Source organism: Dipteris shenzhenensis, chromosome 12, assembly GCF_047967505.1.
Source record: "Dipteris shenzhenensis isolate YYH24624 ecotype China chromosome 12, Dip_SZ_1.0, whole genome shotgun sequence".
In the NCBI taxonomy this organism is placed as follows: domain Eukaryota; kingdom Viridiplantae; phylum Streptophyta; class Polypodiopsida; order Gleicheniales; family Dipteridaceae; genus Dipteris; species Dipteris shenzhenensis.
This window is the reverse complement of record NC_141607.1, coordinates 54,557,966-54,702,144: the sequence shown is the minus strand read 5'-3', so window position 1 is coordinate 54,702,144 and position 144,179 is coordinate 54,557,966. Positions and strand designations below refer to the sequence as shown.

The window sequence follows — 144,179 nt, the reverse complement described above, 5'->3', positions numbered from 1 at the left end:
CAAGAAAAATGAGGATATATGACTTGAACATATTTGATAACATTAGCACCTCCTCATACTAACCTAGATCTTATAGCCTCATGGGAATATACTTATTAATTAATTTTCTTGGATGTCTTTGAATCGCCCCAAGGATGGAATTAAGGTATTATAGTCGAACTTATATATGTAAATAAATAAATCTCTTTATAAATATAAATATAAATATATATGTATGTATGTATGTATGTATGCATGTATACGTATATGTATGTATATGTATATAGATAGATGGACATATATGTGCATATAGGGAAATGTGAATGCTTATATGCATAGGTACCCTTACATGTATATACATTTATGTGTGTGTGTCTGTATATATAATGGGAGACTTGCAAGTATGTCGTGGGATAGGATCTCTTGATAAGAGGAGCGGTGACAAGTGATTATCATAAGCTACCTTGAGCCCCCACTAGCCCGTGGAATGGGTACAACGGGTCCTTAATAGTGGTGGGTTTTACCTTGGATGGCAGTTAGCTAAGTTCCCACACCAAGTAATGAATGCAACTCTTGAACAGTAGTTTACACCCATTTTCTCAACGAGAGAGAGAAGTTGGGTCATGAATAGCCCTCAAGTAGCCTTGAAATTTGAAGGCCTTCATATTGAAGGACAAAATCTGAGAGGCCTTCAAAAGCAAGGAAACAAGGGTAAACACATATATTTATATGCAAAATTTTGAAACCTTGTTCAATTGTTGGCCTTCTTTTGCAACATGAATTTTTTCATTGGCCTTCACTAGAATGTCTAAAGGCTTTGAAGCCCGTTGAAACCTTCAAATTTCAAGGTTACCCTCAAGGGAAAATGATCGGCAACTGTAGCCATCACCCACAATAGCAAATGTGCACAATCCTTGATGGCCGCACTAGGAGCAACCAGTGGATGAGAGCTCTAGGAATCCAAAGCCCCTCTGACGACGAGCTTGCTAAAATCAAGAGTGGGACAAAGCCCCAAACAGCGTGGTTAGCAGAGACTTTGGAGAAGCGTGACAGGAGTATCGATGAGCTACTAGCTCGTAATTTGTGCAAAAAAGGAGCGCCTTTAGAGCATGAGTGATGATGGACATGCCACAAGTACTCAGATACGGGCTCCTTCTCCTCACACCCTCTCATAACATTGGCTATGCACTCGGCTCCATTACTCCCGCTAGTATCTCCAACGTTTTCTCTCTCCAACACTTTTACATGCTACCCAAGCCTACTGAGAGCTCGCTTGAGCTCGGGGATGTAGTAAGGAGGGCATGCAGGTGAGCCTCTTAAGCTCATAGAAAGCACGGTTTGCATGTTTTCAAAGAGTCTATGTTTGCATGTTTGCTATGGCGGCATGGCGAATGGTCTCCCAGTCAAGGGGCTTAGTATTCATGCACAAACAGCAGCAACTATAGCGTGGCTTGTTACCTGTGCCATCTACCCGATCTAGATTACGTAGCATTTCATGTATCATGTAGCAGGGGCAAAAATAGAGCCCTTGGTTAGGGAGCTTCTTGACTCGTATGGAGTAGATTGTCCTAACGGTTGTAAGGCCATCTTTAGTTGTTTTCTAGCTTGAACTGCTAATGCGCTACCGTCATGGTCGGGTTACATTCAGCACGTAGTTGCTCTCTAGTCGTCAGGACCTTCTCCTAAGTGCTTCAAGATTCCTTTACATATGCTTATGAGAAACTAGATTTGCAGCAGGCAGTCTTTGCATCATGGAGCAAGTAACTACTAACTTGAAATTGAAGCTGAGTCCTACTTTTTTATCAATTGTTTAAGGAAAAAAGAGAATGAGTAACATAGTGGACATGAGACACAACACAGGGTCCGTTAGCACCCAATCCTCCCTGCAAATGTTAGGGGTGGTGATTTATTATTGATTTTATGATGTCCATATTTTGAAAGCTCAAGTTCAACCAATACATGAATAAGGCGATACAATAACTGATCTTCGTTGTAGTTTTTACAATATTGTCACATGGACTACAAGAATAAAGTGTAGTCATCCTTCAATCTTGCATCCATCTTGGATTTCCTTGCTCCCTCGCATCGATAACATGCATTAAATGAGAGGAATGTTGTAAAAATTCATATTGAAAACAAGAAATTTTGAATGGACTAGTAATTGAAAATATATTATATTATAATATATATTATAACCACACAGTGTGGGCGAGGAGGCGGGGCATGCTTCCTTCCCCAAAGAGTTATAATCCGAGGGAACGGGCCCTTCCCTGGGTGTTGAGATAAACACCGAGGATAAGTCTTGCGAATGGATAAGAAACTGGTATATTACCTGAATGTCAATAGTCGTAAGCTTAATCGAACACTGAGAGACAATCTCCAAAAAACTTGCCAATCTGACCTTGAGAGGATCTGCGTGTGTCCTTGAGCGGGATGATTCCAACATTCTCAGATCGTTTAGTAAACTCTGGACATCACAAAAAGACAACTATCATTACAGGAAGTTCGAAGTAGAGCACGTAACATTCTCACTCTCCACTTAGCCACAGCGTTACATGCCTCTCCAACCTCGAGAAAATGGGAGTTTGGTCACTATATTAAGTCGAGCTTTTAGCCTTATGAGAGTAGAGCATAAGGTCATCGCGAGGCTCTCCAAAGCTTCACATGCCAATAAGCTTAATCTTGCAAATCAAGTAGACCATCTCTTCAAATCGAATAGGTTTGAAATGTTTATATAGTCTTTTTATTGTGAAAAGCACCTATATGCCTTTAGTGCTTTAGTCAAAAGCTTAGCTTTTACATAAAAAAAAATCAGGGGAGATCAAGGGCTTACATTCATGACACGTGGCTCAAGGGAGTGTGAGAAAACCCAAACATCTACACCACCTGTACCTATAGACTCTTCTTATTTACATGCGTTGCTAGGACTTGAAAAGGGAGTGGCTCATTGAGGTGTAACACTTTATCTTGCATATTTGAGATAAGAATGACATGGAAACTCCGCGTCTTCGTAGGCAATAGCATAGACAAAAAAGAAATGGCCATTTGATCATGTTAAAAAGTCGTTGGGCTTAGAAAGGATCCTTTCACGTAGGCCATTCGATCCTTTCACATTGTGTGGCCACCAGACCTACTCAAAGCTCCTGCATCTCCAATGTAGTCATGTTTTTGTTCATGGAGATCTCCTTCCTTATGTGTGTAGGGTTTGCCTCTAAGTCAAGATGTGTTGCATTGCTGTAGCTCCCTTCAAAGATTTACCCTACTAGTTTGACCCATTGGGAACTCTGTGTATTGGTTCTTTTTAGTTTTTATGGGTACCATTAGTACTAGGCACTGCCTAACGGTTGGCACTCCAGTCTACCAGGCTCTTGGCTTCTTTTTATGAACCTGCAGGTACTACCTTTAAGCTATAGCAAGCTCTTAGTCGAATCCTCGCTTGAGATTTTCTTATAACTCCATGCATAGTGTAGTTGCTTGGTTTACTTCCTGGCCAAGCTGCTTGTACTTGGCTTTCTTGGGCTCTAGAGCACTATTGGCCTTCATAAATCCCTTTTGAAGGCTGCCGTTTCAAATCTCTCTTTGAACTCGCCTCTTTTCTTAGGGTTAGCTTGGCTAGGGGTTAGGTTTGAGTAACTGTCTCAAAGAACTCAAAATTCGAAAGCATTTACCATAGTGGAGAAACTATAGTGGAAATATCTTTCCTTTAGCTAGGGAGAACTATAGTGGAAATATCTTTCCTTTATCTAGGGAGAATTGTCGGGAACTATTCATGGTGTTCTCTTGTTTTCCAATCACGTTGGGAATTGAATGAACTACATGGGCTTGTAGTAATAATTTATACACTAGATTAATCCCTTTAATGAATGAATGATAGATTGCTTTTGCAAGCATTCATATTGCAGGAAACTCACCACAAGTTTTGATGGATATAGAAGGACTTTTCCCTGATATGTACTCTTGCACTTTATCTTCTTGTGTGGACGTAAATGGAAGTCATATTAGTAGTACTATTAACTTACATCTTTACATGTAATATGACAATTGGATGGGTCTAGTTTAGACCACATAAAAAATAGGAGATTTATATATAAAAGTAAGACTATGAATAGGTTGTAATATGTAATAACAGAATTAATTAACACTTTGTGAGAAAAGTCTTGACATGTCTTTCGAACTCCTTTTTTGCTTGAAACGTTGGGAATGACATGGGTAACGATCGTGACTGAGCCATGAAGCCTGCAGTTACAAGTGTAAAGCATTGGTTCTAAGTCTTGTTTTTCTTTGATTAACACAGGTGAGTTTGGCCACCTTTCCCAGCGTTTTGATGCATAAGGATAGAATGGGGGCATATAATCTATGATAACACAGCACTACATAGCTGCTATTTTGAAGCTTGACTAAAGATTTTGGATACAGTTATATGCTATGTGAATTTTCAAAAGAAGTAGAAATAGAAACTCTGGTTTTAAAAACAAACTAAGTTCTGGATCTTAAGATGATTGGATTGTTACATAGAAGTATGCTTTGTAAGTTGAAGAACATGATACATGAGATATCCTGGATAAATTTTGAAAAACTTTTGAAGGATACGACTTATGTTTAAAAGTCGTGAAAAGAGGCATGGTATAGTTATGATAACAGTCTCATGGAATTGTGTCCCTAATAACTCAAAGAAAAAAAGAAAGGAAAGATTTTGTGATACTGAAATTTGATATGGATTGTTCAATGGAAAAACTGATTGGTTGCTTCATCCTTAAAAATGATCTCCCTAATTTGAACTCCATATTGAATGATATCTCTATAAGCTGTACTTTTAAAAGTAACATTGGGGAATTGTCGATGAAACCTTGGCTTACTTTTAGGGAAAAGGGGATCTTCCATGTCATTGCTTGGAACCAAAACTAACCCATTTTGTTAACCATACTTGGAACCATATAGCATTGTTGGATAAAAACTTGTTTCAAAATGAGCAATTAAGAAAATTTAATGAAGTGTGAAAAGGCTTGAACCATATCCCTAAGGAACCAATTAATGTTGAAGGGTCACTTGAGACTATAATGGATGCTTGGCATCAACTAGCCACGTTCATAGTAGGGAAATGGGACATGGACCAAGTTGGCCATCTTACGATATCATTCCGGGAACATACGTAAGCATTTTTGAAAAACTTAATTGACTCTATTTTCCCTAAGAAGGGACACAATTCAAACTCTTTTCACTTTTATGATGCAATGAGTAATATAGATTGGCTAAACACCAATATCCTGATCAATTCTATAGACAAGTTGGCCTCCACTCCCTCTCCACTCTAGCCTTCATTTGTAAACGATTGATCTTTTCACTAGAAGAAGAGAGGTTGAATAGCAAGGACTTTGTACAATTCCAAGAGAGCAATATTCTTGACCTACTGGCCAAGGAAATACTAGACTTCCAAGTCTATCCACAAATTGAAAAATACTCACTACCCTATTTGATGTGCACATACAAAGCACATAAAAATACTTTCAGGTGGATCACAAATGTCCATGTTTGCATCTTCTTGGAGATAGCAACTTTTATTGATTTAACCCTCAAGGCCTGCCTGTGGAGCTATTGATGATGGCCAGTACTTGCGTGCATGATCATGTCCCCCAAGATCAGGAGGCATTCTAGACCGTTAGGTCAGTATATGATACAAGGATAAATTTACCACAAAAAATAAGTTGAGTGTTTACAACGGACATAGGAAAATGCTTTAAAAACATCCCCTTGGAAGGGGAGGATGGATTGATTAAGTCATGAGACGAGTGATTGCTTTAGCCTTCTCATAGACTGATAAAAAGTTCATTGGCCTAAATAAAAACCACTAAGCCTACTGGCACAATCGAAAAAGATGTAGCAACCCCTCAGTTTCAGAGCAAGAGTTAGTGAGAATCAATACTTGGTTATTCACTAATATGCACTTGACCCTGGGAGGGATCATGTGTAAACAAGTGTCCAGCATCCCCATGGGATTTGCCTATTCACCACTGTGGTGTAACCTCTACCTGGTTTAAATATAACTTCACCATCAGATTATGGAAATTAAAGGAGGGATAAGCCCTAGAAATTAAAGGTGGGAAAAGCCCTTGAAAGCTTTAAACTCTCGTCAAGGTACGTGGATGACATCTTGCACATAAATGTACCAAGCCCCTGATGGTTCTTGGACCCATCCTCACCAAGGCACCCCCTTAACCCATACTAGATTTACCCCTTGGAATTCCTAGAAATAAAGGAGACCACGAGGATGTATGCTTTTAAGCCCTTTATTGAACCTCCTGGAACAAAAGCCACATTTCTTAATATGGCCATCACGGTGGCAAATCAGGAAAATGGAGTAACGATCACATGAAAATATGAGAAATTGGAGTTGGACTGGTTTGTTAATACATCTAGGTGGACGAAAATAGACTAAGGTCCTTTGTAGAAAAGGTCATACTATCCTAGGTGATGCCTATAATTTATAAGGAGAGTCGAGACTTTAATGCCTTTCTGCAAATCAAGAAATTAATAGCGAGGTTTGCTAACAATGGCTTCAACCCGAAAAGGAGTTGCGAGATCATTCTGAAGTACTTGGAAAGAGACTTCCCGAGCAACATGGTGAATATTTGAAAGATAATACACTAGTTAGGTACATCCTGTATCCCCTTGATAGCTTGTTGACCTTTAGTGGGACAACATTTCGACCCGATCTATGATGATGGGCAGACAACTGCCCACGCTTACATCATGAGGTCTGGACCCACTGTGGGATTGAGGATTGGGAGACATCACACACACACACACACACACATCCCTTTGGCGACCCTTGTGTGATTCAGGCTAGTCAACATACTGATGGCCCATGAAAATAGGAAATCATATTGGAGTCTTTCATAAAGTATGTGATGTCCTACTTAAGCACACTCAGTCCCTTGGAGGTTATTGCATCCTCCAGATCATGAAAATGCGGTTTACTATTGTTTTCTTCATAATACTTTTTATTACTGAACATGGAATTATTCTATTGGGAATAATAGAGCAACATGGCCAAGCTATAAGGCATGGTCTTCATGCATTATATATAATTACGTTTTATGGACACATGTAAGACGAAACGACAGCTAGGATCATGGCAAGAGCTTTGGCAGCATGATGCCAGGGTCTGGAGTTCAACGAAACATGCGCATTTGGTGTTTTGGAAATATACTTGGTCGTATAGCACCAGAGCTTGATCAAGCAAGCGCTAACTCGACCCATTCTCTTTTACAAGGCGTCCTCCCCTCTGAACGGCGAACAACTTTTACAAAGTTCGAATGTAGTTGAAGGGCGTTCGATCGTCATGGACTCCCTGAACTGTACTCATATAAATAGAAAACGACTCACGAAAATAGCGAACGACAGGTATGGCAGAGCAACCAGATGGTTCCATGGAAATGCATTTCTATTGGCACCAAGCCAAGTTGGTTGCCATTCGTGTACACCTGATCATTCACAGCATATACTCAACACATCACGATCGATCCGCGAAGCTCACTTCTCGGGCGGTCGCTCCCATCGACTCATATATTATTACAACAATCGGCACTCGTAGCTGCTACACAACAGTGTTAGTTGGGAGCAGCCAGAGTTGGATGTCTGACAAGCTCCTGGTATTTGCGTAAAACTATCTTTTGCCAAAAAAGGCTCACTAAAAGGTGTAGGATCTCTCTTTTGCCAAAAATCCACGAAAGGCTTACTGCCAATTGATGCCGTAGCTCGCTATGCTGTAGATCAAATCTACGTAACGTGAATTTCCTGTTGGAACCGGTCGACACGACACAACTGCCTGGTGTGAAACTGGTCTTCACAACCCATGAAGACAACAGCCGTATCCTCCTAGTACCTTGACGAAAGTCTCTCAGGTTTCGCTTTAGTGCGCCAGGCCCAGGCAGACTCTTCATAAACGGGATCATTTGTAGAGCCAAGGTTAGCTATATATACTGTAGGCTGTTTCCCACTGTGGTTCAAGAGTTGAAGTGCACTGCAATGAGCGCTTGGCCGGTAGTAGCTCTTTGGAAAACAGAGGAGCCTCAAGTTCGACTACTACATCTCTGCCTAAAGCTCAATACGGCCTGCCAAAAGGCTTACCTTCATGTAAGAACATAAAGGAAGGTGATCTCGCTCTTCTGTAAAGCGTTAGAAACACCAAGCACAAGCTCAAGTATCTTGGCATGGGTTCCTATTGAGTAGTAGGAATCACAACACTACGGTCCCTTAACATTGCAGGTCTTACAGGCTATCCATAAGGAAAAGGAGCTAAAACTAGAGATCATTGGTATGAAGTGGCAGGCCATACAAGAAGCTAAAGCACATCAGGCCAAGGTGAAGAAATTAGGACTTATACCTATTTATAAAACATCCGTGGAAGGGTTACACCCATTGGAAAACTTGACAGTTGCTCTTGCAAGGGTGCAAGCCAATTTTTAATTGTGCAAGAGAACCATCTGTTTAGCCACCGATGCATTCATTTATCTAGGTTCCAGCCATAATTTGATCTCCTACGACATGTGCACTCAGCTCTTGACCTTCAAGAAGGTAGCCCTGGAACCCACACTTGTTATGGTTGGTGCTGTAAATGGCAAGATTTTCCCCACTATCTAGGGAGGACATGGTGTTGGACAATCAACTGCCGAATTGATTGGCAAAAACGAACGGCTACCCTAACTATGACTGCCGCACCTCGGTGGTCCCAATCGATGCCAAGACTTCAATTACGCCGTCCTTTGAGAAGGGAAAGGCTGGAGAGTAGTCATCGATGGAACCCGTGGTTCCACGAGCTATTCCCATCGTAGCCACACCTAGGAAGGATGATGTTCCAACCCCAGTAGCATCACATGCATAGAGAGGAAAGTGCTTCATTAGGAAAAAAGGGAGCTCATTTTGGGGCCTTTTAGGGTTTTTAAAAAAAGGCTCTCGACCAATTAGAAGAGGGCCAATGTAACGTTGGAAAAATACCAAAAACCATGTAAAAATATAAAATAAGTCATATTCAAAATCTTTTTCTTTTATTATGTCTGACATACGTGATCTTCAAAAGATGATTTTCTATGTAGTATTTGATGATTCTAACATCGCCAACGTGTTCGGAGCGGGCCAAAACCTCCAAATCGACCTTGGAGACACCGAAAACCGACGCCCGGAGGCTCGAAAAAGGGCAAAAATGCCTAGAATGGGGGGTGCAACAAAAGTGCGAATCGTGTTTTTGTTGCAAATCCCCCATTCTGGGCATTTTTGCCCTTTTTCGAGCCTCCGGGCGTCGCACAACAAAAGCGCGAATCGTGTTTTTGTTGCAAATCCCCCATTCTGGGCATTTTTGCCCTTCTTTGAGCCTCCGAGCGTCGGTTTTCGGTGTGTTTTTGTTACAAATCGCCCATTTTGGGCATTTTTGCCCTTTTTCGAGCCTTTGAGCGTCAGTTTTCAGTGTCTCTAGGGTCGATTTGGGAATTTTGGCCCGCTCCGGACGCGTTGGCGATGACAAAATCATCAAATACTACCCAAAAAATCAAGGATCTTATATATGCATTTAATGTGAAGCCTAAGTACTAGACTGACATTTTTGCAGCAGTAAGTATCTGTATTTTATGGCATTTCCCATATTTCGAGTGCAACAAAAATAGGTAAATAGTGAATTTCTTAGAGGGCCCCAAAATGAGTTCCCTTCTTTCCTAATGATTTGAGCTCCCAAAGGATTCCAACACTGGTTCCTCTTCCCAGGTTCTACCAAGAAAGAGCGAAGGTACAATTCAGGCTGCCCACTTTCCCGTTACATCCATGAAGGGTAAAGCTGCACACCCAAAAGGAAGCAGGACAAGCACACAGTGGCACACACCAACAAATAAAGGGTCAATAGAAGCACCACTCCAGATGGATATCGAGATGATTATTGGAAGCTCAGGGATTCTATCAAGAATACACCTTAATATGGGGCCCAAAGCATGCGCCTTTTCAGGCAATAACATGCTACAACCTACATTATCATCTTTGGCCCAGACCCCAATAGTTACACAAGAACTTGCCTCTCAAAGAGAGGTAGTAACACAAGTACCTACTGTTGGGGACATAAGAGTTAATACAACAAATGTGACACCACAAAACACACCCTTGTACCCCAAGTCATTATGCTATAGGAATCAACGTGTCGAATATTTGTAGATACACAAGAACGTATCCCTAAAAAAGGGGTGGTAACACAAGAACCTGATGCACTCAAGGCAAAGATCAAGGCTCAATGGGTTTCGAGGCACCTTGCACCACCATTAGCTTCAGCATCAACATCTACAAAGGCAACATATGTGGTGGATCCACAAGAACCCACCGTCCATTCTATGAAACTAAGGCACATGTCAATGCTCTAGTTGAGACACCTGATTATCATTGGATTCCTCAAGTCTATGCCAAACTCCAGTTGGTGCTCCAGTCAGTGGAAGCCATTACAACAATGAACGTGCAACACCAGTTCTATAGGTTGCTTCAGGCACACTCTTCTCAGGTGCACTGAGCAAATACACTTCTTGGAGGGATGCTAGGTAATTCTAGACTTGAGTTTATGGTCCATCGTCCATGCACAGGGTCTAGGTGAAAGTAGCAAGTCTAAGTCTTAGGTGAGAATAGAGCAGTCTAAGTCTTAAGTGAGAATAGAGCAGTCTTAGGTCAAGTCAGTCTTCAACTTCCACAGTTTAATCCACCACTCCGCATCAGTCAATCTATCAAGGCTAGGTGACTAGGCTTCATTTGTCCACTTGCACTTCAATCATTAAGTCAGTCACATGCCAACACACGGCCAGGGTCATACTGCTCATTTTCCTTCCACCCACACCATGCCATATGTACACTACACACACCAAGGCAAAGTCCAACAAGGTTAGTCCCAAAGCTAGAATCATCACTAGGGTCTTTAAAACTTGAGTCACTGTTATAACCTAAACACAGCCGACTGCATCACCCGCTGCCCTTAAAAAAATGCTACCTGTCACACTAGGAATAATGCTACATGCTGCACTAAAAATAACGCTACCCATTACACTAAGCTAAAAATAATGCTACCTACTATGCTAAGAATAATGCTACCCATTGTGCTAAGACTAATGCTACCTACTACTATATGGATAAAGCCCCACCCTCTAACACAACAACACACCATCCCACTAAAGCCAACTGCTACTTTAATAACACTTACCTAAAGCGTGTCACGGTGATATTTGTTAAAGCAACTCGTTGCTTTACTAGGATACCTATATAAAAAAACTTGCCTCATTTCCAAGAGCTTACTTCTGTCGTACTAAAACTCTACTGAATTTTTCTTCAAATCCTCACAACTCCCCAAAGCCTCTGAAACCACCCCCGCTCGCCATTTTCATACATGTCCACCATCTCCTCCCACTCTGTATTTGTTCACATCACGATCTCTTCTTCATCTATGAGCTCACAGAAGTCACTTCCACCCTCCAGCACTCACCCAATTCTCCTCCTGCACAATCTCTAGTCCCTTACCTAGACAAATGGACCAAGGGCAGCAGCAAGAGCTGGAATCATCCACCTAGCAATTGAACACGCGTACCCTCCGGAAGAAACAAATACAAGACATTACGGAAGTGCAAAATTTCTCAGAACATGGAGTCCATGCTACAAGGTTCTCACCACCACTGGGGCAAGAATGGCTGGAGTAACTACAAGGGATCATCATGCACTCACAATTCAAGCATAATCTTAAAGATCACAAATTGTATTACCACAACATGACAGCATACATGGCCCTGCAAGACCCCGAAGTGGATCCATACATAAGAGAAATCAAGCTGCAAATAGTGGCAGCAAAGTTCCCCTACCACCCCAATCTTAGACAGGTTGTGGAGTTCATATTCAACTACAACGAAGGTACAAGCACTAGAGTTGGGTGCATGCAGACAATCAGCTTCACTACTATCACTTTACGATGGAGACCATACAAAATGCGTTCAACCTGCCTGTAATCTCTTAGCCCTGCCAGACAATAAGAGCCATGGAGAAGAAGTGGCCCCCTACAACAACAAAATCCATCGTGGAGGGGGACCACTCAATATAATCAAACAATTGGCAAAAGAAGCTCAAGTCTGACAAAATATGAAGAGGGGAGAGGAGAAGAGTGGAGATGAGAAGAGAGGGCATAGCTAGAGAGCACACCACAAATGACTAATTGTACACTAGATTTAGTTAAAAAAATAGAATATATATAAACCCATTTAGGGTTAGGGTTAGGGGATCTAACCCTTTCCTTTATAGCACTCTATAAGGTTAGTGCTATGCACATATGATCACATGATGGTGCTATGCACACGTGATCACATGATGTTGAGCGTGAACTCTCAACACCGTCCCTCAAGATCAACATCATGAAGTACGCCTTCCCTCAAGATGATGATTCTGGGGAATCAAAGAAGGACTGAGCATTACATTCCATCACACCCCTTTAATGGGAATGTCCTTCCTCTGCATCAAACCAAGAGCTAGTCAGTGTTTCTCGAATAGCTCTTTACCGAGTGGTTTGGTAAAGATGTCTGCAACATTTTCTTTGCTATCACAATGCTACAGTGTGATGTCACCAAGTAGCACTCTTTCTCTGATGAAGTGCTCTCTGACATCAATGTGTTTTGTCTTGGAGTGATATACTGGATTCTTGGCCAATGCTTGAGCCGATTGATTATCACAGTATATTGTTGTTGGCTTTGACTCATCAAAGTAATCTATTTTTGGCAATAGTCTTCTGAGCCATATAGCCTCACATGCACTTGTAGTGAGTGCTCTATATTTTGCTTCAGTTGAAGACAAAGAAACACTTGGCTGCTTGTTTGACAACCATGATATAGCACCTTGACCAAGGAAAAATGCATATCCCTGTGTCGATCTCCTGGTCTCATGATCTCCGGTATAGTCACTATCACAGTATCCATGCAACCATGGATGACTTCCTCTGTATTCTATCCCAAACTGTCTTGTACTTTGATGTATCTCAAGACTCTTTTGGCTGCATTCCAGTGAGACTGTTTTGGATTTGCCATAAATTGTGCTATTGAGCTTACTGCATAACAAATATTTGGCCAAGTGATAGTCAGATATATAAAGAGATCCAATGAGCTGCCTGTAGTACCTGTCATTGACTGTAGGCTTTTCTGAATCTTTAGTAAGTTTCAAACTCTGTTCCATGGGCGTGGCTGCAATCTTGCAATTTGCCATATGAAACTTCTTCAAGAGACTATCAACATACTTGAGCTGACTCATGAATGTGCTATCTAAATCTCTCCAGAACTCAATTCCAAGACAATAGTGCATAAGTCCAAGATCTTTCATGTCGAACTCTGCAGATAAGTCTTTTAGTTTTTTGATGAAGCTATCCTTGCTTCCTATCACAATCAGATCATCTACGTACAAAAGTGCAATAGTAATGTGTTCCCCTTGAACTTTGTAGTAGAGAGTATGATCTGTTGCAGTTGAGCTGACATGGCTTGCTTATCTGGTATTGTAGCTAGCATTCCGTATAAGTGTCCTTCCTTGACACCTTTTGCTACTACCTGACATCTTTTGGATTTGTCTCTGATAGTGCATTCATCTCCGTCGAAGATGACTCGATAATTGTGTTTGGTCATTCGACCTACTGATAAAAGGTTCTTGCTGAGCTTCAGAACATAGAGCACATCTTTCACCAATCCTTTCGTACTAGTGAAATTGTTCATAGGGATAACACTTGTCTCTTGAACTGGATTCGGTGTATTGTCTAGTGTGTAGATGACATTTTTATGTCCTTCTAATGGCTTCATTTCTGTGAAGCATGGACATATGTCTTTTGATGAAGGTCTTTTGTAAGCCAACCATGACTTTTTTGGACATTTGCTAGCATGGATGCAGGTCCTTCCTTGACTAGCCATGCATTAATTATATAATCACATCTCTTTGGAAGTCTTGATGACATCAATATGGTATACTTATATTAATGGATCTTGAGACATGATTCTAAATGGGTATTTTATAGAAAATTCAATAAAACCATGAAGGTGTCAACATTGAGGTCTACATTGTGAGTTATAGGGATAAAATGTGTTGTATGCACTATTAGATCATGCTTTTACAAGCATAAGAATATTGTAGGATTTGGCAAACTTTGTAAGGCTCCACATTAGGTCCTAGTATTGTGTAATATATGGTCTATGCTGTGATTTCTCATGTGAGATGATGCACCATTGTCGATGTACCAAGGATCCTATTCCACTTGGTCAATTTGATAGCTGTAATCCTCTTTGGGATTGAAATCAGAGTCTAGATACACTATATTCGTTGTACTGATGGAAATGTGGACACAACTTTATAAGCTAGATTTGTGCGATGAGCCATACAATGTATCCCAACACAGTAAGGAGCATATTTTGTTTCTATTTGTACAAAGACACCATTTCGACAACCTTGCAAGACTAAAGCACCATCACATGCAAAACAAACAAGTTTCTTGACCATCTCAGACTCTGTCATGCCTCCATACTCTTTTAAAGCTTGGATCAAAACTTGCACTAAGTTATTAGCATTGGATTCTGAATTAAGTTTGTGTAATGTAAAAAATATGGTTTTCTCTTATTGTTTTCTACCACGTACAAGTGCACGATGTAGTATCCACAACTATGTACTCATCCAATGACACAGAAAAAAAGTCTGCAAGTTTTAAAGTCTCCTTTAAATCATCAATTATGACTTGGTTCATGTGGTTAGCCATATCTGTTGCACTACTCCTTGACCAATGCATGCTTGCCAAATTAGGAACATCCAAAAATTGAAGATATGATTGGTAACCCGAGAAGTCTATCAGTGAGTGGTCTTGCTTCAATATTTGCATAATAGTTGAGAATTGCACTATCTTTTCTCTATCAAACTGATCATCGATACATTCCCAACGCTTCTTCAACGATCCTTCACTTTTATTTCTGCTAGACTCTTATGCAAGCAAGAACTTATTGTACTCAATCTCATTTTTTAAGTGGCGGTTATTTTCCTTGTCCCATTCTTTGATCACTTTCCTTTCATTACTTGTACCTTCTATAGTCTTGTAAACCTTCCCACAATGCTTCTCAATCGTATCAATCTTTAATTGTAACCGTGCCTCCTTTTTCCTTGCCTTGTGCATATTTTACAAATGGCCCACTTTGGTGCATCCCCAGGTCCACTTGTTCTACGTCTAACCAAGGATATTTGGCTACCCAATCTTCTTGAAAATTCCTATGAATATCCCAAGGTCTCTTTCTCTTTTGCTTACTTGAAGAGTTGCAATTTTGTGATGCATTCTCAATGGCTTCTTCAGTTGGTGTTGACATTGATGTTACTGTTTCTGACATTTTTCCACTTGTTCAATCCACTACCTCATTATTTGTCAATGATGTGCCAGCTGATGAATTTTCAATTCCAATTGCATTCCCTTGATTACAGTTTTGTGATCTTGTCTTCCCTACTTCCAAGACTTCAAAGGTAGACTGAGTATATTTTCTATGTTGCTAGCTTCAAAGCAACATTCATCTCATCAAGGGGCCACATTGCTAGACTTGCATTACATCCAAATGTTGATAGGATACTATAGGTATCCATAAGTGTTATTCTCTCTATAGAATTCTCAGTCATCATCTTTTCAAAGGCATGCTTTTGAATACACTTTAATAGTGCACTATCAGGCATGTGGCGAGACTGTTCAAAATACCCAACTGCATCTTCTTAAAACTGTATAATATCTGTAATTATCCATCCTAATGCATATATGTCTGACTGAGGGCTATACACACCTCTCCTAGAAAAACATTAAAGCTCAGGTGCAAACCACTTCTTTCGTGCATGCTCTTGCTCTTTCTTATGCTTCCTTTGTGTAAATTGTTGGTCAGTCTCTAGAGATGTCTTCTTCATATCCTTAAAAGCTTTTCTAGTCTTTGAAGAAACTAGTGCCATCCCCCAATCAATTATGCTAACTCTACATGAACCATTTGCTATAAAATCTAACAGAATGTTACCAGGATGTAAGTTTGTATGAATCCATTGACCCTTATGTAACCTTGCTAATCTAGCAATGAGTGCATGTATAATGTGATGCACATTTGAACTAAAGTAGTTAATTTGCTCTATTTGCTCCCTTGTGCATACATCTTCCAATGTTCCTTGTGCCCTTTCCTTTGTTTCTTTGCCTCTTTTTAGGACTGTGTCAACATAGCGCCTAAAACTACCTTGCTCATATGGTAAAGATCTCATGAAGTGCATCAAGCTACCACCGTTAAAATATGGTGTGATAGTCCACAAGGGCTCTTCTGGAGTTATTGCAATAACACGAACAAGCATAGGATGCCGAATTTGCATTTGTCCCTCCTTCCTTGCCTCTTGTGTATGATCCCCTATGTCACCCTTATATTGCTTTCTAGCATAGCATATAATGTTGTAATAATCCTGGAGCAATTGTGAGTTGTACTTTGTAGACAAATCCATATGTGCCAGAACCTATCTTTTCACCAACTTGGATCTCATTTTCAATTATGTAAATCATGAAGGACACATTGCTTATATGACTTGCCCTGATCTGTAGCTTTTGAAAATCACTACCTTGCACTTCTCGCATTTTTCCATTCAAAATCCTTGCACTTTCTTCTCCTTTTGGTACTTCCTCCACCCTTCTTAAAGCAATTGCTGACTTTTTCTCCCAACTTACAGCTAGTATGGTTTTCACATCTGACCTTATAACCTTTGTCTTATTTTTAGCCCCGAAGGAATTCCATAAATGCATCTTTTTCTCATTAATATCATTTGCAAATGTTGGGTTCCTTGTGCATGCTTCATTAAACCGAGCCAAGACATTCCCAATGTTGCTCTCTACCCATAGCATAACATCAGTGTCCCATTTTGTGATCCTTATAAGGATCCAGTTCTACTTGACACCTTGTATTTAAAACAACTTTGCTCTTTAGAGTATGCAATCTAGAAGTGCTTTCTATGGTCATCTCCATCTCCTTTGTACTCGTTATTTATCTCTGCAAGAAGCTCATCTCGAAGGACCTGATTGACATACTTCCGTTGTCCTTTAGATAACTCAAAATTAATAGCCTTACACTTAGATCCTTCCATCCCTAAACCATATGTAGGATCAAAACAAAAGAGCATTCAAAAATAGTTCTAAATCTAAGAAATGGAACAACTTTATCATAGCCCAACATACATGAAATTGGTATCAAGTTATTAAAAAAAGAAGGATCACATCACATCATGCATACCAAACAATAATGCATATGCATATTCACAACATAAACTTTAAAAAAATAAATAATCGTATATTTCTTCAAGTTGTCAGCTAGAACTAAGGAACTTGGTCCTAGGTCGTGGTGCCTCTTAGCCCCCTGCCTTGTGAGTGCAGGAACCAGACACCGCTTCTTGAACCAAGCCCTTCTTTCATGTTTGAAATCATAATACTACACTACATAAAGCATGCCAAACCAATTTCAACTTACCAATAAATACATTAAAAAAGAAAGAGCACATCACAGACAATGATGCATATGCATATTCACAACAGAAACTTTTACAAAATAAATAAGCATACATTTCTTCAGCTTGTTAACTAGATCTAAGAAACTTGGTACTAGGTCATGGTGCCTCTTAGCCCCTTGCCTTGTGAGCGCAAGAACCAGACACCACTTTCTGAACCAAGCCCTTCTTTCATGTTTGATATCATAATACTACACTACATAAAGCATGCCAAACCAATTTTAACTTACTCTATACAATGCACCAATAAATACATTAACAAAGAAAGAGCACATCACAGACAATGATGCATATGCATATTCACAACAGAAACTTTTACAAAATAAATAAGCATACATTTCTTCAGCTTGTCAACTAGATCTAAGAAACTTGGTCCTAGGTCATGGTGCCTCTTAGCCCTCTGCCTTGTGAGTGCAAGAACCAGACACCACTTCCTGAACCAAGCCCTTCTTTCATGTTTGATGTTATAATACTACACTACATAAAGCATCCCAAACCAATTTCAACTTACTCTATACAAAGGACCAATAAATACATTAACAAAGAAAGAGCACATCACATCATGCATACCAGACAATGAGGCATATGCATATCCACAACATAAACTTTTAAAAAATAAATAAGCATATTTTTCTTTAGGTTGTGAGTTGGATCTAAGAAACTTGGTCCTAGGTCATGGTGCCCCTTAGCCCCCTACCTTGTGAGCGTAGAAATACTTAATGCTCATTGAGTCAACAAATCATTAAAGTTAAAAACTTTAACAAAGTATCAAAAGATGCCTAAATCATTTTAAAAATGTAATCACCTTTGGTTGGATTAACTACTTACTGTTTTGATGGCCAATTTATCTATGACTATGTACCATGGCTATCTTGAATCTATTCTAAAGCAGCTCAAAAGAGACTCGTCAATGTTTATATCACACTCACAGCTAAACTAAGGAAGTCCAACGACTATCATTGAACCACAAGCAATAAGCTACGGCCAGTAAAGGTACATATAAAAGGGGATAAGGCCAAACAGTTAGTCCTCAGTGTTGTACATAGGTTGTAAGACACTAAGGGTTAAAGCGACAAGGAAGGCACTTTGCAAATTGGCTAATGTGGGTATGTGATTGGGTTGGGAACGTGGGTGGGCTAATATAGACATGGTAGAAGAGGGGGTTTCTTGATTCTTCCTTTCTTCCACTGTCACCCTTTGCTCATTCATCAATGTGCATCCCTAAAGCAAGCTGGGAGAGAGGGGATTACAACATGTTATGTATCCCCATAGACATTGGATTATATTTAGACAATCTCTAGGGACATATCTTACCTTCCTTAGCACTCCACGAGGACATCTAGAGGTGCAAGTAGCTAGGACAGGTCTTGCTCATGTGGGACTTCAATGCCAAGACCAACAACATGTGTGTGTGTGTGTGTGTGTGTGTAAAAATAGAAGGAGAGTATGTCCCCCTATACATTGATACATACATTTAAGTATTTGCATGTGGCATTTTAGTTTAGTTCATTTCTTCTTATTTGTTGTCATAAATCTATAGAATCTTCCACTATACAAGATTGTGAGACAAGATAGATGGCTTAAGTGTACTAAATGTATGAGAATGCTTGAGGGGTAGATTTATATTTAAAGCCTCTATAGACTGGCAAGTTCTTTGCATTGTGATAAATTTCTAAACACATAAATGCATAGAAGTACATGATGAAATTAAAGTTAGATTTTCACACACACACACACACACATACACACAACTAAAAATAAATGCATAGAAGTACATAATGAAATTAAAGTTAGATTTTCACACACACGCACAACTAAATATGTGACTTATTGCATATTCACTACTCTAGCTCTATTCATTAATTTAGTTGAATTTTTACCTACTTTTTACGATCATAAACTGTGACTAAAGAAATACTTAAAATATCTAACAAGACACCTTCTACCAGGCCATTATAGAAAATTTCATTCTTTAATTTTGTGTCATTTTAATCATTTGATTATTGTTGCTAAGAATCTACTTGTTGTTTCTGTTTACCTATGTATGTAGTGTCCTTCCATGTTCTTGTTGAAGATAGAAGCATGAAGAGATATATCCCTACTATATGACTTGATGAGGGGTAGACATATTGCTAATGATGGGCCTACCATAGGCTTAAGTTAGCCAAATGTATACTGGATATAAGGGCACAAGTCTTCTTGATCGCACAAGTCTTCTTTTGGTGCTTAATTCTATAGATCTAGCCAAAATTTTAAATTGTATATATAATATGTTGGCAAAAGTTTCCAAATATATTTATTTATTATATAAAACTTTGGCAAATTTTCATGGACTTTATTTATAATTTTATAATCTTAAAGGCTAAACCTAGCTCTTTTTTTAATTTTAGTTTCGAATTGTGGCAAATATACTAAGCTTTTATTTTTATAAAAGCATATAAACTTTCACAAGCCATATAAAACTTTCGCTTATTAATGAAACTAACGCAAAAAAATCATCCCTGATGTAATAGCCCACAGATCTTAGCGGTATCTGTACTCTTGTGGAATCAGTAATTTAGACTTGGGGTGAAATGCTTACAATGGAGCAATCTATACTTCTTGAGGAAGAGTTTGTGCAGCTATAGGAATCTCTAGAGAAGCAAAAGGCCAAACAACCAAGAATTGAAGGCATGGCGAGGCCTCATCATCTTCTCCATTTGCTCACATCGATGAGAGCAAGAGCTCTTGTGAACTTGAACAAACCAAGATTTGATGAAAAAGATGCACAAGAGACTGTAAGTTAATGATATTTTACCAAAAAATTTGATTTTATGCTCTTATAATGATTTTGAATTACTAATATTGTTGCAATTTTCAGGCTACCTTTGAAGTTGATAGTTTTGGGCATAGGGGCCGATGGGAGAGACTCCTCGCTTGCCCATTACATGTTTAAGAGTGACACCCTAGTTTGCATCCACTCAAAGTTCTTGTTAAACGAAAAGGCGGGATTGTTGAAGTGCAAGGCAATGTTAAAGATAATGTCCCTTGTGCCTTTAGTTCACATGGCACACAAATGCATTTTAGTCAGGCAAGATGTGGTGCTCTCCACATTTAGGCTCACGCTTGCTGGAAGAATTTTGGCAAAGCCATTGTGGGTGCTTCCGTCGATGTTTAAGATGCCATGCAGATTCAGGATTCGCTCTCACAACCAACTCTGTTGGCACCCTTGAGGAGAGCACCTATCATGGAGAAATTTGTATTGGCCAAAGATAAGAAAATGATGTGAACAAAAACAATCTGAATTACGGTGTACGGCACCATATTTGTATACATACTAACGTGATAATATACATATACTTTCATTATCATCTCAATTTGTTGTGTACTTTCATGATTTTCAATTTGTAATCAAATAAAAATTCTTTTACAATTTATTATAACTATCATTGATTATTTTATTAAAGTAGAGATGTGTGTGTGTGTGTGTGTGTGTGAGTGAGTGAGTGAGAGAGAGAGAGACAGAGAGAGAGAGAGAGAGAGAGAGAGAGAGGTTATTTTTATTTTACAAGTAGATACTTAAGGATCACAAACAAAATATAGCTAGGGTTCATTAGACATGTGTAAGACTTGTTCTTAAAAAATCGGGCTTCTTGTGATGAAAAGAGGATATGCTCTTGGTACTTGCCTAATTTTCATGCCTACACTATTCAATTATTTTCATGTAATACAACCTTGTAGTTTGTACCACATCTTAGAGATAGAATCATCCAAATAAAGATTGGAGAAGTAATTGCTTAAGATGCAACATTATTGTCATGCTCTAAAGACACCCAAAATATTACCTTGTAAATGAACAAAGCGATAAGCTACAAACTATTATTGGATCAGATTGGATATCTAGGGCATGATATTTTCCTTAACCACTTCCAATAGCGCCCATGCAAGCCATTTTTAAATTTTCTTTCCTTGAACAATGCAAACCAACCTCATTAGAAATATTGTGTGTAGACCTCAAGAGGTAGAGCATAATTTTTTATTTTTTTAGTTGCAAGCTAATAGCTTGCATGAGCAAGCCTTGCAATGCAAAATAAAATAAAAAAGGGGCTCGACGAGCCCCTTTTTTTTTAATTTGTTGCATTGCAAGAAAATAATCTTGCATGGGCAAGCCTTTTAATGCAAAAATTTTTAAAAAGGGGCTCTAGGATCCCCTTATTTTTTAATTTTTTGTATTGCAGGCAAATAATATTGCATGGGAAGACCTTTCAATGGAAAAAAAAGGCAAAGGGGGGGGGCTCCAAGAGACCAAGTTCATCCAACGTGCCAAACGACTAGACAGCACCGTCTGGCCATTTGGCACATCTACACGAGTAGGGACTCCTCGAGCCCCTTTTTTTTTGCATTGAAAGGCTTGCACTAATGAATTCCACTATAATATAAGAGAAAAGGTTTAGCAAGCAGTGATAATTAATCTCTTTTCTCCAAAAACACAGTGTCAATGTACAATCTTTTTTTAGAGAAAGCAAGGATCATTTGTTTGCACGTGCTAGCATGAACAAGGCTCCTGGAGCCCCTTTTTTTAATTTTCCTTGGACAGTGCTCTCTCTCTCTCTCTCTCTCTCTCTCAACCCCTTTTTTTAATTTTCCTTGGATAATGCTCTCTCTCTCTCTCTCTCTCTCTCTCTCTCTATCATCTCTATATGGATTCAAATCTAATGAAATATAATAGATTTAGCAAGATCAAAAGAATATTATATTATGAGATTTGTACAAAATTTTCACAACCAGATGTGAGAGTAACATATAAAAATACAACCACCACAAATGGTGTATCGATTCATGATTTTCTAAGTGAGCTGTTGCCTTGGATCCTCCTAGCAAGTTGCATGTCCTTGCTCATGATGGTCACCCTCAAAGAGTTATCAGAGCCACTTCGACAGCCTCTTACAAGGTAGACAAGGCAAGGGCTTGGATTCGTAGGCCGTCCTTGTTCTCCTCCTCAATTTCTTTGACCAAGCGATCAAATGCAGCTCTTAAGATTAAGAGTTCTACACTCTTCTGCTATATGCATCTCTTGAAGAGCATTCATGCCTGGCTTTCTACGATATGTCCTTCCTCCAACTGTGGCTCCACGTCCTCCGCCTCCACCTCCGCCTTTGCCACCTTTGCGAGCTTTGTTTTTCAATCTTTCCCCTTAAATTCAAATATTTCCAACATGGTTCGAATCAGTGGCATAAATCTACATTCTTTTTTGTGACCCAGCGCTTTCCTAACTGGCTTCTGGTTGCTAGCCATCATTTGCGCCACCCTTTATGCTTTTGGGACACTTCCAAAACTTTCCACGTACACCTTCTTTTACTCGTTTTAGTTAAATGAACCGCTTGAGCTAACTATAGTTGCAAAGATTTCTCCCTCGCATTTGATGACCTAATTATTCCACAATAAAACCACCTAGACATCTCACGTAGGCTGCTACTTCCATTAACCCCACCTCCATGTTGTGTACTTTGAAGTATGCACCTCGAGCTCTGTAATGCGACTTCTCCATCCCTTAAGCACTCTAAACATTCAATGAACCATACTATTGAAGGTACCATGGATCGTGAGCATAAATAATGTGCTGCAACCATAGGAAAGAAATTAAATTTTCGAGAACAAACATACCATATAATAAGTAATGTGCGATTCACCTCATCCATCCACCATGGCTTCGGTGAACTCTTTCATTGCAACTTCATATAGTTGCACATTTGCATTACTTATGGAAGGCTTTCTCAATATATTTACCAAGTTATCCAGTGCTTTCCAAACACGCACTCTCAAAGTTCTTAAATTAGGGTTAGCTTCCAAAGTAGTGGTACAGTCACACAAGTCTTTCCAATAACTCCAGTGCATGCTTAATCGATTCTTGCTGAGATTGGACAAAAATTTTCATGCCTCTGATCCCCCATGGACACTTTATTCAGAATATTCCCTAATTTTCCTGAGAGTTGTGTCTTTGCTTAGCTTCACATTTCCTCCATGAAGTCCCATGCTCGAGAGAAGAGCTTTGAGCTTTGCAATACACGTTGCCGCTCTCTAGTTCATGTTCAATAAATATACAATCTGCAAGTAAAGCAACTCATCAATGAGCCACATCTCAACATGCAACACACAAAAATGCACTCTAAATAATGGGATGTAGAAAATTGAATCCCATTTTTCATCGATTTTATCTCTATTGGGTGCACCATCCTGATCGCGGCTCATTATTCCATTGTTCTAGTACATCCGTTTCTCACCATCGTCATCTACCATATCACTCATCACATCTTTAGCATTACCATGTTCTTTTCTTTCCCTCTATGCCATTAAATTTTTGTTGTGAGTGCATGCAAAAAAGGCATGGGTACAATGCATTGCCACTCAATTCCACTCATGACTCCAAACATGCAATTCAATGTTTTAAGATCTCCTAACATGTGACATTCAACTTAAGAGGATCCAAATCCTTCAATTTCAATCAACTCTCCCTTTGGTCTGGGCATCTATAATGCTTCAAATCGGAGATCTACTAAACACCTACTTCAAGTACGAGTGTCTCTTTTTGAAGTTTGAATGTAGCGAGCCACCAAATGTTTCTTTCTGATTGAACACTAAAATCTTCTTCAACTTTACTATTTTTGGCACGTTCAAGGGCTTTGTTCATCAATGTAATAATGACCCTCTCTAACTTGTGCCCCTTGACAACCTCACACTCATCCAACTTGATAGCAAACACAAGCTTCCCTCCACAATATGAAAAAATCACAAATTTACACTACTAAAATAGATCTTTAAAAAACTCAAGTACACATGAGAAAGGTCATTTACCCCATGCTTTCATGGTTTAATACTTAACCATGGCAGCTTGGACCTTGCATACATACAAAAAAACATTGTTCATCATTGTGTAGTCGAAGGTGCTTGGTGCTTGCTTTGCCCCCTTGATAGCTTGTCCACCTTTCTTTTTGGTGCCTTGGCCTTTCAACCTGTTTGTGCCTTCTAACATCATGCTCTTTCAAATGTGTAAAAATCCACCTAGCATATCTTGGACAACAGAATTTGTTTTCTTTCTTGCATTTCTAGCATGTACTGGTCTCAACGACAATGTCTACTAATGCCAGTAAGATCACATGCATGGACAACTTCTGCTAGGTCTACAATGTCCCCTAAATCAATTGCAACCTCTTGCAAAATTGCACGCTGACATGGATCCCTAAGAATGGAAATGAATTCTCTCTTCTTCACTATCCTCTTTTCCACAAAGTTTATCGGATGCTTCTCTTCCAACAGCCTCTGTCATAAAATTCCTACAAAAAGCATGGACGGGATAAGAATAACACACCATTACATGATTATATGAAAACCATCACCATTACAAAATAGTCCAAAACAAACATACCATATAGCTTGCATCCTACGCTTCCTTGCTCCACCACCATATACCAAGCTCTCCATTGGTTGCACAGCCTTGATTTTATGCTGGTACTCCAGAGGGATTCTTTTAATTTTCTCCAACTTGATAGTCAATGAATCAAGCTGCTTGGTTGAAGGACCCAGTCTCTTTCGACAATTTTATATTCTCGTCAATTAATCTTGTAATTGTCTCTTATGACCTTTCTTTTGCATCAATATAATTTTTCATCTCAATTTCATAATATGCAAGTCTTTTGCTGAGAGTCAAACTTGCTATTTGTTCTTGGGTTAGTTGTTCATGCAAAGTGTGCATAGTACCTGCAGGTTTTTTAGTTTCTCCTTCCATCCTAAACAAGTGAACCTTGGCAATTGGACCTTGGCAATTGGACATTAGCACCAGAATGACCAATACGTTTACAATAGCCAAGTAAGCCTTGAAGACCATCTTCTACATATTTAAGTAAACTTGACAAATTTTCAAACATAGGAATATCTGTCAAAGGATCCACTAGATAGAGTCCACCAACACTCCACAAGTCAACATGCCTTGCTCCTTGTTGTCGTAGTTGGTTTATGTTTTCTTTGTCAACAATCTTGTGCCACTGCATTGACGAGTCGTACCATACTCATGTGAGACTTCAATATATAAGGTGCTTTTTTACTGCTTGTTGGTGCAATCTTACAATGGAGCCATGTGAGGATTCAAAACTAGATTTGCAGACGGAAAGTCAAATGAACTACGATGTGAGATTAGCAAAGGGTAGAATAGGTCTATGGAAGTAGTAAATGTTTGGGATCAGAACATAATAAAGTAATGAAAAGAAATTGGATTTAGGGATTGACAAGTGATTATGATGAGAAGAATGAGGAAAGTAGACTTGGAAAGTGATTCTGGTGAGAAGATGAAGGATTTAGCAGTTGGAGAGTGTTCCTAGTGCATAGGCATGGTTTAAGAGAAGGTTTAGAAAGGTTTCAAGCCATTTTTAAAACTTGTGAAAATTTTTGAATTTTTGGGAGTGGTACCCACCACCTACTTTTTGAGAATGGGGACCACCTTGGGGAGAGAGAGAGGGGCACCTTTTTCCAAATAGGAGGCCCCCCAAAGTGGGAGAGCCTGGATATACTTTTTGAGGCACATTGGGACCACCATTTCCTAGGGAGATGCACTTCTTTGGACTCACATGGTTAATCCATTTTGCTAATCCACTCCTTATAAGGCCCTTTTTCAATCCAAAATTCCCCTAATGAAGATATATTTCAAGGGCTTATCCTTTTATAGGCAATTGTTTAAAACAATTTAGATTATGTCACTCAAGTTGATACGGAGCTAACTTTTTATGGGGTATAGAACAAGGATAATTCATATCAATCCATAATTTTGTGTAATAAGAGAATCCCAAAGTGCTACATTGCCCATGGAAAGTCATTTTCTCATGATAATGACAAGATGAAGCAACTCTCAAACATAGTCATAACAAATGAACTTGTGTGCATGGAGAGCTTCAAGAGACTATCCATGTTGGCAGTAGGTTCACATGCACTCTACTTCTCCTTCTCTTCGAAGTTCTTTTCTCCTTCTTTTGCTGCTTCTTGCCCCTTTCCCCCCCCCCCCCCCCCCCAGTAGGGGACTTTTCCTAAAAATCAAAGTGTTTTAAGCATCAATTAACAGGTTCTATCAGGCTAGGTTTCCCAGCTTTTTGTCACAACCTAAATTAGCACCTAACTTTTTAACATTTCCCTGAAAAAAATACTGCTTCAAGATTGAGTCCTAAATTAAAAGAATAAACTCTTGAGATGTCATATCGATGAAAGTGCCTTAATGCTTTGCTTCGCAATTCCATAATGTTTTAAGACTTGTAACCCTCAACCGATAGCCTATAAGTAATGGAGCCCCATGTACATACAAAAGCACATGTATTCCATTGCACCTTACCTTGAAGGTCCATCTAACCCAAGGCGGATAAAAAGTCCAATATCTTGCCTGCCAATGGCTGGACTTGCGGAAGGGTGCTCCATATTAATTCGCGTGCAGCTTTGTAATCCATGGGAGGTGATAGCCATAAGTTCTTCCATGGTGCAACCTGATATGCAAGATTACCTTAGCCATCTTCGGATGGGGAAAGGTCCAAAAGGCATGGAGTACTACTCCATATCCTTCAGTGTCAAAAGCACCATGATTTATTTGTATATTATATTCCTTTGGTTTGAGCTTATGTTTGTCACTGGGTGAAGAAAGTCGCTCTCATTTATCTAATTTTGAGCATGATTATGAGGCTCAAAAGCTTACTAGCCCTGCTAGTATTATAGAAAAGATGGTGGGTAATATACAGTCTCCACAACACTTATTTTATCCTTGCTCTTAAGGTTTTACTTACCCTTACCTGTGGTCATGAACCCAGATTAAATTTCAAAACATGCGGTGCACCAATCCCACCCGAGAATAGAAACCAACTACTCTTGAGAGTGTACGATATCACCGCTTTACAAATCACCCATGAGTGCTCATGGCACAGGTCCTTGACAGGAGATCCATCGAGACCAGCCCATATTACTGGAAGCAAGTTATTTGCAGAAAAAAATCACAGCAGAAAAAAAGAAGAGTTGATCTTCATTCTCTTTCAAATAGATGACTAGTTTACATTCAGAAGAATGACTGTCATAGTCTTTTAAGTACATGAAGGCAGAGTGTTGAATAAAAGACTCAATTTTATACAGTTAGGAAGTGAGCTTACAAGCAGTTAATGCCAGGACCACAAGATGGATATTGGTTGCAGGCCTCGTGCATTCATGTATAGCAGTACAAAATTCTGGAGATATTGAGAAAATAACCCAGACTGCATTTAAGGTCAGGTGTACAATATTTCCGCTTAAATGTCAGAAAGGTATTTCTCTGCACCAACTCTCAAATCAACATTATCCACATTAAATAAAATAATAAGATACAAGATGGATTAAAAGGAAATATTTCCTTTCATTTTGTCAAGGTGACTTAAGGACTGGAAAGGCTATAACATCTCGTATACTTGCACTATCAGTGAGAAGCATCACCAGTCTGTCAATGCCTATACCCTGTCAAAAGGTGAAGACTTATCATCAGGGGCTTACTCATATAAACTGGAAAAGAATAACACCTTGAAGCAAAACTGTCAAGGATACATAAACAGACCATTCCAGCTGTAGGAGGCATGCCATATTCCAAGGCTGTCAGGAAATCCTCATCTAGTTCCACTTGATACACGTCATCCTCATCGTCCATAGTAGTATGAGGTTCTGTAATTTTCTCTCCAGCTAGTTTTGCTTTCTCCGCAGCTAGCTTCGATTGCTCTGCAGCTAGATTTGCATCCTCATTATGTGCTTTAACTTGTGCTTCCAATCGCTCTCTCTGAAGTCCAAAACCCCTTCAGAATTACAGCAAATCTCAATGAAAGCTATTGAGATTCTAGTGTTTTTTAAGCCAAAACAAATAAAGCGGAACTTTATCACACCTGATCAGCAGGATCTGTCAATTCTGAAAATGCATTTGCAATTTCCCTTCCCCAGATATAAAGTTCAAATCTTTCTGTGAACCCTTCAAGGCTGCTCCTTGATAAAGTTTCGATCAGTATCTTGATTAATGCCTCATATCACTTCATATTAGAATGACTGTAAGTCCAAAGCTTATGAAATGTATCAATAACTAAGTGCACTTAAGCCTACTAATTGATTCTGAAAGGAAACAGTGAACCTCAAAATAGATAGGCAAGAAACAAACCTTCTATGCCGTTTTGCTAGAGGAGAAACTTCAATAGGATAATCGATGACAAATGTTGGTTGGATTAGTGACCTCTCGACTCGTGCCTCAAATACCTATTTCATGATACGAAATTTTAATTTCATGATACAATTATTTTTTAAAATTACAACCTACAATAGCAATGCTAGTTCCAATTGAATCCTAAAAGCACTACATGGGCTCGCTTTTATGTGCATCAAAATCATGTGGCTCACATGGGCAGGTTGATGTACCTCATTGAGAACCTGCCCAACAGACTTGCACTTATTGATCTTATGTGTTGCATCTTGTTCTGAAAGTACAGACAAAGCAGCTGTCTTTGCAGCATCAATATCTTTCATTGTGCTGAAATCAATGCTGGTTGCCTCTAGCACTAAGTGAAGCATGCTGGCCCTTCTCCATGGTCTCTCAAAAGAAATATCTGTCCCCTGAACATGTACAAATAAAGTCTTGCACAAGAGCTGAAAATATAATTACAACAACAAGATTCACTGCAGCTACATTGCCTCTACAAAAGAAAAGCATAATGGCCATCAGCACAATGGTCAAATGAATTAAATTACCTGAGTACTATCACAGGTCTCCAGTCTAGTCAAGGAGAGCAGTCAGTATTCAATGGTGGCTATTTTGACAGCATCTGGTGACTTAGGATAGACCATATGGTGGACCTTCACCAAGCGAGTAAAGCCAAGGGCTTAAAGCAGTGCAGAAGCTTGAGTTGTACAATGATCGGGAGTCATCTCGAGACCCATAGGCATCTTCCACCAAATCTTCTGATCTGACATGCACATTGGAATGGAAGGACCTACTCACAGTTTTCATTCCATCATTCCTCAATAAGCTTTGGGGGTGAGCCTTGGTGGTGATAGGGAAGATGCAAGGCCTTGTGAGGCAGATTGAGACCATCAACTTATATTGATAAGGCTTTCTAATGTACAGTCTTTGAGGCTTACTTTGCTTAGCGGGAACTCTATCACTATGACAGCCTAGATCCTCGTGACAAGTAGAGAGTACCAGCAACAACGCAAAGGTAAAGGGACAAAGAGGATCTTACAGGTAATTTGTAAAATGTAACTCATGGTAAAACTTAATGAATGCTAATTTAACCCTAATCAGTAGACTAAGTCCCATCCCTAAAATGGGCCTACAAGTAGAATTGATCAGGGTTTGATTTTCCATGCTTTATGCTTTTTTGGACTTGACCAACCTTGCTCTAGCTATCCACCCACGCACACCTCCCTTCCTGAGCAGTGTTTCCTCCCACAACCCACCCTACCAGTCCTTGACTTTTGATCTGTCTGCAAACATGCACAACTGGCACTTGCCTCTACTCCCCTGTTAATTGATTGGAACCGAATACTCTTCCTCCTATGAGATTGTTCACACTTTTATGGAGCCTCTGAGGGCTCATTTTAATGCAATTCACCTCCAGGAAGCCTGAAAGAATGTTTGTATTTCCTCTTTTACAGATTTCTGACATTGAAATATTGCAACGGCTAAAATTCAAGCAGACAATTGTTGTGATAACACAGGACCTTGTGAGCTACACTGTCAGCCTTTGACTCCATAACTGCACTATATATTACTTGTAAATATTTTGTTCTCATTGACCCTTTTGGCCTTCTATAAACATTGATTAACATTGCTAACCATTGCACGCAGCATGATATGATACTGGCTGAGTTCGCAGCAAGGCCTCTTTACAAACATGCCTCATTTCAGATCATCATATACTTGGATCAAGTTAGGCAGTATGGCATGACACGCTGGAAAACAGAGATTGCCTTAGGGTCATCATCTAGGCAGCTTGAGTGGAGAAGGATGAGCAGAGTTGGTACACACAGGCCACCAGATGGTTCTGGTCACAGGGCATATCTATCAACCGGACACCCCTTTCTTGTTCCTGACACAGCAGGAGATGCACCAGGTCATTCGGGACAACCTATTGGGGGGGTCTACATTCATTGGACATTGATATGCCCCCCTGCCCCAACGACACCCCTCCAAGATGGCCTTCTAGAGATAGTACTTCCTCCACCAAAGCAAGGATGGCTTTATCCATACGCCAGGGTACCTATAGACATGTAATAGGGATTACTATGGGTCAGCTTAGGACCTCATTTCATAGATTCCATTCGAGGTGGGATGTGACATTGCAGCCACATGACACCGTAGAGACTTGAGATATGCACTCTCTATAACACAGGAGGTGTCCTCATGAGATGCCCTTGATATTGGGAGATGTTATTGTCTACGCATCATGGATATATAGACCACAAATGCACCACACTCTTTGTACATGACGTCACCCAACTCCAATCAAATTCAATAGGCCAGTAGAAGACATGTCCTAGACAACACTAGATGCTTACAAAGAGTCTTTCAAATGTTGACTCTTGGGTTGGTGACTTCAACAACCTAGATACCAAAACGAGGGTGCAATCCCTCTGAACAGTCAGGCAATGTTGATGTGGACAAAGTTCTATGTTGGCAAGGATCCCACTCCAAAACAATAGGAGGGATGCACAGAGCGCTTTGAAGTGCACAAGAAACCTCAATACACCTCGGACTCAACCAATACATTAGAGTCCAGTGACAATGCCGGTTGGGTTTGGGGATGAGAGGAAAGCAAAACATGAAGTTGTATTGAGAATGCAGGAGTTGTGTTACACAAAAAGATTCAAACTTTTCTCTAGATAGTGCCTTGGTGAACAGATCAACAGGATTGTCCAGTGTAAGCAGTAGGTCAATATGATCTCCCCTGCATGAAGCCTTAGGTATGGACATGAAAAACTGTATTCCTTGTCACAGCCACAACACTCTGACTGTCAATGAGAATGGTAGTGGGTATTTGTTGACGCTCACGAAGATTTCGAAGTAACTGTTTCTCATACAAAATCTACCATTGCAGTGAAAGGGTGCCCTATACTCAGCCTCACAGGTAGACATGGCAACAGTGTGTTGTCTCTTACTTAACCAAGAAATGCAAGACCTGCCAAGAAAAAACAATTCCCACTCATGGACTGTCGGATCCATAATCACTTGCCTAGTTTGAATCACCGAAAGCATATAGCTGCAAGCTGTCCCTCTTGGATAAAACAATCCAAGATCCTGTGTACCTTGTACATAACGGAAAATACCCTTAACCGCTTGGCAATGGTTAGTGCTGGGACTGTGCATAAACTTGCTGGCCCAGGAAAGAACAAACTGAATATCCAGTCTGGTGTTGCACACATAGATAAGACAACTGGCTGTACTGACAGCACAAACTATATGCCTAGGTAATAGTGCAAAAGACCAAGATCTGGATGATTGCACATGGCACCATTCCATTGGTCTATCTCTTGTGGCCTTGCCACGTGTCACAAGCAAGCACTCACCATCTCACTCACTCCAGGGCACGCAATCAGATGCAAGTATTGCATTTAGTGCATGTGCTTGATGCATTCTGATTAGTCACATTGTGTCAGTATGCCACATAGGATGGGACTGAAGCCTTGGCTTCTAAGCTAGTAGGATGCTCACCTCCTTCGTTAGGGTTTGCCATATGTGAGGTTGATTGTGTGTTTGCAGTTCAATTGCTGCATTTCCAATTGTATGCTTTCATTCTAGCTCGGATTGGCATTTCAGTTTGCAGCGATTCCATTGTGTGTGTGTGTGTGTGTCTGTGTGTGTCTGTGTGAGAGAGAGAGAGAGAGAGGTGCGCGCAGGTGTGTGTGTGTGAGCGAGACGACCTGCTCCACGTTTGCTTTGGACTGAGTGCAGCCTGTTCGGAGCCCTTACCTCTACTCACAGGAGATTTCGTCTCTGTTTGCCCGTCCTGTGTGCTCTCTAAAGCCACCTTCAGAGCCTCGTTTTTGGATTTCTCTCTGCTTTTTCCCACTCTGTGAGTGCGTTGGGTTTGTGTATGTTGTGTGTGGGACAGTATTCCTGCAAATATTTTTGTCGCAACAGGTTCCCATGCCCTTTTGTCCAGGTCCCATGCCCTTCTGTCCAAGTCCTGTGCCCAGATCTCCTCGCTGCTCTATTGAACCTATTCTGGCCCAGCCGCTCCAGCGTCACCGCCCCTATTTTGGTTTCAGCCCAACCTGTCTAGTTCGCGTCCCGTCTGTTTACTCCCTCTCTCACTTGGTTCGTGCCCCAATTGACTATTCCATTTCTGCTCGCTATCTGCCCCGACTGAATTTTCTGTTCCGTCTATTTATTTCATCTTGGCCCTCATCCCCTTCTATTTCATAGCTTGTTACCCGACTGCAATTTCAGCGCTGAATCTTACCGAAACAAATAAGTATTATGTAAAGAGGGCGCTCTCTCCAAAACCCAAAAAACAATCAAGGGAGACTCTGCCCCCAATAGCCCCTTCATCTGAACATGCTTCCTATGTGTTTGACATGTTGAATGAGGAATGTCAACAAAGCAGAAGAGAATGGATGCTGCCTGCTCTGGAACTCACTTACAAAATGAAGTTGCCTTCTCTTGTGCATCCTCTAAAGAAGCTCTCTCAGAGTGCAGTCATCATCTTTTTCCCTGGGAAACTACCTTCAGCTAATGATGTGGGACCATGGGTAAATTCCCTCTTAGGTGGCTGCTATGTGGAAGGAGTTTATTTTGCCTCTCGAGGATTTTATGAAGTTCATCTCTTGGATGCCTTGACAAAACAAAAGATGCTTGAAATGTCCCCTTTATTTTTTGGCTGTCAGATGGTGCATATCATGCCTTGGTCACCTAATAAGGACTATCAGAATCTCATCAAGCACCATTGCCCTGTATAGGTTGAAGTGGTTGATTTCTCAGATTACATGAGAACGGAGCTTCCTGCCTTAGCAATGACATTGGGACAAGTGATCTATCCCCCTCGTCCCACAAGTAATAAAAATCGCTTTTGCATCTTATGGGATACTGATAGACCAACCCCTCCTTCTAGTGCTATTGAGATTGAGGGTGTTAATTTGGGAAAGAAATATTTCACTTTGAAATGGGAAATTTTTGTTGGAGCTTATTTCTCTTGTCACAAGTTTGGACACCTAGCTTCTAAGTGTCCCTCTATCCTTCATCCTCCTCCTCCATCTACCATTCCCCAGCCATCTAATAAAGGAGGTCAGAAGACTTATGTGGAAAAGACAGAAGCCAAAGGGGCAAAGCCTTCAGTTCATACCAGTGTAGCATATAATGATCTTTGTGGCCGGTGGATGATCATCCAATGCATTATCAATGGAGAAATTTTTGAAATTGGTTCCTTGTATGCCTCTCAAACTTCAGCTTGTAGAGCTCAAATGTGGGATTCCATAAAGCAATATCCTTGGTCCACTAATGCTATACTTTGTGGTGATTTCAATAATTCTCCTCACTGGAAGGACAATACCACTCATAAATCCCATATGCTGCCCTTTGAAATTCAGCAATGGGAACATATGATTTCATCACTTCATACCGCAGATTTATGGACAGCAACTCACCCTTCAGTTTTGGGCTTTACATATCATCATAATGCTTTTACAGAGTATTGGGCCAGGCTTGATAGATTGTATCTTATTCATGCTCAGCAATATGATGATTATACATGTCAAATGTGGACTGACCATTCTCAACAACTGTCTAATCACACTCCTCTTTGGCTGAATTTTTCATTTGGTATGCCTCTGGATGATATGCAGCTCTCTCCAGTCAGACACTTACAGGTCAATCAATTATATCTTTCTCATGAAAAATTCCAGCAAATGATTCGATTGGCTTGCAGGCCATTGTTATCACATGCTTGGAAGGACATTGACTTTGCTTGGAACTCTTTTGTGCATCGCATTCAAAATGTCATTAAGTGGAATATGGAAGATGGTACATGGCAGAAACCAAGCATCATATCCAGTGGGCAAATCACAAAAGCAGTCCTTGGTATAGATTAGCCATCAAAGGTCCCTTTCTGCTTCTGAACAGAGTTCATTGTCTTGTGCTTCTTCCATAATTGATGCCAATGATAAACGCAAGCTTTCCAAATGGCAGACAAGGGCTAGAGTTAAGCCTATGCTAGATAAGGGCTGTTCCTCAAAATCTATTTTTCAGAATTTACATGCATATAGACAAAGTCAATCTATCATGAGAGTCGGAAAATCAGATGGTATTTGGACCCAAACTTTATCTCAGCTAGAAAAACAATGTCTCGATCATTTTCAGCTTCTTTTTTCTCAGCCATCTTCTTCTACTCCTCAAGTTAAATTGGCTCGGAGCAAATTTATTGATCTTGTCTCTCCTATTGTTTCTTTGCCAAAAGCTTCATTGCTGGAAGTGTCTTTTTTAGATATTGAATTGGATGATGCTCTCAAACATTTGGGTAAACATAAATCCCCTGGCTGGGATGGTTTGACGGTTGAATTTTTTGTAGCCTTCTGGGCTGAATTGAAGGGTCCAATCTTGAAGCTCAATAATGTAGCCTAGCAGCATCAACATCTTCCTTCAACTTGGAAGCATGGTCTAGTCAAGCTTGTGCCCAAAAAACTCCTATGTGAGACTATGGTTAACTGGAGGCCCATCACTTTGACGCCTATTATATATAAACTTATTGCTAAAATGTTGGTTCACCGGATAAAGGATATTCTTCATGATGGTCTTCATCCCAGGCAATATGGTTTTGTTTGAAGAAGGAATATACATGATAATATCTCCAATACTCTCATAGCAATGGAATATGCTAAATATTCAGCATAAGATGTTTTGGTCATGCAAGTGGATGTGGCAAAGGCATTTGATACCGTACAGTGGGATTATGTCTCTTAAACCATGTCTAGACTTGGTTTTGGGCCAAAGCTAGTTAATGTCATTTATTGGCTTTACTCAGATTCCACTGCTCAATGCTTTATAGGGAATCATTTGTCTGAGTCTTGGACTCTGGGACAGTCAGTTTGACAGGGATGCCCTCTCAGTGCTTTGCTCTATGCTATTGCTTCTCATCCTTTGCTTCTTTATATGGATCATCTGGTTGATACTGGACAGCTAGTGGGGCTTCAGATTCTTGGCTCACGGCCTTTCATTGCACAAGTTTATGCAGATGATTCTTTCTTCATGCCAAAGAATTGTCCTCTGGAGCTTCGCTTATTAATGGATACCCTTTTTGATTTTGGGTTGGCTGCTGATCTAAATATTAATTTTCAGAAATCAAAACTCTTTGCCTCTCAAGGATTGTGACTAGCATGCTCTTCTTTGGCCAGGTCAGATTATTCATCCTGAGAACATAGTAAGACATTTGGGTTATCCAATTGGCTGGAAAATAAAAAATAAGCAACAAATGTCTTGGGTATTCAACAAAATTCAGGACAAATTAGAATATTGGAAGATCTCCACTTGGCCTTTGCATGTTCGGCTTCGAATTGTCTAGTCCATTGTTTTAGCTTATGTCCAGTTTTACCTGCCTTTACTACATTGGTCATCTCGAGATCTCTCTTCTTTTATGTCTCAAGCCATGGAGATTTTTTGGAAAACTAAGCTTCATAAAAAAGCTTTGAGGTTGCTCAAAATGGACCTGATTTGCTCTCCAAGAATGCATGGAGGCTTGAATATTCTAAACATCTATGTGTTGGCAAGAAAGGTCACTATGCTCAAGATTTTTTTTCAGTAAGAGCAGCCATGGTCTATTATGTTGGCATTTTTGTGTGGCCAGATGTGCACAAATGCTTATGGGCATTGGATCGTTGATCCATGGGAAGTAGTACTTGGCAAGTTTCAAGGTAAAATACCTGGTTATCCATTTTATACTGCCTTGATTCAGGATTGGAAGCAGGTGCTCTCTCGCATCAAATGGTCTCCCCATCTTGCTCCTACAGCTTCATCTCTTCGACTGGAAAGCCTTCACTGGAGTGCTGTTTTTTACTCTCCTCTTGCTGTACAACAATCAATCAGGGCTTACAATCTCATGAAGTCGGGCATCCGGTTCATTGATGATGTGGTAGATACTCAGGGGCATATTATCTCTTTTCCGGCAGCTTGTCAACAATACAATCTTGGGATGCATCATAGACCCATATGGAAAGTTATTGCAGATCTCTTACTCCCTTTTGTTCCGATTCCATCATTGAAGTAACAGACAGGCTTCAAGATTAGCATCTTCAATCTTCAAGTCCAAGCTTATCCTCTCAACCGTTGCATTTATTGACTTCCATATAGGCTTATAGATTGATTTTACCTCCTCCATGGATTGCTCATCATGCAAATTCTCTTTGGCATCTGAATAAGTCTTTATCTTGGTGAAAAAAAAAATTGAAATTGATATGGAAGTTAAAAATGCCACTAAAGCAGAGACTCTTTTTCTAGAGATGCATTGTTGGTATTTTTCCAGTGGGAGTGAAATTGGCTCAAAGAAGGATTGCCTCTCCTCTTTATCCAAGATGTCATCATGCTCCTGAGAGTATTCAGCACTTATTGTGGTTTTATTCATATTCCAGAGACCTTCTGGACAAGATCTTCTATTTTTTAGCTCTCAGATTTCCAGCACACAGGTTCTCGAGGTTTTTCTAGATGTTTGGCAAATTATCAGCTTCTTTGTCCCAGTATTCTCTTTTCTTCCATTGGATCAGACATTGGGCCTTATGGACCCTCTGGCTTCAGCAAAATCATGCATTTCTGAATTCATCTCTTCAACGCCCTTATGAGTACTTCTGGGCCTCATTGTGGCAGTCCTTATATGATGCCTTGCATGAGGAGGATTTGGATGTCTCTTGCATTGAGCTTTTCTTTTATTGTTTCTGATGGATAGGGCATTGGCTCTTTTCTTGAGCACTACCTTGTTGTAAAATGGATGTTTCATAATATAATGTTCTTCGTTTCATCAAAAAAAAAAGTGTGTGTGGCTTCTGGCTGTTTTAGTTTGCATAGATCATGATGTATATTTGTCCTGTATGGAAATTTTCTCTTGATGTAATCTTTCAGCTCACTAGTTTTCTAGGATATCTATCTTGTAATATAAAGCATTCAAAGTTTTCACTTTAAAAAAAATGTGTGTGTGTGTGTGTGTGGGTGAACATCATGAATATCTAGGAGCACATCCTTGCTCACAGGGGAAAAATGTTGCTGCAATTTCTGCAAGGTGATCAGCCTTGGGCTCTTATGATTAGATCTCTAGTTACACATTTCATTATTGCTACCTTTGGTCACTGTCAAATCAATTACTAGGATTTCTTATTTGGTCGCATCGATGGCACTTTGCCTGGCTGCCCTTTGGTCTCCAATTTGCTTCTTGATTGGAAGCACGTCCTCTCTCATTTGGAATGGAATGGTCGACAATCTTTGCTCGGGAATTCTTTGCGAGCTGAAAGGATTCACTAGTCAATAGTTTTTCAATCTCCACTGGCTTTACAGGAACCTCGTCGTTCCTATTTTGTTTCTTTTAAGGGCATCACTTCTATTGCTGATGTTATTCAGAATGATGGCTCTATGCTATCTTTTTCTCTGGCAGCTACATGGTATGGCTTGGGCTCTCATTATCGTGCTTTGTGGCAACAAATTGCTTATATACTTTCGCCTTTTGTTCCGATTCCTCCTCTGGAACTTTAGGACAGGTTGGAGGATTGGACTTTGACTTCACCAAGGTCCTCTTCTCGCCCTTTGAGGCTATCTCAGATTACAGTGCCTCTGTATAAAATCCTTTTGCCTCAACCTTGGGTTTCAGAGAAAGGTAATCCTATTTGGCGAATGCATCGCACAGCCAAGTGGTGGAGAAAGAGATTAAAGCAGTTTTGGGCTTACAAAACTCCTCTTCGGCAACAGGTTTTCTTCTGACGAGTGCTTCTAGGCATTTTTCCATCTGGACAGATGTTGGCCCGTAGACACATTGCTCCTGCTCATTTTCATAGATGCTGGAGTCCTTAGCAGACTGTGCCTCATTTATTCCCGTTTTGTTCATGTTCTCGTGAGTTCATTGATCTTCTTCGCCAATGCTTGCGAGCCAGATTCCCGACTAGTCTTTTTGGGAAGTTTTTCTGGCTCTTTGGTTTTCATCCACCCAGACCAGAGTTTCATCTTTTCTTTGTTTGGGTTCGCTATTGGACACTCTAGACTTTATGGACAGATAGGAACTGTAAAGTCTTTGGTGATCCCATATTTTCCTTGTTTGGATTTATTAAGCGTTCTCTGTAGCAATCCTTCTCTGATTGCTTGCAAACGCACTGCATAGATCATGATGTATATTTAGCATAAACTGAGATTTTCGATGTACTTTTGGCTCCCTCGTTTTAAGGTTCCTACTCTTGTAATATAATCAAATAAAAGTTTTCACTAAAAAAAAGTGTGTGTGTGTGTGTGTGTGTGTGTGTGTGTAGAGAGAGAGAGAGGTAGAGAGAAAGCGATGGAGAGCTCTGGAGCCCCCGTAGCCTTGGTCGACCCTCCGTCCCCCTATGTTTCTATTCCGTCATCCTCTGTTCACCTCCCAACCCCATCCGTACCGTCCGTACAGCTTCCTGCTCCCTTCTCGCGCCCATTTGTACAGTCCCAGCCTTGTTTTGTTTAGTTGCGCCCTTCATCTGGCCCCCTCACGCAGTCCATACAGGTTGCTGCCTCTCCTGCACCCTCCGTACAGCCCTCGAGACTAAGTCCTACAACCTATGGCATGCAACAGCTTTACTCTCTGCCTTTTCCCTTCTACAAACCTTGTTGTACGGCCGTCCGTACAAGCTGTACGGCCGTCATCTGTCCCTGCGCCTCTTTTGCCTTCCGTTCCGATGTTGCAGCCCTCGGTGTCATCTTCCTCCTCCCTTCCTGCTGCTTCAATACCTATTTTCTTTGTTTTTTCTGTCTCGGTCCCTCCTCTTTCTGCCTCCACTCCGACTACTCGTGTTTTTCTTCAGCGGAAGCATGGTGGTGTGTTTGCCTTGCCTTCAGTCGAATCGGCAAAGCTGGATGTTTCTGATGGTCCTTCTTCTTCTCTCCAGCTGGATCTTCTTCGCCAATTGTGCTCTGCCTTTGTCACAGTGATGGTGTGGTTTCATCACTGCATCAGTTTTTACATAGCAACAATTTGAAGCTAGAGGATGCTGTGTTTGATCCTCCTCTAGCTTAATATGTAGCTTTTTACTTGGCTGCCTCATGACTTTTGCTCTGAGGCTTTACTTGTAAAATTTTTCCTTGTACTTATTGGTGGGTTTTTACCCCTTTTGAGGTTTCCCACACGGAAATATAAGATTTCACTTTAAAAAAAGTGTGTGTGTGTGAGAGAGAGAGAGAGAGAGTGAGTGAGAGAGACTGGCTTTATGACTTACAAGATCATATCTAAAATGTTGGTGTTACATATCTCCCACATTGTATATGGAGGCTTGCATCTTGCGGAATATGGATTTGTGCCTCGCAGGCAAATCTTGATAATATTGCAAATACTTATGTTGGTATAGAATATGCCAAATACACGCATCAAGATGTTTTGATCATGCAAATAAATATTGAAAAGGCATTTGATACAATCAGATGGAATTTTATCGCAGATGTCATATAGAGATTGGTTTATTGGTTTTATAATGGTGGCACGGCATCTTGCCTTTTGTCTGATGCTCTTTCCTCTTCGTAGTCATTAGGACAATCTGTTCATCAGGGCTGTCCACTCAGGGCTCTGCTTTTGGCCATTGCTACCCATATGCTCCTAATGCATATGGATGCTTTGGTTTATCGCCAGTGTTTGCATGGCATTAATATTCTTGGAGCTGTTCCTATTGTCAATCATGCCTATGCCAAATGATTCCTTCATTTTTCTCAGAAATTATGCCTCGTATGTTTGACATATTATGCAAACTCTTCACTCCTTTGGCCTTGCAAGCGGATTGAAAGTGAACTTTGCTAAATCCAAACTCCTTCCTCTCCATATAAGTGATTAACAATGCATTCATGGCCTCGATTGATTTTCCCTCTTAATAAGATTGTTCGTCATTTGGGTTATCCCATTGGTTGGGATATTTCTTTGCCACAGGAAAGACTATGGATTTTGCAGAAGCTCTTTCATAAAATAGATTATTGGAAGCTCTCCACATGGCCATTACATGTTTGCCTTCGAATAGTGCAATCTATTATGATGGCCTATGTGCAATTTCACTTGGCGTTGATTCCTTGGTCTTTCACAGACATTGAAAAATTCATATCCAGGGCATCGGAATGCCTTTGGCGCACTAAAACGGATCGTAAGGTAGTTCGCCTATTAAAGTATAACTATCTATGTTCGCCCAAGATGCATGGAGGTTTAAATATTTTGAATATTCATATTCATGTGATAGCTCGCAAGGAAACACTTTTGCTTACTTTCTTAGAGCAACATCAGCCATGGACACTTATGCTCTCTTGTATGTTTGCTTCTCTTCAGACTGATGCTTTTGGACAGTGGATTCCCGCTCTATTAGATGATATCTTTGGGCATCTACATGGTACTATTCTTGGCTGTCCATTTGCTACTCGCCTGCTTCGAGATTGGCAGTTTCTACTGGAGCACTTGCATTGGTCATGCCGTCCCCCTGATCTTGGAAATACCCTCCATCTGCAGAGTATTCATTGGAGCAAGGTCTTTGATCCACCATTGGCACATCTTCAGCCCAAGAAGGCCTACTTTTTACATCATCTGGGCATTTCCACAATGGCAGATGTGGTGGATGATAGGGGTCTTACTCTTTCTTTTCCACAGGCCAGGGCACGTTTTTCTCTGTGTATGCATCATATCTCTATCTGGCGTATTCTCACTACCATGATGCTCCCTTTCCAACCGATTCCCTGTATGTATTCAAATCTTTCTCTTCTGGATTGGAGATTTGATCGTGGCATTCCAAGTTATTATTCTTTCTCCTTTGTGGATCTCACTGCCAAGAAAGCTTATCATCTTCTTCTACCGCAGCCATGGATTCATGATCGGGTTCTTTCTATCTGGCATCTTGACAAACCACTTGCTTGATGGAAGGTTTGTCTTGGCCGTATTTGGAACAGCAAGCTCCCACTGAGACAATGGCTTTTCTTATGGCGGTGTTTGGTTGGTGCTTTGAGAGTGGGCTTTTTCTTGGCTGCCTGGGATATCTCGGACTCAGTCCCTCACTCTCATCAAGGACCTGTGTCGAAAGGTGTCTAGGAGGCAGTGGCCAGCATCATGTCCTGGAATATCAGGGTAGTACACTCCAATACAGTGATGGGGGGCAGAAGATTCAGCCTGCAGCAACCCTCGTCAACATATGGCATATATCATCAACACTCTATAGGCCACATGGGAGCAGGGCATGGAGGTATCCAAAAAGATTGCCAAACGGAAGAAGCCTTTTTGCAAGGCATGTCTTCAGGTGTCTTTTATATTCTCACACACACTAGAAAGCTCAATCAATATCTATCTCATCCTAAAGAGATAGCTTACAGCATGCAACAAACAGGGTTTTCTCCATTTGTGGGAGAAGGCCCATCACTGGCCTCATCATCTTCTTGTGCTACAAGATTCGCGTGCTCCTTTGCTGGTTCTTTGGCCATATTTCTGAAACATCTATCTTCAGTATGACCAAGTTTGTTGCAGAAGTTACATTTGAATGGTTTTCCGCTTCAATTTGATCATCCTCATTAAGCTTGCCTTGAGGGCAGCCAGTTTTGAAGAAGAGAGCCTAATGTGCTCAAGTACTCACCGAGAGTATCACTCTCTTTCATCTTCAGATTAAATAACTTTTGCCTGAGAAAATTTGAGTTATTAATTTTCTTACCAGACAGATTCTCAAGCTTCCCCCAAACTTCATTTGCTGTCTTTACAAAATCCACGTGATGGATCAAAGTATCAGCAAGTCCAAGGCCAATCATTGCCATGGCTTTGTACATTCTGCTTCTCCCAAAAAAGATTTTTTGGGCATTAGCTTCTGGTTTGTCTTACTTCCCATTGACAATATACCAGATTCCTTCTCGCATCAAGAGAAGATGAATCTTGGTTTGCCAGGTGGGAAAATTAGCTCCTGATAATTTTTCCACAAGCATACCGTTCCTGTGTTCTTCTATGATAGAATGAATTGATTACAAACAGCAATGAAACAGAAATACTTCAATCAAAGATAGATGCTGATCATAGCTGGTTGCAAGGGTCGAGCATCAAACCAAAACATCGCATCATTGTACTTTTAGAAGTCGTGGCAGAACTGTGTCATCCAGATCTAGGCAAAAAAATTCCACTGCAGCAGTAAATCGAGCAGGCAAATGCTGGAAGATGGCAACTATTTCACGAGGGCGGCGAAATCGGTAAAAATGGTGACGGTCCAGGAAAGAAGAAGGCAGAGGGAACTTATCCGAACTGCCGGTGCAGAGCAGATCTTCAGAAGCAGCCTCATCCAGGCCTGGCCAGTAGGTAAAAATGGTGGGAAAATATTGGGTAGGAACTAGACGATGCCAGCCAGTAAATATTGATGCAGGAATTAATGGCGGTTCTCCAGAAACATGGCGATGGGTGGTAGCACAGGTCTGAGAAAGAGGCGACAGTAGCCAGAAACAAATGTAGCAACTTGAACTCAGCGATGGTGGTCGCGACAAGGAGAAGGCCAGCAGCAGGAGCTTCATGGCGACAATAATCAGATCTGAAGCAAAGTTATGGCAGCAGTAACAGCGAAAGAAAGTAGTAAGGCCTGCCTCAAAAAAAGGATCAGAGCTAGGGACCAATCACGAGCACATCTTGGGCACTCTTATACCATATTGCAATCAGGAAGGAATAGCATGGTGGAAACATGACAAAAACTCAGTTAGACAGGGCTCCATCGGAGTAGGAGCTGTGTAGTCTTTGTCATGGTGAGCTATAGTAGGAAAACTCCTCACATAAATGGTGACCTCTTGGATATGGTCACCCCTCATTTGAGGCACACCTGAACCCAGTTATGGAACTATATAGGCCTGCACAAACTTTGGTGGTCTGTAGTCCTGCACATAGTGACTTGTCAAAATTAAATGTTATCACAACTATCAAATATATACTGGTCTTCAGCTCTATTCATTTGATGAGGATAAAGTTTCTTACTTATGTGTGTACAAGATCGTGACCAATTGGTAAATACATACATGTAACACCATTAACTGCTGATACACCAGCGTGTTACCTTGAGACTTCAACTATGATGGACACTCAAAACATTCTCATCATCAGCACATTGCATATATAGTGGACGCATGGAGCCTCATGGAATAACCAATCCATAAGGGCATAGTTACTTTTTCTAGACTTAAACTGAAGATAACAGCATCTTGCCTGATAGTTGATCTGTTGGCTACCCTTGCAGTCCAGAGCACATGAAGTAATCAGCTCTTCTGCTAAATCCATCATATGATTGTAATCTGCATAAGCTTGGTAAAGCTGTACAAAGCAGTGAGCTTAGCATAATGTTGAATTCTCTTGGAACTCAACCAATTAAAAAAAGTTCCTTCGCAAAAAAGATACCGTTGAAGTAGGAGAGTGGATAAAACATTACCTCTATACTTGTAAATTCCGGGTTGTGCCGTGTAGAGATGCCTTCGTTTCGAAAGATGCGGCCTAATTCATATACTTTCTCAAAGCCTCCAACCTGCCACAGAAAGAAAGAAAGAAAGAAAGCTTTATTAACATGTGCCGAAGGCCAAAATGACCTATAAGACCAGAATCTAAATACATCATGAAAGCCATCAAGATGAGAAATGGAATTGGGAAAAGTCAAATTCAAAACTGTATTACTGCTATTGTATCCCAAAGAGAGTGTACAAGGCATGCTCTATGGCTGTACTGACTAACTAAAAGTATTAAATTAACGTGAGCGGAGACGGAGAAAGCGAGGAGCTCCCCGTCTGCTGTTGCTGCCCGCCACTGCCCATCGCCTTCACCCAGCCCCTCTCCCTAGATACTGTGGTCGCGCAGGCCCCCTTGCAGCACCTCGCCACCTTGCTCCTTGGCCGCGCAGGCCCCTTGGCCCTGCACCCAGCTCACAGGTCCTTGGCCGCACAGGCCCCTTGGCCCTGCACCCAGTTCGCCGGTCGCTGCGCAGGCCCTTGGCAGCGCCCAGCTCACAGGTCACCGCGCAGCCCTTTGGCCCTGCGATCTGCTGCCCCGGCCACGCAGGCCTCTTGGCACCTAGGTCACCTGCAAACCGGTCGCGCAGGCCAGGTCTCTTGGCAGTGCCCAGCCCAGGTCGCCTGCCCCCCCCCCTTCAGGTTGCCCCCCTCCCTTGCTTCAGGTTAGACAGTTTCAGGGCCCTCTCCGGGACGGTTCGCCTCGTGTTCTGGGGAGCTGTTATCCTGAGCTGTTTCCTAGCATTGGCAGAGCTGTCCACTTCAGCACTGAGCAACCTGTTTGCATCCCACGCAGGCTGAAGATCGGAGCTTTCTTTACACAGCTTTCTTTTTTGGGATTTACTGGTGGTTGGCTGTGAGTTCTTGGTGGGTATTTTCAGCAGAGTTAGTTCCTCCCCTCAGGACAGCGTAAGCTGAGACAATGGAGGACACTAATGCCACTCCCGTCGCGGAACCTAAGGAGATTGAAGTCACAGTTTCTTTTCCTCCCGACATTGTGCAGATGATTGAGGTAGCAGAGGAGGGTTTTCGTTCGACTCACATCATTGGCTTTCTACCCGGTAGAGGCCAGCAGTTACGTGATTGGGTGTACACCAGCATGGCCTCTTTGGGTGTCTCAGTTACGGTTTTCCGATTGCTTGGCAGAGGGTACTTTTCTTTTGGCCTTCAGCCTGCACAGCAGGCTCAAAGAGTACTTATGAGCTCACCGATTCAGTTTCAGAGCAGAGTCATCCATTTGTGGCCTTGGCGGAAACACTTCAGTTCTACTTCCCCTGGACCGTGACAGGTCTCCTTTTGGATCCTTTTCGCTGGACTTCCTGATGAGGTTAGCTCTTGTCGCAGAGCTATGGAGCATATGGCTAGTGTGGCAGGTACAGTCATCCTTTTAGGTGCTAGACCTTCCTATGCTCAGTCACTTACTGGTACAGGTCTTACGAGGGTTAGACTCATTTCAGATTTCCCCCCTCCTCGACCTTTGCCTACTTTGATTTCGTACTCCACTGGAGATGGGGTCCAAATGCAGCAGAGGGTTTTGTATGAGGGTCTTCCTAATCAGTGTCTTTTCTGTCGGAAGAGAGGTCACTTTATTAGGGATTTCCCTAGTCGTCGGCATCGCTCTGAGACTCAGGATACATCACATCCTCCAAGTGACCCAAAACCTATAGCTCAGCCTCCAGGGGTCTCTGAGCCTACTTCGACTCATTCAACAGAGCGAGAGGAGATTCCTCTGGGGGAGCCTCCAGTGAACTCAGAGGACTTGGAGGTACCTCCAGCAGAACAGATCTCACGGAGGGCTCGGTGTAGACGGAGACAGAGGGAGAGTCAGCAGTATGAGCAGCCACTACGGGTCTCTGAGCCTGCTTTGACTCATTCAGCAGAGCAAGAGGAGACTTTTTTGGGGGAGCCTCCAGTGAACTCAGAGGACTTGGAGGTGCCTCCAGCAGAACAGCTTTCACGGAGAGCTCGGAGGAGACGGAGACAGAGGGAGAGTCAGCAGTTCGAGCAGCCCCAGGTACGAGCTCACAGTTGGCAGAGAGTTGAGGCACATGTGCAGGAGACCCCGGATAGGGGAGATACAGAGGACCATCTATAGGCAGGTCTTGACACTGTGCAGGAGATGGTAGCTCAGGAGACCCCGGAAAGGGGAGATGCAGAGGACCATCCGCAGGCAGGGCCTCACACTGTGCAGAAGACAGTAACTCAGGATTTGATGACTCTTGACACTTCCACCCCGGAGGTTCATTTATTGGTTTCTGAGACAGTTATCCAGCACGAGACTGCTCAGGCTGCAGACACGGTGATGGATGCCTCTTCACAGCAGTCCAGTGAGAGAGAGGTATTTCACGACACAGGTCAGAGTCAGAGACCGTCCCAGGATCTCATGCACCTATATGAGGTTCCCTCGAGACCTCTTTCTCTTCCCTGTCGCACAATACCTCTTTTGTTGCTATGCGGAGCGTCCTCTCAGACACCCCTCCCAGTACAGCCTCATCCTCGCAGCTTTTCGCTCTTGGTTTATCCAGATCTTTTGCGAGTGCGGTCACAGATTTCGCTCAGTACCTAGACAGACGTGAGGGTTGGGAGATCCTAGCAGATGAGATTGAGCGAGATTTTCAGTCACCCTTGCGTACAGGCACCTCGTCACAGATTCTTCCTCTCCCTCTGACCTATTCCAAGTGTGGAGTTAGGACGGCTCAGCCTCTTTCAGCTCTTATGACTCCTAGACCTGACCCCAGGATGGTTGACAGAGATCTGCCCGTTGAGTTTTGGTCCTTTTTGGCTCGAGGGGTTTCCACAGACTTCCTCACTAGATTGGAATTTCTCCTGGTATTTTGTTGACGCTTAGAGGAGGTAGAGGAGTACTTGGGATCTGTTACTCTATCCAAAGAGGGCACATTCTTCGTTTCTCCGCAGGCAGCTTCCATTCTCGGGGGAGCGAAAGCTGGTCAGCTGAGCTTCTTGACAGCGAGATTGATAGACAGCTTTTGAGCATGACTCAATTTTCATCAGTTCACCGTATTGTCGGCTCACAGATTCATTCTTGCCCTAGGACTCTTCGACCTAGCTTCGGAGGCAGGGCCTTTCTGTTTCTGTTCTTTGAGGTTCACGGAGACTTTGATTTTCCCAGGAGTGCCAGAGTATTATTCCCTTGGATGGAGCCATTTTACATGAGTTGGGGCAGATCTGGAGCCTAATTAGAGACCGACTTTGAATTGCACCGTTAGAGAGAGTCATTTGTGCCGCTGCCACTGGCATCCCCTCACTTCCATCCGATGTCTAGGCTGTCCATCATTTCTTGGAACGTGAGAGGACTGAACGGCCGCAGATTTATTTCAGATGCAAATGGCCGTAGATCGGGAGTTCCTAGATTGCAGCTGCTTAGGGACTCCCTTCGATTTATTTCCTCAAAGACCCCTCCAGACATTGTGCTTATCCAAGAGCATAAGCTCTCCCAGGACAGGATTGACAGATGCAGATCCTTACTCAGAGGACAGAGCCGGACATATTGGAGCCCAGCGGATGGTACGAGGGGAGGAGTCTGTATATCAGTTTCAGCTAGGTGGGCCCCAGATATCACCCAAGAGGGTACACTAGTGGAGAGCAGGGCATGCTATGTTATTCTTTAGATTGAGAGCACAGCAGTTGGTGTTCTCAATGTGTACGCTCCCACGGATCCAGCCCGCAAACGTGCATTTTGGAGACAGCTCAGAGAGTCCCTTCCTCAGGCAGACACCTCGATTGTTGGAGGAGATTTCAACATGGTTGAATTCTCTGAAGACAAGTCGGGCCAGACAGAGGGTGGACTTTCTGATAGGGAGAGAGTGGAGTGGGATAGTTTTGTTTTGCATGCCGGACTTCATGATGCAGCTCGATTGGACGACTTTCGTCACTTGGCTGATAGTCTTCAGTTCTCTTGGTCCAGGGTTTTCCATGGCTCTCTCTCTTTGGCTAGGCTTGACAAGTTTTATATTGGCCATTGGGGCCAGGCCAGAGGAGGACATATTGGGATCCACCCGGGTTATGTTTTAACTGACCATGCTCGAGTCCTATTACAGATTCTCCCTACCTCTCGATTGGAGAGCACAGGCTTTGTGAGAGTTCCAGAATTTGTTTTTCAGGACGCAGAGTTCGTGGAACGATTGAGAGAGGCTTGGTTGACAGAGGACACTCTTAAGGATCAGGGCTGGTTGATGTGGGTAGAGGAGGCTTTGGCTAGAGTCAGCATGGCCTGCCAATTGAGGGCAAAAGAGGAGAAGGAAAAGCTCAGAACCAGAGATCGGAATGCAAGAGCGGAGGTATCCAGACTTCAAAGATTGATTCAGAGCTTTCCTCATTCTCTTTTCATCAGAGGGCAGCTTTCAGAGGCTCAGGAGAGACTAGAGGAGATTCAGGGAAGGAGGGCCCAGTTCAAGTTTTACTCCCAGCAGACCTTCTGAATCCAAAAGGGGGATAGATGCTCTAGAGAGTTCTTCAGGGCAGTGGGTCAGAGATACTCTTCGGACAATCTTCGTAGACTTGTGGATGAGGCCGGGTCTCTTCAGACGAATCCTCATCGACTTGTTGAGATCACCTCTGATTTCTATTCCACTATGTACACCGCTGATCCAGTCACCGAGGAGATGATTAGAGCCAGAGAGGAGATTTGGAGTCATGTCCCCCAGATGGTTTCAGACAGGATGAGTCATGTTTTGGATAGCCCGCTATCACTCCTGGAGATCACATATGCGTTACATGAGCTGCCCAGAGACAGATGCCCGGGGGAGGACGGTCCGTCGCCCCTCCTTTTTAGAGCTCTCTAGGATACAATTGGGCCTCATCTACTTTCTGCCTTTTGAGAGGCTCTCGATACAGGGTCTTTGGGTGAGGCATTATGCACAGGTATGATTTGTCTTATCCCGAAAGAGGGAGACAAGACAGTCCTACGTAATTGGAGACCCATCACACTTTTAGGGACAGCCTACAAGATCCTAGCGAAGACCTTGGCCCTTCATTTAAAGCCTATGCTGCCAGATATCATCAGAGCTACTCAAACAGGATTTGTCCAAGATAGGAGTATCTTGAATAATATCTTCACTTTTTGGGAGGCCACTCACTGGGCGAAGGAGAGTCAGCAGGAGATTGCAGTTCTCCTTATCGATTTTGAGAAGGCTTATGATAGGGTGGACTAGGGTTTCTTGGAGGGCACTATGAGGAGGCTAGGCTTCAGTGATAGATGGATTTTATGGGTCTCCTCACTTTACTCTCACTCTTCTAGCAGGATGGTGGTTTGTGGAGGCAGAGGACCGGCTTTTCAGCTATCCAGATCGGTATGACAGGGATGCCCGCTTGCACCTTACCTTTTCCTTTTCATAGCGGAGGCTATGGGATACTTTATGCAGGCTACCAGTCATGGCACTTTGGGCCTGCATCTGCCTATTCGGCGGGAGTAGGAGATTCTGGACACTGAGTTTGCTGATGATACGGCACTGACAGTCAGAGGAGATGCATATAGTCTTGCTACTGAGGGGGATGCAATTGACAAGTTCTGCCTAGCCTCAGGGGGACTTGTCAATTGGAACAAATCAAAAGGCATATGGACTGGAGCTCAGCAGGATAACCCAGCATGGGGAGGAGACAGAGGCTTTGTATGGATACCCAGAGGCACCTCCACGAGATATCTAGGCTTTCAAGTTGGCATTGACGTGTCCCCGACGCAACAGTTTGCCCCAGTTCTTGAGAGTATCCGAAGAAAGCTAGCCTACTGGAGTACGGCTAGACTCTCTTTGGCCGGAAGAGCGCTGGTACTCAACCAGGTTCTACTAACGACTATGTGGTATGTTGTGTCATGTTGGTGCTTTCATGCTGACTCGATTCGTCAGATGAGGAGATTGCTTCGGAACTTTCTGTGGAGTGGTGGTGATGGTTCTGAGGACACGGGCCAGAGTTTCATGGGATACTATCACTTTACCTTTCTCGCAGGGAGGACTTGGGGTTCTTGATCCGGAGACGCAGAGCAGAGCCCTTTTAGTCAAACTTCTTGTTAGAGGTTTGACTCCAGGAGATCAGCCGTGGAAACAGTTCCTGCTACATGGGATTCACCAGTGCACCCCCAGAGCAGCAGGTCAGTGGGCAGGTAGAGTCAATTGGATCTTCTTGACGGACCAGCATTCTCAGCCTTCCTCACCACTTGTGAAAAGGCTTGTTCAGATTTGGGATCATTTTCGACAGCTCCTCATCAGAGCAGTTCCCTCCTCCACAGAGGAAATTGCCCGACATCCACTTTACCATAACCCCCTAGTTTGGTACCAGGGATCTTCCCTTGGTACAGAACTTAGGACTCCCTTGGCCAGATGGCATGCTCAGGGGGTTGTGACAGTTGGAGATTGGTTCAAGGAAGGTGTGGAGATGTCAGAGGAGGTGATCAGAGATAGACATGGGCCACTTGGACAGATTGTTGCCACCAGATTACTGATCATGAGAGCTATTCCTCAAGAGTGGAGGGATGTACTTACAGATCCAGCCTATATTGATCCCATTTCTACTTGGTCAGGTTGTTTTAGTGAGACTGGACTATGTATTAGAGTTCGCTTAGGACCGGCACCATTTGTTTATTTTGAGACGGACTCCTCTCACAGATTGTATCCCACTTAGCCCCTGGATCGTCGGGAGCTTTGTTAGCAAAGAGTCAGGGTCATTGGTTGCCTGAGTAAGGAATGGGCCACAGATCCTTCCAGGTTGACCATTGCAGAGGATATTAGATGGAGACTTTGGATTTTCCAGGGTCGACCTCTTGCGAAGCTTGACTCGGACCCAGGTGAGTGGGCATGGCCAGCTCTGGTGGCAGGCGTTCGTCCTCTTTCTTTCTTCCAGTACTCGACAAGGGCAGGTTACAGGCTCCAGCAGAGAGACTCTCATCACATTCCATCTGCCTCCCAGCATTGGCACGCACAGGGACTTACTGCAGAGCTCTTGCTGAGCTACTGGACTCACTTTTGGGGCATCAATAGAGCCAGGAAAGTCTCCTACTTTCTTTGGCTCACTATACATAGGGGCATACCTGTGGATACTTAGCTCCAGCAGATGGGTAGACCTTCCTTGTGTAGGCGTTGTCAGCTTGCAGAGGAATCTAGCAAGCACTGTTTATGGAGTTGCACCAGCTCTAGAGTGGTATGGATAGGTATCTTCAGGTTGTTCTCATATGTCACATCTGAGTCCTTTATGATGACGTGGGGCGCTGCTCTTTGGGGGAGAGGATCTGGAGCCTTTACTCTCTTTGAGTCAGAGCCAGGAGACCTCGGTTTCTTCATGCAGCGTCGCCAGAGACGCGGTCCCATGGAGCCGCAGGATTTACTTTTGGTACCGGTACCAGCACAGGATTCCATGCCTACTTCAGCTGCAGGGTTAGCCTGGGAGGTGATTTCCAGCATTACCCTATGGCAGATATGGTGTTCGCGATGTTCTTTTGTCCTTGGGGACCATTTATGCACGGAGGTTGATACTCTCGCTTCCATTTGGGCAGAGATTATCTTCACTCTTAGGAGTCAGTGGGAACGATGTACAGGCACCTCTTTGGCAGCTCGTGGGAGACTTATATCCTTCATAAGGACATGGGACTGCTCTTTATTTTTTCACTTGACCCCTTTTGGGATGTCGTGGCATTTTAGACCACCTCCATGGCTTTTTTGCCACATTGTTGAGGCTAGGGATAGAGTACTTTCTCTCCCACCTGTTGTATGATTTGTTTTGAATGGAATATATCACTCTTTATTTTCAATAAAAAAGTATTAAATTAACTGAGGACATATTGTACAAGCCTCACATAAAGAATGTCTAGAATTCAAAGAATGGATATGAAAAGCCCAAAAACAAATAAGCTTGGCAAATGACCATTCTTGTTCCAAAATAACTGTCAATATGTCATTGCAATGCCAATCTCTTGGCCTATTTGGAATCAAAAAACAACTATTTTTGGATAATACTTGCATAGTAACAAAGGAAAAATAAAGGGCTAGACATATGCCAATGGATCATGCCTCGCTTCTCAGCATTCAAACAAATGTTGCAATTACTGCATGCCTTAGCCCAGCCTGAAGTGGCCAATGTTGAATGCTGAGGTCACTGGCCCACATGTATGATGCTGCTCCAGCCTCCTGTGTAGTGTGTGCGTGAGACAGGTGGCTCACCAAATATCATGCCTGAGTGGCAAATTATGCCACTAAGATATCGTGCTGGTAGGTTGAAGAGTCTGCATCTCTTCCACTGGCGTTTTAAAGATTGTAGAGATATATGGGAAGCTGGTAAGATGCGGGCCTGCCTACCTACATAGGGTACCTTTTGGCACATTGGCAAGTGATACAGACTTCAAATCTTCAGATTTAATGTTGTATTAAAGCCAAGTGGGCTCAGTGATGCATAAAGTGACCTGCCACCTTTATGGTGTGCCGCAAAGGGACTGTTCAAGAAGGATGCTCCCCGCTCCTGTTAGTTCAGTGCAGGCTCACCAAATAATTCACAGAATTGGGTGGTACATAAGGCGACTTGTAGAGTGGGTTGAAGGCCCTACATTTCCCCCACCAGGTATTTTAGGAGGCTGTGCAGGGGGCCGGAAGATCCATACATGTAGCCCCAATTGATTGGAAATATTGCTAACGTGCATGTATTAGGCTGCATCCAAATGTCCCATAATCCCAATAAACCTAAACCGTGAAACCATCTTCCCCAAGATATATGTCTAAGGGAAATCTCATGAAGCAACAGCGACTATATGCACAATGGGTTTCCTAGACCCTAGGAATATCGCTTTAACTTCTAAATTTCATTTAAAGACATTGCTCATTGAACACCAAAAGAAAGAGAAACAATACTTCTCCATGAAAACAAAGCCTCCTCTCTTAGCAAGCCAACTCATACTTCCCTGCTCTTCTTCCCCCAGCCCTCCTCGCTGAGGTTGCTTCACATCCTGCCTAGGTCAGCCCTTTTCTCTTTCATCTCATCTTCCCTACTTGTGCAAAGCCAAGCCCAATTGGCACAATGCAGCACTTCCCCTGCTGCCTTACTGCAACCCGCCCCCCACTTTCATACATTTTGTCAGTGGCTTGGCAAGCCCCAACGATTGCCTTTAAGGAGTCCCCCAGACCTCCTCCCAAGTAAGGAGGTCTTTGGGCAGGTCGCAAACTGCCTTCCTCACCATTTCCACTTCTTCTCTCTGTGCCCCTAGATGACCTGCCCTCTGGCAGCTCCATCTTGGAGCCTTGCACTGCTGCTGGAATATCCCCTCGGGATAGGCTTCCTCTAGCCCCTCCAATTCCCAGGTAACCTCCTTTTTGAAGACACTTGCATCTCCTGTCTCATTCAAAGTATCAAGGACCATGTCTCTCAAAAGTCTACGTGGACACACTCTATGATGTTCCAAACCTGTTTTAGAGGACATCCCCCACCCTATTATGTCCACGCTCTTCACCAGCCTAGAGAAGGCCATTTGGACCTTACCTAGAGAGAGGCTACCGAGAGTGGCGCTGGAGTCATCTATGAGATTGGCAGACAGTGGTGCCAGCATGGCTTGGTATGCACGCATCTCAAAATGGTTTGTTAGACATGGAATTCAGATGGATCGTCTCCCCCCCTTCCAATATAGCTTGGATGCTCCTGATCCTCGTTGCCCCGCGGGATGAGATCAACCATATCATACGGTTAGACCTCCTTCAGCTCTATACGTGACCAAGATTTCCCCACCAAGACCATATTTTATCACGACCACCTCTTGAGAGTATAGAGTCACCCACGATGCGGCGACGGACTAGAGCACACATGATGGAGGTTCAGCCTCTTACAGCTCTATTGGGAGGAGACCATCCGACCAGAGGTGATACTATCCATGTGGCCCATAGGATACAGAGAGCTCAGAGACCATGCCCTCGACCACAGCGTGAGACGACAAGACGGACAGAGATACGAGACATCTTTGCAGCTCACAAGAGAGCCACCATGGCACCTGGACATGTCTTCTGAGTCCTTATCTGAGACTGAGTCTAGCTATTAGTCACTAGTTCTAGATGTGGAGTTTATATGTTTTGTATCTCTGATTTTAGTCTAGTATAGTATTCATCAAAGGGCCCTATTGTGCCCTTTGCCTCAGCCCTTTGTGTGAGTGCCCTTTGCCTCAGCCCTTTGTGTGAGTATGTCTCACTTTTGCTTCTGTACTTTGTCTCCTAGGCCTGCGAGGCCTCTTGAATACATTAATACAGGAGCACCAAAGGGAAGGTATGGTACAAGTAATGGCAGCCAGGGAAGCAGGGAACTGGGCTGCATATAGGGATGGTAGGGTGATCATCTGAGAAAGAGGAGACAAGGAGGGTAAGGAAGAGAAGGAAGAGGGATAACTATAACGGTGTCGAGCCCATGGGGATGTGTGCGCACACCGGGCTGAAAATAGCAGTATGGAATTGCAATGGCACACTATGGTCTGACCCAGGAGGTTTCTTGGAGACATATAATGATAGAGATATGATCTTCTACACTGAGATGCACGAGAGCCCACAGAGAGGGTTGCCCACAGTAACAGGATACACATGGGAGTCAGCTCATGGGAGGGAGTTGAGGAGAGAGAGCGGAGTAGGAGGCTCCCGAGGGGGGGGGGTGGCTGTCCTTTTCAAATCACACCTAAGACTACTCATATATGTAGTCCAAAGAGAGGAGCATGCACGACACATGTGGATACAAGTTCAGCTTCCAAATGCTCTACCTATCTTCATTGCGGTGAGCTACTTCCCTCTAGACACATCATCCTATGCATGAGAGGTCACTAGAGATGGACACAGCCCATATGAGACAATCCATGATGGCATCACAGAGTTCTCCAGCCAGGGCGACACACTCCTATTGGGGGATTTCATTACACGGACATGAAATAGACAAGTGGGCCTGCTTGACTTCACAGATGACAGAAATGCACACATAGTCCCGGAGCTAGATGCAGTTGAGCTCGGGATATTGAGGCACTCTGTAGATGCGCCACAGGTGGTAGGGTATGGACGACATCTACTTGAGCTAGGGGCAATCCACGAGATGATGATCTATAATGCAATGGACTATCTACTAGGCCCACTAGACTATCTCATGGATACACGACTTCGCCCTACCCCCTGCCCCCCCCACTCGGAGCTGACCACTCATACCTGGCCTTCTATGTCTCTGCCACCATGCCAGCCATAGGGAGAGCTCCCCTCACGCCCGCACGCATTCAGATCCACTTTGACCGAGCCCTTGACCCAATGTACGTGAGTCACTTGGCCAGGGAGCTCCCAGTCCTACTTGGAGACGATATAGACCTTGCCAGCGCTTTCAACACCCTTGTCTCAATGGTACAAGGCGCTGCTACCATGTCCTTTCCCACGACTCGATCTAGGCAGGTTCGAGATGGGAAGATGCCTCAAAACCCTTGGTTCAACAACACGTGCAGAGAGGTGAGAGCCCACCTCACACAGGAGCGGACTTTGGGTCATCTGACGTCACCTGAGGCATATAAGATCTTTCAACGACTAACACGTCCTAAGAGGCGGACCTTCCTCACACAGGATGGATGAGATTGTCAGACCTTTCCGAGGAGGAGACCCGACCACTGGATGGGGGTTTCTATTGGAGGGAAAGCCACTTATTCCCATCACCGACTCAGGTGTGTGGCACACGTATGCATGTTCCCTCTATGATGCCCACATGCAGACACCGCCAGCAGATATGTCCTCTATGCCCATGCCTACCACTTGTCACATGTTCACCACACAGAATGTACGGGCTGCACTTCATCGATTACACAATCGGAGAGCGCAGGACCATCAGGGTCTACGGACTCAGCACTTTGCACATGGACATAAGGTCCTAGCTCCGGTACTAGCACAGATGTTCAACCGGGCTGTCTCTCTGCTTCCCACCTGCTTGGAGCATCACCACTATTGTGCCGATACACAAAGCTGGGGACCGTATGAAGACTGAGAACTACCGTACCCTCATGATTAGCTATACTCTAGCCAAGATTTATGGATCACTTTTAGAGAGGAAGCTCAACAGTCATACAAAGGCTCGGGGCAATGGGCACTAAGACAAGCAGGATTCCGGAGATAGCATTCTACCCTAGATCACATCTTCAATCTGAGGGCTATCATTGAGGAGGCGAGATCTAGACACCAGAAGATCTATACATCCTTTGTAGACTTTCGGAAGGCTTTTGACACTGTCTCACGATCCCGCATGATCAAGAGACTACAAGAGCTGCAGATTCCAGAGACACTGATATGGGGGCTATCAGCCAATCAGAGGCAGAGTTCGGGCCCCAAGTGGTCTATCGGACTGGGTCGAGAGTAAGTTCAGAGTGAAGCACGGCTGCCCCCTCTCACCCACCCTTTTCGAAATTACATTGATGAGATCGCTTCCTTCACAGACCGCCTAGAAGGTGAATGATCACTACTGGCCAATCTCATGATACGAATATTGCTATATGCGGATGACATAGCCCTTATCTCATCCTTAGCAGAGGGGCTGCAGAGACATTTGGAGGCCCTGGAGGTTTTCTGCACACAGAGAGACCTGACAGTCAACCTTGGGAAGACCAAGGTTATGGTATTCAACACCTCAAATGCAGTGCTTCATCAACTCAGCTTCACTTATCGAGACGAGCCAGTGGAGATAGTGCAAACCTACACATGTTTGGGAGCAATCTTCACAGGACCTCTTTTCACTATGACGCATGCAGCCCATTCACAACTCACACAGGGACGGGGTGCTCTGGCACGATTAGAGAGACAGTGCTTCCAGGCACACTTTCAAGATCCACGACGTAATGCTGGCTCTTCGACATGCTAGTGCGACCGACTGCCATGTATGCAACACCCTTTTGGGGTTGTGATCTACCGATGGCAAAGTGGAGGAAATTTGAGCAGCTACAAGTGACTATGGGATCTAGGATGATTCGGAGCAAGGCCTCAATCCCTCATGAGATGGTACAGGCAGAGTTCGCCATGGCACCACTACAATCTGATGCCATCTTCCAAACAATGACATTCATTCATAGAGTAAAGAACCTTCCCCACTGGAGACTACCGAGGCTGGCCCTAGAGTCATCCACCAGAAGGCTAGCTGTGAGCGAGGTGGACACATGCTATGCACGTATAACCACATGGTTTGCCAAACACAGGATTCAAATGGATAGGCTCCCTCCCTTTCAGTTAGTATGGATGCACCCCCTGAGTCGATCCCGCAAGGATTAACCGTATCTTATGGTTAGAGCTCCTCCATCTCTACATGTCTCGGGCTTTGGGGGGAGATCAGGAGATCCCCACCAAGACCCAGCTCTACCGTGACCACTTCCTAAGCATCTCAGAGGAGAGATCCATCATCCAACCCCAATACCTCGAGGACAAAGGAGTCTCCCATGCACTGAGGATCGCTATTGGGCAGATGCGAATTTCATCCCATCAGCTAAGGATTGAGACAGGGAGAGCAGCATGTATACCCAAAGAGCAACATTTCTGCATGCTATGCACACTAGGAGTGATTGAGATAGAGGAGCACTTTCTTTGCGCATGCCCAACCTACTACGAGATCCAGGTGCGATACCACTATCTCTATCAGGATGGGAGTGGCTTCGGCCCACTATCACGATTGATCCACTTCCTTGACCAGGTCTCCATTGGGCTCTATCTGCTTGAGATGCGCCAACACAAAAAGACCCTGCCATGACAGATCAGAGAGCAACAAGAAGCGATCAGGCCACAAGATACAGAGGCTGACCAGACATAGCGGCGAGTCACAAATTTCTATGTTTTTGAGTCAACTCTAGAACACAGTGGAGTGGAGGAGGAGCTAGCCGATATGCGGGCAATTTGGATTATCGAATGGGTTGCAAAGGCCACCCACGATATGGAGAGCAACCAGAGCACCCTCTATTGAGATCCAACCTATCACAGCTCTACTCAAAGGAGACCGCACAAGATGAGGGGTCACTATAAACATAGCTCAGCAGGTTCAGAGATCGAGGAGACCACGTCCCCCTCTGCCATCACAGCATGAGACAGCCCAACAGATGCAGATCCGAGAAATTTTCACCGCTCATAGACGAGCCACCATAGTGCCAAGTTTTGGATTCTAAGTTCCAGCTCCAACTCTCAGCCTACTTAAGATAGCACATGTACTTGATTATGCTTAAGCTATTGAGCTTTTTATTTCAATATAGTACTCAGCAAGGGTCTTAGCGCGCCCTTTGTGGCTTGTATGAGTTCTTTTCCCTTTTGGTGTATTTTGCACTTTGTCCCATAGGCTCACAAGGCCTTCTACGGACGTCTCTCTCTCTCTCTCTCTCTCTCTCTCTCTCTCTCTCTCTCTCTCTCATACTAGTGTTCAACCATGTTGTATGCCACGGCTTCCCACCTGCTTGAAGCACTACCACTATCATACCGATACACAAAGCAGGGGACCCCATGGTTACTAGGAACTACCGCACCCTCATGATTAGCCACACATTGACCAAAATTTATAGATCAGTACTAAGAGCGAGATCAACAATCATACAGAGGCTCGGGGGCAAGGGGCACTAGGATAGGCAGCATTCCACTCTAGATCACATCTTCACTCTGAGGACTATCATTAAGGAGGCAAGGTCCGCACTCCATAAAGTCTACACTTGCTTTGTAGACTTTCGGTAAGGCCTTCGACACTGTCCCACGATGACCTCATGATATAGATATTACTATACGTTGATGGCATCTTCAGCAAAGGAGCTGCAAAGACATCTGGATGCCATATAGCTACACTTACCGAGGTGAGTCAATGGAGATAGTGGAGTCCCACACGTAGTTAAGAGCACTCTTCAAAGGTCCCGTCTTCACGATGACTCAAGCAGCTAGGGCACGACTCACAGAGGGGCGGACCGACTAGAGAGACAATGCTTCTAGGCACACTTTTAGGATTCACCGACGAAGGGCTGGCTTTTCAACACTTTAGTGCTGCCGACTACCATGTATGCAGCACTTTTCTTGGGAAGTGATCTCCCAATGACAGAGTGGAGGAGATTTTTTGAGCGGCTACAGGTGACTATGGGGTCTAGGATGATTCGAAGTAAGCCCTAAGTCCCACATGAGATAGTGCAGGCAGAGTTCGCCATGACACCTCTCCAGGTTGATGCCATCTTTGAGACCGTGACATTCATCCACGGAGTTTGGGACCTACCTCACTAGAGACTACCGAGGTTGGCCTTAGAGTCATCCAGGCGAGTAGTAGAGAGCGGGACAGACACATGGTATGCCACATGGTTTGCCAGGCACGGTATTTAGATGAACAGGCTTCCCCCCTTTTAGTACAACATGGATGCGCCACTTGAGTCGATCCCACGAGATGAGATTAATTGTAGCATACGGTTAGATATCCTCCAGCTCCATACATCTCCGACTTGGAGGAGGGGGGAGACCAAGAGCTCCCCACCAAGGTCCAGTTCTATCGCTACCATTTCCTGAGAGTATTAGAGCAGGGATTCATCGTCAGACCCCACTATCTCGAGGACAAAGGAGTCTCGCATTGTTATGTTCAAGCTGAGATAACATGACCTTGGAAGATTCAGTGGACATTTTCCTTTAGAGGACCAACTTTTGTATTATATTTTATAGTGCTTCAAGTAAATGGTTAAAGGAATCAATGTCAAGGTCCTTAATGAGGGCGAACTGGTGCAGACTATTTGGTTCTGAGGCTAGGGGCTTAGGTGCACCAAATACGTATGAAAGCCAAGAGGTAATACATGTACTCCAAGAGAGGGGTACAATGGTATACCAAGAATGGGCCTCAGAATGTTGACATGTGGAAAGTAGAACCATCTAGGGAGCAGTGGGCTCTGTTGTACACATGTAGGAGAGAAGAAAAGACGTGTTATCTTATGTTCACGCTACGTAGAGGTTGGCTGGATGGCAAAAGCAGGCACCATTGTCCGTGATCTTGAGAATTGAGTTCAAATTTTTCAGATTTTAGTTTGTACATTTACATTTGGTATTAGAGCTGAGGGTGTTGCTGATGGTCGTGTGGTTCAAAGAAGATTGCGGGAATTCATGGCTGGTTGGTTGAAACCGGCCTTCAGTTTCCTAAAGGGCAGTAAACCATAACTAACTTGCATATATTTCAATTACAGCCAATTCAATACTTAGTACAGACACTTAGAAATAGATCCAGCAAAGCCAAGCACATACTGAAATAATAGTCAGGAGCTAGATTGCCCTTCAGTACAAAACAAGATTGGCCCCAAAATCATTGGTGCCCCTTTTGGTATTTCTTTAATTTATTCATAAGGCAAACAATACAACAAGGTCACTACCTTGCACTTATCCAAAATTAGCCAACTATATTTTATCCTGGCAGGCATTCAACAACTTGCAACACAGCCAATCCCTGGCTTACAAAGGCATCCAGCCTCAATGCATAATTCCATAGCACAAGGCATCCAAAATCGTCGAGCATGCATAATCCATGGCCAAACTGGCAACCATAAGCAAAACAAATTCTCTGGCAAGCTGACATCCAAATCAGCAAGCATTCTTTGACAAGCTGCTCTAGGAATCCACATAAGCAAACTAGGCACCTGTCCAACATCAATCCCTCTGGCACAGAAAGTTTGCACACAACCTGGAGTTGTTTCCAACAACTAGCCTCAGCTACACAGCTCTACACATGCTATTACCTGTGCCAATCCTTTGCTGTCCGGCTGTGGATATTATAGCTGACCGGAATACAGAAGGAGATCTCTTATGTACAAACAGAGTGTGAGTTCCATACACTGAAACCTTGCTGTCCAAAGCTGACACACAGCCCTAGACCTAGCAACCACCAACTTGCAGCAAGTTCAGGAAAAACATGAGAGAAAGGTTCCATCCTACAAGGGCTCACTCTTGTACTTTGCTTCACTGGCAATTCCCACTGTCCAAGCCAATCATTGGCTACAACCTGCATCCAATTCCAGTGTACACTAGCACCCAACTACCAAGGCAAGACTAAGGCATCTCCTGTGTCTGTGACCTACTTTAAGCTAACAAATAAATTCCACAAGGCATCCAACTTTCCAAAGAGTGTTTGGCAGTCCCCAATCAAGTGCTCATCCCTTCAGGGCAACAATGCAATAGCACAAATCCTGAAAAATACACAGGTGACTGAAAACAGGATAAAATCCACAACAATGGCTCTCTGATTCCACTCTAGGCACACCCTCTGTGCCTGGGTGTCTATCCACAACCCAAAAAGGCCATGAGAGTAGTCGAGTGCACTGCAACAGCTGTCCATGGAAGAGAGGCAACCTCTGTAAGCGCTCCTATCCTCTGTCCAGGACCCCACCTTGCAGAAGTAGTGTAATGAAGGGGGAAAATGGGTAATTTAGAGGACCTTTAGAGGCCTCTTAGGTGGGAAATGTGGAGGAGGGACTATATAAGTCCCCATCCACCCCTACTTGTACACTTTTTGATGTGACATCTAATCTTATCTACTCTCCCACCTCCTTCCCCTACGCTCTCTCACCTTCTCTCTTCCCTACTCTCTCACTATCTCTCTCTACACCCAATCCTTCTCTCTCTCCTTCCCCTTCCCCTCTCTTTCTCCCCATCTCTAAAGTACGAGACTCTAGAGGAGTGGTTGTCCTTTCAAATCACACATGAGATCACTTATCTCTGTGGTCCGGAGAGAGGTGCCCAGCACATGTGGATATGAGTTCAGCTTCCAGATGCCTAACCTATCTTCATTGAGGTGTGCTACTTCCCTCCAGACACATCATCCTATGCACGAAAGGTCAATACCGCTGGACACAGCCCATGTGAGTCAATCCATGCTGGCATCACGGAATTCTCCAGACAGGGAGACACTCCTACTAGGGGATTTCAATGCACAGACTGGGAATAAACAAATGGGCCTCCTTGACTTCACAGATGAGAGAGATCCACACATAGTCCCAGAGCTAGATGTCGCTCAGCTCGGTAAATTGAGACACTCTGTAGATGCCCCACTCATGACAGGATATGGACAACATTTGCTTGAGCTGGGGGCAATCCACGACCTGATCACCTACAATGGTCTCCATCGATGGCCATCTTCTAGGAGACTCACCTACTTCCCACATGGCAGTGGATCCAATCTAGTGGACTATCTACTAGGCCCACTAGACTTTGTCTCATGGATACACGACTCTCCCCCCCCCCCTCCAACTCGGAGCTGACCACTCATACTTGGCCTTCGTTTTCAGCCCCCGGGATTGGGTGTGCCTCCCGACAAGGGGGGGGGGGGGGCTCCCGCTCTTGCACTAACACCTGCACCGAACACGAGATCAGCCAAAAGAAATGGGAAAAGGTGGCAAAGATACGGATAAAACCGCCAAGAAAGACGACGTCAAAACCAAGAAACAAACACAACTGAAACTCAAGGATGTGAACACACACTACAACTGAAGTGGACTCGGAGTTGACAGCAAAGCAAAGGCGAGGTCCACCTCAGCCTCAACCTCAGCTTGCGTCTCAGCTACATCCTCATCCTCAGTTTCAGCTCCAGCGTCAGCCTCAATTTCAATTTCAGCTCCAACTCCATCCACAGCCTCTACATCTGCAGCTACAACTACTGGCAGTGATATACACATACCCATGATATCGATTGCTCCAACCTCCCCTAGGATGGAGGGGTTGTCATTGACATCATCTCTTCCATCTCTCCCTTCTTCTCTCGCTACGGTTTTCTCACCGATTATGACACCTACTTTGGAGGGGTCATACACTGTTCCGCACGACGCCTCGACCTTTCTCTCCCCTCTGCCTCTCAGTCAGCCCACGTTCCCACACCCTGCTGGGATCGCCTCATCCAAGCCACTGTCATCTCCATATCGCACCCATCTCACTCAGTCATCAACCAGCCTCTAGTCTCATCCTCACACTTTCATGCCACAATCTTTTTAGTTTCCGCTAGGGCACGGACGAGCTGACCCATTAGAGGCTTGGGAGAACTTGTTGATGGAGGTACATAGTATTCGAGAGCGCGAGATGGAGCTGTCACGCTTTGCACAGGAGCAGACACACTTCACCCAAGAGCAGGCGCATCTCATACAGGAGCAAGCTCAGGCTATCCGAGACCAAGCTGATCTGTTGGGGTAAAGGCACATTGCCACCCTTTAAAATGTTACGACCGCTATGACTGTCTTAAGACAGTCATAGGGTGAATACCTAATCCTAATAAAACCTTTGAGTTTGTGGTGTGGCTCAATGCATTCTTTACACACCCACACTCCCTAGTGTCTACGGTCTCCTACTGTTCCACTCCCCTCTTTCCCTCACAAGTGGTATCAGAGCCACCCTCTCTCTCTCACTCCGGTCTACCCATCCCCTCTCTTCCAGTGTTTCCCTCGGGCTCCGTGCCCCTCGTCTTCGGGTAGCTTTGCTACTCGATTCCTGTCTCTCTCGATTCTCAGCTCGTGGCAGAATTTCCATCGCGGGGCGTTTCTCCTTTCGGTGCAAGGCAGCAGCCGACCAGCCGGTCGCGACCAGCGCGACCAGCCAAGCAGCCAGTCGGCTGCAGAGCGACCAGCCGCACGCCCGCCAACCAGTCCCGCCACAGCCCGCAATCAGACAGCGATGGCTGCAACAACAACCGTACGGTGGTTGCCCAGCAGCATCCTCGGAAGAGAAATCAGGTACAGGGTACAGCAGGTACCCTGCGCAGGTACAGAAGGTACAGCTGCATAGGCACAAACAGACTTTGTTTGGGGAAGAAGGAAAAAGTGAGAGCACTCTGCTCTTTTGCGTGGTACTTACAAGTACACGCAGGTACAAAAGTACAACGAGGTTTTTTTCCTTGATGCATTCCCGGAATTTTCAGTTTTAAAACTGTGTGTTTGAGGTACAGCAAGTACACTCGTGTCCCTCGTGCTTGAGGTGACTAGTGCCACAGTGTGTGGTGGTTGCACAGTTATTTTTCGGGAAGGTCAGATGCCTTGATTTGCAGAGGGCTTTTATGCTTACACTGAGTGCAAATCTCAGTTTTTTGGGTGACTATTACAAAGGGCTTTTGCCTGAAAGTGTATGCAGTGTATGCCTTGAGGCAGTGTGGAGCCAGGGTGCCCACATTGGTCTTGTTTCCGCAGTGTACTCAGTGACATTTCTTGCAGGTCACATTCTGTGTACGACACTTTGAAAATCTCAGTTGAGCCACGCTTGGCCAGGGCGCATCGAGTTTTACTCGGTCCCTAACTGTCCATCGTTGACAGTGCTCAAAAGATTTTCTCTTCAGTGTTTGTACGTTGGGATCTGTGTTGTTACTGTGTACACAGGTGTACACAGGGCAGTTTATGCATCACATTGTCAGGTGATTGTGCCAGAGAACTGTATTTTGTATGCTACCTCAGTGTTGAGGTGTTTTTCACTTGGTACAGGTGTCAAATCAAGGGGCTTTTGCCCAGATTTTGCTTGTGAGCACTTGAGTTACTGTTTGAGAACTTCAGATGCCTTTTATCCCCTTGGCAGAAGGGTGATTGGTTGGGATTTGTCCCATGCTTTGTTGCAGGTTTGTGACAGGCTGAGGTGTTTGGAGCTTTTTTCAGTGGTCAATATAGTGTATGCCAGGTGGTTGATGCATGTTTAATCAGTGCAATACCTCATCTGAGGTGGGAGAAGTGATCAGGACATCAGTGTTTTGTGTTTCGTCAGATGATTATGCACTTGTAAAGCACTTGTGGAATAGCTGCAGCATTCTGTAGTTACTGTTTTATGCCTATTTGAGCACGGTACAGTGTGTCAGAAGGTACAGTGACTGGAGGGAAAATTTTCTGTTTTGCTGCAGGTTTTTGACAGTAAAAAAAAAAACAGCACTATTGTGAGTGCTCCTGGCTCTTGATAGAGCAGGTTTTCTGAGAAATCAGAATTTTATTTAGTCATTTTTTGACTTACAGGGAGTCAGGCACTTTCCTTGTCTGATATGGCATCAGGGGGAAGTGAATCCTCAATGCTCAACATAAAGAAATTGGAAGGGGCACACAATTATGCATTATGGGCAGAACAGTGTTTGAATGTACTTCTGTTGAAGAAGATTTCTAGGCCCATAAGGTTGAAGGGTGTCCAGCCATCTAGGATGGCACATGATGAGTGGGAGGAACTTGATTTGTCCGCAAGGGCGTCTATCATGCTTACTCTCACTGATTCTCTTGTGTTCTATCATGCTTACTCTCACTGATTCTCTTGTGTTCAATGTTCAGGCAGAAAAGACCTCTTATGGCCTATGGCAAAGGTTAGAAGAGTTGTATGCCCAAAAGAGCTCAGCCAGTAAGGTTTATTGGCTGAAAAAGCTCGCTGACCTTCGCATGAAAGAAGGTACAGCTATGACCTCACATTTGAGTGAGTTCAATGCCATCTTTACACAGCTTATCGCACAGAAATTGAACCTTGATGAGGAGTTCAAGGCTGCTTTCTTGTTGTGTACCCTCCAGCAGGCTGCTGTAAATAACCCTGTTCAAGAGGGTATACAGGCTGAAAATCAGCCAGACAATTTTGCCAATAATGTACCACTGGATATGCCAGCAAATGGCGCTGTAGGACAGCCAAATATGGTGGTACAGCCACCCGTCATGCTTGACGAACAGGCTGGACAGCAGCCTAATATGGATCACTTTGTTCGGAGGAGCAACCGTGTACAACGGCCTCCTGACAGGTTTGTTCCAGGAGCCAACAATGTGGCTGATTTTATTATGCTGACAGATTGTGGTGAGCCTTCCAGCTTCAGGGAAGCTATGGGAAGAGCAGAGAAAAGGAAGTGGGAGAAAGCCATGCAGTCAGAAATGGACTCCTTACTTCATAATGATACATGGCACTTGGTGCAGCTACCTGCAGGCAGAAAGGTTTTGCCATGCAAGTGGGTTTACAAAGTCAAAGTGGATTCAAATGCTTTACCGAGGTATAAGGCCAGATTGGTTGCCAAGGGATTTAAGCAGGAGAAGGGCATTGACTTTGATGAGATCTTTTCCCCTGTAGTCAAGATGACTACTTTGAGAGCGGTGTTCGCTCTTGTTGCTCATGAGGACATGGATTTATGTCAGATGGATGTGAAGACTGCTTTTCTTCACAGAGATCTCCATGATGAGATCTACATGAGTCAGCCAAAGGGATATGCTGTTAAAGGGAAAGAGCAGCTTGTGTGTAAGCTCAAGAGGAGCTTGTATGGACTCAAGCAGGCGCCAACAGAATGGTACAAGAAGTTTGATGCCTTCATGCAGTCCCAAGGGTATCATAGGTGTGAGACCGATCACTGCTTGTACACCAAATGGGCAAAGGATGGCAGTTTGATGCTACTCATTCTATATGTGGATGACATGCTGATTGCCAGCAAATCTCAGCAGGAGATTAGTGCTTTGAAGAAGCAACTGCATAAGTCTTTTGACATGAAAGACTTGGGTGATGCAAACCATATACTTGGTATGCGGATTATTCGTGACAGGTCCAAGGGACTTTTGTTTCTGTCACAGAAGGAGTACATTGGCAAAGTACTGCAGAGGTTTAAAATGGAGGGGCGGAAGTCTATTAGTACCCCGTTGCCTCCACATTTAAAACTCAGCCGTGAGGACAGCCCCAGATCAGATGATGATAAGGCTGAGATGGCCAAGGTTCCGTATGCATCTGCAGTTGGTTCTTTGATGTATGCCATGGTTGCCACTCGTCTGGATATTGCTTTTGCGGTGGGAGTCATCAGCAGGTATATGGCAAATCCAGGCAAGCGGCATTGGGAAGCAGTGAAAGGCGTCTTGAGGTATCTCAAGGGTACCAAAGACTTGTGCATATGCTATGGTAGGCAGGATGCATTGGTGCATGGTTTTACAGATTCAGACTATGCAGGGAATGCAGATAACCGGAAGTCTACTACCGGTTATATTTTCACATTTGCAGGAGGTGCTATATCATGGGTGTCTCGGTTGCAGAAATGCATTGCACTGTCAACCACTGAAGCTGAATATATTGCAGCCACTGAGGCTTGCAAGGAAGCAATATGGCTTACTCGGCTGGTGGGAGATTGGGGCATTACAGGAGATATGCCAGTTTTGCATTGTGATAGTCAGAGTGCTATCATGTTGGCAAAGAATCCGGTCTTTCATCAGAAGACCAAGCACATAGATGTGAAATACCATTTCATCAGGGAGGTACTGGAAGACAAGCGGCTTGAGCTTGTGAAGGTGCATACTGATGATAATCCTGCAGATTTGCTCACTAAGAGCTTGCCTACAGAGCGGTTTGCACATTGTCGCCGCATCATGGGATTAGGTTGAGACCATTCTTATTTTATGGTCTTGTATACAGTGACTGTATATTGCTGTAATTTTTATTCTTTTCTCCCCTTTAGGCACATTGGCCTTTAGGTGCGAGGTTGTTGGGGTAAAGGCACATTGCCACCCTTTAAAATGTTACGACCGCTATGACTGTCTTAAGACAGTCATAGGGTGAATACCTAATCCTAATAAAACCTTTGAGTTTGTGGTGTGGCTCAATGCATTCTTTACACACCCACACTCCCTAGTGTCTACGGTCTCCTACTGTTCCACTCCCCTCTTTCCCTCACATGATCTTATTCAGGGACTCAGATAGGAGATCTCACAGCTTCGACAGGAGGTCACTGCTATACACACAGTCCCAGGGAGCACTCCAATTGTGGAGGCGCAAATTGCAAGCATGCAATCTACCATCGAGGAGACGTACAGATGGGTCAACGTAGCCAAACAGGAACTTGCAAGGGTAATTGTTTCGGCTACCCTCCTAGAGCAACAACAGAGAGCCAGTAAGACTCTCAACATCAGAGTACGTGGGATCCCACGCACTGAGACTACACCGATGGCAGATGCGACGGCCTTCGTGGCCACTACACTGGAGGCAACTGAGCACAGGATTGAGAGAGCATGGCGGGTGGGGAGGGACCCCAACCGAGAGCAGCCCTTGATCATACGGTTCCATGACGCCCAGGCACAACTTTCGGCTTTACGTCATAGGTCAGCCTTACGAGACCAACCAGCAATCTCCATGGATGAGGACCTCACTCCACTACAGGTTGAGGAGAGGTGCTTCCTGTTGCAGCAACAGGATCAGGCCCGCAAGCAGGGAAAGTGGGCAGTAGTACGAGATGGACAACTCCTTACAGGCCCTCGCCGGGCACCCACCTCCCCTCCCACATAGGGAGGCAGGATCTATGAGACTCAGATATCCGAGACCCTATCCTGCACCATCTGGAACTATAATGGTACCTTATGGTCAGAACTAGGGAGCTTCTCGAAATCCTATACAGGTCACGACATAGTCTTTTATGCAGAGACACATCAGAGTCCAAAGCGTCCACTACCAGTAGTCAGTGGGTATACATGCGAGTCGGCCTACAAAGATGAGACAACGGATACAGGAGGGGTTCGAGGGTCAGGAGGAGTCGCAATCCTTTACAGATCCACACTTTTGGGGGCCATCTCAATAGAGCAAAGATACGCGCATTCCAGGTTTCTTTGGATCCGGATTCGGCACATGGACAGCCGAGATCTGTTTATTGCAGTTTACTACTTCCCCCCTGAGACCTCGCACTTTGCCACACATATTCGAGGTGAGGATGAGACATCTCCATTTGATGCTCTTTATCGATCCCTTGTTGACTTCTCTAGCCGCCGAGAAGTCCTCCTAGTTAAGGACTTCAACCAAGGACAGACGCTTGTCAGGCACCACTCCTCGACTTCAATGATGATTGCACTCAAATGCCAAACATTGACCTTGAGGAGGCAGGTATGCTATGGGTTTCGGCTGACAAACGAGGACGGTTCACATCTTATGGGAAGGCCCTATTAGACCTCGGCAGGATGCATGATCTCATTATTTATAATGGTCTTGACAGATGGCCACCTCAGGTGGTTTCACATGCTTTCCACATGGGGGAGACTCCAGTGTTGTTGACTACATCATGGGATCCCCTGCCTTCACATCTCCCATCACTGACTTTACCATAGCACCTCTCCCTCCAGCGGCTGATCATACCTATCTTTTCTTTAGCATTTTCACTCCCCGTCGCGCAGCACTTTCCGCCCCGCTAAGTTCTTACTCCACCTACCATGATATACGCTTTGATCGTGATCACTCACCTACTTACTCTAGCTGTCTGTACATACTTCTCGCCTACATTGACTTCATACCCCTATTAGAGGATCGTTCTGCCCTAGTCACCCGCTCACTACACGAGGCTGCTCTTCACGCTTTCCCCCACACCACCCACTCCACCCGACCACCACCCACTGGGACCGTACCATGTAATAGCTGGTATGATGATGAGTATAAGGCTTTACGCTGTCAGCTCAGATTCGAAACCAAAAACAGTCTTCCGAGCATACCAGAGACGCTACGCGAGTCGACTGGTACGTAGAAAGAAACTAGACTTTGCTTGCCAAAACGAGGAGCTACTGAACATTTTGTTCAGTAACAACTCTAACGACTTTTGGCGGAGATTTCTAGAGAGATGGTCCCCCTCACCACTCACTGACACTCAGGTGTGGTTTGATTATGCACGCACACTCTATGATATCCTAAATCACCCAGTCCCTAACCTCTCACACACGCCACGCCCCACATCCTGCACCCTCATCACTAGGGGGGGTAAAGGATGCCGTAATGAAACTTCATAATGGCCGAGCAAAAGATCATGAGGGACTATGCACTGAGTTCATTGCATGGGATTAACCTCCTAGCCCCGATCTTAGCAAAGCTATTTAATGAAGCTGTTTGATTGGGGTTTCCACGCACCTAGACCATTAACACTATCTCACCCATTCACAAGGCAGCGGATCCCATGAGCCCGAGAACTACATGACCATTATGATTGGACATGTCATGTCCAAGATTTATGCATCAATACTTGATTCTGAGGTCAACAGAGTTGCCGAGTGTCGAGAACTTAGAGCAGCAGGACAGGCCGGATTCCGACGTGATCATGGGGGACCATGGATCACATTCTAATGCTCGGATGTATCATCGAGGAGGCGAGAGCACGGAAGCAGAGGGTTTACTGTTGCTTTGTGGATTTCCGCAAGGCAATTGACACAATTCCAAGAGCCCGCCTCATACGATGCCTACAGGGTTTGGATTACAACCAGGAGATCATTTGGGCTGTCATGGCACTTTATGAGCGAGTTTCAGGCAAAGTCTGAACAAGATCTGGATGGGCAGACAAGATCATGAGCACTATCAGGGTCAAACAAGGGTGTCCATTATCACCTACCTTGTTTGGCCTCTACATTGACGAGCTCGAGACAGTGATGCAGACACAGGGGGGGTAGGTTGCTCTCTCGCGGGCACGCTGATCTAGATATTGCTTACGCAAATGACATGGCTCTCTTGTCTTCCTCAGCAGAGGGGCTCCAGAGACACCTTGACGCACTACAATCCTTTTGTGAGTCTCATGATTTGAAGGTCAACTTGGGTAAAACCAAGGTTATGATCTTCAATACGTCTCGAGCCGTCATACGCCACGAGCAGTTCGCATTTGATGGGTCCACTGTTCAGGTAGTTTCATCATACACTTATCTTGGGGTCATCTTTTCTAGACCCATCTTCACTATGAGACCCGCGATGCATGCACGTCTGAGCAGAGGATATGCTTCATTGGCTAGACTAGAGAGGCAGTGCTTCCGCTCACTTTCAGGATCCATGGACCAAAGGGTTGCTTTTTGACTCCTTGGTCCGCCCAGCAGGGATGTATGGCAGTCCATGCTAGGGGCCAGACTTGTCAGATACAGAGTAGGTCAGGGTGGAGCGGCTACAGGTTCTCATGTTATCACGGATAATCCATGGTAAGCCATTTGTTCCTCACTAGATCATTCGGGCGGAGTTTGGGTCACCCCCATTACAGCTAGATGCTACATTTAGGTCATCACATATATGTACCGAGTCAGGGAGTATGGGGATTACACCTCTGGGCATAGCAGGATACCATGGCCAGCACTGTCCTCTTCTATGGCACTTGCAGCAAGGGGAGACCAGAGGTGCTGGTATGCACACACAGAGAGATGGTTTGAGCGACTAGGGCTCCACATGGACAGACTACCTCCCTTCCAGTACAGCATGGATGCTCCATTTTCTCCCCTCCTATCACACGAGGTTAACCATGTTATCCGTGAGGATCTATTACAGCTACACACATTCCGGACCTGGTTGGGCCCAAGTGATCTTCGAGTGAAGCTGGGCTTCTACAGAGATCACTTCTTACATATCACAGCGGAGGGTGTCATTGACCCACCACGGTACACACAGATCTACTTACCCCGCTTACTGAAGATCTCTCTTGGGCAGTTCCAGGTCTCTTCACATAGACTTCGTATCGAGAGTGGCAGAGCACAGCGACTACCCAAGGAGAGGCGCATATGCACTTTGTGTGGCATGCAAGAGGTTGAGACAAAGGAGCACTTCATCTTCAGGTGTCCTGTTTACTATGAGATCCGCGGACGTTTCTATTGCCTCTTCAGAGACCTCTTCAGAGACAGCTATGGGATTTTGGCCCAATTCATCTCTTATCTAGACTAGCGATGTTTGGCAGGTTTGTTCATGAGGCACTCATACACCGCGAGAGGATACTTCGAGCACGGAGACAGTAGCAGACTTTTTCCTTAGTTGATCCCTCTCAGAACTCTATTACGGAGTGTTTCCAACCAGATCACATGGACACCCACGCAATGAGGCCTCAACATGACCATGACCCGGAGCCTGTGACCTGACAGCTTAGACAGAGGTTGGCACACAGATCACACTTGGGGACATCCCCTCCCTATTTAGAGTCGGGTCCTACCCAACGGGGTTCACAGTAGCCTTGGTTAGATGTAGAGCAATGACCAAGAGACATGCCAGGGCTGCACCTTTGAGTGGACGACAGCACTCTATCGCCGATTTCATGCCCCCATTGCCTTATCCACTCTAATGTCCTGATGGTGATGAGGATGACGACGACGATGATGATGATGATGATGAGATCGTCGACTACCGACATGACTATGTTGTACTTAGGATTTAGTACTGACATTCTTCATTTTTTGCATTTGCATTGGTGTGGATGCTCATTTAGTAGCTCCACCACCACAGCTCGTTTGTACCAGTTTTTCACAGTCTCATAGACCCATCAGTCTTCTAAAGACTTTAATAAACTTTCTTTCTTTCTTTCTTTATGCCGCTATGCTATGCCAGCCACAAGGAGAATCACCCCCGCGTCTACACGCATCCCGATCCATTTTTTACTATGCCCTTGACCCAGCGTCACTTAGCCAGGGAGCTCTCGGCTCTACTTGGAGATGATATAGACCTTGCTAGTGCCTCCGATAGCCTAGTCTCCATGGTACAAGACGCTGCTACTAGATCCTTCCCCACGACCCGCTGACCCACAAGCGGATCCGAGAGAGGAAGGTGCCCCAAAACCCTTGGTTCAACGATGAGTGCAGAGAGGTGAGAGCCCATCTGATACAGGAGCAAGCTTTAGGTCGTCTGACACCACCTGAGGCACAGAGGATTTTTCAGCAACTGACATATCGTAAGAGGTGGGCTTTTCTCACACATAGATGGACGAGATTGTCAGATCCTTTCGAGAAGGACACCCCACCCGACCACTGGATGGGGATTTCTATCGGAGGGGAAGCCACCTATTCCCATCACTGATCCAGATGTATGGCACACGTATGCATGCTCCCTCTATGATGCCCAGATGCAGACACCAGGGGACATGTCCTCTATGCCTAGACCCACCACATGCCACTTATTCACCACACAGAATGTACGGGCTGCACTTCGACGATTACACAATCGGAGAGCGCAAGACCATCAGGCCTACAGACATAGCACTTTACACATGGACAAGAGGACCTAGCTCCGGTCCTAGCACAGATATTCAATCGAGCAGTGTGCCACGGCTTCCCACCGGCCTGGAGCACCACCACTATTGTATTGATACACAAAGCCGGAGACCCTAGGGAAACTGGGAACTACCGTACCCTCATGATTGGCCACACTCTAGCTAAGATCTATGGATCAGTTTTAGAGAGGGAGCTCAGCAATCATACAGAGGCTCGGGGGTAGAGGGCACTAGGGCAGCCAAGATTCCGAAGACAGCATCCGACACTAGATCACATTTTCACTCTAAGAGCTATCATTGAGGCAAGGTCCAAACATCAGAAGGTCTATACATGCTTTGTAGACTTTCGAAAGGCTTTAGATACTGTCCCACGGTCCCGCGTGATTAGGAGACTATAGGAGCTACAGATTCCAGAGATATTGATGTGGGGGGTGATGAGACTATATGAGTCAGTCAGAGGCAGAGTTCACACCCCAGGTGGCCTATCGGATTGGGTCGAGAGTACGATTGGAGTGGAGCAGGGCTGCCCCCTCTCACTGACCCTCTTTGGGCTTTACATTGATGAGATCACTTTCTTCATAGACCGCCTAGGAGGCGAAGGATCACCACTGGCCTACCTCATTAAACAAATATTGCTATACGCTAACGTCATAGTCCTTATCGCATCCTCAGCGGAGGGACTGCAAAGACATTTGGAGGCCCTAGAGGTGCTTTGCAAAGAGAGAGACCTGGCACTCAACGTTGGGAAGACCAAGGTTATGGTCTTCAACACCTCACATGCAGTGCTCCGTCGACTCAGCTTCACTTATCGAAACGAGCTACTTGAGATAGTGCAGTCCTACACCTATCTGAGAGTAGTCTTCACAGGACCCCTTTTCACCATGACACATGCAGCACATGCACGACTCACATGAGGACAGGATGCTTTAGCCGGGTTGGAGAGACAATGCTTCCAGGCACATTTTTAGGACCCACCAACGAAGTGATGGCTCTTCGATACGCTAGTGCGGCCGACTGCCATGTATGCAGCACCCTTCTGGGGATGTGACCTACCGATAGCAGAGTGGAGGAGATTTGAGCTATTAGAGTTTCTTTAATTTTATTTTATTTTCAGCATAGTATTCAGCAAGGGCCTTGGCGCGCCTTTTGCTCCAGCCCTTTGTGGCTTGTATGAGCTCTTTTGTGTTTTGCACTTTGTCCCATTGGCCCACGAGGCTTTCTGACGACGTTAATATTTCCTTCTTTCTTTCTTTCTCCCTGAGAAGCAACACAGAGGGGTGGTAGTCGGCGGAGGGAAGGCTGTAAGCAGCAAGGGCGACACTGGGGGGCAGCGGAAGATGCCGTGCAGAGAGGTGAAGCCAGCGGAGGGGGAGGCTGTAGTTGGCGGAAGGGTAGCCGACGAATGGAAAGGCTGAGACCGGCGAAATGGAGATGGGCGGCCAACGGGGGCGAGGCTGTAGACACAGGGCAGGCCAAAGGGCTGCCGCCCAAAGGTTGGGGGGGGGGGGGGCTTTGCAGGCACGAAGGGGGGTTGCAGGTTGCGGGAGCAGGCGGAGGCGGCTCGTAAGGAGGGCGCTGCGTAGGAGCCCGTAGGCTAAGGGCTGGCGAGGCGTATGGTGCCCGTAGGCTGAGAGAGTGGAGAAGTATTGCAAGGAGTGGAATGGCAGCAGGAGGAGAATGGGCAGAGGAGCAATGCCAGACAGGCGAAAGCAGGCAGTATGGGCAGGGCGGAGCAGAACCGTACAACAGCATGAAAGCTGTACAGGAGGATCAGAGGTGAACAGAGGGCAAAAGAGGGCGGCGGGAGAGGCTGAGGAGGAGAATCATCTTGTCAAGACATAAGATGTGTCAAGTGCCTGTTTTCTATGCTTGATGTAAGGTAATTGATCACTTCATGAAAATTGATATAGGGAAATAATCATAGGGTGCACCTCTAAAGCTGAGAAACTCAGGTAAAATCTTACCACCATTCTCTTTAAATGAAGCTCAGTAGCAATCCTTAAGTACAAATTTCTGTGCAGTGCATTGTGATATGTCACAAAGGGTCTTGCTTCAGCTCCTCCAGCTGCTCCCTGCATTTTTTTTTGGGTTGAAGGGGGGGGGGGGAACACCATTCTCCATGTTAGAACCTATAAACAAAACAGATGCAAACCCCACAAAGTCACAAAAATTGCAATAATGACGTCGCATTTTTAAATGAATAGTCATTTTGACACTACTCTTTCCTTTTCTTGCTAATTATGACATGTCACAATATCAGTCCAATAGACACCTCTTTTTCCTTTTCTTGCTAGGAAACAAAGAAAGATGCAACACATTGTTTACAATCCAAGAGAAGTCATAAAATCCTCGCGAATTGATAGGCTGAGAAATTTTTTGAGGAAAACGAGAGAAAGAGAAACAAATGCAAAAAGATAGTTATTCATATCTATAGAAGATCAAAGTAGTCTATGAGAGACGAGGTTGTGTTAATTTTCAGCTGAGAGCTGTCATTCTTTCAACCCAAAATGCCACAATCAATGGAAATGCTATGTAAACAACACAAGATAGTTAAACAATGATGGACCGGAGTAACCATATCCCCCCAGATGTGACAAACCACAACTGCATGGGACTAGCCGTCAAGTTCCTCTCAAAGGTGTTACCAAGATTTACAAGCCCAGTGGATAGTGCACCCCATGTGATCAGGCCATGCTGGATCTATACTGAAGGTCAAGTGCTCATTGCGGTGTATTGTATCAAAGACATATTTCCTAAGCTGGAAGCTTCCAGCAGAAAAAGAGCATGCATGTGATCTGGACAAGCTACAAAGGTGGAAAGAAAATTCCTGGTCTATCAAAACAACCAGTGGAGTGTCCCTCAACTGGAGAAATAAACTGCGTTTATAGAGATGAAGTGCTTCTTTGACTCCACCTCTGACAGGTGACAGTATCGTCTCTATTGTATCCAATCCACATAGCAAAAACCCGATGTGCAGCTATGGCAGAGAACTCTGAACTATGGCATATCTGAGGAATAACTTTGATTGACTCTAGGTTGATGCTCATGAACGACTTTTGGGGTGAGATTGCATTCAATCTGTCTATCTGATATCACAGCCCACATGGACAAACCTCTAGAGACCTATTAAAAATCAACTATTAATCCCAGAACGTAAACCACTTGGAAGAGGAGAGTGTTTTCCCTGTAACTTTTAGGGAGTGCCAAAAAGAGAGATCTTTCAAGAAAAGTGGCAGGCTACACTAAGGAAATGGGACCACAGGCGTATTTCTCATGCTCTCAATGAAACTGTGGACCCGTAAACTCTGTCATACATAGCGAATTTAGTGTCTACATTTTGGAAGTGCAACTGGATTCGGGAAGCACTGTCCCTCTAGCATGGTAGGTGAAGCATATCCCTTTCCTACTCATATGAGTGCAAATCAAAGCCATTTTAAACTAAGGCTCTTTCAAATGCATTACAAAGAATGTGTACAGGATTGGCCTCAGGATCAAAGTTGCGGAGAAGCCTCTCTCTCTCTCTCTCTCTCTCTCTCTCTCTCTCTCTACCCAGCGAAACGCTAGGGCCAACCCACGTCTCACCAGGGATTATCGTCGACTAGTCCGTCGCAAGAAGCTAACCTTCCTGCGCCAGAATGAGGATACGCTACTGAACATTCTGTTTAGTAGCAACTCCAAGGATTTCTGGAGGAAATTCCTAGAACGCCGATCCCCCTCCCTTCTCACGGACACTTCCCTCTAGCACACCTACGCACGCACACTCTATGATATCCCTGATCAGCCCCCCCTGACCTCTCAGCCACCCCCCGCCCCATTTCTTGTATCCTCTTCACAACCAGGGAGTCACCCACGCAGCACATAAGCTTCATAACGGTCGAGCTAAGGATCATGAGGGCCTATGCACAGAGTTTGTTGCCTACGGCATCAAAACTCTAGCCCCCGTCCTGGCAACGCTGTTCAATGAAGCTGTCTATCACGGGTTCCCCAGAGCCTGGACCCTGAACACTATCACACCCATCCACAAAGCAGGAGATCCCATGGATCAAGGGAATTACAGGACCATCATGGTTGGACATGTTATGTCCAAGATCTATGCATCAGTGTTAGATGGCGAGGTCAGTGCTCGCGCAGAGATACAGGGGCTCAGGGCATCCGGACAGGCCGGCTTCAGGATGGATCACTCGACTTACGATCACATTTTTACACTTAGAGGGATCATTGAGGAGGCCAGACACAGGAGACAGAGAGTATATTGTGGCTTTGTGGATTTCCGCAAGGCATTCGACACCGTTCCCCGTGCCCGACTCATCAGATGTCTACAGGAGTTAGGCTACGACTCGGCGATTATCTGGGCAGTAGTAGCTCTCTATGAGCGGGTGACGGGGCAGGTCAGGATTGGCACCAGCTGGACCCCAGAGATCACGAGCACTATCGGAGTCAAACAAGGATGTCCCTTGTCACCGACTCTATTTGGCCTCTACATCGACGAGCTCGAGACCACCATCAGGACACTCAGAGGTGCAGGCTGCTCTCTTGCGGGGACTGCCATCCAGATTCTCCTATACGCAGACGATGTAGTACTACTATCCTCTTCTGCTACTGGTCTTCAGCGACACTTGGATGGACTTCAGGCCTTTTGTGATACACATGACTTGAAGGTCAACCTTGGGAAAACCAAGGTGATGATCTTCAACACTTCCAGACCCGCTATGCACCGAGAGCAGTTCCTCTTCGTCGGCGACCCTGTTGAGATAGTTGACTCCTACACATACTTGGGCGTTATCTTCTCAGGTCCGATCTTCACAATGCGCCCGGCCATGCAGGCCAGGATCAGCCGGGGATACGCCGCTCTTGCCAGGCTGGAGCGACAGTGCTACCACTCCCACTTCCAGGACCCGCGGACCAAGTCTCTCCTTTTTGATTCTTTGGTCCGCCCAGCAGGCATGTATGGTAGCCCTTGGTGGGGAGTCGACCTTTCAGACCACAGAGTGGGCTCGAGTTGAGCGCCTGCAGATACTGATGTTTGCTCGAATGATCCGTAGCAAACCATCGGTACCACACCAAATCATTCTTGCAGAGTTTGGCGCCTCACCCCTACAGCTTGATGCGGCTTTTCAGGCTATCACCTACCTCCACAGAGTCAGGGATTTTGGCTCCTCCGCTGACGGCCGCCTCCGCCTACCTTGGTTAGCCCTATCCTCCTCTATGGCCTTATCCGTTGATGGGGACCAGCGATGCTGGTATAGTCGTCTTTCCAATTGGTTCACCCGACTGGGCCTCGACTTAGACCGGTTGCCTCCTTTTCAGTACAGCCTCGACGCTCCACCATCTCCTCTCTCCCCCACTGACCAGGAGGTCAACCGACTCATTCGGGCGGATCTGCTCCAGCTCCACACCTGGCGGACATGGTCTCTTCACTCCGAGCTTCCTGTGAAGCTCGACTTCTACCGCCGACACTGCCTCCAGATCTCACAGGAGGGCTTCATCACACCTCCGGGTTACACACAACTTCATCTACCACATGCGCTCCGGATCTCCCTCGGTCAGTTTAGGGTCTCGTCACACCGATTACGGATCGAGAGTGGACGCGCAGAGGGTATCCCACGAGAGGACCGCCTTTGCCCACTTTGCGACTTACAGGAGATCGAGTCGGAGGAGCATTTTGCTTTCACATGTCCTATCTACTATGCCATTCGAGGCCGATACCACTGCCTCTTCCGCAACGGATTCGGCTCCCTCTCACACATGCTACAATTCCCGGATCAGCGGTGCCTTGCCGCTTTCTTACATGAGATGACCCGCCACCGAGATACTTCTCTCCGAGCACGGCGACACGAGCAGCACACACAGCGTGAGGATATCCAGCGGCCTATCACTGACTTCTTTCAGCCACAGGATACCTCTTCTCAGTCTAGCCGACGACGCGGACGTGAGCGAGAGCCAGAGTCACGACAGCTGCGTCAGCGGACAGATTCACACATCCAGGTCCATGACATCTCGTCTCTGCTCTCGGCCCGCCCCACTGGGGTTACCGTTGCCCTCATCCACAGGGCCACCCGCCGCCCTCGACGACCGAGCTCGACTAGGCCGCGTGACATCAGAGGCCAATCATCTATCGCAGGGTTTTTTCCGACTTCCCATTTGACGGCCCCTCTATGATTGGTCTCTAACGATCACCACCTGCACATGTATACTGTATCTCCCCCCTCTGCCCCACTTTTTTGTGCCCCCCCCTTCTTCTTCTTTGTATCATCTGGAGGTAGACACATATTTTTTGTATCAAGACTAGACACATAGTCCTTCATAACCTCTTTTTTTTGTAGAAACGGTTGGTTGGCCCGTTTTGAGACCACCACCGTTATGCTCATTGTATCAGTTATCTTTAGTCTCATAGACCTTCACGGTCTCCCGAAGACTTTAATAAACTTTCTTTCTTTCTTTCTCTCCTTGAGAAGACTCTTTTTACATTGTATTGAGACAGGTCCCATGGGTCATTTTTGGCCCCCCAAGGACGCTAATAAATTCTACTTCTACTTCTAGAGAGACAGTGCTTCCAGGCACATTTCCAAGATCCTCCGACGAAGAGCTGGCTCTTCGACACTCTAGTACGGCCGACTGCCATGTATGCAGCGCCCTTCTAGGCGAGTGACATTCCGGCAGCAAATTGGAGGAAGTTTGAGAGGCTACAGGTCTCAATGGGATCCAAGATGATACGGAGTAAGCCCTCATTTCCACATGAGATCATACAGGCATAGTTTGCCATGACGCCACTATATGTCGATGCTATCTTCCAAATAGTGACTTTCATTCATAGGGTAGGGGCTCTGCCTCATTGGAGACTATCGAGGGTAGCTTTGGAATCATCCCGACACCTAGCACGTGAGGGAGCAGCCACCTGGTATGCACGCACAAACACATGGCTGACTAGCCATGGCATTCAGATGGACAGACTACCCCCATTTCAGTATACCATGGATGCCCCTCCTGAACGACTTCCGTGCGATGAGAATAACCATATCATACGGGTAGACCTCCTCCAGCTCACCACATCCCAGAGTTGGTTGAGGGACCAGCCGCTCCCCACCAAGATGCAGTTCTATCGTGATCACTTCCTCAGAGTCTATGATGACGGTTTCATTATCCGACCTCCTTATCTAGAGGACAGAGGAGTCTCACATGCACTCCGGATTGCCATTGGCCAAATACGATTTTCCTCCCATCAGCTTAAGATTGAGGCGGGCTGGGCTGCAAGTCTACCCAGAGAACATAGGATCTGCACAGTATGCGACATGGATATCGTTGAGACTGAGGAGCACTTCCTATGTAGCTGCCCAGTTTACTATGAGATACAAGGGCGATATCATTGCCTTTATGAGGAGAGGACCGGCTTTGGCCCGCTCTCTCGGTTGATACACTTCCAGGACCAGGTCTGTGTAGGGTTGTACTTGATATAGATGCGTTGACACCGAGAGGCACTTCTGAGATAGGCTAGAGCACTATCAGCACCGGACAGACTATAAGATACAGAGCCGGGCCCAGCTCAGAGATAGGTTATAGACTTCTATGCTTTCGAGACAGCTCCTGGACACAATGGAGTTGAGGATGAGAGATCGAGGAGACCACGCCCCCCACCACAGCGCCAAACAACTCAACAGATGCAGATACGTGAGCTCTTTGTGTCACACCAGAGAGCTATCACGGAGCCTAGATACATGGAGCCAGATCATGTTCTTGGACCATTAGCCCTGAGCGCCTGACATGCCTCAATCATGTCACACACTATTTGGCTTTTTTGGCCTGACTTGATATGATGTACTACATTAGTATTTCAGTTTATGTGTTTTCTAGTACTCAACGAGGGCCTTAGCGAGCCCTTCGCTCCAGCCCACTGTGGCTTGTATGAGTTTTCGCAGTTTTGTCCCATAGGCCCACGAGGCCTCCCACGGACGTTAATACATCTCTCTCTCTCTAGAGTATGGTCTTAAAAAACTAATAGCACCATAGTCAGGCTGTCCCCTCTCCCACCTTTTGAAGTATACAGTGATGAGCTAGAGACTTGGATCATTAACACACGCACAGTTGCATCCATTTTCATTATCATTTTTCTAATCAGCTTTCTGAACCTAAAGAAAGAACACGGTCTATTAGAGTCGAATCAACAAAGCATGAAATCAATGCACATACATGCAGGTGCTATTATGAAGGGTATTGCATGATGCTTGAGAATGACACTCATGCATAGTAGTTTTAGTAGTCAGGGATATTGCAAATGGAATGATGAAAAATCAAGCTCTTGATTGGAACTTTGTACCTAGTAACGAAGGGACTTGTTGGATGTAGTACAGACCGAAAGTTGTACCAAAAGGAGATTTATGATCTATTTCTGGGTTTATTTGGCTTTTTTGACAAAATGAATTCTATCCTGTAGGACCAAAATGATGAAATCAAGGTAAAATCTAAGGCTACGTGCATCTAGATCATCACCTACACATCAGCTTTGCAAATGCAGTAAGGACTTAGACCTATCTTGTTTGTTTCTAATAGAAGAGCATTAACCATCCTCTTTGGGATTTTTAAAGCTTGATTGAACTCCGCTTTTGAAAGCACAAACATCACTCATTATTAGTCTACGTGACACAAGTGTCCTCTTCCAGAAAGCTATAAATTGAACGGAACCGATTACACTCTCTGAAATTTCTCAAAGCTAGGAAATTGCAAGGAAGGAAAAAGGAGGAGAAAAAACAATAAACACTATTTGACTTACTTTTCAGTCTGTTCTGAAGTGGCTGAATGATCGACTGAAAAGTGTGTAAATGAATATCCACTTTATGTTCTATCAATTCCAACAGTTTATGTGATGGGAAGCAGTTGGCACTCAGCCTTAGTAAGGCTAAGGTATATAATCTTTTGTATATCTAGGCCAGCCATGCATAGACATTCCTATTTTAGAGAGCAGATGCTAGAGATGGTGCTATTTTACACATTCTTAACCGAAAAAGTAATATATTCATTTCAAAATAACAAAGTACCAAAGTACAATCATTACTTGAGAGGTGGGAAAGCTATCTCTATCGCAAACATCCACAAAAACAATCACAACAGAGGGGGAAGGTAAATCTCAATTCCTAACCTCCCAAAACTTGTTCGGAAGGCGGGAGACTAATGTCTTTATCCCAATCCTCACTAAAGCTCAACAAGAACACATAAAGGGCCCATTCCTGAAAAATATTTGTTTAAGCTCTAGGCAAGAAGCTATGTTGTGATAAGTTGCCCCATCAGGTCACAGAGGAAGCCCTCGAAGACCTGCATCATAGAGGACCTATTTTCCTTCAACATGTGGTGCCAGAAACTATTCGAGGGAGTCCACAGCAACCAGATATCCTCCAGCATGTAATACATGCGCCAGCAACGAATACGAGGGAGCTGAGGGAGAAAACAGCCATATAATATACATGTCATGCTAAAAAACAACCACCCTCCTTTGGTATCCTATTATTTCTTCCCCCTGCTCCTGCGAGCTTCCCCTCCTCCCCCGCCGTACCTCTACCTCCCCCTAGCCTCTCCTTGCCTCGCCTCTCCCGCCCCCTACCCCTCCGCCCTCACCTCCCCCCTCACCCCCACCTCGCTCTGTCCCCCTCGCCACGCTCCACCCCCCCGTCCGCTACCCCCCTCCGCTCCCCCCCGCCCCGCTACCCCCTCCGCTCCACTCCGCTACCCCCCTCGCTTCACACCTCCCCGCCCCGCTACCCCCTCCGCTCACCCCCGCCCCGCTACCCCCCTCCGCCCCAGCCCGCTACCCCCGCCCCACTACCGCCCTAGCCCGCTACCGCCCCAGCCCGCCCCGCTACCCCCACCCCCCTACCGCCCCAGCCCGCTCCCCCCTCGCTCCACTCCGCTCACCCCCGCCGCTAGCCCTCACCCCTCGCCTCCCGCCCCGCCCCCTCCCGCCTCTCCGCCCTCCCCGTTTCACCTCCGCCTTCCCCTCCCGCCCTCACCCCCGCCCCCCCCGTTCATTCGCCCCACCCCGCCCCCTCCGCCCCTCCATTCCCCCCCGCCCCCCGTCCGCCACCTCGTCCCCGCTCCGCCTCTCCCCCGCCCCCGCTTCCGCTCCCGCCGCCACTTCACCAGTCTCCCGCCTTCACCTCGCGCCACCTCCGTTCCCGCCACACCCAGGCTCCACCCTCCCGCTTCTACCCCCCCCGTTTTTGGGTGACAGCCTCTTCCTCATCGGAAGCCTCGCAGTTTGTCTTGGCGGTATGGCGGCTCCCTGCTCGGAACCGGAGGCCCAGACGGTCCCTCCCTCTCCAGATGCCTACCGCGTCATCCTAACTGAGCAGCAATCATCTCGGGTTCAGGAGGTTGCCAATGACTTTGCTCTTACATCAGTCTACGGCAGAGTCATTGGACATTCCCCCTCCAGATCAGCCATCAGGGACTGGCTCCAGTCCACTCTCATGTTAGAGGACGGCCATATTGTGGAGGTGGCCCTTATGGGAAGGGGCATCTTCTGGCTCAAACTCTCCAGTGCGAAAGCTGCGAGCAACCTGATTGTTGGCTCCCCCACGTCAGTGGACGGAAAGATTATCATGATAGTCCCGTGGTACCGTGGATTCAACGCAGCAGATTTTGATGCCCGGTTCCGTATACCTCGCCATCCAGTGACGCTAGTTTTTCCTGGTCTTGCTGCTCAACTGCGGCCAATTGTTAGGGACCTGGGCTCCCACTTCGACTGGGTTATGCACGATACTTTCGCCGATGCGGCGACTACGGCAGGAGCCCCCCGAGTCCGTGTGGCTGTGGCGGATCCTGCGACTCTCCCGGCAGTGATCGAGATCGTGACAGGTGCCGGTAGCATCACCCAGAGCATGGTAGTCACCGGACAGCCAGGACAGTGTCTGAGGTGTCACGGCTTTGGACACCTGGCGGCTGCCTGCCCACGTTTCGCCAGCTCTTCTCGGCCCCCCCCGCCTCCCCCCTCTCCACCCCCTCCTCCCCCCTCCGGACAGCCACGCCAGGAGGAGCAGAGGCAGCCGGAGCCCGGACCAGAGATAGCTGGCGGCTGGACTGAGCTTAGAAGAAAAAAGGGAAAGAACAAGAAGATTTCTGATAAAGGCAAGGAGGCAGAGGTTACCCCGCCTGTAGCTGCACCTCAGAGACCCGATAGGCAGCCGCCCCAGGGACTTGGGAGAGCATCTTCTTCGACGGTAGCCCGCCCTCCACAGCCTCAGGTCCCCCTCTCTTCCTCTCCCCAGCCTCTCCCCATCCAGCCCCAGCCCATCCCCCAACGGCACCCCTTGTCTCCCGACCCGCAGCTTCAGCCCCCTCGTCCTCCTCAGTCTTCTTCCCCTCCCTTTCAGCCCCAGTTCCAGTTGCAGCCCCATCCCTCCCCCCCCCGCCTCTTTCAGTTCTCCCGCAGAGCTAGCTGCTCCGTCGGTTCCTCAGCCGAGGGCAGTTCCCGCTCCCCCTCCTCCTTCTCCTCCGCCAGCCGCCCCTGAGGAGTCTGAGCTGCCTATTCCCCAGCCTCCTCCCCCTCCCCCTCCCCCTCCGCTGGTAGGACACCCGGAGTCTACACCACCACCGGAGCAGGCTTCTCCGTCCGCTAGCCCCTCAGTGGCAGACTTTGATGGGCCTCAGCCTCAGGAGAGAGAGCTCCCCCGCGACTTTTACAGATCTGGCCCCTGGGACTACCTAGATGTGGCCGACCTCGGGACCTTCCCTGCTTGCCTCGACATTAGTATCTTCCTGCTCCGCAAAGGGGCGGATGGGAAGATAGCCGCCTTGGCCCCTAGGGATGGCCCTAGCTTTGCTTTCACGTTCCTCAGTGACGGCACCGAGACCTGGACAGACGACTCGGTCTGGGAGGCTCTCAGGGAGCAGACGCATGCTCAGATTTGTTCCTGGATAGGCCCGTCCGGTGGGCAGCTTCTCGAGACTCAGTGGTCCGAGGGTGACGTGCGCCTGCGGTGGCGCTGCGCCGCCAAACGATTCAGACTGATTGTGATCCTCAGGCCCCCCTGTCTTGGCCCCTCCCCCAAGATGTCAGAGCCTGGACGCCTCAGAAACTCCGTGCCTTCTACGGGATGTCCACTTCAAAGATCTCGAGCTGGCTCGAGAAAGCCTTCGTTCATGGTACCAAAGGCCTCTCGCCTTTGCTGAAGGTGTTGAAGGACGGGCAGGACGACCCCGCCTCCCCCTCCAAACCTTCCCATAAGCGCCAGCGCCTCTACTTCGAAATGTCAGCTTCTTCTTCGACCTCGACCGCGAGCAGACAGTTGTTCGCTGCCTCCCAGTCCTCACCATGAGCCTACACCTCGTATCCTGGAATGTGAACGGGTTTCACTCTTCTGGCACCCGTGGTCCCAGGAAGCTCATTTTGAGACAGGAACTTCAGCCAGTAGTGATAGGACGTTTGGATGTACTTCTGCTCCAGGAACACAAGCTTTCGGCGGCTCACTCCCGTAGATGTGGGAAGATCCTCACTGGTCGCTCTCACACTTATTGGGAGCCCTCGATTGGCGCACTGGGGAGGAGTAGTGGTGTCTGTACTTCCTGGGAGAGCAGCTAGCCCAGGGAGTTTTCGGTCATGGCACGTTGATTCCAGGTCGTGCCCTTTGGGTAGGCCTGGAATTAGAGGGCTCCAGAGTTGGAATTCTCAACATTTATGCCCCCACAGATCTCCGTTGTAGAGCCACCTTCTAGAGGACACTTACAGGGATTCTCCCAGACATGGATTCCTGGATTGTTGGAGGTGACTTCAACAATTTGGAGACCTTGGAGGACCAGCAGGGCAGAGGACCAGAGTTTACAGGTATGTCTCAGGCAGAGCAGTCCGCTTGGGACTCTTTTATCTTTGCGACAGGAGGAAGGGACTGTTGGCGAGACCCGTCCTTCCGGCGTTGGCACGGGAGCTTGGACTTCTCGTGGGGTTTCCGCAGGGAAGGAGGCAGACTCCTGGAGAGGCTGGATAGATTCTATGTTAGTGATTGGGCCATCAGCAGAGGCGGTCAGGCCGGTATAGTTCCAGGGACGACACTCTCCGACCATGCGCCGGTGCTCTTATCATTAGATGCGGCAGCTCAGAACCTTCCCCCCCGCTCATGCCGGATTCCCGACTCCATTTTCTCGAGGGAGGACGTGCGCAGCAGTATTTGCGATCTCTGGGATAGAGACTGGAGCGAGTGCGCGGACTTGGTTGATTCGGTGGCGCAGGCGTTGCAGAAGTCCAGCCAGATCTGCCAGCTCGCAGCCCTACAGGTTCGACAGGAGTGGTGGGGTAGAGAGAGAGCCCTTCGGAGAGACCTCGCCTCCATTCAGCGGCTCCAGCAGGCATCCCCGGGCTCGGAGGAGCTTCGGATCCAGGCCCTTCGAGCCAGAGCCCTTCTTGAGGAGACACTCCAGCGTCGCTCAAAGTTTTCCTATCACGCCTCTCTCTCCTTCTGGGCTCGGAAGGGTGACCGGATGTGCAGGGAGTTCTTCAGGACACATGGCCAGAGAGCTGCAGGTGATCAGCTTCGGAGTCTCAGGACAGTGGCGGGACACATCGTCACGGATCCGGAAGAGGTCTTGGGATTGGCCACCGACTTCTACAAGACCCTTTTTCAGCAGGAGCCGCTTGCTCCTCGCACTCGTCGTGCCCGTGAGGAGGTGTGGAGACACACTCCTTCCTTGGTCCAGCCTAGCATGCAGGCGACGCTGTTGGCACCGTTTACCACGAATGAGATGCTGGAGGCCTTGATGGCCATCGATGGACAGAAGTGCCCAGGTGAGGATGGGCTATCCCAGGCATTCTTCACCTCCTTCTGGGACCAGATCCATCAGCCCCTCTTAGCAGCTCTTCAGAGGATTTTCAGCAGCGGTTATATGCCAGAGAGCCTCTCCTCGGGACTGATTTGCCTCATCCCGAAGGGAGGAGATAGACAGGAGATCCGTCAGTGGCGCCCGATCACTCTCCTTACCACTGCCTACAAAATCCTAGCCAAGATGATCAGCGCCAGAGTTCGGCCTCTACTTCCAGACCTCATTCACGACACTCAGACAGGCTTTGTTCAGGATCGCAGTATCCTGGATAATGTCTTCACCTTTTCAGAGGCGGTGGAGTGGGCTCAGCACAGTGGATCACACCTTGCCATCCTACTTCTCGACTTTGAGAAGGCCTACGATCAGGTGGACTGGTCCTTTCTGGAGGGGACTCTGGAGCGGCTAGGTTTCCCAGCAGGTTGGATTCAGGGTATTTCAGCTTTGTACAGGACAGCCTCTAGCAGAGTCATCATTGGAGGCAGGATGGGTGAGCGTTTTAGCTTGGAGAGATCAGTGCGTCAGGGCTGCCCCCTTGCCCCTTACCTGTTTCTCTTCTTCGCCGAGGCTATGACCTACTACCTCCGGGCGAGGTCTACAGGGATCAGGGGTGTTCGCCTTCCCCTCCGGGAGGACACGGAGCTCTTGGACTCGGAGTACGCGGATGACACAGCCCTGTATGTCCAGGACGATGAGTTGATGCTGGAGAGGGTGAGGATGGCCCTGGAGGTCTTCTGTTCGGCTGCTGGTGCGAAAATCAACTGGAACAAATCAGTTGGTTTCCTCACAGACCCCGGGGCGCGTTCTCATTGGGGGAGGTTTTTGGGTTTCAGGTGGATCCCGCGGGGACAGATAGCTAGATACTTGGGTTTTCAGGTCGGCCTGGACATCACGCCAGCTCAGCAGTTTCTCCCGGTGCTAGATTCCATCCGACGGAAGCTGGCTTTCTGGAGCACTGCTAAGCTTTCCCTTGCAGGTCGTGCCTTGGTAGTCAACCAAGTCCTCCTTGCCACAGCTTGGTATGTGGCTTCTTGTTGGTGTTTCTCGAGATCCAGTGTGGCACAGCTTAGGAGGCTGGTTCGGAACTTCCTTTGGTCCGGGGAGGATGGCCTCAGAGATACCAGAGCCAGGGTTGCTTGGCAGACAGTTATTCTTCCGCAGGCTGAGGGAGGCCTGGGAGTCATCGATCCAAAGCTGCAGAGTCAGGCCTTGTTAGGCAAGTTAGTCCTCCGCGGTTTGACCTCGGGGGGGCAGACGTGGAAGATGCTACTTCAGCAGGGGGTCGGTTCTTGTGTCCCGCGACGAGGTGGAGAGTGGCTCCCGTCCCTCAGGTGGATCTTCACTTCCGCCCCGCTTACTCAGCCCCGTTCCCCACTCGTTCGTAGCCTCATCATGGTTTGGAGGCGGCTCCGCCTCAGTCTCATTCAGTCCCCTCCCCACTGTCAGGAGGAGATTGATCGCCAGCCGCTTATCTGGAACGATCAGGTCAGAGATGCCGAGGGCCTTCAGTTGGGGGAGAGATCACATATCAAGTGGGATGGTTGGATGAGGGGGCCAGCCCGGTCCCTTCGAGTTTGGAGGGACACGTACAGATATTTGGAGACGGCTGATCTCGCAGAGGCAGCTGGAGGTGCTCGTGGAGCCCAGGCGAGACGCACTGAGATCGACGGCGCGATCCTAGCTGATTGGTTGGTTCCACCGGAGCCTCAGATCCTCGTGCCTGGTGACGACCGTTGGTTGGGACAGTTCACCCCCCGTGGCATCCCACTGGTGGTCGCAGGACGTATGGTCGACTCCTCTATTTCTTTCTTCGCGGTTATGGGGGATGGACGACTCAGGAGAGAGGATGCACTCATCGACCCCCTACTCCCATGGCAGAGGGTTCGGATCGTAGGCCTTTTGGGGAAGGTCTGGCGTACCGACCCTAGTATTGAGCAGGATCAGCTGCAGCTTTGGCGACTCTGGCTCTGGGAGGGGCGGGCCTTGTCAGAGCTTGAGTGGGACCCAGGAGAGTGGAGCTGGCCAGAGGTTGTGACAGGACAGGGACCGACCTCCTTCTTCGCCTACAGCACGACTTTGGGCAGGCGAGTTCTTGGGAGGATGCAGAGCCGCCCCCCCACCCAGCGGCCCAGTTGGTATGCACAGGGTATTTCCAGATTCTTTTTGCAGGCCTTCTGGAAGGCCTTGTGGGAGAGCTGGCGGCCGCGGAAGATCTCCTACTTCCTGTGGCTTCTCGCCCACAAAGGTCTTCCGGTGGGGAGCTGGTTGAGACAGATAGGCCAGGACGGACGCTGTCAGATTTGCCATGAGGTTGAGGAGTCACCAAAGCACTGCCTGTGGAGCTGCACTCGCGCCCAGGAAGTGTGGAGGTGGACTTTCGGGATTCTCACTCGCGCAGCACCAGAGCTAGGCTTGATCACGTGGGGCGCGTTCTGTTGGTGCAGCACCGCACCTGGTCTACATCATTTATTCGAGGCATGCCAGCAGGACCCCACTTTCCTTATCACGCAGGGTACATGGGGGCTGCTCGAGGGTATCCCGCAGCACCTAGCAGAGGCGGATACAGGAGTTCAGGAGAGGCAGCCAATCTGGGAGATTATCAGCAGCATAGCAGGATGGCACATTTGGACCTCGCGTTGCGCGCAGATCCTCGGTGGCACCTCCTTATCGACTGCCCATGTCATGACTGATATTTGGTGCGAGATTATTCATACCCTCAGAGGCCAGTGGGACCAGATTCAGGGAGATTCCCGGTCCGGTCAAGAGAAGCAGAGACGCTTCCTTCGGACTTGGAACACTCAGGGCCTCTTCTTCGAGCAGACCTCGCAGGGCCTTCGGTGGTGCTACTCACCACCCCGATGGCTGTTCATTCACACTCGCCTTATCCCGACGTGAGAGAGTGATTTATTGTGTTACCTTTTAGGGCTGTGTCCGATTTGTGAACGCAGCCCGTCAGCTACAAGCTGACCTTTTGTATCTTGTTCTCGAAGTAATATAATTAGCACTGTTTTTTCGGCAAAAAAAAAAACAACCACCGAAGCGCTTGGCGGTAGAAAGAGACAGATGAAATATGTTCCTCAGAGTAGCCTGCCCTGAATGTGGTAGAAAAGGGCACCAACAACCATAAAAGCAAGAGAGAAGATCAACCTGGTCGCATTGCTGCTGCAGGTGAGGAATCAGTTTGAATCACAAACTGAACCTGATGTCTTCCCAATGTGGCTCCGACTCTCTCCCAAAGAACCCTTCCTTTCCCCCATAGGTGATGTGAGTGAAATTGTACCCACCGATGTCTGCAGCAGGAGGCTGAATGGAGAAGGTTATGAGAGACTTCTCGACCATAGGTGACAGGTCTGATAGTGTACCCTCAGATGTCTCCGGTGGGAGAAAGAAAGAAAGAAAGTTTATTAACGTCTTCGGAAGACCGATGGGTCTATGAGACTGAAAATCCTACAAACGATGTGAGAGTGGAGCTACTAAACGAGCATCCACACCAATGCAGAATGCAAAAAATGCAAAATGGTAGTACTAAGTACAACATAGTCATGTCAATGGTCGACTACATATCAATCTCATCCTCATCATCATCATCAACATCGTCAACATCCTCAGGGCGTCAGGGTGGCTGAGGCAATGGAGGCATGAACGCGATGATAGAGTGTTGTCATCCACTCACGGGTGTGGCCCTCTGACGTCTCTTGGTCATAACTCAGGGTTAACCCCTAGTTGGGCTGAACCCCCAGCCCAGCTAGGCTCAGCCAGGGGGCAGCAGAAGATATGGCCAGCAAGGAATGGCCGAGCCTCTCCTCGAAGTCCCCCCCCTCAACCCCAATCATTTCAGGCAACAGATCCCGATATGCCACCGTTGCAGCTATGACACCCTCTCTGTATGCACGTACATACCTACGAGGAGGTCTGGACCGACCCATCATTGGGCACCATTAACAGATTTTTTATCTACAAGAGTAGGTGAGAGAGTTAAAGATGCAACTGGCAGATGCAGTAGCAAGAATTCAGGTTCTAGAAGGACCTGGCAAGCAGGCAGTCATCAATGAGGTTGTAAAATCTTACAAGGCTTTCCCCCCTACCCCCCAGCTAGTCTCCAGAGTCAAAGACCTAGTTCACACTGAACTTTGAAGTACAGACTGCAAAGAAGGAAGTGATTGTGGAGTTCGATGCAAAGGTTAACAAGGCTGACATTCAGGAAGAGATTAAAGAACATGCAGCTAGGCGTGATAACGCTTTGAAGATTAGAATGGGGGGACTCCCCGAAGGATGGTGCAAAGAGGACTCCTCTTTCAGCGACACCTCAGCACATATCAAAGCAACCATGCCTAATATTGATTGGACAGTTGATAAGGATGATGCTCTTGATGATGACGATGAACCCAAAGCAACTCGTATCTTACAGTCTAAAGGTCATGCTATCATTACGCTTAACTCACGGGATCCACAAGTCAAGCTTCTCCGACAATCCTACAAGCTGAAAGGAACTAGGATATGGATAGCTGAAGAACTGAGATCAATTGAAAAACAAGGCAACGGAATTAGCTAAGGTCAAGGCTGCAAGGAATGATGAAAAATGGGTAGTGTACCGTGAGGGCGTAGCACTCATTAAAGAGTTTAAATCCAAGCCAAAAGACTCTCGGTCTTAAACTGATGTATGGCCGATTATGTTTCTTTCCAAGTCATAATGTAGGTACTCTAAATAAATAGAGCTGCTTTATGCACTCCCTGGGAGCTACCCTCCCTAAGCTATTGTACTGATTGGTTTTCATGTTGTCCCATAGACTTCTTGGTCTTCCGTGGACGTTAATAGACTTTCTTTCTTTCTTTCTTTCTGCGCCTAACAAGGGCTACAGTAAACCTGTCGGCCGGCCTCCGACTCTGAACAGGGAAGGGATATCCCCAAGTGTAATCTACGCACTAGCCCTCTGTCGGAGCTGTCGAGTCACTCGCTCTGGGTCACGATCATGTCAAGGTCTCATCCCGTGGGGGTCCATGTGATCTGGCAAGATGGAGCTCTAAGCGGGTTCTTCCGAAGAGGAGGTCTGCTCCTGTCTCCTTGATCGAAGTAGTCTGTCACGGTGCCTGATTGCCTCATGAATGAAAGCCGCCAAGCATCTTTGGTCTGGATAGGAGAAAAAGAAAGAAAGAAAAGAAAGAAATTTTATTAGAGTCTTCCGAAGACAGATGGGTCTATAAGACTGAAAGAAAACCTGATACAAATCACATTAAGGGTGGAGCTACCGAAACGAGCATCATCACCCATGCTGAAGCCTAGGTCTGATCATACATAATCAAATACATTTGGATGTAACAATGAAAAGAAAAGGATTGGAGCGGAGCGGAATCCTCCGTATGTCATGTCCCCCTGGCTGGTGCATAGCCGGTGATGGGACGCTGGTGCCCGTCAAGGGGTGCCGTGCGTCTCGGTCTCTTGGACAAGGATCGACGCAAGACCAGAGCCACCGTGACTCCCGTGGGACGTATCGCGGGTCTAAACAATGACGTGAGGTCCCCCAGAGTGATCTGTGTGTCCCCTCGATGTCTCGTGTGTCGTGCTGCGATCGTCCGATCGGGGTCTCTGTCACGCCGGCGGCTAGAGACTGGACAATCAATGTCACTCGATGGGAAGAACTCTATGATCCTCGTAGTACACTGGGCACCTGAAAATAAAATGCTCCTCCGACTCAACCTCCTGACAGGCGCACAGTATGCATAAGCGATGCTCCCTAGGAATCCCCTCTGCTCTGTCGCTCTCTATGCGGAGGCGGTGTGATGATACCCAAAACTGTCCGATGGAGATCCGTAGTGAGTGAGGCATATGAAGCTCAGTGTACCCCGGTGGTGTGATGAATCCCTCCTTCGAAATGCGAAGACAGTAATCTCTATAGAAACTCAACTTCACTGGAAGCTCCCTCAGTTCCAACTAGGTCCTAAAGGTGTGTAGCTGCAGGAGATCCTCTCGAATGACCTGGTTGCTATGTGGCCCAATCGGGATGGTGGGTGGGAGTACCGGAGGGGCATCTAAACTGTACTGAAAAGGAGGTATCCTATCAATGAGGAACCCTAGTCTCACAAACCATCTGTGAGTCCGTGCATACCAGCATCGCTCGTCTCCCTCTGCTGCCAACCTCATGGAGGAATCGAGAGCCAACCATGGCAGCCTTTGTCTCCTTGATGTGCAGTCCTCATATGACCTAACCCGATGTAGATATGTGATGGTCTAAAAGTCTGCATCTAGCTGGAGTGGAGAAGCACCAAACTCGGCCTGAATGATGTGATGTGGTACAGACGGTTTCCCCCGGATCATCCGTGAGAGTGTGAGGATCTGCAGGCGCTCCACCCGTGTCCACTCTATCTCTGACATGTCAGGCCCCTAACAAGGGCTGCCATACATACTGGCTGGTTGGACCAAGGAGTCAAAGAGAAGAGCCTTGGTCCGAGGCTCCTGGAAGTGGGAGTGAAAGCATTGTCTCTCTAGCCGAGCAAGTGAGGCGTATCCCCTGCTCAGTCTAGCCTACATTGCTGGTCTCATCGTGAAGATCGGGCCAAAGAAGATAATCCCCAAGTAAGTGTATGAGAATACGATCTCAATTGGTGACCCACCGAAAGTAAAAGTAACCTGCTTCTGTTGCATGTTTGCTCGAGAGGTGTTAAAGATCATGACCTTGGTCTTGCCAAGGTTGACCTCCAAATCATGGGATAAACAAAAAGCCTGCAGTACATCCAGATGTCGCTAGAGGCCCTCGGGTGTGGACAACGAGAGTGCCACGTCATCTGCGTAAAGAAGAATCCTGATGATGATCCCGACAAGTGAGCAACCAGTCCCTCCGAACGCCCCCATGAAAGTCTCAAGCTCATCGATGTAGATGCCAAACAAGGTCGGTGATAAGGGACAACCCTATTTAACCCCTATGGTACTCAGGATCTCATCTGTCCAACCTACGCCTGTCCGAACTCGGCCTGAGACTCTCTCATACAGTGCCATGACTACCCAGATGATCTCCTGATCAAATTCCAGTGTCTGTAGACGTGTGATGAGACGAGCTCGAGGTACTGTATCAAAGGCTTTGCGGAAATCCACAAAGCAACGGTATACCCTCTCCTTCCATGATCTGGCCTCCTCAATGACACTCAAGTGTGAGTATGTGATCCATAGTCCCATGGTCTCGCCTAAAACCAGCCTGACCCTCTGCTCTAAGCCCTCTCATCTCTACGAACAGGCTGACCGATGCATCCAATACAGCTGCATAGATCTTGGACATCACATATCCAATCATGATAGTCCTGTAGTTACTCGGGTCCATGGGATCCCCTACCTTGTGGATGGGGGTGATGGTGTTGAGTGTCCAAGTGCGGGGGAAGCCAAGGCAAACAGCGTCATTGAATAGCTTTGCTAGGATCGGGGCTAGCATGTCGATCCCATATGCGATAAACTCAGTGCGCATAGCCCCTTGTGATCCTTAGCTCGGCCATTGTGCAGTTTCAATGTCGCGTCCTTGACTCCCCCTCTGGTAAACAACGTGCAAGTGGTGGGACGAGGTGTGTGTATGAGGTCTGGAGTGGGCTGGTGTGGGACATCATATAGATGGTGTACATACGTGTGCGAGACTCTCGTGTCGGTGAGAGGGGTGATGGGGACCTACGCTCAAGGAATCTCCGCCAAAAATCCTTAGAGTTGTTGCTGTACAAGATGTGCAGCAGCTCCTCCTCATTTTGACGAAGAAAAGCCTGCTTCTTCCGACGTACGAGACGTCAATACTTGCGTACCGTGTCTGGTGTGTTCGAGAGGTGACATCTAGTTTCAAGTCGGAGCTCTCGACGATAAGCCTTGCACTCCGCATCGTACCAATTGTTGCAGGGTACAGAACCAAGAGATGGTGGTCTAGTGGACCGTGTGGTGTGGGGAAAGATTTGGAGGGCAGCCTCGTGGAGTGTGCGACTAATCAGGGCAGCACAGTCCTCTATGAGTGGTATGTGATCGATGTAGGTTAGGAGTCTGTTTAGGCGTCCAGAGAAGGCCGGTGAGAGACTGTGATCAAAGTGTATGTCGTGGTAGGTGTCGTGCTTCCTATGTGGTGTGTGTGGTGTGGCTAAGCATGGAGAGGAACCGAGACAAAATCCCATAGCTATCTCTGAAGAGGCAGTAGAAACGCCCTCAAATCTCATAGTAAACAGGACACCTGAAGATGAAATCATCCTCCGTCTCAACCTCCTGTACGTCACACAATGTGCATATGCGCCTTTCCCTGGGTAGGCCCTCTGCTCTACCGTTCTCAATACGAAGTCTATGTGAAGAGACCCGCAATAGAGATCCTCAGTGAGTGGGGTAAGTGGGTCTGCGTGTATCCTGGTTGGTCAATGAACCCCTCCTTTGTGATATGCAAGCCGTGATCCTAGTAGAAGCTGAGCTTCACTGGAAGCTCGCGCTCTGAGAGGGGCTGGCAAGGAAGAGGTATGCTCCTGTCTCCGTGATCAAAGTATCCTCTCGCAGTGCTTGACAACCTCATGAATGAAGCCTGCCAAGCATCTCTAATATGGATAAGAAATGAATCCGGACAAAACCCCATAGTTATCTCTAGAGAGGTAGTAGAAACGCCCTCGTATATCATAGTAAACGGGACACCTGAAGATGAAGTGCTCCTCCGTCTAAACCTCCTGCATGTCACATAATGTGCATAAGCACATCTCCCTAGGTAGGCGCTCTACTCTGCCGCTCTCGATACGAAGTCTATGTGAAGAGACCCGGAACTGCCCAATAGAGATCCTCTGCGTGTATCTTGGTGGGTCGATGAAACCCTCCTTTGTGATATGTAAACAATGATCTCTGTAGAAGCTAAGCTTCATTGGAAGTTTGCTCGGTCCCAACCAAGTCCGAAATGTGTGTAGCTATATGAGATCCTAGCGGAATGTGTGTAGCTATAAGAGATCCTCGCGGGATTACCTGGTTGACCTCATGTGACAGGAGGGGAGAGAACGGAGCGTCGATACTGTACTGGAAGGGAGGGAGTCTATCCATGTGGAGCCCTAGTTGCTCAAACCATCTCTCTGTGCGTGCATACCAGCATCTCTGGTCCCATCCTACTGAGAGAGCCATAGAGGAGGACAATGCTAACTAAGGTAGCCTGCTGCACCCAAAAGTGATAGGAGGGGAGAGAACGGAGCGTCGATACTGTACTGGAAGGAAGGGAGTCTCTCTCCCCTCATGTGACAGGAGGGGAGAGAACGGAGCGTAGATACTGTACTGGAAGGGAGGGAGTCTATCCATGTGGAGCCCTAGTCGCTCAAACCATCTCTCTGTACGTGCATACTAGCATCTCTGGTCCTCTCCTGCTGAGAGAGCCATAGAGGAGAACAATGCTAACCATGGTAGCCTGCTGCGCCCAAAAATGTAATCCGTATACCCCCTGACTCGATACAAATATGTGATGACCTGAAATGCAGCATCTAGCTATAATGGGGATGACCCAAACTCAGCCTAACTGATCCGGTGAGGGACAGATGGCTTACTCCGGATCATCCATGATAGCATGAGAACCTATAGCCGCTCTACATGGGCCCACTCTATACCCGACAAGTCTGGCCCCCAGCAAGGGCTGCCATACATCCCCGCTGGGCGGACCAAGGAGTCAAAAAGAAGCCCCTTGGTCCGCGGATCCTAAAAGTGTGAGCGGAAGCACTGCCTCTCTAGTCTGGCCAATGAAGTGTATCCTCTGCCCAAACGAGCGTGCATCGCGGGTCTCATAGTGAAGATGGGTCCGGAGAAGACAACCCCAAGATACGTGTATGGTGAAACTATCTCAACACGAGACCCATCAAATGTGAATTGCTCTTGGCGCATGACGGCTCGAGATGTGTTGAAGATCATAACCCTGGTTTTACCCAAGTTGACCTTCAAATCATGAGACTCACAAAAAGACTGCAATGTGTCAGGGTGTCTCTGGAGCCCCTCCGTTGAGGAAGACAAAAGAGCCACATCATCTGCGTACAGCAATATCCGGATCAACATGCCAGCAAGAGAGCATCCATCCCCCCCTGTTCTGCATCACTATCTCGAGCTCATCTATGTAGAGGCCAAACATGGTAGGTGATAAAGGACACCCTTATTTGACCTCAATAGTGCTAATAATCTCGTTTGTCCACCCAGATCCCGCCCGTACTCAGCCTCAAACACTCTCATAAAGTGCCATAACAGCCCAAATGATCTCCTAGTCATAACTCAAATCTTGTAGGCGCCGGATGAGGCGGGCTCTCGGAACTATATCAAATGCTTGCGAAAATTCACAAAGCAACAGTAAACTCTCTGCTTCCGTGCCCTCACCCCCTCGATGATACATATGAGCGTGAGAATGTGATCCATGGTTCCATGATCACACCGAAACCCAGCCTATCCTGCTGCTCTAAGTCCTCAACACTCCGCAAATCGGCTGATCTCAAGAATCAGGCACTAATGCATCTTTGAACTTAGTACCTTTTGTAATTTGTTATGCTCTGTACAATCATAGGTTGCTATATCCATACAGCTTGAACATGTACAACCATGACATTAGGTATATTCTGAGACTAATCCAGGCTACTTCAGCCCATACCATGGACGGGGATTTGTAGGCCATCCCATGGGCTATCCATGCCTTCTTCTGCCTAGAAAGTTCCTTGTAAGCCTAGATATGGGCAGTTAGATAGTTAGGGCACTTATGACATGTGCCACTTAGTACACTAGGTACTACTAGGACACCCTGTCCTAGAGTTTCATTATGCTGTGTGTACTTTGTACTTTTCCTTCATTCCTGCAATTCATCACAACTGTACAGTTTCAGCTCATTTGCTTCCACCTTCTCCATTTCCATTGCTTCCATTTGCCTTCAATCTAGATCACACAATGTACTCTCGTGATGGGGGGGCAGCACACTAGACCTACAATCACATTCGCCTATTCTTGCAGGACATCATCTATCCTCTGCGAGCTATCTTGAAGCAAGGTATGGAGGGTTCTAAGATGGCCACCAACAAGAGCAAGCATTTTGGCAAGACATCACCTATAGGCATTTTCTATAATTTCATGGATTAGGTTTCCATTGGTTGTATAACCTCCCCCTAGCTATTGGCACCGGCTTCCATGGTACTTTAGGCAATGAGTTGGAACCCTGAGAGGTAGGCTAGAGGACAGCCAACACTTTCAGTACGTTTCTTTTCATGGAATAATAATAATAGGAATTTTGGAAACGCCAAGAATGAAAAAGAATAGAAATCAAAGCGTGCTCCACAAGAAGATTCTAAAGATGAGATTACCTAATCAAGCATCTATGAGCAAATAAAACTTCTAAAGCAAGGTGAAAAACTACTATTACTGAATCCATATCTACAAAAACACAACTTGAGCAAGTATTGTTCTAAGGCTGCACCAGGAATGCATTCTGGTTCAAGGCTTGGGATGAACCCCCTTATAGCAATCTCGGCCGATTTCCTTGTTAAGAATTAGAATGTTGAACAATCAAGGCATTTTTAACTTGCCAAACACACTACCATTCTAGGCACTTTGTACATGCCTCATGCCACGTGTCGCCATTCTCCAACGTCAATTTGTAAGTGCCCGATGCCATGTGCCGAATGCAAAGATACATATAAAAGAACATATTTTCTTTTAATGTGGATGCTAGAGGTTACCTGTCACCTTTATAAAAGACCATCCAATGACATTTATCAAGATAATGAAGGATGCTTAGCACAAGAGAAGGAAGTACCTGAAGCACAGGAGTCTCAACTTCAATAAATCCCCTCTCTTCCACAAGTTTTCGTATTCTAGAAATTATCTGTAGCAAAGGTCACACAGACGTTTTAAGAACTTATCTGCAGCCCAAAACAATAAAAACTCTAGCACATGTATACAAACCATTTTCTCTAATTTCCCCATCTTCTCTTGTGCACATGATTCCATTGATTCTACCTCTTACCATGCCTACCAACTCCTCTCCTTCTCTTGCTTATCTTCAGTGTACAGACAAACACATGGGTCAAACGGTGCTATATGACACCAGGGAGTTGTACGGCAACCCACGCCCAAAATTGCATGAGTAGGGGCTGACAAATAAGATAGGCAGTTAGGAGGCGAGGGTACAGGGGTTGGGAAGAGGGTGTACAGGAGGCTGCATCCCCTTCAACGTGTTCTTCCCTCATGATGTAACTCAAACTGGGTCTCATAGGTCATTTTGGCCTTTCACAGACGTTGATAGATCTTCTTCCTTTCTTTCTCTAATCTGTTACGAGGCAAAAGAGAAGATGCATTGAAGTCTTTAAAAAACCTACAAGCTTATGCAACTACATTACTAAGGCAAACTTTCATGGAAGCAAACGGAAAAGTGAAAAATATGCAAGAACATATACGCTTGTATTTCTTGAAGAAAACTAAATTATACATGAGGCCAGAAAAATGACCAGGCACCCCTATTGAAACATGGACTAAGGAATTGTGCTAAGACCCCACCATAGCAGTCCTCATTTGACTCACTGACAACAACATGAAGCCTTCTCATATACAATTCTACAACAAACAGCTTTTCAAATGACAAGATGGATCCATGCCATATTAGTTGAAAATTAGTTCAAAAAATTTTAGTGTAAGGAAGATAAGACATTCACATGTAAACAATAGAAGAAATTGGAAATGACTCTTCATTAATAATGAAGTATGAAGCACACCTGTGCGCGTACGCGAAAAACATTTGCGACTTCGGGGTTCATAATCATGTCCACATACCTAACAAAAAAACATCCAATCTCTAAGCGGCTGCCAAAAAAGGAGATTAACCATAAGATACATGAAATTTATTAACCCAGTGTTATGTGGAAAAAAGATCGTCTGTTGTGCAAACTTTGCACTTCATAGACACCAACTATTTTTTTACATTCAAATTCATTTAAGTCCATATTTCCACCATCATCCAATGATGTAGTTGATCAAAAAATATAGGTGCCATAAAAATGACAAGATGGTTTTGCCACATGATAGTTTAGAGAATCCCCCCAAACAAAGTTTCTTTTCCTTCAAGTATACCTTCTTTACTTCATGAACTACTTATGCCAATCCCTAACCTTGTCCTATTCTAAAGCAACCCACCTAATGCATTGTGTTAAAGAATTCCCATACAAGCACCATAGATCTTGGTCACTTGCTCTACAACACACCTTTCCCACAAGTGCTAATTGGCCTCTCGGTTATTTGCATGTCCTTTCATCCACTGTATGCATTGACCTTTGGCAAATGAGGAAACAATCAACCTTTGAAGATTGTCGAGCACAATCCCCCTTAAAACAAGACATTTGAAAGGTCCCCATAGAAGGGGCAAGGTGCAAATGTATTGGTGTTGACCACTTAGAAGGCCTGGGAGCAAATTAAGGTCCAAACGCCAAATCAATCATGGGCTGCCACATGGCTGGCCCTTGCAAATGGTTTTGGAAAGGAATTCCTTGGAAAGCTCCTGGGCTGAACAACGGTGGGATGGCGCACGCGTAAGGGCCGATGGGGTTGGCTAGCTTCGGTGGTGATCCTACTCAAAGATCTTGGTTGCTAGAGATGGCATAGGGGAGCACGTTGTCGGGGCTGGCTGGACGTTGTATGGCGCACACTAATTGCTTCGGGACTAAGGGCAGAGTGGCATTTGACTTTGCGAGTGGTGGGCGCTAGCAGAAGAGATCTCGGCTGTTGGAGAATACTTGGGATGGTGAGCTGCTGCGAGGGAGCTTGCTATGTGCAGGCGATGCCCTTTGAAGCCTTAGCCGAAGGAATTGTTGGTGTTTTAAAACCCATATACATAGCTGGAGTATATGACCTTGGACTGGAGGTTGAGCTGTCCGTTCAGCTGCACTTACTGCTTTCGAGAGGGGCAGGCTAGGTGTAAAGGCCATGAGCAAGGCATGCTCACCCGTGGCTGTTGTCAATTGTTGTACGTGCATGGCCAACCCTCAGCTAATGCCTTTGTGACTCGTCATGGAAAGAGAGGGCAGCTGGTCACGATGAGACTACCTTGAGGTCTTGAATTGGACTTGGTGCATCTCATTGGTCGTCAACGGGCTTATCTGTCGATGCACTTCAGTAGTGAGGAGCTGGCTGGTTAGAGAGGTGGCTGAAGCATAGGGTGGCCTTATGGGCTCATCATTTGGTGCTCTTGATGCCTATCAGAGAGTGAAGCATTGCCAATGTGTATCCATTCTTTATCCTTGTTCTGGGCAGGTGAATGGCTAAGAGGGCACTCAAGGCAGTTGCAAGGGACTCTGTGACCAAGTATTGGTTGCTAGGAACAGGCCTATGCTGAGTGCAAGTGTTTTGGAACTCAAATGGATGCCTATTTGCCATGTTTGGTGGGAGCCATTCTCAGCAAAGAACCCGCATTGTTTATGGATGCCTAACGGACTGTGTAATGTCATTGATGCCAGAGGGATGATATTGGTATGACTGCCATAATGTTTGATGTGCTGTGATGCCAGTTCTCTTATGGGAAACAAGTTGATGTATTACAATATTTGCTGCCCATAGGGTGAGAGACTATAGGTAGTGGCAGTCCTGGACAGTTGAGAAAGCGTATGTATGCTTTCTTTCTCTGCATTGAGCAGATGGATGGCTAATTGGGCACTAGTGACAGCTATGGGAAACTGTGTGGCCAAGTGTGGTTACTAGTGACAGTTCCATGCTCTGTGCAAGCTTTCTGGAATAGGAATGGAGGGCTATTGCCAAGGTTAGTGAGAGCAGTGGACAGTGAAGGCTATGCAGGGTATGTGGATGCCCTATAATGAAACCATGGCAATCTATCCATATGGAGTCTCTACAAACGATCTACATGTCCAAGCGTACCACTAATGCCATAGACAAGGTCACAAGCAGCCAAGGTCCCAATGTTGTAGTGCCGAGTCCCAAACTTTATGGAGGTACATGACCATCTCAAAGGATGCATCAAGTTGTAAGAGAGTGGCTCCAACTCTCCTAGTGGGATATGGTGTGGAACCAATGACTTGCTATATATGGATCATCTATGCAAGAAGGAAAGCCCACTCGAGCAAGTCTGCCTCTCATAGATTTGGGTCCCAAAAGAGTTTGCCATACATCCCAAAAGCTAGACAAACACGAGTGTCAAAGAGGAGAGACTTGGTCCTGGGATACTGAAAATAGGACTAGAAGCACTAGTGCTCAAGTCTAGCAAATGTGGCATGCCGCATACCCTCTACTTAATTGGTCCTGCATAAGTCTAGTCGTGAAAATCGGACCTCAAAAGAGAACTCCCAAATATGTATAAGACGCAACAACCTCCACTAGTGCCCTATCAAATGTGGACTGCTCTTGGTTGCAGTTGCTCAAGACGTGTTGAAGAGCGTAACCTTTGCTTCACAAGGGTTGAGATCCACATAGAGGTGAGCATGCCCAGACCAGTGTCATGATGGATGACTCAAGCTCATTTATGTACACACAAGATAAGATCGGTGATAAAGGGCGGCCGTATTTGCTCTTTGAACTCTATTGATACCCGCTCCTTGAGTGTCAAGATTGCCCAATGATACCCCAACTGTACCGTAAGTCTGAGCCCGTGGCCCTGTCTCAAAAGCCTTGTGAAAATCCACAAAACAAGAGTAACACTTTGCTTCCATGCCCTAGCCTCTTCAATGACACCTAAAGATGTGATCCATTTTCGCATGGTCTACTCGAGAATTCGCTAGTCAAATGACTCTGAATCCTTGGCGCTCTATGAACTGATTAACCTTAGTATCGAGTGTTAAGGCATAAATCTTGTTAAGGCATAAATCTTGGACACAGCACGCCCAGTCATGATGGTCCTGTAGTTCATGGGATCCCCTGCAATATGGATCGAGACAATGGAGTTGAGGGTCCAGGAGTGAAGGAACCAGCCCAGACCACTTCATTAAATAGCTTTGCTAAGATATGGGCCAAGATACTCAGTCCATATGCAATGTACTCATAACTGCATAGGCCCCCATGATCTTTGGCTTGGCTATTTTGTAACTTCAAGGCTGCGTATTTGACACTTTAATGTCTATTGCCCAAACGACACCTCTGTAAAGGGCTGCTGGTCGAACTGGGAATCAGAGAGGATTGATTTTGTATTTATATGCTAAAACATTATTCTCCAATCTCAACAATGAAGCATGTCCTGAGTCCTCTAACAAAGCGTACCTGTGCTGCCAGTTTCATGGTAAACTTGGGACCAAAGTGAATTCCAAGTATTAAGAATGCGAAAGCCTTGTGCTGAGGCTAAGTGTCATTGGGATTGAAGATCATAACCTTCGTTTTATCCAAGCTGACCTTCATGTCCCTCTACACAAAAGGACTACAAAGCTATTAAATGCATCTGCAGCCCCTCTACTATGTCAGAGATGAGAACAACATCATCGGCATATAGCACGATAGATACAACAAACTACGCCAAAGTAGATCCACGCCTCTCATCCACAAAAGAAGGGAACTCATCAATATGCAAGCCAAAGAGGGTGGGGGAGAGGGGACTCCCTTGCTTCACCCAACGATGCTGCTCGCCTCCTTTGGCAACCCCTGTGTATGGTGCATACTTTGCATGTGCCTCTCTCGTACAAAGCCATGACTGCCCCTATAACATCATGTGCAATACCCGGCATTGAATGTACGAGCTGCATTGTGTCAGCTCCACAACGGAGAGCCCGGGACCATGAGGGGCTGTGGACAGAGCATTTTGCATATGGACAGCAGGTCTTGGCCCTAATCTTAGCGCAAATGTTTAATCATGCTATATGCCACAACTTCCACCACCACCATCGTGCCAATACACAAAGCAGGGGTACCCCATTGCACTCTCATGATTGGTCACACATTGGCCAAGATTTACGGATCGGTGCTAGAGAGAGAGAACAACTCCTATACAAAGGCACAAGGACAACGGGCTTTGAGATAGGCTCGGTCCCGGAGGTAGCATTCTACTCTTGACCGCATCTTCACTCTACCAGCTGTTATTGATGAGGCAAGACTCAGATCCCAGAAAGTCTACCCTTGCTTTGTAGACTTTCAGAAGGCCTTGACACACTTTGTGATCCCCTATGATTAAGAGTCTTCAAGAGATACGATCCCAACAGTAATGATTTTGGGAGTGATGAATCTGTATGAGTCAGTCAGAAGGAGAGTACATGCCCCAGGAGGTCTGTCAAACTAGATTGAGAGAACGCTCGGAGTGAAGCAAGGATGCCCCCTCTCAACCAACACTCTTTGGGCTCACATTGATGAGATAACAACCTTCATTGACTGCCTTGGAGGCAAGGAATCACTGCTTGCTGATTCATGATACGACTATTGTTGTACCTCAGATGGTATAGTCACCATATCCTCTTCAACAGCATGCATACAGAGACACCTAGAGGCCCTAGAGTTGTTTTGTAGAGAGAGAGAGGCTTGACAGTCAACCTTGGTAAGACCAAGGTTATGATTTTCATCGGCACAGTTTAAATTACTGAGGGGAGCCGGTTGAGATTGTGCAGTCTTACACTTATCTAGGGGCAGCTTTATGGGACCAATTTTCACAATGATTCATGCAGCCAGGGCACAGCTTACATGACGTCAAGGCTAGCCCAGCTAGAGCGACAATGCTTCCACCCCCCCCCCCACACACACGAAGGCATGGCTATTTAATACACTAGTGAGGCCGACAGCCGTGTATGCAGCACCCTTGTGGGAGAGTGATTGCTTACGATTGATTGAAGAAGACTTGAGAGGCTACAAGTGATTATGGGATTCCGGATGATTCGAGTAGGCCCTCCATCCCTCATCAAATATAGAGGTAGAGTTCGCCATGACACAACTCCAAATTGATGCCATCTTTCAGACAATCACATACCTTCACAGGGTTTGGGCTTTGCCTAGTTGGAGACTACTAAGATTGGCACAAGAGTCCAAACGACTAGCAAAGAGAGGGGTTAGCATGGCCTGGAGGCTGGTACAAGCGTAGATCCAAATGGTTTGTCAGTCAAGGTATTCAGACGAACCAACTCCCCTCCTTTCAGTCCTCTTTGGATTCCCCCATCCCCCCTAATCCCATCTCACCCGTATCATACGATTGGATCTACTCTAGTCTAGTCTATCATATACTTTCTCCAAGTAAAGCTAGAGACGAAAACGGTTGATGGCTCTCTTTGGCCTATTCATCTGCTTGCAAAAATAAGAAAATATTATAGAAGATGCTCCAGCCATCTACAAATCTAAGTCTCATGGATTAGATCAGGGAGAAGTGGTTGGAGTCTCAAGCTCACTGCCTTGATGAGAATCTTCTAGGCGGTGCCTAGAAGAGTCATAGACCTTCACTGCTCAATCAGCATCATGTCCCCCCTTTGGCAATGAGGTAGATGAGACGTTTCAAGCGGGAAGGGTGCCACAGTGATAAAACCCTCAATGGTATCCTAGTGCATGATTAAAAAAAGGTTGGAGTGATACCATCATCATTTGAGCACTTGTTCTTTGGCAGGACTAGGTGTATTGTCCTCATCTCCTACTAGAGACACATTCAGAGGTTCTGTGGGCAGCCGTTGTTCAGTTTGAGTAGGAGGGAGCTTCATATCTAATCCTGTGGGGGTTCTCCAACAAGTTTTGCAATTTTTCTTCAATTTTGTTGTGTGATTTGATGAGTAGATTACCTTCTTGCTTCAGAGTTCTTAGATCTTGTGGTTAATGAGAAGTTGATGTATGCATATGTTCAAGTTCTATATGAAACGTGACGTATCTTTGATGCTATAAAGATAGTTTTCTTGTTGCTCTACCTGTCCCATGAACATGCATATACTTTTTGGTCTCGCTCTTGGATCATGCGGTGGAGTTAGCATTTCTGTCTTAGCTCAGTTCCTCTCATCTATTGTTGCACATGGAATTTTGATTTTTGCTAGCGCGCACTGGATTATTCTACTTCTTGATGGCTCCTAGCTAGGCGTACTAGCTAGGCGTACTCGATTGAATGTCAATTAGTCCAAGGGTGACCAATGGATGAAGCTGGTCTCTAATAAACAGATTCTTGCAGCAGGTGAAGATCCCACCCATACATGTATGTTCAACCCTCATGATTGCTCTGCGAGGGGTCCTTGTTGAAAAGGTTTACCCGAGCCAGTAATAGAATCAACCCCTTAGGGTGGGGAGAGAATTGCACACGTTGGGAATATACCATCAACATGTCAAGGAAGTCCAATAGAGAGATGATCCCCTCAGAAGAGATGGCCTACTAACCCCAAGCCGAATCACCGCTTGTCGCAAGATCCCTATCTCTAGCCATAGTATGATGCGGAGCTGTCAAGGGTCCACCAGCATGAGTATACCATAGTCTTGACTCTAAGATGTTGGGAGATGGGGTCTGAGGGACCACCTTTGGCACGTTGTTGTTGCTCCTCTAGATGGTACGTCCCATGAAACCTTGGGAAAGATCCTGCAACACGGTTGCCATCATGGTCATGAATAGCGGTGAGCGGAAGACCATGGTCCCATGGTCGGCATTAATGTGCGCATCAAAAGTAACATCCTCTCCACGTGCATGTGCATCAATGTCTTCCTCCTCAAATGATAGCTACTCATCCTCTACCAAGGTGCAAAAGGATTTGGAACCAAAGGAGATGGAAGTCAAACTTGTTGCCATGAACAAGGGCGCCCATGATCCCCTGTACCTAAAAACAAAAACAGCATATTTATGCACATTGCCAACAATCTAACTTGAAACACATAGTAAATATTTTTTTGAAAATTAGTTGAAGTGCAGCAAGATCAACATTTGATTTTTGAGCTATAGCAAGATCAACATTTAATTGTAGGTAATAAAATCAACTATAATGACAGGGAACAGAACCTGACTTTACCGCTGGCGATATCGTTTCTCAATATCAGTAAGCCCATGCCACTTGTCTGGTAGCGGCAATAGTGATTTTGTAAGGATGGAAAACTCCTTCACCTTCACCGAAAGCTCTCCTAGATGATAAAACCAGAACCACTTGTCAGCCAAGTCAACAAAAGCACAAAAATGGGGCGGATGCCAACAAAAGGAGGCAATCAGGAAAATTTCAGAAAATACAAACACTCATAATGCAAGGGACGTGGCTATGTTTACAGATCTTCCAGTGAATACAAGCAAACACACACAGTCTAGGAGACTCCAATAATGTATCTCAACCATGCAATGTGGAGGCAATTATGAGGCAAATGCTTACCGTTTCGAAGTGAAGGACGCGTTCATGTCTTCAGTTGACATGAGAAATCTCGAGAGCACTTGAAAATTGTACAATACAAACAAGGTCTCAAGAAAAACCTACTCCATTTGCAGGCATGTGTGTGATTCTCATAAAAGACAAATACACCATCTAAAACCCATTCTTGAAGGCTGTGAGCCAGTGCTAGATATGTTTGTTTGAAGGCACACTAAAGCATCCATGTAGTCCTTTAGAGCCGCTCCACTAACCTATGGCACAAGAGGATGGCACATATAAGTGTCAAAAACCTTTGCACTTCAAAAGGCTTAATATAGTAGATGCTTTAGATCAGGTACAGCCAAACATGTCATATTGTGAGGACCGTCATATGGGAAGATGCACAAACTCCCATTTGGAAAATATATGCACACACAAGTTAAAGGTCTTATTGAGTTTGAGCACTCAAGGCTTATCTATAAGCTGGAATGAAATTGCAACACCACAAATGAACTACAAAGCTAGGGTAATCATAGGAACAAAACCCTATGATGAGCCCTAACTTGGGTCAGAAGATGTGTGGTGACTACCTCACCCATAAACTCAACCTCTAGCTGAGGTTAGGGGTAAAAAACCTTAATAAAGGGAAAAAGTGCCCCTAGACCCTTATTACATAACATTGGCCACCACCTTAGGAGATATAAATATTTCTAACACCCCCCCGCAATGACGATGCCACAATGTACAAGGTAAACATCAATCAACTAACGGATATAAGTTTAAAGCTTTGCGAAAAGCCTCAAACTTCGGACGAGGTAATGCTTTGGTGAAGAGATACGGCACATTCTGTTGTGTTGGGAAGAAGACCAAGATGATGTACAAGATTCCGCGCCATTGCTATGGCACTCCAACTGTCAGTGAGAATTGGAGTAGGCTCCTTCAATGATGGATCAAGATCACCCAACAAACGCCTCAGCCAAATACGCTCAACCGTGGTCATGAAGGCTGCCCTATACTCAGCCTCACATGATGAGGTAGCCACTGTAAACTATTTCTTGCTTAGCCAAGAAATGCACGAGTGTCCAAAAAAGAAACAGTTACCACTAGTAGACTTCTAAGTATCAAAATCACCAGCCCAATTTGAACTGCTGTAAGCATGCAAGTGAAAGTCACCCCCCTGGGAAAGAGCAAACCAAGAGATTGTGTGCCTTGCAAATAATGGAACACAATTCACAGCCTACCAATGTGGACTCTTGAGTATCAAAATCACCAGCCCAATTTGAATCATTATAGGCATGTAAGTGAAAGTCACCCCTCCCCCCCCCCGCGGAAAAGAGCAAACCAGGACATCGGGTGCCCTGCAAATAACGGAACACACAATTCACAGCTTGCCAATGCGAAGAGTTTGGGCATGCATAAAGCTGCTCAGCTAGGACACTGCATACTGAATTTCAAGGCGTGTGTTTTGAGCAGAGAAAAAGTTTTACTTCATATTAGCTTCAAGAGTCATATCTTTGTACACAATCCAGCTTATACCAAAAAGGTGTACATTCTTGGAAAAACACTAAGTAGTACAAACGCAGCAGTAGTAAAAACCCCAAAGGGGAAACACAGGAGAAAACCAGAGATGTTGAATATATCAGCCTGCAATAGCTAGTAAGAAGAAACATCAGAGGTATCATTAGAGTCCCCATCCAGGTCATCTTTAGAGGTGTCATCAAAACCTGTGTCTTCAGAAGAGGAAGAGTCAGCACCATCAAAAGAAGGGCTGGAGTGTATGTTATATAGAAGCAACTCTTTATATTTCCGTCCGTCCACAAAGTAGGACAAGATACAATACCAAAAGGTTCTCCTACTAGATGTCAAGCACTTCTAGATCTCTGAGCCCGCATGCTCGACCTTGAGCGCTTGTAGACTCTCTTTCTAGTGTGTTCTTCTCCACCTTACTGCCTGTGAATCAGCTTAGGTGGATACATCTCGCACAACTATCATGTCGGGAACGGTATTTGCCACTTGTTCACTTTGCATACAAGAACTCTTTCCAAAGTGCTTTCGGCATGACAACATTTCAAGCAGCCTATGGCAATCCGATAGCTCCAACCTTTTTCCACCACAATATAGAGCGTGTTAGCTGATCAGATCATTCGTGTCAACTTAACTAGAATCCTACTCCTACATTACTTGGCGAACTGATGCAGATAAGCAGCAGTATCCCGACATCTTGAAAGAGAATTGTGGCATCAGTCATGATGTACTGCACACTGATTCTTCCACCAAGATCCTTTTTTGAGTGGGAGAGGATGTCATGATCACAGCTTAATACTTTCCTGACCTCTGACTTATGAATGGTTCAATGGACAGGTATTTGTGTGAAAGGATATGCCCTTTTGACAAGACACTTCCCAATGAGGCACAATCCTTCACAAGAGCTAAAACTATTTGATAAAGACGCACTCTTTCATGAAGCATTACTTCTATTTACAGCAATACAATGTATGCTCCCTCACAAAGGGTCACACACTTCACAACGGATACACACCTCTTCATGCACATACCCTCTCGGCAAACACTCAAGTGAGGCTCTTCGCTCTCTATATAAGAGATGCCTATTGTATGGAGCAATGCATTCTCATACACTTATCTTGATACAGATCTTGTTCTCTACTATCATGACAGTCTCTTTCTAATTCTTAGCTCACTAATGATGTTAAATTACTAGGATTTCTTACAAGGGGCTGCTTCCTCACAAGGTGCGGAGAATTGCAAGCCACCAAAAGCATCCTAAACTCAGCCCTAAAAGCTTCTCTCAGGCCCCATGTGAGGGCAAAAAGCAAACATGTGCTCTATATTCAAATTTTAGAGAAAAGCACACCAACAACCCTGGACTGTGGCCATTCATAAAATTGAGGAGAACAGGAGGAGTACCTACTGTCTCATTTCTAATTTGATTCATTTCCTGATTGGAATCGATACTTCCAGAGGTAAGAGAGTCTTTTTACTTCTTTTAGCTACAATATATATGAAGCTTTATGAAATTGAGAATATATGGCCATCAACATTGTGGCTTCAACTCTCAATAAAAAAGAAGATTTGAAATCTCTCTCTATACTGAAGAATCAAAATACATGCTCCTCAGCTTGTCCATGCCATCATGCTGGTGGTTCCTTGGTGATATGCATATGCTATCTGATCTTAACTAAAAACTTCTAAAAAGTGCAGCTTCAAACATTGGTTCTCTTAGGTGGTTCTCTTAGGGTCACTATAACACCATTATCATAAAGTCATTTGCAGTTCTACACATACCTTTCTCTGTCCGTTTGATCGAGCCAGATGCACCAACTATGTCACCAATATCCAAAACCGCTTTCAGTTGTTCAAATTTGCCTTCTGAAAGCATGCCTTTCTCACAATAGAGCTAAAGCACCAGCAATTCGACATATTAGCGTAATATAAAGATTTGTCATCAAACGTGCAATATGTACCAGCCATGAAAATTTTATTACAATCTGCAAACTCTTTCTTGCTGGAAATGGCCGAGATAAAAAATCAGAAATGCATTGCAAATCAATCTACACAACTGCCATAGACAAATATATAGATACAAACTCACCATACAAAATAATCAGTCAAGGGCTCCTTACACTAAAGCTACTAAGTGACTTGGATACATGGAGGACTGTTAATAGCAGTTGTCCCTCGGATCTTTCCCATGATAGATACACCCAAGCCATCCAAACACAATCCTTGGACTCTTTCACAGAGCGTAGGACAGATCCTAAGGTGGGGCCAGATCCATAGTTTAGCAAGCTATAGATGTACCAAAAGGGCAGCAGACGCAGCACCCATCTTTCTTTGTCCCAGCACAAGGACCAAAAACACGTAGTCAAAATACCAGATGTGGACTCCTCTGCCCATTACAGAGCACTTGCCCAATCTTTCAATGGGTTGTCACAGGCACTAGGCGAATCAAATCCTCTTTCTTCCTACCCTCTTTCTTCCCACTTATCATTTCCACCCCACTAATCTTACAAACATTGCACTACACAAAGACATGCATTATATTGGTTTTTCCTTGTACTCGTCAGAGAAGCACTTCGGCTCTCCCATGGTTCTTGACACAAACGTCTCATATACCATTTTGCTCTTCCAAAGATGTTACGGAGTCTTTCTTTCGTTTTCTCCTTTGGTTCATGCAACCTCCTATTCACTCAACATGTCGTTTAAATTGATTAGTTGATTGAATCGTCCACACACAATCTATGCGATCTATAACAATACATGTATTATGAAAATGACCCCCACTTGCATACAACAAGATGAAATAAGTTCATCTAGAGTAATAGAAACTAGTATAATTTGTGAAAACCTATCTTAAGTAAATCTCAATCTTTGTCATTAACCAATAATGTCATGTAAATTGCAATACTAGCAATCATTCACAAATTCACCTTTGTGAATTCCTAGACTATCCTCTTGTGAATCCTTAGCTTACAGTCTTTTTGAAAGCTTCTACAACTTCCCTAGCTAATGGAAAAGCAAAACCTATAAGCCACAACCTTTTCTCCTAACTTTTTGTATTGAACTAATTCAATCCTTTCACCAAGAAGAGTTCAGCACAGCATATTGTATTCGCATTGTACAATTCTTGTGTGAACCCTCCTATGACTTGTGAAAGAGAAAGAAGTCACTGCTATGAGCGAAAGTCTCTAAGCTCAGTACCCCGATGCTCTTGCTCCGCCTCCCTACTAACTCCCTCACTTCTCCCTTCTACCTCACTCCAGCCTGTTCGCCACTCCAGCCAGTCTCTTGCAGAACTACGCTTCTCCTTTGCCAGGCCATCACAGGGCTTGGCCCAACCTGCTATGTGGACATCGTCGAATCTCTCACCTGGGGCTGCCTTGCTTGCGGGTCACTTATCTAGTCCCCAGCCTTGTGCTCATTGCCATGGGCTGGAGACTACTCGTTGCAGTGTACACCACCATTGCAAGCCACTCACGTTCCCCCGCACTACTGTTCGGGCTTCTCAACCCGCCTTGCCACTTCGTCAATTGTGGCCTTTTCCAATGAAACCGGCCTTCGAAAAATCCAAAGGGCAGTGAACAGTTAATAACTAGCAAATACTTAATCTTCAGCCATTTAGATCTTTCCTCAACAAACCAAAACAACTTACAAAACAACACCCAAGATCTAGATTGCCCTTGTCCTACACTAGACACTAGATTGGCCCTAAACTTAGTGCCCCTTTCAGTATTTCTTTATCTCTTATTTAGAAGGCATCCAAATACAAGAAAAGCACTGTAGTGCGTCAGCCCCAAAACAGCCAGCTGAATAGTGCCCTGCTATGCAATCACATAAAGGTATCCCAGTCTAGTGCAATATTCCATGGCAACCCTTCTTCCAATTTTGACTAAGGGTTCTAACCTGGCAGCTCTGATACCCGTCAAGGGAGTCCTGGCAAGAGAGAAATCAGCCAAATCTGTCCTGGCAGCTCTGATACCCGTCAAGGGAGTCCTGGCAGGAGAGAAATCAGCCAAATCTGTCCTGGCAGCTCTGATACCCGTCAAGGGAGTCCTGGCAAGAGAAAAATCAGCCAAATCTGTCCTGGCAGCTCTGATACCCGTCAAGGGAGTCCTGGCAAGACAAACGCCAGCAAAACAACCAACCCTGGCTGTTCCTGGAAAACATACTGGCTAGCTGCAACAAAGCAATAGGATCTGAAGGTTTTGAGACATAGGAAACCTTCTGGAAAGCAATCAACTGATTTGAACGTTCGGGAAACCCCAGAACAGCAGCAAGCATGAAAACGAATCTCCCTGGTTCAGTTCTCTAGCACTTTGGCAGGTGAAAATCAACAACAACCCTAGAAGCCTGTTGGAGAAAATTGCCAAGCTTGGAAGCCCTAGATGGCTCCTAAGATATGACAATCTGATGGACGACCTACTGCAAGACAATGGAGCGGCCCAGAAGGGTGCAAACCTGAAAGGCCACTGGCCAAGAGAGCTCCTAGCAAATTGCAAATCAACAGATTAGCCTTGGCAGGGCTCCTGTAATCTGCAAATCAGCTAGACCAGCCCCAAGAGAATAAAAAACAGAAACGCCCAGCCTAGAAGCTGAAACAGCCCTGGAAGAGTGCGCAAACAGGAAACGCCTGTCCTGGGAGGCCCTCTGGAGAATCGCGAATCAGCAACCAGCTCTGAACAGGCCCTAGTAAATTGCGATTTCATAGAACTACTCCTAGGAACGGCGCTTTTGCAAGCTAGGACCTGGCAGGGCTGCTGGCTAGTGGTAGATCAAAGAAATTGGCTCCTAGAAGATGTGTGGACAGCTGGGGAGCAAGAAAAACGAGATTCTGATTTGAGATGGAGCTGAACCAGCCCTGGCTTAGTCCCCAATCCACTTGAGCCAAGAATAGTTGCCTTTGCTTGCCCTACAAGTCACTAGATTTTTACCCCTCTCTAACCCTCAGATCCTTTGCCTTGGCCTATGCAATTAATTGCACTCAAGTGTTTAATCAGTTTGATGCCATGTCAGTCACCGTAAATTCCTAAAAATTAGAAATTCATGTCTCCATGACAGACCCCCATCTTGAAACACAGTTGCCATCCTCGTTTGCTGGTTGAAAACAGCAGCAAGCACGAAAATCAGAAAAATGAAAATACAGAGTAGCAGACTCTGCCAATATTACAGGTACCTGTCAGATATGTGCTTGAAACATCAAAAATGCATAAACAATAGAAAAATCAGAAAATATATACATGGTATGGCTTGATAGAGCTCGAGATAACCAGCCATTCCAGATATATAAACAGAAGCTTACAGTGACTAGTACACTGATCCAGAAGTCTCGCAGCAAATATACCGTCAGCAAGCGGTACATTGGGGGAGACCAACAATGTCACCAAGCGACCTCTAGATATCAAGAGTGATCTGAACCAAGGGAGTGAAGGTGCTATTCCCCTCTTAGCATCAGGCAATGCTCCAAACACACACTCTGCTGAGCCTGAATGAGACCCAACCGCTCCTCAAATCCCCCACCCCCCCCCTTCCTATAGGGCATGTGCAAGTGCTCAACCACCATTTCTCCCATTTCAGTCAGAAAATGATAATGTAAACCCTTGCCTTCCCCATCCAGCAAGGGTAGGGTGATGTAAAATAATAACAGTGGAGCCTTGTGAAGGCAAAATCTGATAGCCTTGACAATGGGGTGATCTACCATTAAGTATATGTTTCAATAATCATGCACAGTACGTCATGATGGCATGCATTAAAACTAACTAGCATGCATACCTTATTGTGACATATAAGTGCATGGAGCGGTAGTTACATAACTACCTAGCTGATTTGACAATAGTATGGCCATAAAGTCATGACAAGTGCGGTATCTAATACGAGGTCAGATGATGCATAGCTAGAGTCAGGCAGATCAGATGAGCTAGATTTATAAAAATCATCATATTTCTGGTGGATGCTGACCTTAAGCAAAAAATGAAGAATGAGAAGTTAACAAAGAAACAAAACCTAAATCCAAGTCACTTCATTGAAGATGTGACTCGTTAAAGATAGTCAAGCTCAAGACAATAATCAGCCATTCGCCTCCTCGGACTGCTCGTCAGATTGTGGATGAAATGAGGATGAAAAATTCAGCGTGGTTCCCATATTTTCAAACAATCCTCTCCAGAATTGTCATTTGCAAGACCCTGTCACTAATGATAGACTGTGGCATTCTGTGGTATTTGAAAACATGAGACGCGAAAAGCCTTGCCACCTGGTCGGCTGTAATTTAATTCCTCACTAGAATAAAATGAGCCTATTTACTGAACCTGCAAATAATGGTCCAGATACCATCATGACCTGACGGTGTACGAGGAAGATCGAAAATGAAGTCCGTAGCAATGATTTGCCACGGTCTATCCGAAATGGGAAGTGGTTGTAACAGTCCAGGGGTTTTCTGCCTGTCATACTTTACTTTCTGATAGGTGATGCATGTCCTAGCATAAGCTTCAACATCACGTCGCAAAGCTGGCCAATAAAAGAAGTGCTCAATAGCCTTCACAGTTGCATCTATCCCTCTGTGTCCTGCATAAGGCGGAACATGACTTTCAGCCATCACCTTGGCCCTCAACTACTTGGTGACACACAAATAGCCATGCATCAATAGAAAACCGTCTCGAAGAGCATAATGATCATTTCTCTGTCCCTCAGACAAGTGATCATATATCCAAGCAAAGTCGTCATCCGTAGCATATTGCTCTTTCATGGCATCCAGTTCATCATGATAGGCAATAGAAACAGTAGAAACGGCATCAGGCACTGGCCTTCTGGAGAGTGCCTCTGCAACCACATTCTTGCTTCCAAGGACATGCACAATCAGAAAATGAAACATAGACAGAAAACTGGCCCAACGCACGTGCTTCTCACATAATTTTGTCTGTGTGAGAAAATACCTCATTGAAGAATCTCTGTCTGAACATAAGAATCAGCACCCAAAAAGTAGTGCTTCCACTGTGAGAGGGCATGAACTACAGCAAGCATCCCCTTTTCATAAATCTGGAAATTCATTTCCATAGACTGCAACACTCTGCTCTCATAAGCAACGACCCATCCATCTTGCATAAGAACTCCTCCAACACTGTTACCACATCCATCACATTAGACAGCGAAAGGCTTTCTCAAATCGGGTAAGATTAGGACAAGGTCAAAACACAACTTTTCTTTCAGCTCTTCAAAAGCTGCAATTTCTTTGGAAGTCCAGCAACAAGATACTCCTTTCTTTTGCAAAGCGTGCAGAGGTGAAGCAATCTCAGCAAAATAACGAATAAACCTCTTGTAGTACGAGCATAACCCAAGAAAGCTCCTATATATATATATAAGTGGTGGCCAATTCTTGATTGCTTCAACCTTCGCTGGATCCATCCAAACCCCATCTTTGGATATGTTATGCACAAGAAAGTGAATTTCTGGCATGAAGGATTCACTTTTCTTCGCATTAATGACCAGCTTATATTTTCTCAACTATTCAAACACGACCACCAAATGCTTTTGATGCTCTACTTCACATGTGGAGAAAACAATGATGTCATCGAAGAATGTGACCGAAAAGGACCTATGTTCTCTAAAAATCATGTCCATCATTCGATTGAATGTAGCAAGAGCATTGGTCAACCCGAATGCCATGACAAGATACTTATAAAGCCCAAAAGTGATCCTAAAAGCGATCTTGTGTACATCTTCTGGTCGTATGCGGATCTGATGATACCCACTCTTCAAATCATTCTTCTAGTTGAGCTGCGATGACCCTGTACGGTGGTCTATTCGGTGGGCTACTACCTAGCATAATATCTATAGCATGGACTTCGGGTCTCTCAAGTGGGAGTTCCTGTAGTAAAGACTCAAAAAACAATCCTGAAACTGAAACAAGAAATATGTCTGCTCTTTATCCAAACCAAAAAGAGGCGGATGATCATCGTCTCTCTCTTTTTCTTTAACAAAAATTACATAAGCAAAAATATGTATTGAAGGTATCAACAATAGCCCGAAGACAACAACACCATGGAATGACCAAAAGCACGTCACAACCATTACGAGGCATAATGTTAAATTCTTCGGTATCAACATAACTCTGGATATAAGGGCGGAGCTTCCGAATGATCGGAGTGATAGATGTACTCAGCCCTGTAGCAACCGTGTCTCCTTGTGCAAGAGAGCCCATTTCTTCTAGGCGTATCCCAAGCTTACCTGCTAACTCAGGAGAAATAAAATTTGCCTTAGCACCTGGGTCAAAGAAAAATAGAGCGGTCTGATCACGAACTTTGCCCCAAGCTCTACAAAGCTCCACGTGATCTTCTTGTTTCTTATCAATAATCATATCAGGCACACGGTCAGCAGATGGCTTTTGCTTCTTGCTTTTTTTTCAGCTTTGGATTCCACCTTCTGTTCATCTTTATCCTCCAAAGGCTACTTTCTTTTCTTCTTGTGCAGGCATTCATGCACCTGATGGCCCTCTTCCCTACAGTAGAAAGATCTATTCTGCTCTATAAGGACCTGTTTCTCTTCTTCTGTCAATCTGGTAGGCCGTGACCTAAGAACACACTGCCGTCTTGACCCAAGCAGCTTCTGAAGGTTTACCAAATTTCTCCTTCCTTCTGAACTCTTCTTTCTTGCTGCGCTTAAAACCACTAGTCCTGCCCTGTAGAAAAGCATAAGCTATATTGGCATTTTCTATCAACTAAGACATGTTAGAAACCTTGGATTTCGTGCAAAAGTCTCGAATTTCCTTCAGCAATACTTCTCTACCTGCTCAGACAATGGAACATGCCAATAGGAACTAACTGGCAATAGGGCTTCCCAAAAATTTCTCATTATATTTTTCCAGATTGTGGAACTGTCTACATCCAATTTATGCCAAGCAGTCATGACGTCCACTTCAAATGTAGTGGTCAATCATGCAACTGAAAAGACCTGCTTAAACTTCACCCAAGTGGTGGGTGCTCTGCCTTGCAAGAGAAGATTTGTCCACCATTGTAAAGCATCTCCCTTCAAGAAAGTTGCCCGCTTCTCTAATTTTTGACGACTCTGTGAAATTCCCACCTAAGTAGGCTGCATCAAACTGCTGAATAAAAATAAGAGCTTTCAACCTGTCTTGACTCCCATTAAAAGTGTCAAATTTTACAGCTGAACCAACCTCCTTATAGTCCTTCTGCTTCCCCTTGGATGTGAGATTATCATAGGCAAGTGGCTGGAAATACGGAGGCTGCACAATATTACCAAGATGAGTGGCACTCTGCCCATTACTCACAATAGGATTGACCATACCTGGTCTCGTTGCATTCATTCCGGGCATTCCCAAAAAACTTCCCATCATACCAAGCATAGCCATCTGCGTCCCTGGTTGCATCCCAATGTTACCATACATCATGTTAGGCATCATAGCAAGCATACCTCCAAACATCGGTCCCTGATAGCCTTGCATGCCAAGCTCTAATCCAAAAGGGAAATTTCCAGGCATTCCCATGCCTTGCTCAGGCTGTCCAACCACCGCCTGAAATATTGAACCTCCTCCGTGTTGGGGTAAAGGCACATTGCCTACCCTTTTATTTATTGGGACCACTATGACTGTCTTAGGACAATCATAGGGTCAACATCTAATCCTAATAAAACTCCTGAGTTTGTGGTGTGGCTCACACATTCTTACACACCCACACTCCTTGTGTCAACTGTTCCACTCCCCCTTTCCCTCACAAGTGGTATCAGAGCCTATCCTCTCCCTCTTCGGTCTACCCATCCCATCCCCTCCTTCCAGTCTTCCCTCGGGCTCCGTGCCCTCGTCGTCTTCGACTCTCTCTCTCTCTCTCGAGTATCTCAATTCTCAGCGTGGCGGTTCTCTTTCGGCTTCAGGGCGGCATTTTCAGCGCGAGGCGTTTCCTCTCCATCGCGAGTGGAGCAGCGCCTGTGCAAGGCGGCAAAGCGAGCACTTAGCTCGCCATCTCCAGCTGCTCTACGTTAGCAGCCAGTCGCGCACGCTGCGCGACCAGCCGCTCACAAGCAGCAGCAGCCATCAGGCCGGCCACATCCCAGCCGGCTGCTATACGCAGCCGACTAGCTGTCGTAGCCAGCCAGCTGCGACAAGCAAGCCAGCCACGACAGCCATACAGCCGCGCAGCCGGCCGTACTACAGCAGCCGACTGGCTGCTGCTTCATCCATCGCGCAGCTGGATCTCCTTTGACGTGCGTGTGTGCGCGTAGAGAGCCAGGCAAGTACAGCATTCGATTTTTCGCTGAAAAGACTCGACAGAATTTTTTTTTGGGGAAGCGTGCCTACTGCAGGTACAGAGAGTACAGCAGGTACGCTGCAGGTACAAAAAGTACAGCAGGTACTCTGCAGGTACAGAAAAGTACAGCAGGCACACAAATTTTTTTTTGGAAGAGGAATAGTGCTGAAGCACTCTGTTTTGTGCGTGGTACATGCATGTACGCGCAAGTACGGAAGTACATGAAGCGTTCCTGATGCATTCCTGAAGCATTTCAGCTGTATACTGTGCATTTGTTGAGGTACAGCAGGTACTCTCGTGTCCCTCACGCTTGAGGTGACTTGTGCCACAGTGGTGGTGTTTGCGCAGTCACTTGTCTTTCAAGAAGGTCAGATGCTTGTTTTGCAGAAGCTTCTATGCATTTACTGAGTGCAATTCTCAGTTTTGGGTGACCATTTCAAAGGGCTTTTGCCTGGACGTGTTTGCAGTATATGCCTTGAGGCAGTGTGTAGCCAGGGAGCACACATTTGCTTTGTTTCCGCAGTGCATTTGGTGACATTTGTTGCAGGTCACATTCTTTGTACGCACTTTGAAAATCTCAGTTGAGCCACGCTTGGTCAGGGCGCATCGAGTTTACTCGGTCCCTAACTGCCCATCGTTGACAGTGCTCAAAAGATTTTCTTCTTGGTGTTTGTACGTTGTGATTTGTGTTGTTACTGAGTACACAGGGGCAGTCTATGCATTGCACATTGTCACGTAAAAGTGCCAGAGAGCATTGTTGTTGTATGCTACCTCATTGTTGAGAGGTGTTTATTACTTGGTGCAGGTACAAAATCAAGGGGCTTTTGCCCAGATTGTGCTTGAGAGCATTGTGGTTACTGTTTGTGATCTTCAGATGCCTTTTATCCCCTTGTCTGAAGGGTGATTGAGTGGGATTTATCCCTTGCTTTGTTGCAGGTTTGTGACAGGCTGAGGTATTTGGGGCAAGTTTCAGTGGCCAGTACAGTGTTTGCCAGGTGGTTTATGCATATAGAAACAGTGCTATACCTCATCTGAGGTGGGAGAAGTGTCCAGGACAGTGTTTGTGCTTTGTCAGATGATGATGCACCGCTAAAACACTTGTGGAACAGTGCTGCAGCAGATCTGTGTTACTGTTTTTATGCCATTTTGAGCACAGTTGAGTGGTCAGAAGGTACAGTAACAGGAGGGAAAAATTTTCTGTTGTGCTGCAGATTTTTGACAGTAAAAAAACAGCACCATTGAGAGTGCTTCTGGCTCTTGAATAGAGCAGGTTTTTTCTGAGAAATCAGAATTTTTATTCAGTTTTTTTTTACTTCCAGGGAGTCAGGTACTTTCCTTATCTGATATGGCATCAGGGGGAAGTGATTCTTCGATTCTGAACATAAAGAAACTGGAAGGAGCACACAACTATGCATTATGGGCAGAACAGTGCTTGAATGTACTAGGAGAATTGTATGCCCAAAAGAGCTCAGCCAGTAAGGTTTATTGGCTGAAGAAGCTGGTCGATCTTTGCATGAAGGTACAGCTATGACCTCACACTTGAGTGAGTTCAATGCCATCTTTACACAGCTGATTGCACAGGGGTTGAACCTTGATGAGGAGTTCAAGGCTACTTTCTTGCTGTGTACCCTCCCCGAGAGTTGGGACACTTTCAAGACCACCCTATCAAATTCGAATGTCACTCTTATTTATGCTGATGTAGAGAGCTCTCTCCTTATGGAGGAGATGAGCAGGAAGAATAATGTGGGCAGCAAGTCTTCAAATGCTTTGCAGGTACAGGATAGAGGCAGGACTCAACAGAAGGGGAGATCTGCTAGTAAGTCCAAATCCCGCAGTCAGTCCCGTGGCAAAAAGGACATTGAATGCTTTTATTGTGGCAAGAAGGGACATGTGAAGTCTAAGTGCTTCAAGTTCATACGGGATCAAAAAGCCAAGAAGGCTGAATCAAAGGATGCAGGAAATGCAAGCAAAGGCAAAGGCAAGGCCAAGGCAGATGACTTGGATGCAGTGAATGTTGCAGCAGAGGACAGTGACAGTGACATACATGATGTTTTATGCTCTTCTGCTGTAATAGCACATGCTTTGGTTATTGATGGCCATGACATGCACACATGGCTCTTGGATTCAGGTGCCTCTTTTCATGTTACTCCTCATAGGGAGTGGTTTACTTCCTACACAGGTACTCATGGAGTTGTTCATCTTGGGAACAGCTATGCATGTCAGATTGCAGGGATTGGCAGTATACAGATAGTATTTCCTGATGGACGGTCATTTATGCTTGATGGTGTTCGCCATGTGCCGCAAATCAAGAAAAATCTGATTAGCACTGGCTTATTGGATGACAGTGGTTACCACACCACATTTGGGGATTCCAAATGGGTGATTACTGATGGCCAGACTGTAGTGGCTGAGGGTTTTAAGAGTGATACCTTGTACCCTTTTTATGTTTCCAGTGTGGGTAATCATGTTGTTGCCATAACCGAGCTGCCAAAGGTTTCATTGTGGCATAGCCGGTTGGGACACATGTCTGTTAAAGGAATGCAAGAACTGTCAAGTTTGGGTTATCTGCCGCCTCTTTCTTTTTCAGATTTGCCTACTTGTGATCATTGCATATTTGGCAAGCATTCTGTGACTCCTCATAAGAGGAGAACTCCCCAGAATAGAGCACCACTTGATCTAGTGCACACTGATTTGTGTGAGATGCCACAGTTATCACTAGGGGGTGCAAAATATTTTATACTTTCATTGATGATGCCACACGCAAAGTGTGGGTCTATTTCTTGAAGCATAAGGGCGATGCCTTAGATGCTTTCAAGAAGTTTGTCGCTCAGGTTGAGAATCGGACAGGTCGTAGGCTGAAATGCCTCAGATCCGATAATGGGGGTGAGTATGTGTCACATGCTTTTGTGCAGTTTTGCCAAGCTAAGGGCATCAAACAGGAACTCACAGCCCCTCATAATGCATCTCAAAATGGTGCAAGTGAGCGGATGAATCGAACTATTCAGGAGAAGGTTCGATGTATGTTGTCTTATGCTGCATTACCCCATGGCTTTTGGGCAGAAGCCGTGCAAACAGCAGTTCACATTATTAACAGGTCGCCAAACAAGGCTTTGGAGTTGAAAGTGCCAGAGGAGGTGTGGTCTGGCAAGCCACCTTCATATAAGCACTTACGTGTATTTGGCTGCGAGAGCTTTGCTCATGTACGCAAAGAACTACGCACCAAACTGGATCCAAAGTCTATCAGATGCATCTTTATGGGTTATGGTGACGAAGGTGAAATGGGATACAGGTTATGGGATCCCGTTAAACGGAAGATTATACGCAGCAATGATGTCATCTTTAAGGAGGATAGTGTACACAAGGAACCCGTGCAACCTGTGGAATACAGGAGGGTTATTTATGATGATGTTGGACAGCAAAGAATGCCCATTTATATGCAGCAGCAAGCTGCTGCAGATCACCCTGTTCAAGAGGGTATACAAGCTGAAAATCAGCCAGATAATTTTGCCAATGATGCACCACTGGATATGCCAGCAGAGGGAGCTGTAGCACAGCCAGATATGGTGGTACAGCCACCTGTCATGCATGAAGAACAGGCTGGACAGCAGCCTAATCCGGAAGATTTTGTTAGGAGGAGCTCCCGTGTACAACAGCCTCCTGCCAGGTTTGTTCCAGGAGCCAATAATGTGGCTGATTTTATCATGCTGACAGATTGTGGTGAGCCTTCTAGCTTCAAGGAAGCTATGGGAAGAACGGAGAAAAAGAAGTGGGAGAAAGCCATGCAGTCAGAAATGGACTCCCTACTTCAGAATGATACATGGGACTTGGTGCAGTTACCTGCAGGCAGAAAAGTTTTGCCATGCAAGTGGGTTTACAAAGTCAAAGTGGATTCAAATGCTTTACCGAGGTATAAGGCCAGATTGGTTGCCAAGGGATTTAAGCAGGAGAAGGGCATTGACTTTGATAAAATTTTTTCTCCTGTAGTCAAGATGACTACTTTGAGAGCAGTGTTAGCTCTTGTTGCTCATGACGACATGGATTTATGTCAGATGGATGTGAAGACAGCTTTTCTTCACGGAGATCTCCATGATGAGATCTATATGAGTCAGCCAGAGGGATATGCTGTTAAAGGGAAAGAGCAGCTTGTGTGTAAGCTCAAAAGGAGCTTGTATGGACTCAAGCAGGCGCCAAGGGAATGGTACAAGAAGTTTGATGCCTTCATGCAGTCCCAAGGGTATCATAGGTGTGAGACCGATCATTGCTTGTACACCAAACGGGCAAAGGATGGCAGTCTGATGCTACTCATTCTATATGTGGATGACATGCTTATTGCCAGTAAATCTCAGCATGAGATTAGTGCTTTGAAGAAACAACTGCATAAGTCTTTTGACATGAAAGACTTGGGTGATGCAAATCATATTCTTGGCATGCGGATTACTCGTGACAGGTCCAAGGGACTTTTGTTTCTGTCACAGAAAGAGTACATTGACAAAGTACTACAGAGGTTTAAAATGGAGGGGGGGAAGTCTATTAGTACCCCGTTGCCTCCACATTTAAAACTCAGCAGTAAGGACAGCCCCAAATCAGATTATGATAAGGCTGAAATGGCCAAGGTTCCGTATGCATCTGCAGTTGGTTCTTTGATGTATGCCATGGTTGCCACTCGTCCGGATATTGCTTTTGCGGTGGGAGTCATCAGCAGGTATATGGCAAATCCAGGCAAGCGACACTGGGAAGCAGTGAAAGGTGTCTTGAGGTATCTCAAGGGTACCAAAGACTTGTGCATATGCTATGGTAGGCAAGATGCATTGGTGCATGGTTTTACAGATTCAGACTATGCAGGCAATGTAGATAACCGGAAGTCTACTACCGGTTATATTTTCACATTTGCAGGAGGTGCTATATCATGGGTGTCTCGGTTGCAGAAATGCGTTGCACTGTCAACCACAGAAGCTGAATATGTTGCAGCCACTGAGGCCTGCAAGGAAGCAATATGGCTTACTCGGCTGGTGGGAGATTTGGGCATTACAGGAGATATGCCAGTTTTGCATTGTGATAGTCAGAGTGCTATCATGTTGGCAAAGAATCCGGTCTTTCATCAGAAGACCAAGCACATAGATGTGAAGTACCATTTCATCAGGGAAGTACTGGAGGACAAGCAGCTTGAGCTTGTGAAAGTACATACTGTTGGGGTAAAGGCACATTGCCAACCCTTCTTTAAAAGATAGGACACCTATGACTGTCCTAAGACAGTCATAGGGTAAACCTAATCCTAATAAAACATAAGTGAGTTTGTGGTGTGGCTCATTCATTTTTCACACCCGCACTAGAGTGTCACTCTCTCTCACTCTCACTCTCTTGCTCTCTTCCACTACTCTCCCCCTCTCAACTGGTATCAGAGCCTATCAAGCCTCCTCTCCCTAGCCTCATCCGCCTACCTCATCCTTCCCGTACGGACGTACGGACAAATCCGTACAGCCATACGTCGTCCGTACGACCGTACGGACAGGTCTCGACAGATCTCGACGGGCGCAGGTCGACGGTACAGGGCGGCGCATTTTCGTGGGCTGCAGGGTGAAGTCGCGGGCGCGGGCATCGTCAGGTTGCAGGCGGCGCATTTCGTAGGGCTGCAGGGTGAAGTCGCAGGCGCGGGCTGAAGGACTTTTGCGCGGGCTTCAGGGCGTCGTCGTTTTTTTTTTTGTGTTGCAGCTGTACAGCAACTGCTGTACGCCGCGACGCTGCATCAGGCAGCTGCCTAGCTGCTGTGCGCAGCTAGTCATACGGCAGCCGTACGGACTGTCCGTACAGTCGTACGGACTGCCGTACAACTGCGTCTCCTTCACGGTTGTACGGACGACTCCTTCACTCGTTTGTTCTTGCTGCAAGACTCGTTTTTTTTTGGGGGAAGCGTGCCTGCTACAGGCACCGATAGTACACAGGTACTCTGCAGGGACAGAAGTACAACAGGTACTTTGCAGGTACTGAAAAGTACAACAGATTTTCTGATTGGAAGAGGAATAGTGCTTTGTGCATGTGCGCGCAGTACATGAAGTATTTCTGATACATTCCTGAAGCATTTTAGCAGTATACTATGCATTTGTTAAGGTACATCAGGTACTCTCGTGTCACTCACGCTTGAGGTGACTTGTGCTACAGTGGTGGTGTTTGCGCAATTACTTGTCTTTCAGGAAGGTCAGATGCTTGTTTTGCAGAAGCTTCTATGCATTTACTGAGTGCAATTCTCAGTTTTGGGTGACCATTTCAAAGGGCTTTTGCCTGGATGTGTTTGCAGTATATGCCTTGAGGCAGTGTGTAGCCAGGGAGCACACATTTGCTTTATTTCCGCAGTGCATTTGGTGACATTTGTTGCAGATCACATTCTTTGTACACACTTTGAAAATCTCAATTGAGCCACACTTGGTCAGGGCGCATCGAGTTTTACTCGGTCCCTAACTGCCCATCGTTGACAGTGCTCAAAAGATTTTCTTCTTGGTGTCTGTACTTTGTGATTTGTGTTGCTACTGAGTACACAAGGGCAGTCTATGCATTGCACATTGTCAGGTACAAGTGTCAGAGAGATTTCATATTGCATGCTACCTCAGTGTTGAGGTGTTCTCCACTTGATTCAGGTGTCAGATCAAGGGGCTTTTGCCCAGACTGTGTTTGATAGCACTTGGGTTACCGACAGAGATCTTCAGATGCATTTTCTCCCCTTGGTATAAGGGTGATTGCTTGGGATTTATCCCATTTACTGTTGCAGGTTTTGTGACAGGCTGAAGGATCATTTACTTTTTTTTTGGGTGTTAGTCAAGTGGTTTCTGCAATTTAACTCAGTGCAATACCTCATCTGAGGTGGGAGAAGTGATCAGTACAGTCAGTACAGCAGTGTTGGTGGTTTTGTCAGATGATTGTGCACTGTTAAGCACTTGTTGAGCAGCAGCAGCAGTCTGAAATTACTGTTTTTCATGCCTCTCTGAGCTCAGAACAGTTTGTCAGAAGGTACAGTAGTTGCAGGGACATTTACTGTTTTGCTGCAGATTTTACTGACAGTAAAAAAGCAGCACCATTGAAAGTGCTTCTGGCTCTAGAATAGAGCAGGTTTTTTCTGAGAAATCAGAACTTTTATTCAGCCTTTTTTACTTCCAGGGAATCAGGTACTTTCCTCATCTGATATGGCATCAGGGGGAGGTGATTCTTCAATTCTGAACATAAAGAAACTGGAAGGAGCACACAACTATGCATTATGGGCAGAACAGTGCTTGAATGTACTTCTGTTAAAGAAGATTGCTAAGCCCATAAGGGTGAAGGATGTCAAGCCATCTGATATGGCAGCTGATGACTGGGAAGAGCTTGATTTGTCCGCGAGGGCAGCTATCATGCTCACTATTTCAGACACTCTTGTGTTCAATGTACAGGCTGAAAAGACCTCTTATGGTCTATGGCAAAGACTAGAAGAATTGTATGCCCAAAAGAGCTCAGCCAGTAAGGTTTATTGGCTGAAGAAGCTGGTCGATCTTCGCATGAAGGAAGGTACAGCTATGACCTCACACTTGAGTGAGTTCAATGCTATCTTTACACAGCTGATTGCACAGGGGTTGAACCTTGATGAGGAGTTCAAGGCTACATTCTTGCTGTGTACCCTCCCTGAGAGTTGGGACACTTTCAAGACCACCCTGTCAAACTCGAATGTCACTCTTATTTATGCTGATGTAGAGAGCTCTCTCCTTATGGAGGAGATGAGCAGGAAGAATAATGCGGGCAGCAAGTCTTCAAATGCTTTGCAGGTACAGGACAGAGGCAGGACTCAGCAGAAGGGGAGATCTGCTAGTAAGTCCAAATCCCGCAGTCAGTCCCATGGCAAAAAGGACATTGAATGCTTTTATTGTGGCAAGAAGGGACATGTGAAGTCGAAGTGCTTCAAGTTCATACGGGATCAGAAAGCCAAGAAGGCTGAAACAAAGGATGCAGGAAATGCAAGCAAAGGCAAAGGCAAGGCCAAGGCAGATGACTTGGATGCAGTGAATGTTGCAGCAGAGGACAGTGACAGTGACATACATGATGTTTTATGCTCTTCTGCTGTAATAGCACATGCTTTGGTTATTGATGGCCATGACATGCACACCTGGCTCTTGGATTCAGGTGCTTCTTTTCATGTTACTCCTCATAGGGAGTGGTTTACTTCCTACACAGGTACTCATGGAGTTGTTCATCTTGGGAACAACTATGCATGTCAGATTGCAAGGATTGGCAGTATACAGATAGTATTTCCTGATGGACAGTCATTTATGCTTGATGGTGTTCGCCATGTGCCGCAAATCAAGAAAAATCTGATTAGCACTGGCTTATTAGATGACAGTGGTTACCACACCACATTTGGGGATTCCAAATGGGTGATTATTGATGGCCAGACTGTAGTGGCTGAGGGTTTTAAGAGTGATACCTTGTACCCTCTTTATGTTTCCAGTGTGGGTAATCATGTTGTTGCCATAACCGAGCTGCCAAAGGTTTCATTGTGGCATAGCCGGTTGGGACACATGTCTGTTAAAGGAATGCAAGAACTGTCACGTTTGGGTTATCTGCCGCCTCTCTTTTTTTCAGATTTGCCTACTTGTGATCATTGTATTTTTGGCAAGCATTCTGTGACTCCTCATAAGAGGAGAACTCCCCAGAATAGAGCACTTCTTGATCTAGTGCACACTGATTTGTGTGAGATGCCACAGTTATCACTAGGGGGTGCAAAATATTTTATTACTTTCATTGATGATGCCACACGTAAGGTGTGGGTCCATTTCTTGAACCATAAGGGAGATGCCTTAGATGCTTTCAAGAAGTTTGTCGCTCAGGTTGAGAATCGGACAGGTCGTAGGCTTCATGAAATGCCTCAGATCCGATAATGGGGGTGAGTATGTGTCACATGCTTTTGTGCAGTTTTGCCAAGCTAAGGGCATCAAACAGGAACTCACAGCCCCTCATAATGCATCTCAAAATGGTGCAAGTGAGCGGATGAATCGAACTGTTCAGGAAAAGGTTCGATGTATGTTGTCTTATGCTGCATTACCCCATGGCTTTTGGGCAGAAGCCGTGCAAACAGCAGTTCACATTATTAACAGGTCCCCAAATAAGGCTTTGGAGTTGAAAGTGCCAGAGGAGGTGTGGTCTGGCAAGCCACCCTCATATAAGCACTTACGTGTATTTGGCTGCGAGTGCTTTGCTCATGTACGCAAAGATCTACGCACCAAACTGGATCCAAAGTCTATCAGATGCATCTTTATGGGTTATGGTGACGAAGGTGAAATGGGGTACAGGTTATGGGATCCCGTTAAACGGAAGATTATACGCAGCAATGATGTCATCTTTAAAGAAGATAGTGTACACAAGGAACCCGTGCAACCTGTGGAATACAGGAGGGTTATTTATGATGATGTTGGACAGCAAAGAATGCCCATTTATATGCAACAGCAGCCTGCTGCAGATCACCCTGTTCAAGAGGGTATACAGGCTGAAAATCAGCCAGATAATTTTGCCAGTGATGCACCACTGGATGTGCCAACAGATGGGGCTGTAGAACAGCCAGATATGGTGGTACAGCCACCCGTCATGCATGAAGAACAGGCTGGACAGCAGCCTAATCCGGAACATTTTGTGAGGAGGAGCACCCGTGCACAACGGCCTCCTGCCAGGTTTGTTCCAGGAGCCAATAATGTGGCTGATTTTATCATGCTGACAGATTGTGGTGAGCCTTCTAGCTTCAAGGAAGCTATGGGAAGAGCAGAGAAAAAGAAGTGGGAGAAAGCCATGCAGTCAGAAATGGACTCCCTACTTCAGAATGATACATGGGACTTGGTGCAGCTACCTACAGGCAGAAAGGTTTTGCCATGCAAGTGGGTTTACAAAGTCAAAGTGGATTCAAATGCTTTACCGAGGTATAAGGCCAGATTGGTTGCCAAGGGATTTAAGCAGGAGAAGGGCATTGACTTTGATGAGATTTTTTCCCCGGTAGTCAAGATGACTACTTTGAGAGCAGTGTTAGCTCTTGTTGCTCATGACAACATGGATTTATGTCAGATGGATGTGAAGACAGCTTTTCTTCACGGAGATCTTCATGATGAGATCTATATGAGTCAGCCAGAGGGATATGCTGTTAAAGGGAAAGAACAGCTTGTGTGTAAGCTCAAGAGGAGCTTGTATGGACTCAAGCAGGCGCCAAGAGAATGGTACAAGAAGTTTGATGCCTTCATGCAGTCCCAAGGGCATCATCGGTGTGAGACCGATCATTGCTTGTACACCAAACGGGCAAAGGATGGCAGTTTGATGCTACTCATTCTATATGTGGATGACATGCTTATTGCCGGTAAATCTCAGCATGAGATTAGTGCTTTGAAGAAACAACTGCATAAGTCTTTTGACATGAAAGACTTGGGTGATGCAAATCATATTCTTGGCATGTGTATTACTCGTGACAGGTCCAAGGGACTTTTGTTTCTGTCACAGAAAGAGTATATTGACAAAGTACTGCAGAGGTTTAAAATGGAGGGGGGGAAGTCCATTAGTACCCCGTTGCCTCCACATTTAAAACTCAGCAGTAAGGACAGCCCCAGATCAGATGATGATAAGGCTGAAATGGCCAAGGTTCCGTATGCATCTGCAGTTGGATCTTTGATGTATGCCATGGTTGCCACTCGTCCGGATATTGCTTTTGCGGTGGGAGTCATCAGCAGGTATATGGCAAATCCAGGCAAGCGGCATTGGGAAGCAGTGAAAGGTGTCTTGAGGTATCTCAAGGGTACCAAAGACTTGTGCATATGCTATGGTAGGCAGGATGCATTGGTGCATGGTTTTACAGATTCAGACTATGCAGGGAATGCGGATAACCGGAAGTCTACTACCGGTTATATTTTCACATTTGCAGGAGGTGCTATATCATGGGTGTCTCGGTTGCAGAAATGCGTTGCACTGTCAACCACAGAAGCTGAATATGTTGCTGCCACTGAGGCTTGCAAGGAAGCAATATGGCTTACTCAGCTGGTGGGAGATTTGGGCATTACAGGAGATATGCCAGTTTTGCATTGTGATAGTCAGAGTGCTATCATGTTGGCAAAGAATCCGGTCTTTCATCAGAAGACCAAGCACATAGAAGTAAAATATCATTTCATCAGGGAGGTACTGGAAGACAAGCGACTTGAGCTTGTGAAAGTACATACTGATGATAATCCTGCAGATTTGCTCACTAAGAGCTTGCCTACAGAGCGGTTTGCACATTGCCGCCACATCATGGGATTAGGATGAGACCATTCTTATTTTATGGTCTTGTATACAGTAACTGTATATTGCTGTAATTTTTTATTCTTTTCTCCCCTTTAGGCACATTGGCCTTTAGGTGGGAGGTTGTTGGGGTAAAGGCACATTGCCAACCCTTCTTTAAAAGATAGGACACCTATGACTGTCCTAAGACAGTCATAGGGTAAACCTAATCCTAATAAAACATAAGTGAGTTTGTGGTGTGGCTCATTCATTTTTCACACCCGCACTAGAGTGTCACTCTCTCTCACTCTCACTCTCTTGCTCTCTTCCACTACTCTCCCCCTCTCACATACTGATGATAATCCTGCAGATATGCTCACTAAAAGCTTGCCTACAGAGCGGTTTACACATTGTTGCCGCATCATAGGATTAGAATGAGACCATTCTTATGTTTATGGTCTTGTATACAGTTATGTAATTTGCTGTATTTTTATTCTTTTCTCCCCTTTAGGCACATTGGCCTTTAGGTGGGAGGTTGTTGGGGTAAAGGCACATTGCCTACCCTTTTATTTATTGGGACCACTATGACTGTCTTAGGACAGTCATAGGGTCAACATCTAATCCTAATAAAACTCCTGAGTTTGTGGTGTGGCTCACACATTCTTACACACCCACACTCCTTGTGTCAACTGTTCCACTCCCCCTTTCCCTCACACTCCGAAATAGCCTGTGGGCATAGAAGATGGAGGAAAAGTCTGCTGTCCCAAACTGAAAAATGGAAAGCTCTGGGGATTTCCACCCATATCAGATGCAGGAGGCAATGCGCCAGGTTGCTCGTCTTCTTCTTCTTCTTAGGCTTCTAAGGGGCATTCAGTAGGATCTGAACGGTTCCCTATAACTGTGCCCTGAACTGTTCATCTCCATTTGGCTCCTCAACTTCTTCCTCTTCATGTCAAGAACCCTCGATGGCATGTCCTGACTAAACGGGCTATTCCTCATCTTCCTCCCACCATGCAATATAATCAAAAGACCCCGATTTCTCTTCACCATCAGCGCTATGTGCCATGGCTGAAAATCTAGGCTGCAAATTTATTACAACAACTAGTATTTGCTGTCCTAACCCAAACACAACCACGGGCTCACCCTCTTGAAGAAGTTGGCGATGTCCCGGCAACAGAACCATTGAAACCGGCCTTCGGAAAATCCAAAGGGGACTGAACACTTAATAACCAGCGAATACTTAATTTCCAACTGTTTAGAACTTTCCACAGCAAACCAAAACAACTTAGAAAACAACACCCAAGAGCTAGATTGCCCTTGTCTTGCACCAAACACCAGATTGGCCCTAAACTTAGCGCCCCTTTCGGTAATTCTTTATCTTTTATTTAGAAGGCATCCAAACACAAGAAAAGCATTGGCATGCATCAGCCCAAAAAACAGCCAGCTGAATAGTCCGTTCACAAGAACTTCCGTCCTGCTATGCAATCACAAAAAGGTATCCCAGTCCAATGCAATAGCCCTTCTTCCGACTTTGACTGAGGGTTCTAACCTGGCAGCTCCAATACCCGTCAAGGGAGTCCCGGCAGGAGAGAAACCAGCCAAATCTATCCTGGCAGCTCTGATACCCGTCAAGGGAGTCCTGGCAGGACAGAAGCCAGCAAAACAACCAACCCTGGCTGTTCCTGGCAAACTGAAAGGCTAGCTGCAACAAAGCAACAGGATCTGAAGGTTCTGAGGCAGTAGGAAAGCTTTTGGAAAGCAATCAACTGATTTGAAGGTTCGGAGACCGTGGAACAGCAGCAAGCATGAAAAAAATCTCCCTGGTTCAGCTCTCTGGCACTCTGGCAGGTGAAAATCAACAAAAGCAACCATGGAAGCCTGCTGGAGAAAATCGCCGAGCTTAACATATGACAATCTGATGGACAACCTGCTGCAAGACAACAGAGCAGCCCAGAAGGGTGCAAACCTGAAAGGCCACCAGGAGAGCTCCTAGCAAATTGTGAATCAAGAGATCAGCCCTGGCAGGGCTCTTGCAAACTGCGAATCAGCTAGACCAGCCCCACGAGCATGCAAAACAGTGAAACGCCCAGCCTGGAAGCTGAAACAGCCCTGGAAGAGTACGCAAACAGGAAATGCCTGTCCCGGGAGGCCCTCTGGAGAATTGCGAATCAGCAACCAGCTCTGAACAGGCCCCTGGTGAATTGCGATTTCATAGAACTGCTCCTGGGAAGGGCGTTTTTGCAAGCTAGGACCTGGCAGGGCTCTTGGCTAGTGGCAAATCAAAGAAACTGCTCCTAGAAGGTGTGTGGACAGCTGGGGAGCAAGAAAAACGGGATTCTGATCTGAGATGGAGCTGAACAAGCCATGTCTTAGCCCCCGATCCACTTGAGTCAAGCTGCCTTTGCTTGCCCTATAAGTCACTGGATTTTTACCCCTCTCTAACCCTCAGATCCTTTTCCTTGGCCCATGGAATTAATTGCACTGAAGTGTCCTTTATCATTTTATTCAGCTTGAGGCCAAGTCAGCTATCGTAAATTCCTAAAAATTAGAAATTCACGTCCCCATGACACTCGGTGGCCTGCATTTGGCAGGTCCTAGCCAAAGATGCCTAAGGCCTTGCAGCCTCCCTTGTTTTTTGTTGTATTTTACCTTTTTCCTTTTTCGCGGAACGCCTACGAGAACCGCTTTAGGCTGCCTTGACAACCAACAAGGACCCTTTAGGGTGCTTGTTGACCCCACCTAGTGTCCTCTCCCTTCCCTCCTTTTCCTTTTTTTCCCCTGCCCTCCTCGCCCCTTGCTCGCCCTCCTCTTCATTGTCCTTGTTTGACAAAGGGTATTTGGATCCCGAAGGTGACCAATTGGTCTGGACAGAAGGGCTCACATGGCAACACCCTACACCCTCAGCCATCCGCATCTCCCTCTTCCTAGAAGATAAACAAGTGTAGAAGGCTATACATTCTCTTCCAGATCAAGCCGTGGTGGGGCACATTGTTGCTCTTAGCCATGGTGGGCTGCATTATTGCTCTTAGCCCCACGCGACAACAAGTTCAAGATTGGGCCGGGTGAGCTTAGCCTAGAAGTCGACCACATCCAAGACATGACCATCTATGGAAGGGGGGTCTTTCTACTCTAGCTAAGCTCCCTAGACACCACTCAAGCTTTGGTAGAGCAGAGACAAATTCACCTTAGACCCCATCTGGTTTTCTTCATCCCTTGGTGCCACACGTTCACAGTGGATGACACAGACACGACACGTCATTTGCCATGGTATCTTATTACACTCTACTTCCCAAGCCCCCCACTTCCCCTTTTTGCAATTAACCACAATAGCCCTCGTACTCTCTAAAGATGGAGTCCCAAAGAAGCACGATAGATCTCCCAAACTGGGGTCCCCCTTAAGCTCGGATTCCATAACTCCCCCAACATGGTGGCAAACCTACCCTTTCTTCAAGTGTAGGGATTGGTGCAATACTTTAGCTAGAGTTCCCTCTCTTGCACAAGGTCATTACAGAGAGGACCGCTCTCTCGATACAGTGCCTTGGCATGCAAAAGGATCAAAGTGATTGGATAGCAAGACAAGAGATGGGCTATCGACACACCACCATAGTATCCATACGGACCATGCTCCTTGTCGACTCTAACCGTGGAGGAAAGGCCATCCTCTTTGGGAGGGGTAGTGTTAGAGGTCATTGTCACACTTGTGGACTCCATGTGAGGAGTTGGTGGCAGTAGGTCTCGGATAGAATCGGGGCAAAAAGGGATGGAGAGGCTGATGTATCAACAATTAGTTTGTCTCATGATAGGTGAGCTTTTCAGGCCCGTCCCAACTGGGTGGACAAGAGAATCGAAAAGAAGAGGCTTGGTCTTGGAATCTTGAAATTGGGACTTGAAACACGCTCGCTCGAGTTTAGTGAGTATAGCATACCCTCTACTCAATCGGGCCCGCATAGTTGGTCTCATCATGAAGATCAGGCCTGAGAAGAGAACCCCTAGATAAATATAAGATGCTGAAAGCTGCACTCATGCCTTGTCAAAAGTGAACTGCTCTTGATGTGCTACTACCCGAGATGTGTCGAAGATCATAACCTTGGTTTACCCAAGGTCGACCTGCAAATCATGTGTCAAAAAGTCTAGAATGCATCCAAAATGTCGTTGGAGACCCTTGGTGGTAGGGAGAGTAAAGCCAGATCATCTGCATATAGGAGAATCAGGGCAAGATCCAGCTAACGGTGAGCCTATGCCACCTAGTGATGCAATAAATGACTCAATTGCACCAATGTACAATCCAAACAAGGTTGGTCATAAAGGACATCTTGCTTCAGCCCAATCATACTTCCGACCATCATACCCTAAGTCTTGTAGGCGTAGTTGAGCCCGTGACATTGTGTCGAAAGCCTTGCAGAAATCGACAAAGCAACAATAAGCCCTTTGTCTCCGTGCTCCCTTGGCTCCTCAATGAGCGACAGCCCAATCATTCTTACCCTTCAAAACAGTGTGTCAACTCTAAATAGTGTATAATCCTTAACCCTCTAAAAACTGTCTCAAAAATGATATAATTACCCCCTTGTGTGCACACGCGTGCATGCGTGCATGCATAGTGGGACCCTTATGGCCATAGTCCAGTCACCAGCCACGACAGAGATACTTCTGTGAGGCCTCCCATTGGCTGGTGATCCAAGCACATGGGCAGGGATGGAACGTGTCATTGTAGCACCGCATGGGTTGCAACACTATTTATGGTGCTACACACGTCTAGAGGTGAGCCTTTAGGATTACTGTTCAACTACGACACACATGTACATGGGGGAAGGTAGCTTCGCTCGCAAAGGCAGGGCATTCCCTGATTCAGTGAGTAGAGATTCAGTTGTGCAGAAGATCACTCAGGTCAATCCGATGCCCACACAGCACCCATCCTGCCTACTTTAGGACGACATCTAGAAGAAATTAGCAAGCGTCACAACCTGGCACATATAGATTGTGAGGTGTAGCCTTGTGATGAGTGCTCGAGAAACAGAGTCGCTTTCTGAAGCCAACTTCCTATGCAGCAGAATAATAAACGTTTCAATGCCTACTCACACCATATGCTTGTATGTGTAGAGAGAGCACTTTAGATGAAGAGAGAGTACACCCGCATGTACAATAAATATCTGCTAACGTAGGACAACAACTCAGACTTTTGCTGTTCCTACTGCTCTCAACTTCTCCTCACCTCGCATGGACTTCAATGGCTGCTCTAGTAGAGTCTCCTGCTGATCCTCCTATTTACCCTCCTGTGCACCACAATGTGGCTGTTCTATGGCACCTACCTCTTGTGTGCACCTGAATAGTACAAAGACTTCTGTAGAATGACTGTTTGGAGTGCCCACAATAGGGCCTTTACATAGGGCACTGGGCCCCCTGATCTAGCTGACCAGATCACCCGACCTTAACCTAATTGTGCACCACATGCTTGGAATGTGAGAATTCATAATCATTTTCTTACAGATTTCCACCTGAGACTCAGATCCCATCACTTTACGTAAAAAAGACAGCAAAAGACATTGTTCTTGTGGTACTTTATGTTGATAACCTAATCATCACCGGTTCTAATGGACACCTTATTTCACTTTTTATTGGTGTGCTTTATTTGTTAGTTTAGTTGGTGGTAGTTTGTTGTGGACAGGTTGATTACATATGCCGTCTTAGTCAGCCTAAGTGCTAGTTTTTAAGGGGTGTGCGTGCCATTAGTTTTTACAACATGTGAGTGACATTTTGCACATACTTCTTGTTGATTTAGTCTGCAAAATCCATGTGAATAGACTTGTTCTCAGATGGTATATTGGCGTGACAGCAATATGGATATTATCTCAAAGCTCTCTTAATAAGTTTTCCAAAGACATATGGCAGTCATGAATCAGAAAAGTACATTGTGAGATGTCTGCAATGTAAGGGGATCTGTATGTAGAAAGTGTACAGAGTAAAAACTGGTTACTCGCTCTAAAAATGCACTACAAATTTGGGCCAAAACAACCAACTTAAGATAGGGAAGACAGGCACAGGAGGCCCCTCTCTAAGACCAAAAGTTACAAGATGAACGAGCTTCAGAGAAGTACCGTTGGTTTTGGAAAAGAAAGCAACAGCGGCAGCAACAGAATGGAAAGTTCAGGATTAAAAATGGGATTAACCAACAAGAAGGTAAAAATGTAGATATTGCAGACAGTAAAATGCAGCCTTGGCATTCCCTTTGCTGCTTCTAAAAAACAGTGATGCAAAGAAAGCTATTTCTCAACAGCCTACATATGCTAAAATATGTCAATGCAAACTAACACTGACACCCAGTATGTTTCTGCCGCCAGATAGAGCTCTCTTCAAAAATCAAAGGCAGACATAGGTTATAAATTCAATGATTATTGAACTTGCTTTTCCACAGTCAACAAGACTTTGTAATAAGAAGCTTGGATTTTCATATTTAGCATAAATTGGGGATGAAATTTTCTACAGTAGTGTGTCAATGTAAAATTAGCTGGCTGCTCCTAATACCTGAATGGCACCTGAGTCGTCCCGCACAGTAAGAAAGGTAAGTTTGCCGAATGCACGGCGTGCTATGATTCTGCCTGCCACAGACACATGATCAGCCTCCTCATTTGCCTCTTCTCCATTCATCAGCTCTCTGTAAAGGTTTTGCAGCTGCAAAGAATTATGAGTCCTTTTCCATGAGTATGCATATGGTTCATGTCCACCAGCTCTCAAGTCTTCAGCCTGCTAATGGAAAAAGGTATTAGTATGACAGGCCTGGCAGATTCCATCATGCACTACATTATTTCGTGGCTGACCATGCTTAAGAGCCACGCTCATGGCTAGTCATATGATCCCCAATACTGAAATAAGCAGTTCTCTTAACAAATCGCATTTAGCTCTTCAACATTGGTATGCATGCTTTATAACCAAAACACAAAATAAACTTTCCCTAACCTGCATTATTTCTATAATTTGCCCCTTCCCAATGATTTGAGATATCCTGGGTTAGAATTGGTTTCGTTACGTTGGCTGAATTTCATGTAAACAGATCATTTGGAGACTTTCATGTAAACAAATCATTTGGAGACTTCCATAGATTTTCGGTTCCAAATGATTGTCCTTTGGATGTTGAATGCGCCAAAATTCGTTAGAGCTGGCCATATTGGATTGTCCAAAAGGTTGCACATGAGATGAAACATTTGCAACTGCATATTTGAGGTTATGAACTTCGTCTTCATTGAAATGGGAATGGTTAGTCTGATCGCGCAAACCTGGCAGAAGAGATAGCATTATGTGCCACTTCTGAACTGACGACATACATCTCCTCGACTACTCACCTTCTTCCAACGCATGCGCCGAATTTCTTCTCGATCGGAAGTTGAGGGTCGCGAGTTCCGCCGTCGCAAATCATCTCGTTCAGGTGCAGGACTATTGACTGCAGTCAGTTCCTCTACGATGTGGGTACGGTTATCCACAGCGCAACAGATAGACCGCCGGAGTGTGGTGGAGACTGTGGTGAATCCATGAGAGAAAGGCAGTCGAGCGAGCTGAAATCCTCTACCGGCCAAATCCATAGGATAAATGCTGCAGCTGTTGGAGCAATACAACACCTGCAACATCGTCAGCTATCTTCACATGAGAGTGTGAGTCCTCTTCTCGAAGAGTCCCTTATCTTTACTCAAGGCAACTTCAAGCTTAGAGGAATCAAAGGAATCATTGGCCCATGTATTAACCCATCATAATTGTGGTTCCAAGTTCCATGAACACTCTCTTTGAAAACAAGGTGGCAAAACACTCTCTCTAGCCAGCACATGTCAACCATAAAGAAGGGTCACATAGTGCAATAAAGAAGGGTCACATATTTGCAGTGACCCAACCTCCTATGAAGAGGCTACTAAGTGCCGGTCCCCTGCAACACCCCTGGACCAAGGGAGACCGGCTCGAAATCCCAAGGCGCAAGTTTTGCAAGATCCCACATTGTCAGCGCTTCGGAAATAGCAATTAGAGGCATTTTGGCAATGCATTGATGGAGCACCAAAATTAGAGGGAAACGAGAGGACTGGAAATTTCTTCGTGCTAGGGGTATGGCGCTGGGCGATTTCCTTCGGCTGCGTGGCTCCACTTAAGTGGTTAGTTGCTATGTAATACACCAAGGGGCTTCTTAAATACTCCTTGAACACACACGTTTACACACTAGAGCTGCCCATGGTCCATTAAATTCATCTAGGCCATGGACTAGACGTGGGTGGGCAATCTTGTCCGTCCATGATCCTTGGATAGTGCCCACAGTGTACTAGTCTATAAACACACCAAGTTGAAGGAGCACATCGCTTGACTTTCAAAGAGATAGCTAACAAATCATTGCCCATATACCCCACACTCAACAATATGTTGCAAATTGGAGTTATAATATATCATGATTAGGTCTTGATTGTTCAAAGTATTGTTTTGCAAAAAATCGAGGCAATGATAGTAGGAGAGAGAGTTGAGATAGTTCCTTCCCAGCTAGTCGTCATCGATTGCTCAAATACCATGCCGATTTGTGCTTGTAGGCTATGTTTGCATATCAAAATTGAGTAGGCAAGACAACCAGCCCATCGAGAACTCAAATCCCACTTGAGTCAAAAGGCTTTAAGTTGTGCTTGGCTACTAAATTTTGATAGTTCAACAATAATATAAATGGTTCCAAAGTCAGTAAGACCCACTCTCAACGTGTGCTTGTTGAGTGTATACGCAAAGATAGTAAAAAGGATATAAATGTTTCTTGTATTGTATTAAAGATTTTGTGAGAATATGTACAAATGACTAAAAATGTGCTTTTAAATATTTATAAGTACACATATAGGGTTATCCACATTTACATCTAAATAGATAACCCACAAGGTTGTGTGGAGGAGGGTTAGCACACTCTCTCTTTAGAGTGTATAAAGCCCAAAAATGCACAATTCTTGAGCATACATCTCTTAGTGTTTAGTTTGTGCATCTTAGCATTTCGAACACAAACTAAAATAATCAAATTAATACCCTTAGTAATCAACGACATTGCTATCCTTGCATAGTGATTATCTCCATGCATGGACTATGTAATTTTATACAATATATGCATCAATGATCACTTGATGAGGATGTTTATGATTTGTGTCTTAAATATGCCCAAAGACAATAAAAAGTTTTGGCAATAGCTAGCTTTTTTTTTTTTTTGAGGATGCATTTACTAGTGAGTTCTTTAACCTTCTCCTTTAGTACTGGTGTAAAAATATTTTGGCACATCTATTCGATATCCATTCATTCAATTATTTTGTATGTTTGCATTTGCTTATTATTTGTTCTCCTTGTCTTGCTTATTGATTTTGAGCAAAGTTTTAAGATCCCTTGATATAGTAGCGACATATGAAGCATTCGCTAAATTGTTTTGTATGTTTGCATTTGTTTGTCATTTGGATTCCTCTGTCTTGCTTATTGCTTCCCAACACAAATGCTTTCAAGTCCCTTGATATAATAGCTAGCTACACTGGGGCCACACTTCATCCTCAAGTTGAAATACCATTTACCATCTACCTTTGAGTCGTGATAAGCTTCTTGAGAGCTTAAACCCCTCCTATCCTACTGCCACACACTAAGTAAGACCTGAGGGCCTTCCCCTTCATATAGCACTTCCAAATTTTATAACCTTTAGATGTCAAAATAATTTTTGAATTGTTGTGTGGAACAATGAATGCTATAACTTGCAACTCACTCTTCATTCTTGTTCTTCCTTTTCAAAAAAGTTAAATCCCCTCACCAATGATGTATCCCCTAGAACATGCACCACTCTCTATAAGACCACATACCATCAATAACAAACTTCATTTTGTGTGCTTGAATGTGGATCATAGATGGCATCATGTGCTAGGACAAGGACACCATTGTTGCTGTGCGAGTCACTCAATATCAGTGGTAGAAACACGAAAAAACAAGCTCCTACAAAACTATGATAATGATGCTCGATGACCTTGTTCAACCCATATACTCAAATCCACTTTTCCAATTTAGCATGATTAGAAGCTCTATGAGATTAGTGCCTATACTCAAATCCACTTTTCCAATTTAGCATGATTAGAAGCTTTATGAGATTAGTGCCTTGAGGATTCCATTTTCTAGCAAATCATTTTAATGTCCAATGTTTGTGGCATCCAGATAATCCTTTGCCATTACCAAACAAGTCTTCACTATTGCAAAGTCTAGATAGGATTGCTATCTTCCCGATTGGTAAGACATTCTAGGACTTTTGCTTCATCTTTAAATTTAGGCCTATGTTTGGCAAAATATATACACTTAAGTTAATTACTCCACATCATCATCCCCATCTCATCCTACCATTACTACCCCTTGCTCCACCACACTCTCCTTTGCCTCGTTGTTCCTTGTCTTGCCCATGTGATCCTCTATACTATTGGAACATGTTGCTCACTTTAAGTAAAAAGAGTTTCTCGTGTAGAGAGATGGAAGATGGTAGCAAGAGTGAGAGAGTAGTAAAGGCCATTAATAAGTAAAATCATGGTCAATTGTTGGTATGCATTGTGAAAACTAAGCATAAGATTGCTTGCACACATTCCACAGATCCTTTGTGTGAAACACCATAAAATGAGATTAAAAAGGATCATGCAAATTGGCTCTATTTACATTTGGATAAGAGTGCACTATTTATGTACATGATTACTTCTTCATTTGCATTTATTGTTCTCCTTTTGTATATAAATAAATTTATTTATTTATTTATTTATTTCTCTCTCTCTCTCTCTCTCTCCATCCATCCAACCATCCATCCATCCATCCATCTATCCATCCATCCATCCATCCATCCATCCATCTATCTATCTATCTATCGATCTATCTATCTATCTATCTATTAACAACCAATCGATTGATCAATCAATCCATCCATCCATCCACATCCATCCATCCATCCATCCATTGACCCATCCATCTAGCCATCCATCCATCCATCCATCCATCCATCTATCTATTGATTGATCGATCGATCTATCGATCTATCTATCTATTTATCTATCTATCTATCGATCGATCGATCAATCAATCTATCTATCTATCTATCTACACACACACATGCACGCACACATGCACCTATAATTTATATTCATATTTATAAATGTACAGAGTTATTAGATTTCTTCTCCTAGGTAATTAAGTACATATTCGCTTGTTAGGATTAGCCAAAATTGATTGATTGATGGCCTTGAACATGAAAATTTTTACACAACTTAAACAACAAAATGGCATTGGACAAGGTACATTCAATGACCCATAGAAGTGGGCGTTTCAAATAATATTTCGTTGCTGTGTCAAATCACATGACAAATACAAAAAACAAAACAGATTTACACTAGAAAGAGCATCGTTAACTGTTGTGAATTTTCTTTTACTTAATTGTGCATGGATAACAACTAGGGAGATGCATCCTAAACCTTCTTTCCCACTAACATATATTGTTCTAACAAAATGTTATGTTGGATGGTGGTAGGTTAGTATCTCTCCTTCAATTAATATGACAAATTTCACAAAGTTCAACAAGTATACTAGGGTATTTAAATCATCACTATTATTTTGATTAATATATAGATTTTTGGAAATTTTTAAAAAGACACTAATAGAAAAAGAAATTTACCATTTGATTGAAATACCGCATAACAATTTCAAACATTATAACATTACACAAATTGATGCTTAGAGTTTGATTTATATTAAATAAATAAGTTGAATTAATATTCAACACTGTAGAGAATTGGTTTACATATGTGTTGTAAACACACACACACACACACACCTGCACATGCACGTGCGTGCATAGGTATCTCTCTCTCTCTCTCTCTCTCTCTCTCTCTCTCTCTCTCTCTCTCTCTCTCTCTCTCTCTCTCTCTCTCTCTCTCTCTACCTACCTACCTACCTACCTACCTATCTATCTATCTATCTATCTATCTATCTATCGACTATCTATTTATCTGTCTGTCTGTCTTGTGCGTGTGTGTGTGTGGTAGAGAGAGAGAGAGAGAGATGTATGTATAGATACATAAATAGATACATACACATCTATGTGTGTGTACATGCATGCATGCGTGCGTGTGTGCATGTGTGTGTGTGTGTAGAGAGAGAGAGAGTTTATTAAAGTCTTCATAAGAAAAATGGGGCTATGAGACTAAAAGGAACCTCATACAACAAGCCACTAGAGCTACTAAAACAAGCATCATCACCCATGCTAGATGCTAAATGCTGCATAGTCATAAAAAGCATCAGTAGTACATAGTCCTAACATCAACATCATCTACATCATCATCATGATCATCATGTCATATCAAATCCAATGTCAAGTCTAGCCCAATATAGTAGATACTGCAGGTTCCTAGAAGGGAGGTCATGAAGTTTCAATGGATGGTGGGGCTGTGGTGGTTTAAGATTAGAGATAGAGCATTGGAAGCTATTTGTGTGTGTGGTTTGGCATGGGCTCAGGCTGTGGCTTATGTTTGATAAGGCCCATGGTAACTCCTATAATAGATACATACATATGTGTGCATGTGCGTGCATGAGAGAGAGAGAGAGAGAGTCATATCAAATCTAATTTCAAGTCTGGCCTGACATGACAGATATTGCAGGTCCCTAGAAGGGAGGTCATGATGTTTCAATGGGATATGGTGGTATAAGACTAGAGATAGAGCGTTGGAAGCTATTTGTGTGTGTGGTCTGGCATGGCCTCATGACTGTGGCTTATGTTTGACAAGGCCCATGGTAATTCCTATAATAGAAACATACATATTTGTGCATGTGTGCATGCATGTGTGTGTGTGTGTGTGTGTGTGTGTGTGTGTGTGTGTGTGTGAGAGAGAGAGAGAGAGAGAGAGAGAGAGGGAGAGGGGGAGGGGGGAAGGGGAGAGAGAGAGAGAGATCAATAGAAAGAAAGAAAGCAATAAAGAAAGAAAGTTTATTAAACTCTTCAGAAGACCGATGGGTCTATGAGACTAATAGAAAACTGATAGAACAAGCAGAAAGGGAGGAGCTACTAAAATCATCACCCTTGGTGGATGCTAAGTGCTAAGTAGCACATAGTCGTATCATTAGTAACGGCATCATTGGCATCATCATCCTCATCGTCGAGTCCATCATCAACAAGGCTGGCTGGCATGGTCCATGCAATGTGGCCCCACAGGGGTATATGTGTGTCAGGAAGGTACTGATATGTGGCCAGTGATGGAGCATTGGTGACTATCTATGGATGCTACCCATCTCGATCTCCTAGCAATGACTCTCCTCCTAACTAGGGCTATCGTAACCTCTATGGGTCGTGCCTTAGGCTTGAACAAGGATGGGAGGTCACTCAGTGTGATCTACATGTCCATTCGCTATTGAGTGCAGCGTGTCTTGGGCTCTAGGTCTCTGTTGCATCTGCTATCAGTGGCTGCGTGGCTTGTGTGATCTAACTGGAATAACTCTGTGATCCTACCTTGAGAAGGATCCCGTCCTATTCTTGAGGACTGTCTTTGCACATTGAGTAAGTGCTCCCTATGGTGGACCACCTCATGGATGAAGATAGCGAGGTATCCACGATCTGGGTATAAGAGTAGTTAGGATACTAGCCCAAAACCGTCCCTAAGAAGGCAATGGTATCGACAGTAGATCTCATAGTACACGGGGCATCTGAACGCAAAGTGCTCCTTTGACTCCACCTTTTGTCGATCAGATAAGGTGCACATGTGTCTCTCCCTGGGTATCCCCTCAACTCGTCCGCTCTCAATATGAAGTCAGTGTGATGAAACTCAAAACTGTCCTATAGAGATCCTCAGTGAGTGTGGAAGTGCATCCGAGTGTACTCTAGTGGGACAATGAAGCCCTCCTTAGAGATTTGCAGATAGTGTTCTCTATAGAAACTAAGTCTCACTAGAAGCTCCCTCAGCTCCAACCAGGTGGTTGACCTCGTGGTATCCTAGTGGGATAGATGGAGCGTTTAGGCTATACTGGAAGGGAGGTAGTCTGTATATGTGAAGCCCCAATCTCTCGAACCACCTACGTGTCTGGGCATACCAGCCTCTCTCATCCCCACCATTTGCAAGGCCCATGGATGAAGA

The 144,179-nt window shown here is 45.3% G+C and overlaps 1 protein-coding gene across 1 annotated transcript; it reads right to left on the bottom strand.

Moving 5' to 3' along the window:
* Window positions 1–27,641: 27,641 nt before the first annotated feature.
* OVA5 (Lysyl-tRNA synthetase, class II) lies at window positions 27,642–137,792 on the bottom strand. The gene is made up of 14 exons (XM_087382955.1): window positions 137,403–137,792; window positions 136,588–136,806; window positions 110,363–110,474; window positions 106,736–106,844; window positions 99,578–99,635; window positions 98,623–98,691; window positions 75,049–75,156; window positions 44,152–44,244; window positions 43,932–44,036; window positions 28,966–29,160; window positions 28,712–28,806; window positions 28,446–28,536; window positions 28,127–28,342; window positions 27,642–28,029 (listed from the first exon to the last, which is right to left on the bottom strand). The coding sequence occupies exons 1-14, from the start codon at window positions 137,682–137,684 to the stop codon at window positions 27,940–27,942; spliced, it is 1,842 nt and encodes a 613-aa protein (XP_087239081.1). The 5' UTR covers window positions 137,685–137,792; the 3' UTR covers window positions 27,642–27,939.
* Window positions 137,793–144,179: the final 6,387 nt, after the last annotated feature.

Excerpts from the sequence above, each read along its gene's own strand:
- OVA5 (XM_087382955.1), bottom strand. The coding sequence starts at position 137,684 with ATGTTGCAGGTGTTGTATTGCTCCAACAGCTGCAGCATTTATCCTATG. Across the intron at positions 136,807-137,402 it reads GGCGCATGCGTTGGAAGAAG|GCTGAAGACTTGAGAGCTGG; the intron begins GTGAGTAGTCGA and ends TTCCATTAGCAG. Across the intron at positions 75,157-98,622 it reads TTGAGACTCCTGTGCTTCAG|GGAGCAGCTGGAGGAGCTGA; the intron begins GTACTTCCTTCT and ends AAAAAAATGCAG.